Raw genomic sequence first — 107,094 nt, 5'->3', positions numbered from 1 at the left:
GGTACTTACACTAGGGGAGGTTCCTCTTTTGGGCTCAGTACTGAACATAATTTGGGTCCATCAGTAAGATCCATTGGTTACTCTGAAGTACATGAAGAAGAGCCTACGCCAGGAGGCACTGAGTATCCGCCACCTTTTCCTTATTATGAGCTTTAGGGACTGTTGGGGCAGGTGATGAAGGAACCAGAGAGCTGTGTGGGATGTGGAAGACCAGAAAATGACCAACTCTTTGTGAAGCAGTATAAGAACCGTATCCCAAAATCATAAAAAAAAAATAAAACGCCAAAAAGGTCAAATACGACTTAAATAAAAAAAAACAAGAGGTTGTAACTAGAAATAGTGTCCTTAGTATATTTAACTAACGACTAATAAATAGAGAGATCATGTCAGTTATCGCAAAACACGTAAGTTCTATCAAGTATTAGAATATTAGAATATCACTTGAAAAAACAAAACCCAAACGAAATATTCTGAAACAATCCCAATTAAATGATCGTGTACTCGGCCATGGATAGATATAAGAATGAAGGGGACTGCAAGAGACCATAAGGCCTATACTAGGCAGTTCCGTGTCCGTTACCAGCTGTCATCCCCATCTATAGAAAAATCAGGAAAATTACTTAAATGTAAACCAAACACTACTCAGGAAAATATATCACAAAAAAAATCTTGTTGAGGATGTGAGCACTGTAGCGTGGGTCAAAACTTTTCCTCATGACTGTACATTCTCCTCTCGCCTGCGGAGCGGACCTCTACGGGTCTTTTGTCTTTGCAATACCACTTCCCTTCAACGTTTTCATTAGAAACGAAAATGTGCCGAACAAATGGAAAAGGCCTTCTTGAGGACACGGAGCTTCTGGCGCCAGGGGCCGCGCTCAGGAATGCCAAAGGACGCCTCCATGATTGTCATCGAGCACCAGCCAACTTGGCCCTCGGTGCCAGCGGGATCGACGTGGTCCCCAAAGTGGTGCCACCGTCGAGGCCCAGGTCATCCCTTCGACCCGCCGGGAACTCTTAAAAGCTGTTCTTCTGGTTAAACCAAGCTATTTTATTCAGCTTCGGGTCGGGTTGTAGGGTCACATTTGGAACATAAAAAAGGGCCTAAAACCATCGAGACCCAATTTTTGCCCCGCCTCCGTTTCTGAGGAATACCAGTGCCAGAGTAAAATTTGATTGAGGTGCCACTTGGGTCAAAAGGAGGACTCGACGACTCGAGTTGCAGCGCGCGCCATCTGTTGCCTGAACTATACATTACTTAGGTTAGAAGCCCTTTATCGGAGACTTGGGTAAAAGATAAGTAAATAGAATATTTAAATTACTAAAATAAATGAATAAGAAGTAAAACAATACAAAATAAATAGGGTAAATAAAAAATAAACAAAATAAACCAATAAATAAACAAATAAATAGATAAATAAAAAATGTAAGACCCTTGTTTTTAATGTAGCTAATACCACCAGACGATTTTATTCATTTCCCTAAGCCGGGGGGGGCTTAGGGAAATGAATAAAATCCCACCCGTCTCCAACTGTAGTACCTCGATCTAATGATGTTACCCATTCATCGTCCAGTTCCTTATTAGAACTTCCATCAGTGATAGCTAGCGCTTGTACCCTTGTTTTCTTTACGGTTGGTGGTGACGAACCTTTTATTTACAATATCGGCCTTACATATTTCATTCTGGCTAACGCCGTCAGTCTATTTTATTCAACTCGGAGTAAGCTCCTCATGTTACAGGAACTGTCGACGTGATGGCCAGCGCTTCTGTCCTTGTCGACAGTGTTGTCTTGCGATGGGCCCTAATTAACCAACACCCCCGATACATTGGCGCTTTTCATCAACTTCGTTCTGTCTGCCGTCAGACGGTTTTATTCAGTTCGGGGGGCGGGGGAATGGAAGGCCGGGGACTTAAACAGCTCTTCGTGACAAAGACCTGTTCTTAAACTCGAGGGCCCCCGTAAATGAGTGTTCAGCGCTTCAGTCAGAAAGGGAGAGATTTGTATTATTTCATTGTGCACCACCACAGCCAGGAATTGAAATTTTGGGGAGCGAGTATATATATTATGGGATTAGGGGCTTTCATATTTCTATGTCTTTCCTTCTACGTATATTTCTGATAGAATATCTTGTAAAAACATGCAATGGACTGTTACCATGCAAAGCACAGTAGTGTAAATATCAGTTCTAATATATTGTGTCACAGACATTATTATTATTATTGCCTTTATTATTGTCATTATTATTGTTCCTATTATTTTCACGGGTACCTACATTTTTCCATTTATTTCCAGTCTGATTTGAATTTCATAAGTGGAAGAAACTACGCGGACTAGCACAATTGTGAGTCATTATTTGAAGCTGTTATTTTATGGAGCTGATATTATGAAATTATATTTTTCCAGACTCGAATTCTCTTCCACCGATTCAGATAGCCCTGCACTATCTTCATTGCTATCACATTGCCGTTGGATACCAAACGGCAACTACAGCAATAACAACAATAGCGGCGAGTGACAATTTTATCTTGGCTATCATCAGATTATTGTATCAAAATCTGAAGAAAAACTTATCTTTAAGGTGTTAAACTTCTTGTAAAACAACAATAATAATAATAATAATGAAAAAAAAACCGTAATGTGTGATACTTTTCATTTTTAGCAGCCGTCAAGTGATTTTATTCATCTTCGTAATGGGACTTCTTACCCATAGCTGGAAACAAACATGGAAACTAATGATGCATGCTTTGTATTCCAACGTTTTCCCTCACTTGAACGAAATCAAGTGACATTAATAAATACATAAATATCAAATAGATTTATATAAAATAAAGTATATAAGTAAATGAACATACACATATTGCAATAACAACAATATTGCAATAACAACAATATTGCAATAACATATTGCAATAACAACAATAATCAGTATTTTGGGGTTTTATAAAATGGGCACCTTTATTTGAATAAAATCGCCTAACGGCAGCCAATAATACGATAAAGAATGATGCCGACAGGAGAGACCTTTTGGAAAATAATGAGGTCGAATGAATAAATACATTACAAATAAAAGAAAAAGGTGTTTTTAAAACCCATAAAAATACGTTTCACTTACCTATTCCAGCACCTTCAATAGTACAACTATTCCAGCACCTTCAATAGTACAACTAATCCAGCACCAGAAACAGAAACAGCGTCACTGAAGAGCATCATCATGAAATCAGCGGGTTATATTTTGCAAATTCATTTAGTCGAGCCACGAGAGGTTGATAACTGTCGATCTTGAGTCCAACAGGTGATCCAAGACCATGGTGAATCACAAAAAGAGACCGTAAATTATTCTTCTTGGGCTGAAGGATTTTGTGGAGATTTATCCAATTAGCCCTAATTCATCACTTCACCTTTCGAGCAATTTTCCCAACCAAAAAAGCGACTCATGACATTTGGCAAATATTATAAAATGTATTATTCATATTTTCTTTTATTTTCACCTCGCTTCCAAAAATAAGAAAAAAGGTAGGGTTCTCATTATAATCTATGCATACAAATGTTCTTGTATTACCTAATAATTACGTGTATGGCAATGATTTGTTACCGTTTCAGTGCTTCAAATTAAATTCGGCCATGCGAATTATTACCATCGATGGCAATCTTCGTGTTATTACTTGACAAAATGTAGTGGTTTTGTTTCCACTGGGTTATACTATATAAACAGATGGTTCTAAATGTAAGTTAATACTTGTTCTCTCTAATTCATTGGCCCGTGAATGTAAAATAGGTCCATACCAGTTTCAATGCTAAGTTGTTATTGAGAATATGCTCTAGAGTTAAACAATTTAATTGGGGTCAATACAAGTTAGCCCCACTTTTTCCATTTAAAAACCTACACTGTTCCTCTGTCATTTCACCATCAAATGCACTATCTTTTTATGGCAGACATCTGGAACTCCTAGGACATGGAATCCATTTCACAAACACACACAACCTTGACAATGCTTCCTTCATTTTTTTCCCCACGCTCCATATCATTTTCACTTCTTCAAACAATTATCTTCATGTGATTTTTTTTTTAAATGGGTATTGCAACTTACTGTTTTCTTAACTTCCCTTTATATATGTTGTGGAATAAACGAAACTGTCCCCACTATTCCAAGTTGTACTCACTTGGCAGTTTGTGTTACCTCTCTCGTGTCTTTCATCCCTCGTTATCAAATTAGCTTTTCTTGCTCGTAATGTAATTTATACGGTTATCATTAGGGTTCATATTTCCCTGTCTCTGTATTACACTGTTTTTAATTTTGTATGCGTTTTGTATATTTAGCTGGGTTTGAACAAGATGAGCGATGCATATGTCTTCTGGGCTGGGGCATTGTTGTCTAGCGTGTGGGGTTGGCAGCTGAAACAACAGGGTTTCTCTGTATTTCATACAAGTAACCTACAGTGGATTAGAACTTGTGGTTTGAGCAAGGTCAGTGTTAGGGTATTGAGTTTTGCTCCAATTATGATCTTTCTATCTTGTTATACTTTTCATTGTCTCCATGCTCTTTCCATTATTTCTTCTTCTGTGTGGTATCATAGTAGTATGAATGTGGACTACTCCAAAACTGGTGTTAAATGTTTCATGTGGTGTTGTTTCGATTAGTGTTTGTCAGGGTTGTTTTTACTTTGACCCACTGAGCTCAATTCTAGTTTTATTGTTTCTCCTTTGAGCTACATATCAGGAAGAGTGCATTTGTCTTCAAATTCATCACATACTTTCAGGTTTCATTTCTTTGTTTATGAACAAATGTTATTAATTTCAGGACTTCAGATCTTAGTCAAAGTAAAGATACACTTTATCTTAGTATGGGTCAAGTTGGTTGTTGACAGGGCTGTGTAGGTTCAGGTCTGCAATATCTCTTAATGGTATCAGGGTTGCAGTCATTGGGTCTGTTGTTAATGCCAACAGCAGTCATCATTACCCTTTGTATGGCAGGTGGGGATGGAGGGATCTTAGCTATGCTTGTATAGAAATATTACAGGAACAGATGGTAGTGCAAGAGAGGGACTTTGGTTTTGAGAAAGTCATTACTGTTCCCTCCTTGTTTCTGATAGGTTATCATACTACCTATGCCACATTCAGGTTTGCTAGGGATGGCTTCCCAGCCGAGTTAGGTTTAGGGAGGTTTTACTTAAGGTATACTTCCTAACTTTTTCACCTTGTAGAGTGCCTAGTGGATCCTGAATAGGGCTGCAAAGTCATGCAGGCTGCTGCCGAATTGTGCAGCTCCTTTGTCACACAGGGCCTACACCATGTGCCATATATTGTAACTAAAGGCTTCCAGATATAACCATCCTGGGGCCTCCATTATGCACCACTGATGGAGGATTTTTGGTTGCTAGTTGAAAAAATTAAGTTATTGTTAGTAGAAGAGAAAACTGGCAGTGACTGTATGTTGTCAGTCTTGGTTGCTTCCTCAATCTTGGCATCAACTTCTGAATAGTAATCCAGCCCAGGGCCACAACTTGGAGGTGGTGAGGCAAAATTAGGTTTTCCTTTAGCCTGCTTTAAGATCTTGTTTTCCTCTTTTAGGTAGGGCAAGACTACCATGAAAGTAATTTTAAATTTGTGTGGGATTATTTCAGTGTAGGCACTGAAGAGGAGAAAGAGGAGGAGGAGGAGAAATATTTACTCTTCCTAGTGATGGGACGAGTACTCAGAATCGGAATCGAGAATAAAAAATATCGGGACTTTTTCTGGTATCGGAATTGGAATCGGAAAATTTTAATTGAATTTCCGATTCTGAAAACGATTCTTTGGAATTCGTATGTATGCAACTTAAAATCTTATTACAGGTAATAATAAAAAATAAATATTTTGTTTGACGACTTTAAAGTATCAGTATAAACTATAGATCTTAATATCCAAAATATCATTATTTCTAAAGAAGAAGTTGAGAATGTTTAGAGAAGAAAGAAATTGCAACGCTAAATGGTTGTGATAGAATGAATAAGAACAACATGAGTTTGATACTTGACTAACAGACTTCAGCCTCATGTAGAGTTGCCAACTTGGCTGTTGTCCCACTGAATTTTTTTTTTTTATTATTTCTTAGCTACCTTTGTAATTTTAACGTGATGCAAGAGGATTAGTTTATAAGAACTATAACATGTAAGAAATATCTATACAACATTTACCACTTCCTTTGCCAAAAAATAAATACATAAATTTTTATAATTTTGGCTGTTGGTGGCTCCTCATCTCATCCTAACTGGCAATCCCTCTCAGTAGCAAGTGACAAATGTTCTGTGCAAGCTCTATGACTGACGGGTGTTTTTTACAGTTGTTATTGCTAACAGGTAAGTTTTAGCACTTATTACATTTTGCAATACCAGAAACCATCTTTCAGGATACATCTTTCAGCCAAACTGTTCTATTAAGAAAAGTATGGCTCTTGTTCGTAATCAGAAAAAGTATTGTTCTTGTTCATAATCATACATACATACATACATATACCAAGGCTTTTTCCCCCTTCCAAGGGAGGTAGCCAAAAAGGGAAAGGCATAAAAACACTCCCACCCATTTCACCCCCAAATACACTCCACACCCCTCCCACCCTTCCTCTCATCTGAGCACCTCCTGGATGACGGGTCATCCCTGCACCCCGCCCACCGCCCTGGGTCAGAAGCAGTGTCGCAAGACACAGTACATCCACAGCAAGGCCGCTTCATTCAATCGGCGACCCCCCCTCTCCGTCCCCCTTTGCATATAAGGAGAGGACGGGGAGAAATCCCTTCGGGCTGCGTCAAAATTTACTCACACATACTACCCCCCCCCCCCCCCCCCCGCCCATTCCTCCTCATGCAATCCCAACATCATCCATATACAACCATTCTCCACTCACCTCTGTCTTCCGTCCTCTCCCTTCCTTCCTCAACAGACATTCCCCTCTTCCCCAAAGCCCCCTTCACCCCATCCATCCACCTCATCCTAGGACGTCCCCTCATGTTCACTCCCTCCACATCTGCCTTCCATACCTCTTTTACTAGTCTTTCTTCACTCATTCTTTCCATGTGTCCAAACCATCCTAATATTCTTTCATCAACCCTCTCTCCCAACTCCTTTTTCACCCCTGTTCTCCTCCTCACCTCCTCATTTCTCACTCTATCTAGCCTAGTAACCCCCGCCATACTTCTCAGACACCTCATCTCAAACACATTCAAACTCCTTCTCTCTTCTTCTCTTATGTTCCACGTTTCTGCCCCATACAGTGCTGTTGGCACAATCACTCCTTCATACAGTCTCCTCTTCGCATCCATTCCCAAATGTCTATTTCTCATTACACTCTTTAAACCACCAAGGCATTTACTCGCTTCTCTCAATCTACATTCTACCTCCACCTTCACTCCACCTTTTCCTGCTACACTTTAGAGCCATGACATTTTAGTGAATAAGTGAAGGCGGGTTTGTCCGTATTGCTAGATATTTGGAATACTGTAGTTCCGTGTTGATTGTACGAATTTATTAAATAATAGAGAAACGACTGCCTCTCTTATCATAACACACATTAAAGTCATTTCTCATTTTTTTGATATGGGAGAAGAAAAGGGACCATTTGATGGGCTGGGTTCAACACTGACAGCATGGAAAACCTCTTTCATTGCTAGATTTTACAGACTATTCTTAGAAAGTAACTACCAAGGAATGTCTAATGAAGAGGCTATTGCAGTTTAGTTGACCAAAGAAAGTCAAAATATTTGTACTATTTTTAATATTGTTGTAATTAATTGACAACAAAAGCGAACGTTAGAGAACTTACCTGGTTGAGTTCTCTAACCAATCGTCGGAACTGAATTGTATTCTTAAGGCTTTGATGTAATAGTAGAAAATCTCTTGCTGAGGTTTGATTGTCCTTCTGGTACCAGAGTTGAAGCTTGTCTGGCGTTCAGTTGACAAAACTTACTCTCATTCGGCTGGAATTCTTACAATGTAAGCCTTCAAAACGGCTTCGAAGCCACGGGACAACTGATACTTTAAGTAAGTTCTCAAGTTCCCGATTTGTTAATCAAAATGACAACATAGGCTTAAAAAAATTATAAAGAGGGAGGGGAGTTTAATAATATATTAATTAAAATTACGATAGTGTGGTACGAAGTTACAGGAAAGGTTCCCGATTCAAAAATTAAACAAGCTTTCCGGAAATTGTTGTAGCTCAAGTAAACAATGCCATTCCCGTAACAACAATTACCACACTATAACTGAAGGAAATTTTGACGCCTCTCCTGAAATACCACAAGGCATAGACTCATTTGATGTGTCTGAAGAGAAAAGTGATAATGAAAGTGACTTTACAAATGCTTGTCTGAATTAAAGACAAAGGGGCAAGAAAAAATGGAGCTAACGCCTAACAAAGGATGTGATAATGCAATTAGCGAAACTAGGAACAAAAGAATTTTAATAGAACATGAAATGTCCAAATATATATTTTTTGAAGAATATAGAAAATGATGAGAATCCTTTGCAGTGGTGGAGATTAAATAAAATTTTATTTCCTATCATGGCATTTTTTGGCAGGAAATATTTGTCTGCACCTCCCTCTTCTGTTGAAAGCGAAAGATTATTTAGTGTTGGAAGGACTATTTACTCGCCGAAAAGAAATCGACTGAAAGGTGAAACCAGTGAGATGCTAATGTTCTTACATTACCATCTAAGAATATTGGGACTTGGATATGAATAAGTACCTTCAAGGAATTTACTTAAATATTTTTTCTAAACTTTTACCCTTTTCATTTCATTTAATAAGAAACTTTTTTCTTTTTTGCTATAACAAAACCATTTATGTTCCTTCTGAATGCATAATCAATAAAAGTACTTTGTCCAAAAAGTATTTGTATCTTAAACCAGCTTCGGAGTCTGAAAATAATCATGAATTCATTGCAGGTATCAGAATCGGGACTCGTATCAGAATCGGAATTTTAATTTTAATGAAGTATCGGGACTCGTATTGGAATCGTTATAAAATTTTGTATCGTCCTGTCACTACTCTTCACCATCAATTTCAACAGTTTGCATTGTCAAATCCACAAGAGTTGTAAGTCTTCAATATATGCAGTACTACCTCTCATTAACGGACTAAAAGGGGGGGGTAACAGTGTCCGTTGATATGAATAATCCGTTGATTTGGAGTGGTTTTTGGGTGGCATTGTGATTGCATGCACTAAACAACAGCACCAAAAACACCGTAAACACAGCGAAAACACCGCAAAAACAGCTAATTAACATCCGTTAATGAGAGGTAGTACTGTACTTCCATTGATGCTTTGCTGTATTGCAATCTAAACTTCTCTAAAAAAAATTATTTCCCCCCTTCCCCCACCAACTGGTTACACCTTACAAATAGGGGGGTAATAATTCACAAAACATCATTATGAAACCACATTGTTTTCAGAACAATCATTACACCACAATTGCATTTTTGTAAAATATGACACTTGGTCGAGGAATGTGTCAATAATGTGCGAGTCTGTGCTCACCAATAGCTAAGTAGGCTTACTAGGAAAGATGAAGTACTTGTTAACATATTAACATACACAAAGCAGAGAATATCCTTTGTTACTTAAGGTAGCTAATACATTTTGGGGTCTCACATTTGTATGCACCAAAGGGTAAGCCATGGGAATGAATGAGACAATTGTTTATAACATGGCACTTCACTGGACAGGATATATTATCTATGGTATTGACAAAAGAGTAGCTTGAATACTTATCTTTTTACCATGTTCTTAACTAATCCAATTAGCTGAAATGAAATGGATTAAATCTTTCATATTTTTTTCTTCTCATCACCTTAATCTCAAGTTATCATGTGCAGTAGATCTTAACAGAAAATAACAGGTGATTTTCAAATTCAAGTACACCCATTTCCATTTATTTCTGCCACATTCAGTTGTATGTTTATTAAATTCATTGTCCTACACTCACTCCACACAACTTAAATTTCTTCACTGAGTGACCTAAGGGTTGAACTGGCTATGTCCAGCTTCCTGGGGACTGTGAATCTCCTGCAAGAAAGAACCAGAGCAGCAGAATGAGTAACTGATTTGTTAAGCTCATAATAATTTACTTGCTTTTAATTTTTGGCTCCATAGACTAACTACATTACAAACATCTAGTTTGGCTTTAGTATAATGCCAACATTTTATAAACCCCAATAAGAAAAAAGAAAAAGAAGAAAAAAAAGTTTGATTATAGCTATTTACATTTGTCATATAAATTATATAAAAAGCAAGCAAGTTGAACATTCTAATGTGATGGTAAGATAAACTTAATATCCCACTATTGGAGAAAAGAAAATGGTTCTAAGATATATTGTGATAACTATCTGTGATCCTCTTTATGCTGAAGAGGATCACAAATAGTGATAGCAATATACATATCTTCAAACTACTTCAGTTTCTCTGAAAGTGGGATATTTAGTTTATACAAAGAGGTAAAGTAAGTAAATCAATGATTTTGGTCAGGTACTAGGTTAAGCTCCTTTAGCTTACCTGTTTCAGTTTGCAGGAGAGCAAGCTCCTCTGAGACATCCCTTGATACATATTGATTTGTATGATGGCACTTTAAAATCCCTATCCCATATATATAATATTTCCACCATCCAATTGTAAGACAATTTCCTTTACTTTCATGCAATGATTACAAGTCAACAGAAAGTCACTTTTGAAAATCTTTAAGGCAAGTGAATGATAAGGAGTCTATGTATTTATGTGATTCAGTGAGGTAACCTTTAAAAAAAAAAAGTATATATACATATATGTTGACCATTATGAAATGCTGTATTTTTCAGACATATTCTACCACTGTTGTGTTAATAACTATTCTAAAGTTCTGTGACTGTACTAATGCTATGTAGACTTATTAAGCAAAGTGGCGAAGACAAAAGAGAAAAAGCATTCCAATGGATCAAGACCTTAAATTATAGCATCTTTTAGGTGATGGGGAATGCCAGGAAGCTTATACTACTGCAGAGGGGATCTATGGAACTTCCCTTTAGTTTTTCTTGAAAACATCTACCCAATTACATATACAAAATGTGTTGTTTTATGAAATGTACAAACAAGTTATCTAATAAACCAAGTAATTCATGTACATGTACGATACACTATCTTTGGTAAACCAGTCTTATATCATAAAATTATTCCTTCATTACAACTACACCTGCTGGCTGAGCAGGTTAGGGCGTCGTTACTTGCAGCAGAGGTAGAGATGATGACGATTCAAATCCTGCTCAGGGCAAGTTGAACTAAGGGCATGGTTAATTAAATTCCACACTACAAAGTCCACTGTAAGGGGCACCATCCTAGCCTCCCCATTGGGGGGGGGGGGGGGTTTGTGACATTAAACCAAATCATCATCATCATCACAACTACAAGCAAGATATCAAAACTGTCCTACTCAAAACTGATCTGGGATCTAAACACTTGGTGATGCTGTGCTGTATAAATATGGTTATCAATGATCTTTGTTCATTGGATAATCTAATTACTGTATTTGGGGCTAACAAATCCACGTAATCATAACCACCTACACAAAGGCATGAGAATGTGCACTTGAGAGGTCGTGTTTGTTAGACATTTCATAAAGGGTGAAGATTAAGTCTACCTAGCTATTGCCTACTGGAAACAATGATAATTAATAAGTGAAAAATAAATAAGAACTGAATTAAAGGATAGGTCTTTACTTTCCACCACCCCCCTCCCTTCAGGAAACTACAACTATTATGTGAGAAAACTATCTTGATTCTAGAAGGAAGAATGAAAAAAAAAGAGTAAGAAAATAAGAGAAAAAGAAAGAAAAATTATATATTTATACATTTTTTCTGGGTCCTGATCCCTATATTCATATACGCACCATATTTTCCACAAAACAAAACTTACCATAAATATATATATATATATATATACATACATGTACCAAAAGCCCCCCTTACAAGGGAGGTAGCCAAAAAACAAAGGCATAAAATATATATGCAACATTTACAAATGAAATCTAAGAAATCTACTATGTATTGTGCCCCCGAGCTGAAGATACAACCATCAGTTGACAATGAAGAAATTTTCCAATACTTAATAAAATCATGAAAATTAGGGCAACAAAATTTACATCAGAAATATTCAAGTTCATTCACATATAGCATTAACAAGAACAAGACAACTACGCTTTATAAAATCGATATCAAATAACAGGACACTCTTAATTGTAATCACATAAAAAATATTCCTTCTCATAGATCTATTCCATCTTAATCTTATAAATGGAATTTTCATCCTGCCCCCTTGGTCAACAATTGAGCAAGACAATCCTTATTCAAACATCACATTTGGCTTCTGCAGGAACATCACTCTTCTTTAAAAGACAGGAATCTTATCCCTTGGTGTATACATCAAGTCGTCATCCAGGGTAAGTAGCAACTGGCAAAGAAATCAAAAATATTGATTAGGATATCAATGAATGGTTATAGTAAATCTTCACTCAAATCTTATCAGATATTTCTTTAATGCAAAACCAACATCTGTTATTAACCACTTCAGTACGAATCAAATTCTCGCGCGCAGCATCAGCTGCTATATGTACGCTGCATCACACTACTCGCATTATAAAATATAAAGTTACTGCTGTATTACTCATTCTCTTTTACTGAGTAATAATAAACACAGAAAATGTGATCAAACCAGTTCATAGAATCTGGGAATAACTCATGTACAACCACAAAAATATAATCAAGACGCTGGCATCCTCGTGTACCCACTTGTGCCTCATGACACCTACATAGGTGTCATCATACCACAGTGGTAGTAATGATTTTTCCTCTCTTAATTTCTACAATGGTCACTCTAGCATCTGCATCTTACTCAAATCTATCTATATGCCAAGGGCTTTTTCCCCTTTATAAGGAAGGCAGCAATGTCAAAAGCAAAGTACCCACTCCCACCCATTTCACTCCCATCCACCACCCTTTCTTCCTTCTCATCTTAGGTCATCCCTGTACCCTGACCACTGCCCTGGTTCAAAAGCAATGAAGCAAGACAAAGTACATTCACAGCAAGACCACTTCATTTAACTGGCGACCCTGTCTCTCCATCCCCTTATCCAGAAAAAAGAGAAGATGGTGAGAAATCCCTTCCAGCTGCACCGATATATCATTCATACATAACTCCCTACCCTCCCATCCCTTCCCTTCCTTGGATCACAGTATCATTTATACACAACCATTCTCCACTTATCCCTATACCCTCCTTCTCCCTTCCTTCCCCTCTTGCTCAATGCCCCTTACACTCCATCCATCCACCTCATCCTTGGTTGTCCCTTCAAGTTCACTCCATCCACCTCTACCTTCCACACCTTTTACTAATATTTCTTCACTCATTCTTTCCATGTGTCCAAACTATGCCTTTACTTTTTAATCACCCCTATCTACCATCTCCTTTTCCACCCCAGTTCTCCTCACCTCATTTCTCACTGGCCAACCTTGTAACCCCTACCATACTTCAAGACATTTCATCTCAAACACATTTAAACTGTCTGTCTTAAATTCCAAATCCCTGCTCCATATCTGTTGGCACAATCACTTCTTCATAAACTCTTTGCATCCATTCCCAAATTCCTATTTCTCATGACACTTTTTAATACCCCAAGGCCCTTATTTGCTTCTCTCAGTCTCCAATTCACTTCCACTGCCACATGTGACCCCAAATACCTAAAGCTATTAATTTCCTCCAGCTTCTATCCTTTAAGATTTACTTCCAATTTGATGCCATCCTCTCCCTTGTACATCTCATCACCTTACTTCTATCTACATTTACCTTCAACTTTCTCCTATTGCATACCTTCCCAAACATCATCACTAACTCCCATAATAATCCCTCCTTTGACCCTACCACAAGTGCAGTGCCATCAGCAAACAACTACTGGCTCACCTCTCACTTTTCTCCATTTTCATTAACCATCTCCTGTCTCCTACCCATTACCCTCACACCACCCCATCCATGTACACATTGAACAGCCATGGTGACATGACACATCCCTGTCACAGTCACACCTTTACCTCACTCAAATCAATCTGGATAAATTCTTTACAATTCCTATCACATAATACATACATACATATACCTCTTACACGGGAGGTAGCCAAAAGACAAAGGCATGGAAACCACTCCCACCCATTCCACCCCCTACATACTCCACTCCCCTCTACCTTCCCTCTTATCATGGCACCTCGTGGATGACAGGTCATCCCTGCATCTTGTCCACTGCCCTGGGTCAGAAGCAGTGTTGCAAGACAGCACATCCACAGCAAGGCTGGTTCATTAATTTGGTGACCACCCTCTCTGTCCCCTCATGCAGAAAAGGAGAAGATGGGGAGAAATCCCTTAAGGCTGTGTCAATTTATTTCTCATACATACTCCCTCACCCCACCATCCCCCACCCACTCACCCTCATGCATCATCCATACACAACCCTTCTCCATTCGCCCCTATCTTCTGTCCTCTCCTGTTCTTCCTCAACAGACATTCCCCTCTTTCCCAATGCCCCTTTTACCCCATCCATCCATCTCATCCTAGGTCATCCCCTCATGTTCACTCCTTCCACCTCTCCCTTCCACACCTCTTTTACTAATCTTTCTTCACTCATTTTTTTTACAAAGGATTACAAAGGCGGAGCATGCCGACAGGAGACCTTTTGGTCCATATCTAGGTCGGATGCAAAAAAAAATCATAATAATAATAAAATAATAAATAAAAACTATAATAATGTAAATAACAAATAAAATACATAAATAAATGCATAGGTATAGTTAAATAATAAACAAACAGGTAAATAGTAAATAATGATAAATTGACATATAACTAATAATAAATGAAAATCAGACAAATGATACATACATACATACATATACCAAGGCTCCTTCCCCCTTACAAGGGAGGTAGCCAAAAAGGGAAAGGCATATAAACACTCCCACCCATTTCATCCCTAAATACACTCCACACCCCTCCCACTCATCTGAGCACCTCCTGGATGACGGGTCATCCCTGCACCCTGCCCACCGCCCTGGGTCAGAAGCAGTGTCGCAAGACACAGCACATCCACAGCAAGGCCGCTTCATTTAATCGGCGACCCCCCCTCTCCGTCCCCCTCTGCATATAAGGCGAGGACGGGGAGAAATCCCTTCGGGCTGCGTCAAAATTTACTCACACATACTACCCCGGCCCCCACCCCCCCGCCTATTCCTCCTCATGCAGTCACAACATCATCCATATACAACCATTCTCCACTCACCTCTGTCTTCCGTCCTCTCCCTTCCTTCCTCAACAGACATTCCCCTCTTCCCCAAAGCCCCCTTCACCCCATCCATCCACCTCATCCTAGGACGTCCCCTCATGTTCACTCCCTCCACATCTGCCTTCCATACCTCTTTTACTAGTCTTTCTTCACTCATTCTTTCCATGTGTCCAAACCATCCTAATATTCTTTCATCAACCCTATCTCCCAAATCCTTTTTCACCCCTGTTCTTCTCCTCACCTCCTCATTTCTCACTCTATCCAGCCTAGTAACCCCCACCATACTTCTCAGACACCTCATCTCAAACACATTCAAACTCCTTCTCTCTTCTTCTCTTATATTCCACAAAAACAAATAATATAAAATAAATTATAATCATTACAGCATCTTGCTTAGGTGTTTATCTAAATGATTCTTAAAGCTTCAAACTGAACTACATTGCACTACCTGTGCAGGAAGTTTATTCCATTCATTAACTACATGGTTGGCAAAGTCGTTTCTACCTACTTCCAAACTGAATCTATTTCCGGATAGTTTGAGACCATTGTTTCTTGTCTGATTCTCATTCAATGTGAAAATTTTGTCACTTTTGATGTTGTCAATTCCCTTTAAAATCTTAAAGACCTGTATCAAGTCACCTCTGAATCTACGCTTTTTTAGGGAAAACAGATTCATATGTTTTAGTCGATTTTTGTATGATTTATTTTTTATATTTGGAATCAGTTTTGTGGCTCGCCGTTGTACTTTTTCCAGTCTGTCAATGTCTTTAATGAGATTCAGTGACCATACGGAAACAGCACATTCCAAATGTGGACGAACTAACAATTTATATAGCTTGTTAATGAGTGATGGTCTTTTGAAATCAAAAGATCGTGCAATCAGTCCTAGAATCTCATTTGTTTTCTCTGAGGCTGAAATACACTGCTTGGATGATTTGAGGTTGTTACTGATAATTACGCTGAGATCTTTTTCTATCCACTTTTGTTAACGAATTTCCAAATAACTTGTAATCGTATTTACTGTTCTTTTTACCTATGTGCATTACCTTGTGTTAAATTTCATTAGCCACTTTTCAGACCATTGCTGTAATTTATCTAAATCTTCTTGAATATCTAATTGGTTAAAGTGATCATTTGCCATTCCGCACAGTTTTGTATCATCAGGAAATTTTGAAAACGGTAGATTTTAGTCCATGGTCTATATCATTTATATATACTATGAATAGAAGTGGTCCAAGAATAGAACCCTGAGGAACTCCACTTGTAATATTTTTCCATTTAAAACAACTCTCTGTTTTCCACCATTCAACCAATTACTAGTCCAATCTAATAGGCTACCACTTATTCCGTGTAAAGCTAATTTAGTAAGTAGTCTTTCGTGTGGGACGGTATCAAAAGCTTTTGCAAAGTCTAGATATATTAAATCTATATTGTTTCTTTTGTCATAATTCGAGATAACTGTGTTGTAGAATTCGAGTAAGTCCTCAAGAACGTTTCCATCTGAAACCATGCTGGCTATCATTTATCAAACGGTTACTTTCTAAATGATTTTTCCTAGGATTGAAGTCAAACTTATAGGCCTATAGTTATTTGGCTTCTTTTTGTCACCTTTTTTGAATATGGGAGTAATGTTAGCTAGCTTCCATTCTCTTGGGACATCTCTGGATATGATGGATTTCTTGAAAATAATTTCTAATGGAACAACAATCTCATTTTTCATTTCCTTTAAGATTCTTGGATGCCAACCGTCAGGCCCTGGTGTTTTATTAACTTTGAGTTTATCTATACACCTTTTAATTTTTTTTTTGTTATATTTACCGTAGTAAGTTTACCCTAGACTTTTCACAAGTTTCAGTTTGGAATTCACTTTGAGGTGTTTCGTTTACGAATAGCGAGCTAAAATAATTGTTTAAGATATTACACATTCCTTCATTTGAATATTGAAGTTGACCGTCAGCAGATAATAGCGAACCAATGTGATTCCTAACAACCTTTTTATCTCTAATGTAACTATAGAATTCTTTGGGATTCTCTTTGGATTTATCAGCGATGTTCATTTCGTATTGTCGTTTTCTTTTTCTTATACAGTAGTCTTTTTTAAATCTCTCTGTATTGATACATAACTTTCATAGTCATTAGATGCACCCGAGCACTTATATTTCTTATAAGCCTGTCTCTTTTTAGCAATACTTATTTCAGTTTCTTTGTCGAGCCACTTTGGGCGAACTTGATTTGGGGGACGTCTGTCCTTAAAAGGAATGTAAGTTTGAATCATCTTAGTGAGCGTATTTTGAAATATTTTCCACATCTGATCTACAGGTCTTTCGTTTAATTTTGCCTCCCAATCTGTAAGCTGAAGCTCCTGACGTAGTCCTATGAACTGAGCTTTACTGAAATCGGGTATTTCAGAAACACAAGTATCTATTCTAAAATTGTTTAGGAGTTTGAATCTAACTAAGTTGTGATCGCTATTTGCAACGGATTCACCGACTTCTACATCAGTTACCATGCTTTCGCGGCTAGTGATCAATAGATCGAGTAAGTTTCCATATGTTGTGGGCTCTTTTACATGCTGAATTAAGTAATTGTCACCAAGAAAATCAATCAAGCGACTACCTATATGGCCATGTTCAAGGGTCATCCAATCAATGTCAGTAAAATTGAAATCACCCATTATCAATAAATTCCGGTTGTAGAAACTAGAGAGTTCTTGAAATAACAGTTTGTCATCTGCTAATGATAATGTCTTTGGCCTATATTCATTTTTTTTCCATTTGTTTGGGTTAACTCAACCCACAACTATCATATGCATCCTGTTTCACTTTCTCTAAAACACAAGCATGAACATTGTTTTTAACGTACAACAGAACACCCCAACCTTTGTTGTGGTTTCTATCCTGATGAAAGTGTTTAAATCCTGCAATATTAAATTCAGCTTTGAACTCTGTATCATTTAACCATGTGTCAGTTATTCCTATCATGTCGAGATTTTCGGTTTTGACATACGCCTTTATTTCTTGAAATTTGTTCCTAATAGTACAAGCATTAAAGTACATGGTTTTAAGAAACTCGTTATTATTTCTTTTTGACACATTTTGAGTTTCAATATCATGTCTTACATTATCATTTTGTGTCCAAACCATCCTAATACTCTTTCATCAGCCCTATCTCCCAACTCCATTTCCACCCCTGTTCTCCTCCTCACCTCCTCATTTCTTACTTTATCTAGCCTAGTAACACCCCTATCATACCTCTCAGGTATTTCATCTCAAACACATTCAAACTCTCCTCTCTTATGTTCCATGTTTGTGCCCCACACAGTGCTGTCAGCACAATCACTCTTTCATATAATGTCCTCTTAGCATCCATTCCTAGATGTCTATTTCTAATTACACTTTTTAATCCACCAAGGCATTTACTTGCTTCTCTCAATCTACATTCTACCTCCACCCCCACTCCTCCCTTTTCTGCCACATTTGTACCCAAGTATCTAAAACTATCTACTTCCTCCAATCTCTCTCCCTTAATACTCACTGCTGTCTGCTCCCACTTTCTACCCTTGTACATCTTGTCACCTTACTTTTGCCCACATTTATCTTCAACTTCCTTCTTTCACACACCTTCCCAAACTTTGTCACCAACTTCCTCAATCCCTCCTCCGATCCTGCTACAACTGCAGTGTCATCAGCAAACAACAGCTGGCTTATCTTCCACTTTTCTCCATTTTCTTTAGCCATCTCCAATCACTGACTCGCTACCCTTGCATTCACCTCTCGCACCACCCCATCCATGTAAAGATTGAACAACCAGGGCGACATAACGCATCCCTGATGAAGTCTCACCTTTACCTCAAACCATTCTCTCCATTTCTAATTCTAACACAAGCTCTACTACTCTCGTAAAAACTCTTGACTGCTCTTAACAGCTTTCCTCCTATCCCATATATCTGCAAAACCTCCCACAGTGCCTTCCTGTCTACCATGTCATAAGCCTTTTCCAGATCCATAAAAGCCAAAAAAAAAAACATCCTTACCTTTTCCTATAGCTTTCTCACATATCTGTCTTACCACAAAAATCTGATCTACACAATCCCTACCTGTACTAAACCCACACTGTTCCTCACCAATTACTCCCTCTGTTCCTCTCCTAATCCTCTCAATCAAGACCCTCCCATAAGCCTTCACAACTACACTTAACATATTGCATTATACGCAATCATGCACACAATCAACACAACATACACTCTATAGAGGATTTGTGGGAAAACCCAGTTTCGGCTGTGGCATTCCTTGGGGAGACGGGACTGCTCAGACAGACAGTCTAGGGAACGACAACAACTACACTTAACAAGCTGATCCCTCTGAGACTACTACACTCACACTTGTCCCCTTTCCATTGTAAAGTGGAACCATACAGGCACTCCTCTGGCACTCTACCCTCTCTTTAACAAACATTAGACAACCTCACCAGCCAGTTCACCATCACTGTACCTCCTTTTTTCAGACATTCTGCATGGCATCCATCCAACTCAGGTGCCTTACCTGCTTTCATCATCTAGCTGCCTTCACTTCATCTTTCCTTATTTCTCCTCCATTTTCCTTACTGATCACGGTCATTTTCTTAGCGTTTCCCACTGCAACTAACTTTCCCCCCCTATCTTCTTTCACATTTAGCAGCTCCCTAAAATACTCTGCCCACCTTCCTCTCACTGCCTTCTCTTCCATTATCATCCCTCCATCTGCACCTTTTACCTTTTCTTCTCTACTTGATCCACCTCCTCTTCCTCTTTTAATTTCTTTCCAAAACATTTTTTTTTTTTTTTCAGTTTTCTGTCATACTCTTACCCCATTTCACATCTGTTCTCCTTTTTGCCTCCTTTATCTTATGCTTTACTTCTCTTCTCTTTACTTTATACCTTATATGATTCCCTCATCCTAATTTGGAACCAATCTATGAAAGCCTGCTTCTCTTCTACACCCTTCTTTGCTTCCTCATCCCACCACTCACTACCCTTCCTTCTATTTCTTCCCATTCTCCTTGTTTCACACATCATCTTTGCACACCTTATGACTCCCTCCTTGAACCATCCCCATTCCTCCACTCCTAGTTCTTCTCTATCATTCACTCCCTCCCACTCCACTCTCAGCTTCTTCTTATACTCCTCCTTTTCTTTCTCTTTTAAGCAGTTCACTCTAAGTGGGAGGTGAGCCAGCTGTTGTTTGCGGATGACACTGTGCTTGTGGCAGGATCAGAGGGGGGATTGAGGAAGTCGGTGACAGAGTTTGGGAGAGCGTGTGATAGAAGAAAGCTGAAGATAAATGTGGGTAAAAGTAAGGTGATGAGATGTACAAGGGGTGAAAGTGGCAGTACACTGGAAGTGAGGATTATGGGAGAGCAACTGGAGGAAGTGGATAGGTTTAGATACTTGGGTGCACATGTGGCAGGAAAAGGTGGAGTGAAGGTGGAGGTAGAATGTAGATTGAGAGAAGTGAGTAAATGCCTTGGTGGATTAAAAAGTGTAATGAGGAATAGACATTTGGGAATGGATGCTAAGAGGAGACTATATGAAGGAGTGATTGTGCCAACAGCACTGTATGGGGCAGAAACATGGAACATAAGAGAGGAAGAGAGAAGGAGTTTGAATGTGTTTGAGATGAGGTGTCTGAGAAGTATGATGGGGGTTACTGGGCTGGATAGAGTGAGAAATGAGGTGAGGAGGAGAATGGGGGTGGAAAGGGAGTTGGGAGATAGGGTTGATGAAAGAGTATTAGGATGGTTTGGACACATGGAAAGAATGAATGAAGAAAGACTAGTAAAAGAGGTATGGAAGGCAGGTGTGGAGGGAGTGAACATGAGGGGATGTCCTAGGATGAGGTGGATGGATGGGGTGAAGGGGATTTTGGGGAAGAGGGGAATGTCTGTTGAGGAAGGACAGGAGAGGACAGAAGACAGGGGTGAATGGAGAATAGTTGTATATGGATGATGTTGTGATGCATGAGGTGGAATGGGTGGGGGATGGGGGGTGAGGTAGTATGTGTGAGCAAATTTTGACGCAGCCCGAAGGGATTTCTCCCCTTCTTCTCCTTATATGTATGGGGGGACGTAGAGGGGGGTCGCCGATTTAATGAAGCGCCCTTGCTGTGGATGTGCTGTCTTGCGTCACTGCTTCTGACCCAGGGCAATGGACAAGGTGCAGGGATGACCCGCCATCCAGGAGGTGCTAAGATGAGAGGGAGGGTGGAGGGGTGTGGAGTGTATTCAGGGATGGAATGGGAGGGAATGATTTTATGCCTTTTCCTTTTTGGCTACCTCCCTTGTAAGGGGGAAAAAGCCTTGGTATATGTATGTATGTACTCTAAGTAGCTCCCTATCTTCAGCCCTTTTCCTCTTTCTCCACCTATTCTCCACTCTCAACTTACCTTCCACCAAAAAATAATTTGATATTCCCCCACTCTCTCCCCTAAGAACATGTACATCCTTAACTCTTCCTAATATACTCCTGGTTACCACTATATAGTCCATTAACACTCTACCACCCTTCCATCCACAACCCTCTCCCATGTGTACTTATGCTTGACTTTCTTCCTAAATCACATAATACAAACTGATAAAATGGGAACACATAAAGGTAAACAGACAAATTCTCTTGCTGCATGTGGTTGTAGTTATATAAATGAAAACAAAAGTAATAGATATATAGGCCTCCAAGCTAGCCTGGAGGTCAAAAGTTTCACTTGCCCCTAGGTTTGAAGTTTTCATGCACTGGACTGCTCTTGTCCACCCCAGACAATAACACAATATCTCAATCCCCAACCTGATCATGGGTGGTGACTTCAACGCTAAGTCGTCGGCCTGGTATGTCGACAACCCTGACACAGACGGAGGGCTTGAGATACAGACTCAGTTTGACTCATTGACTATCATGAACAACACACATAATCATACACATATCCCACACCAAGCCCTCTACACTCTCTCCTCTCCTGATATCACCTTTTGCTCCCCCTGCCTAACCCCAACAACATCATGGAGAGTGGTTCTGACCACCTTCCAATCATCATCACCACCAAAACAAGATGGACCTCAGTTGGCCACCGACACACATACACCAATTACATGAGAGCTAACTGGGAAGCTTTTACTGAAGAGACAGAACAACATTTTGAAACACTTAACAGTACACCAATCACAAACATAAACAATGCTGTGCACGCTTTTAACACAATCATACAAAACGCAGACAAAAGATACATCCCTAGAGGCAACAGAAAATCACACGACCCCAACTTCACACCAGAAATCCAAGGCCTCATCAGACAACGAGACACACTTAAATACAATACCCCCATACCTATCCCTTAAAACATAGCAGACCAAATACAAACACTAAACACTGTGATTGCCAATAAAATACACAAAAAACACAAAATTTGCAAAATTTTATCAATACACTTGATCACAAAACAAACACCAACAAATTGTACAAAACACTCAACAGCATTACACTATCCAACAGTAACACAACACTCTCTCAAGCAGCAATAATCACAACAATCTACCCTCAAACAGACAACAAGCAAACACACTCATAAATCATTTTGCACAGACAAGCCATCTCCCTTCTCACCCTGACGACCGACGCACTATTCGACGTAAGAAAGACTTTCCCACAGACTCAGACTATACACCCTTCATAGACAGTCAGACAAAACACATAATACATAATCTCAAGCACTCATCTGCCTGTGGCCCTGATAACATAAGTAACATCCACCTGAAACACATTGGACCTCAAGGTATATGCGCACTCACAAACATTGCAAACTACAGCTATTCACACAACACTATACCAGACATCTGGAAGCATGGTAAAATAGTCACCATTCCAAAACCGAACAAAGACCCAACAATCCCAACATCGCACCGCCCAATCACACTTCTCTGCACCCCCTCTGAAGTCATTGAATGCCTAATACTTCAACTTGTCACAGCACATATTCCCCTTGCTGACTCACAACATGGTTTTAGGCTACTACACTCCACAAACACTCTTCTGATAAACCTCATACAAAGAATTTTAGATGGCATCAATTCAGATAGGCCCCACCACAGAACACTTCTTATAACATTAGACATTAGTAAAGCTTTTGATGCTATCCCCCATCACAGCCTAACAAATAAAATATATAACACAGACATGCACAATAACACCAAAAGATGGCTGGCCAATTATCTGGCAGGCAGGAATGCTTATGTGTCATATAATGGCCAATCATCACACATCAGAAATATTAAGAGTACCACAGGGCTCTGTTCTATCCCCCACGCTCTTTAATCTATACATGCATGACATACCCCCACCAGACACCTCAGAAATATAAATCTCTTCCTACGCAGACAACATAACAATCACATGCACACATCATAACACAGACAAAGCTGCAGAAATAATCCAGCCATACCTTGATACACTCAACACATGGTTCATCACAAACACTCAAAATAGCTCCAACCAAATCTACAGCAACACTTCTCACCAACTGGACAAAAGAACACAAATACATACCTCATCTCTACATCAACAACACTCTAATACCACACACAAACACACCGAAAATTCTTGGTGTAACATACGATGCATCCATGTCTTTCGAACAACACATCACAAACATAAAAAACAAATGCACACCTAGACTTAACGCACTTAAGTCAATCACTGGAACAACATTTGGACAAAACAAAGAAACTAATACAACAATATACAAACAATGCATACGCTCAGTGATGAATTATGCGAGTCCTGCATGGGCTCCTAATCTCAGTGAGACACACCACAACACCCTTCAAATCATACAAAACAAAGCCCTAAAAACAATTACAGGCTGCACAAATACAACACCTACAGACCATTTACACCATGAAACAAAAGTCCTCAAAGTCTAGGACCACCTCGACATGAGAGGCACACAAACACTTGCCGCAGCCATCACAAACACATCACACCCGCTACACTACATAGCAGAACACCCACACACACCAAGAAACATTAAAACAACACCCAAAGACCTGTATCACACACAGATACTCTCTTCTCTTCCTCCACAACCACCAAATACCAGCCTCCGGAAACATATTCATAATCGTATCACTCATTGCTCCATTAACACACTAAAAGACAACACACTGCTGCATGCCAGACCCCCTGATATCCACCCTTCTGAATCCTTTCTCCCACGAAAGGACAGAGTCCACCTGGCCACACTGTGGTGCGGCCACCACCCAGCACTTCTAAGCTACCAGAAGAGGCTGGATGACCGCATTGTGAACAGCTGCCCGGGATGTAACACTTCACCCCATACCATACAACACATAATGGAAGACTGCATTATACACAATCATGCACGCAAACAACACAACATACACTCTATAAAGGATTTGTGGGAAAACCCAGTTTCGTTTGTGGCATTCCTTGGGGAGACAGGACTGCTCGGACAGACAGTCTAGGGAACGACAACAACAACAACAACACAATATCTCTTCATTGAGTGAACTGTAAACCAATCCCGTGGGTGTTGCTGGTAACTTAGGAGCTATCAGTCTCCATAAAAGAGGCTTGGGACAAGGGATTGATTATTTGATGCTCCCATGCACCTTTTGTTGAACCACTGGGAATGAACTGTCATGTATACATATTTCCAAAGATGCCATTTTTTACCTCGTCATAGGCTTCACCAAAAGTAAATATTAACCTCAGAGAAGTGTACCAAATTACAATAATTTAAGGACACCAAACCTTTTCTAAATTGACACAGTCATAAATTAATTGAATTTATTCTAGCAATCAAACCTAGTAATCTAGTAATCAAACCAAACCAAACCTTTTCTAAATTGACACAGTTGTAAATTAATTGAATTTACTCTAGCAATCAAACCTAGTAATCAAACCTGGTAATCTAGTAATCAAACCTAGTAACCTAGTAATCTAGTAATCAAACCTAGTAATCTGGCCTTGGCTACTTATTCAGTCCATAGGTTATTCTGTGAAGAGATTTGCTATTCCTGTCTGGGAAGAATGAGTGTCTGGGAAGAATGAGTGTGTGAAATGTTCAAGCAACCACAAGGTAAATTTGTGAGAACTAGGGTAGATCCAAAACAATAATATGTCCCACAGATTCCTCAATTACCAATACAAAATTCAAAACATTAAAGAGATTTACTTCATATTTGCAATTAGGAGGCTCCAATTTCTGCCCTTGTCTATTCAGTTTTTCTCCAAGATTGGACACCGGTCATTCTCTATCTTATCAGCATATATAGTATGATTTAGTTGTTGCTCCCACACTCTGAGGTTGTTCTGATACTAATAATATAGATGAGAAATGAGAAGTTAATACTGTTTTTAACAAGAAAGAGAGAGAGAGAGGAGGGGGAGGGAGGGAGAGAGAGAGGAGGGGGAGAGAGGGAGGGAGGTAGAGAAGAGAGAGGGAGAGAAGAAAGAGTCAGAAAGTGGGAGAGAGACTGTATACCATTTTTTTTTTCCAATAATTTATCAATACTTCTATCCTTGATGAAAATATGCCAAGACTGAAAACTGAAAACCTTAATGAGACATCAACCAATCCATTGCCCTTGGTCTTTCTTGCAGATGAACTGCAGCCTTCAGATAACTGGTAACAACCTCCAGGTATGACCAAACTCACTTAGAAAAGAGATACTGTGTTGTTGTCTTGGGATTATTAGTGTGGGGCATTGTGGTATGAATTGTTCTATGTCCTCTATTTGGAGGTTGTATCTGGGTCAGTTTAATTTGTGAAGCATGGGGGTTTACAAGGGTTAACCTTCATTGACATTGGGCTAGTTTAGTAGCCACTAGTGCTAGCTACAACTTAACTTACCCAGCAAGTAAGTGTTGACACTAGGATAATTTGGAGGCACATTTACTAACTTCTCATAGACACTGGGCAAGTAGAAAGGTAATTTACAAGTTGCTAGCACTAGTGGCTACTAAACTAGCCCCATATCAATGGGGCATAAGCTACCAAAATGTGGGGCAAGATCAATAAATCCATTACCCCTGCAGGAAGACAGCAAAAGCCCCCTGGGCAGAACCATAATTCACTTCGAGAAGAGATATTGTATTGTTGTCTGGGCACAGTTAGTTATTATTGGGGGGCAAGAGCAATAGCATATTTCTTATTTGCAGTAGTGTTGTGGTACCATGTTATGAGGTGTGTATACTATGAGGAGGTTGGTTTGAAAAAGAAGTTTGTTTTTTGAGACAAAGTGCAGGGAGAAAACTGGGGTACTGTTGATGTTTCTCCTAAAATAAGATAAATTGAAACTGAGATGGATAGCAAGAAAGGAGGAGGTTGTATGAGGTGAGGCATTTAAAAAATAATGTGGTATGTGGTACCAAATGGTCAAAAAGGGGGATTGCTGCCAGACATGCAAAATCAGGTATTTATTAAGACAAAAATCCTCACATTTTAATGACATCACACTTTCCAACTCTACTTCCGCATGTATGTGTCACAAGTCTAAGGAGTGAATGATGCCATCAGGAAATGAAAAACATAGCTGAGGGTCTTACCATGAAGCTGAAGAACAACGAAGCAGCAGACAGGAAATGCCAAATGTCGTGTGTATCATAAAAGTGAAGGATCGTGCATTCCCGATTGTACTGCCTACTCTGTGCTGGAGTGAGTTCCCAGGTGGTTTTACGCTGGAGGTAAAAGTAGATGGCTGAACCCCACCCTGCCATGCACAGCACTGCATACACCATAGGTTGTAGCTGGATCCTTTCCCTGTGACGCAGCTGATGACAAAGATTTTCACAATGAAACAAATAATAATAATACAATCATACATACATATACCAAGGGCTTTTTCCCCCTTACAAGGAAGGTAGCCAAAGTCAAAGGCATAAACCCACTCCCACCCATTTCATCCCCATATACTCCACTTCCATTCACCACACCTCCCTCTTTTCTTGGCTCCTCCTGGATGACGAGGTGGCCAAGTCAAAAGACACATACCAACTCCCACCCATTACATTCCCATCCACTACCCTTTCCTCCTTCTCATCTTAGCTCCTCATTGATGACAGGTCATCCCTGTATCCCACCCACTGCCTTGGGTCAGATGCAAAGCAGCAAAACACAGTACATTCACATGAGGACTGCTTTATCTAATTGGCAACCCCTCAAGCAGAAATGGAGAGGGGGGAGAAATCCCTTCCGGCTGCATCAAAATATCATTCATAATTAGCCACTCCCTACCCTCCCCCATCCCCTACCCCCTCCCTTCCTTGCATCACAGTATCATCTATATACAGCCATTCTCCACTAATCCCTATCTCATGTCTTTCTCTTCCTTGCTGAACAGACATACCCCTCTTGCTCAACACCCATTTCACCTCATCCATCCATTTATCCTCACTCATCCCTTCCTCAGTTCACTCCATCCGCTTCTGCCTTTCACATCTCTTTTACTATTTCTTCACTCATTCTTTCCATGTGTCCAGCCCATCACAATACTCTTTCATCAGCCCTGTCTGCTTTCTCCCTTTCCACCACCGTTTCCCTCCTCACCTCCTCACTTCTGATGCTATCCTACCTTGTAACCCCTACCATACTTCTCAGACATTTCATCTCAGACACATTTAAACTTTTCCTCTCCAACTCTTAAATTCCAAGTCCCTGCCTCATACAGTGCTGCTGGCCCAATCACCCCTTCTTTTAATCTCCTCTTTGTATCCATTCCCAAATGCCTATTTCACATGACACTTTTTAATCCCCCAAAGCATTTACTTGTTTCTTTCAGTCTACAATTCACCTCCACCACTCCTCCCTTACTTGCCACATGCGACCCCAAATACCTAAAGCTATCTATATCCTCCAGCCTCTTTCCTTTCAGACTTACTTCCAACTTGCTGCCATCCTCTCCCATTGTACATCTCATCAACTTACTTATACTCACATTTACTTTCAAGGAGGGAGTCACAAAGTGTGTAAGGATGGTGTGTGGAACAAGAAGGATGGGAGGAAATAAAGGAAGGGTAGTGAATGGTGGGATGAGGAAACAAAGAAGGTTGTAGAAGAGAAGAAGCGAGCTTTCACAGATTGTTTACAAAATAGGACGAGGGAGTCATATGAGAGGTACAAAGAAAAGAAAAGAGAAGTAAAGCAAAAGGTAAAGGAGGCAAAGAGGAGAGCAGATGTGAAGTGGGGTAAGAGTATGACAGAAAATTTTGAAAGTAATAAAAAGATGTTTTGGAAAGAAATTAAGAGAGGAAGAGGAGGCGAATCAAGTACAGAAGAAAAGGTAAAAGGTGCAGATGGAGAGATGATAATGGAAGAGAAGGCAGTAAAGGGAAGCTGGGCAGAATATTTTAGGGAGTTGCTAAATGTGAAGGAGGATAGGAAGGGATAGATAGCAGCAGTGGGAAATGCTAAGAAAAGGACCGTGATGAGTGAGGAAAATGGAGGAGAAATAAGGAAGGATGAAGTGAACGCAGTTGTTAAGATGATGAAAGCAGGTAAGGCACCTGGTCTGGGTGGATGCCATGCAGAATGTCTAAAAAAAGGAGGTACAGTGATGGTGGACTGGTTGGTGAGGTTATTTAATGTTTGCTGGAGAGAGGGTAGAGTACTGGAGGAGTGCCTGTATAGTTCCACTTTACAAGGGAAAAGAGGACAAGTGTGAATGTAGTAGTATCAGAGGGATTAGCTTGTTAAGTGTAGTTGGGAAGGCTTATGGGAGGATCTTGATTGAGAGCATTAGGAGAGGAACTGGGAGTAATTGGTGAGGAACAGTGTGGATTTAGGACGGGTAGAGGTTGTGTAGATCAGATCTTTGTGGTAAGACAGATATGTGAGAAAGCTAAAGGAAAGGGGAAGGATGTTTTTTGGGCTTTTATGGATCAGGAAAAGGCTTACGATAGGGTAGACAGAAAGGCAATGTGGGAGGTTATGCAGATATATGGGATAGGAAGAAAGCTTCTAGGAGCTGTCAAGAGTTTTTATGAGAGTAGTAGAGCATGTGTCAGGATTAGAAATGGAGAGAGTGAGTGGTTCGAGGTAAAGGTGGAACTTCGTCAAGGATGTGTTATGTCGCCCTGGCTGTTCTACTTGTACATGGATGGGGTAGTGCGAGAGGTAAATGCATGGGTAGTGGGTCAGGGATTGGAGATGGTTAAAGAAAATGGAGAAAAGTGGGAGGTGAGCCAGCTGTTGTTTGCGGACGACACTGCGCTTGTGGCAGGATCGGAGGAGGGATTGAGGAAGTTGGTGACAGAGTTTGGGAGAGTATGTGATAGAAGAAAGCTAAAGATAAATGTGGGTAAAAGTAAGGTGATGAAATGTACAAGGGGTGAAAGTGGCAGTAGACTGGAAGTGAGCATTAAGGGAGAGCAACTGGAGGAAGTGGATAGTTTTAGATACTTGGGTGCAAATGAGGCAGGAAAAGGTGGAGTGAAGGTGGAGGTAGAATGTAGATTGAGAGAAGTGAGTAAATGCCTTGGTAGATTAAAGAGTGTAATGAGGAATAGACATTTGGGAATGGATGCTAAGAGGAGACTATATGAAGGAGTGATTGTGCCAACAGCACTGTATGGGGTGGAAACATGGAACATAAGAGAGGAAGAGAGAAGGAGTTTGAATGTTTTGAGATGAGGTGTCTGAGAAGTATGATGGGGGTTACTAGGCTAGGTAGAGTGAGAAATGAGGAGGTGAGGAGGAGAACAGGGGTGGAAAGGGAGTTGGGAGATAGGGTTGATGAAAGAGTATTAGGATGATTTGGACACATGGAAAGAATGAGAGAAGAAAGACTAGTAAAAGAGGTATGGAAGGCAGATGTGGAGGGAGTGAACATGAGGGGACGTCCTAGGATGAGGTGGATGGATGGGGTGAAGGGGGCTTTGTGGAAGAGGGGAATGTCTGTTGAGGAAGGACGGGAGAGGACAGAAGATAGGGGTGAATGGAGAATGGTTGTATATGGATGATGTTGTGATGCATGAGGTGGAATGGGCGGTGAGGTAGTATGTGTGAGCAAAATTTGATGCAGCCCTAAGGGATTTCTCCCCGTCTTCTCCTTTTATGCATGGGGGGACGTAGAGGGGGGGTCGCCGATTTAATGAAGCGGCCTTGCTGTGGATGTGCTGTGTCTTGCGACTCTGCTTCTGACCCAGGGCAGTGGACAAGGTGCAGGGATGACCCGTCATCCAGGAGGTGCTAAGATAAGAGGGAGGGTGGAGGGGTGTGGAGTGTATTCAGGGATGGAATGGGTGGGAATGATTTTATGCCTTTTCCTTTTTGGCTACCTCCCTTGTAAGGGGGAAAAAGCCTTGGTATATGTATGTACTTTCAACTTTCTCCTCTGGCATACCTTCCCCCTCTAACCCTGCCACAGGCACAGTGTTGTTAACAAACAACAACTGGCTCACCTCCCATTTTCCTCCATTTTCTTTAACCATCTCCAATCCCAATGGGGTAGTATGTGTGAGTAAATTTTGACGCAGCCCGAAGGGATTTCTCCCCGTCCTCTCCTTATATGCAAGGGGGGACGGAGAGGGGGGGTCGCCGATTAAATGAAGCGGCCTTGCTGTGGATGTGCTGTGTCTTGTGGCACTGCTTCTGACCCAGGGCGGTAGGCAGGGTGCAGGGATGACCCGTCATCCAGGAGGTGCTCAGATGAGAGGGAGGGTGGGAGGGGTGTGGAGTGTATTTAGGGATGAAATGGGTGGGAGTGTTTTTATGCCTTTCCCTTTTTGGCTACCTCCCTTGGAAGGGGGAAAAAGCCTTGGTATATGTATGTATGTATGTATCTCCAATCCCCTGCCCATTACTCTCAATAATAATAATAATTGTTGCCAAGAGTTTCACAGACTGGGGTACAGGGGGCATTGGATGTAAGAGGAATGTCACTCCTTGAATAATGGGAAAGTGGCAAAAAGTGATTAGAGTGGTTATAAATGGTCAAGGAAAGGATGCAGTGCAAAGGAAAGAATCGTAGTGGAGAGTTGATGGTGGAAATGTATCTAGAAAGAGAGTTGATGATAGCAAATACAGTGTTTCGGAAGAAAGTCAAGCATAAGTACACATGGGAGAGGGTGGTGGAGGGAAGGGTGGTAGAGAGAGCGTTATACGGATTATGTAGTGGTAAATAGGATTATGATAGGAAGAGTTAAGGATGTACATGTGCTAAAGGGAGAGGGTGGGGGCATATCAGATAATTTTTTGGTGGAAGGTAAGTTGAGAGTGGAGGATAGATGGAGAAAGAGGAAAGGGGCAAAAGGTAGGGAGGTGCTTAGAGTGAACTCTTTAAAGGAAAAGGAGAAGGAGTACAAGAAGAAGCTGAAGGAGGAGTGGGAGGAAGTGAAGGATAGAGTAGAGCTAGGTGTGGAGGAGGAATGGGGATGGTTCAAGGAGGGAGTCACAAAGTGTGCAAGAATGGTGTGTGGAACAAGAAGGATGGGAGGAAATAGAAGAAAGGGTAGTGAATGGTGGGATGAGGAAACAAAGAAGGTTGTAGGAGAGAAGCAAGCTTTCACAGTTTGGTTACAAAATAGGACGAGGGAGTCATATGAGAGGTACAAAGAAAAGAAAAGAGAAGTAAAGCAAAAGGTAAAGGAGCCAAAGAGGAGAGCAGATGTGAAATGGGGTAAGAGTATGACAGAAAATTTTGAAAGTAATAAAAAGATGTTTTGGAAAGAAATTAAGAGAGGAAGAGGAGGCGAATCAAGTACAGAAGAAAAGGTAAAAGGTGCAGATGGAGAGATGATAATGGAAGAGAAGGCAGTGAGGGGAAGATGGGCAAAATATCTTAGGGAGTTGCTAAATGTGAAGGAGGATAGGGAAGGAAAGATAGCTGCAGTGGGAAATGCTAAGAAAAGGACCGTGATGAGTGAGGAAAATGGAGGAGAAATAAGGAAGGATGAAGTGAAGACAGTTGTTGGGATGATGAAAGCAGGTAAGGCACCTGGTCTGGATGGATGCCATGCAGAATGTCTAAAAAAAAGGAAGTACAGTGATGGTGGAGTGGCTGGTGAGGTTATTTAATGTTTGCTGGAGAGAGGGTAGAGTGCCGGAGGACTGGAGGAGTGCCTGTATACTTCCACTTTACAAGGGAAAAGGGGACAAGTGTGAATGTAGTAGTATCAGAGGGATTAGGTTGTTAACCACTTCAATACGGTGACACCTACGTAGGCTGCATGAGGAGCAGGTGGGTACTCGATGATGCCGACGTCGGCATCTTGATTATATTTATTGTAGTCGTACCTATGTAACCTCCATTCTCTCTAAACTGGCTTCATCATATTTTCTATGGTTATAAAAATACACAGGTGAAAGAGAACGAATAATTGAGCACTGTCTTTATTTTTTATAATGCGATTATTATGATGCAACATCGCATGTTGGGCAGCTAATGCTGCCAGACATCGATGTGCCCCGGAGTGAAGAGGTTAAGTATAGTTGGGAAGACTTATGGAATTTGATTGAGAGGATTAGGAGAGGAACAGAGGGAGTAATTGGTGAGGATCAGTGTGGATTTAGGACGGGTAGAGGTTGTGTAGATCAGATCTTTGTGGTAAGACAGATATGTGAGAAAGCTATAGGAAAGGGGAAGGATGTTTTTTAGCCCTTTATGGATCTGGAAAAGGCTTATGATAGGGTAGACAGAAAGGCACTGTGGGAGGTTATGCGGATATATGGGATAGGAGGAAAGCTTCTGGGAGCTGTCAAGAGTTTTTATGAGAGTAGTAGAGCTTGTGTCAGGATTAGAAATGGAGAGAGTGAGTGGTTTGAGGTAAAGGTGGAACTTCGTCACGGATGTGTTATGTCACCCTGGCTGTTCAACTTATACATGAATGGGGTAGTGCGAGAGGTAAATGCATGGGTAGTGGGTCAGGGATTGGAGATGGTTAAAGAAAATGGAGAAAAGTGGGAGGTGAATCAGCTGTTGTTTGCGGACGACACTGTGCTTGTGGCAGGATTGGAGGAGGGATTGAGGAAGTTGGTGACAGAGTTTGGGAGAGTATGTGATAGAAGAAAGCTAAAGATAAATGTGGGTAAAAGTAAGGTGATGAAATGTACAAGGGGTGAAAGTGGCAGTAGACTGGAAGTGAGCATTAAGGGAGAGCAACTGGAGGAAGTGGATAGTTTTAGATACTTGGGTGCAAATGTGGCAGGAAAAAGTGGAGTGACGGTGGAGGTAGAATGTAGATTGAGAGAAGTGAGTAAATGCCTTGGTGGATTGAAGAGTGTAATGAGGAATAAACATTTGGTAATGGATGCTAAGAGGAGACTGTATGAAGGAGTGTTTGTGCCAATAGCACTGTATGGGGCAGAAACATGGAACATAAGAGAGGAAGAGAGAAGGAGTTTGAATGTGTTTGAGATGAGGTGTCTGAGAAGTATGATGGGGGTTACTAGGCTGGATAGAGTGAGAAATGAGGAGGTGAGGAGGAGAACAGGGGTGGAAATGGAGTTGGGAGATAGGGTTGATGAAAGAATATCAGGATGGTTTGGACACATGGAAAGAATGAGTGAAGAAAGACTAGAGAAAGAGGTATGGAAGGCAGATGTGGAGGGAGTGAACACGAGGGGATGTCCTAGGATGAGGTGGATGGATGGGGTGAAGGGGGCTTTGGGGAAGAGGGGAATGTCTGTTGAGGAAGGACGGGAGAGGACAGAAGACAGGGGTGAATGGAGAATGGTTGTATAGGGATGATGTTGTGATGCATGAGGTGGAATGGGGGGGGGGATGGGGGATGAGGTAGTATGTGTGAGCAAAATTTGACGCAGCCCTAAGGGATTTCTCCCCGTCTTCTACTTTTATGCATGGGGAGACGGAGAGGGAGGATCGCCAATTTAATGAAGCGGCCTTGCTGTGGATGTGCTGTGTCTTGCGACACTGCTTCTGACCCAGGGCAGTGGACAAGGTGCAGGGATGACCCATCATCCAGGAGGTGCTAAGATAAGAGGGAGGGTGGAGGGGGTGTGGAGTGTATTTAGGGATAGAATGGGTGGGAATGATTTTATGCCTTTTCCTTTTTGGCTACCTCCCTTGTAAGGGGGAAAAAGCCTTGGTATATGTATGTACTATTTCTCAAATGGATGAGGGGGGTGGTCATCATGTGCTAATGTGGCAGGAATAAACCAGTTTCCGTTGTTAGTACCTGCCATGGATGTGTAGTATTTTGCTGTATTGCCTCTGACCCAAGCAAATATGGAGAGACACAGGAATAACTTTTCAACCATGAGGAGCTAAAATGAAAGGGGCAACATAAGAGCTCTTCACATAAGTGTATAATTTGACTCAGCCACCCAATTTGAAAGGGGAAGGGCCTTTGGTTAAATGTATGTAAAACCCCTATTTCATCTGTATGTCTTGGGGTATCAATGTTTTCTTCACAGCCTTTACTTTTTTAAGGAATGTCCCCTTTGGGGCTACAGGGAGAAGGATGCCTAGTCCTATCCTCATCCCGTTTTTTGTCACCTCATATGACTCAAGTTGGAAGACCTGGTGGCAGTATTCTTTTCTCCCACCACAGGGTTAATAAATATATATATATATACATAAAGCTTCCCTCTAAATACCTACCTTCATGATGAGATAAAATGTCATGTACAAGAGGAGATTGGTCAGAAAGATGTTGAGCAGGTAGGATGCAAAGTCTTTGGGAGTTGTGATCATCCCAAATATGGCAAGGCCCCAGTTGGCTGCATTGCCGATTAACAGGAGTATCATACGGTCACAGTACATTGGCTTCAGTATGGAGTGGCAGTCACTTACTTCACTTTTGCACCAAGCTATCATGCGAGTGAACAACCCAACATCTGAGAAGGAAGATGAAGAAAAAATTAAATTAGAATGAAAAAAAAAAAAAAAAAAAAAATCTTGCCAGATCAATTGTATAATATAAATTCCAATTCAGTCGCACAAACATCTAATGAGAGAGTGAGAGAGAGAGAGAGGAATCTATCTTCCAGCAAATAAAAATAACCAACCCTCCAAAACTTTCTCATGTTCCCTTGAGGAAACCTGACACACAGGATTCAAATGAGTGCTAATTCAACTTTCCTATCATTTGCCACTGGGTTTACCACCCACCCAAGAACTATCAAGTGATTACCTTTCATTGTTCACTCCACGAACAACCCAAAAACCACAACACTCACCCAACGACCATCTTCCCATGTAGTAAATGTGTGCTGACATGAAGAGGCATGCCAGAACATGGAAGAACCCAAACAGAATCCAGAAATAGAGGGTGCCATTTAGCACTCCAATGACACCAAGAAGAATGGCCACAGCAAGAGTGGCATAGGCACTGCTGGCGCTGGCATTGATGTCGGGATGCCGTGTCTGATATATCTTGAGCATGCACAGGACAGCAATGACATACATAAATGCTGTGTCTGTGGAAAAATAATGAGGGATCAAAGTTATAAAGGGGAACAAGGGTGATTATAATGCAAAAAGTAATATACATACACATACCAAAAGGCCCTTGTCCCTTTATAAGGAGGCTGGCCAAGTAAAAGCATACACCCATTCCACTCTTTTCATATATCCCTATCATTTTCCTCTCCCATCTGTCATTTTTCTGTCATCTCCCACAACCACAATAAAATCCTCCTTATTTTCTATGCTCACCAACTCCATCCCAATATAATCACATGATATATTTCCCAAAATCATTTCCATTAGCATTTATCTTCTTTATTGTACACATCTATCACCCTTGTTTCATTCTTCTCTCAACTCCTCGTGAATCCATGTCTCATGGCCAATGCCTGGGTTGGTCTCCTTCACCTTAACTTTTGCCTCCACCCTCCTTTATTCTGTACTTCCCATACACTTCCCCATTTCTTCTTTGCAATTATTCTTCACATCAAAATAAACACCATATGAAGACAGAACCTTTATGTATGATACTTATTTGTATGATATTTTGCTTGTTACAACTTTATCAAGTACAATGACATGATACACATACATACATACATATACCAAGGCTTTTTCCCCCTTACAAGGGAGGTAGCCAAAAAAGGAAAAGGGATAAAATCATTCCTACCCATTCCATCCATGAATACAATCCACACCCCTCCACCCTCCCTCTCATCTTAGCACCTCCTGGATGACAGGTCATCCCTGCACCTTGTCCACTGCCCTGGGTCAGAAGCAGTGTCACAAGACACAGCACATCCACAGCAAGGGCGCTTCATTAAATCAGTGACCCCCCCCTCTCCGTCCCCCCATGCATAAAAGGAGAAGAAGGGGAGAAATCCCTTCGGGCTGCATCAAAATTTGCTCACACATACTACCTCACCCCCCATCCCCTGCCCATTCCACCTCATGCATCACAACATCATCCATATACAACTATTCTCCATTCACCCCTGTCTTCTGTCCTCTCCCGTCCTTCCTCAACAGACATTCCCCTCTTCCCCAAAGCCCCCTTCATCCTATCCATCCACCTCATCCTAGGACGTCCCCTCATGTTCACTCTCTCCACATCTGCCTTCCATACCTCTTTCTCTAGTCTTTCTTCACTCATTCTTTCCATGTGTCCAAATCATCCTAATACTCTTTCATCAACCCTATCTCCCAACTCCCTTCCCACCCCGGTTCTCCTCCTCACCTCCTCATTTCTCACTCTACCTAGCCTAGTAACCCCCATCATACTTCTCAGACACCTCATCTCAAACACATTCAAACTCCTTCTCTCTTCCTCTCTTATGCTCCATGTTTCTGCCCCATACAGTGTTGTTGGCACAATCACTCCTTCATATACTCTCCTCTTAGCATCCATTCCCAAATGTCTATTCCTCATTACACTCTTTAATCCACCAAGGCATTTACTCGCTTCTCTCAATCTACATTCTACCTCCACCTTCACTCCACCTTTTCCTACCACATTTGCACCCAAGTATCTAAAACTATCCACTTCCTCCAGTCGCTCTCCCTTAATGCTCACTTCCAGACTACTGCCACTTTCACCCCTTGTACATCTCATCACCTTACTTTTACCCACATTTATCTTCAGCTTTCTTATATCACATACTCTCCCAAACTCTGTCACCAACTTCCTCAATCCCTCCTCCAATCCTGCCACAAGTGCAGTGTCGTCCGCAAACAACAGCTGGTTCACCTCCCACTTTTCTCCATTTTCTTTAACCAACTCCAATCCCTGACCCACTACCCTTGCATTTACCTCTCGCACTAACCCCATCCATGTACAAGTTGAACAGCCAGGGCGACATAAAGCATCCTTGACGAAGTCCCACCTTTACCTCGAACCACTCACTCTCTCCATTTCTAATACTGACACAAGCTCTACTACTCTCATAAAAACTCTTGACAGCTCCTAGAAGCTTTCCTCCTATCCCATATATCCGCAAAACCTCCCACAGTGCCTTTCTGTCTACCCTGTCGTAAGCCTTTTCCAGGTCCATAAAAGGCCAAAAAACATCCTTCCCCTTTCCTATAGCTTTCTCACATATCTGTCTTGCCACAAAAATCTTATCTACACAACCTCTACCCGTCCTAAATCCACACTGTTCCTCACCAATTACTCCCTCTGTTCCTCTCCTAATCCTCTCAATCAAGATCCTCCCATAAGCCTTCCCAACTACACTTAACAAGCTAATCCTTCTGAAACTACTACATTCACACTTGTCCCCTTTTCCCTTGTAAAGTGGAACTATACAGGCATTCCTCCAGTCCTCCAGCACTCTACCCTCTCTCCAGCAAACATTAAATAACCTCACCAGCCACTCCACCATCACTGTACCTCCTTTTTTTAGACATTCTGCATGGCATCCATCCAGACCAGGTGCCTTACCTGCTTTCATCATCTTAACAACTGCTTTCACTTCATCCTTCCTTATTTCTCCTCCATTTTCCTCACTCATCACGGTCCTTTTCTTAGCATTTCCCACTGCAGCTATCTATCCCTTCCTATCCTCCTTCACATTTAGCAACTCCCTAAAATATTCTGCCCAGCTTCCCTTTACTGCCTTCTCTTCCATTATCATCTCTCCATCTGCACCTTTTACCTTTTCTCTACTTGATTCGCCTCCTCTTCCTCTCTTAATTTCTTTTCAAAAAATCTTTTTATTACTTTCAAAATTTTCTGTCATACTCTTAAACCACTTCACATCTGCTCTCCTCTTTGCCTCCTTTACCTTTTGATACACATACATACATATACCAAGGCTTTTTCCCCCTTACAAGGGAGGTAGCCAAAAAGGAAAAGGGATAAAATCATTCCTACCCATTCCATTCCTGAATACAATCCACACCCCTCCACCCTCCCTCTTATCTTAGCACCTCCTGGATGACAGGTCATCCCTGCACCTTGTCCACTGCCCTGGGTCAGAAGCAGTGTCGCAAGACACAGCACATCCACAGCAAGGCCGCTTCATTAAATGGTGACCTCCCCTCTCCGTCCCCCCATGCATAAAAGGAGAAGAAGGGGAGAAATCCCTTCGGGATGCGTCAAATTTTGCTCACACATGCTACCTCATCACCAATCCCCCCCCATTCCACCTCATGCATCACAACATCATCCATATACAACTATTCTCCATTCACCCCTGTCTTCTGTCCTCTCCCGTCCTTCCTCAACAGACATTCCCCTCTTCCTCAAAGCCCCCTTCACCCCATCCATCCACCTCATCCTAGGACATCCACTCGTGTTCACTCCCTCCACATCTGCCTTCCATACCTCTTTTACTAGTCTTTCTTCACTCATTCTTTCCATGTGTCCAAACCATCCTAATACTCTTTCATCAACACTATCTCCCAACTCCCTTTCCACCCCGGTTCTCCTCCTCACCTCCTCATTTCTCACTCTATCTAGCCTAGTAACCCCCATCATACTTCTCAGACACCTCATCTCAAAAACATTCAAACTCCTTCTCTCTTCCTCTCTTATGTTCCATGTTTCTGCCCCATACAGTGCTGTTGGCACAATCACTCCTTCATACAGTCTCCTCTTAGCATCCATTCCCAAATGTTTATTCCTCATTACACTCTTTAATCCACACTCACGTATCTCAGAGGGTCACATGATTTCTTTCATGGTGTGGTGGTCGCATGCAGTCGACAGTCATGTACTTTCACCCCCACCTCCTTTTGTTTGCACAGCTGTGTCCAAGTTGACCCACAGTAGGTCAGGTCTTGGTTAATCCCCTTGCGCTTAGGTCAAGACCCGGGGACGTTGGCGTCGCGGCACAGATTGCCAGGTTGTGTTTTATTTTTCTATATTTTAATGTGGAATGTTCTTTCTTTCTCTGTGTGTGACCAGATTACTTGTAACCGGTCATTTGTGCATTCCTTTCGTATTACTGTAATTTGTACCCTTTTTGTCTTGACATTAAAAAAAAAAAAAATTAATCTTAATTTGCCCGCGTATGGCAACACTCAATCGCCCGGCCGGCTGGTTGGACACATTGTAATGAGTTCCCATACGATTGTCATTTTGGGGGTACATTTTCTTATGTGATAGAATTAAGATTTTATTTGTATATATGGATTTGTATATATGTTTTGGTTTGGGTTCTTGAAAGGCTTGTATTGGATTAAGTTTCTATGCCGTATTCAAATTCATACATACATATACCAAGGCTTTTTCCCCCTTACAAGGGAGGTAGCCAAAAAGGAAAAGGCATAAAATCATTCCCACCCATTCCATCCCTGAATACACTCCACACCCCTCCATCCTCCCTCTTATCTGAGCACCTCCTGGATGACGGGTCATCCCTGCACCTTGTCCACTGCCCTGGGTCAGAAGCAGTGTCGCAAGACACAGCACATCCACAGCAAGGGCGCTTCATTAAATCGGTGACCCCCCCTCTCCGTCCCCCCATTGCATAAAAGGAGAAGAAGGGGAGAAATCCCTTCGGGCTGCGTCAAATTTTGCTCACACATACTACCTCAACCCCATACCCCACCGCCCATTCCACCTCATGCAATCACAACATCATCCATATACAACCATTCTCCATTCACCCCTGTCTTCTGTCCTCTCCCGTCCTTCCTCAACAGACATTCCCCTCTTCCCCAAAGCCCCCGTCACCTCATCCATCCACCTCATCCTAGGATGTCCCTTCATGTTCACTCCCTCCACATCTGCCTTCCATACCTCTTTTACTAGTCTTTCTTCACTCATTCTTTCCATGTGTCCAAACCATCCTAATATTCTTTCATCAACCCTATCTCCCAACTCCTTTTCCACCCCTGTTCTCCTCCTCACCTCCTCATTTCTCACTCTATCTTGCCTAGTAACCCCCATCATACTTCTCAGACACCTCATCTCAAAAACATTCAAACTCCTTCTCTCTTCCTCTCTTATGTTCCATGTTTCCACCCCATACAGTGCTGTTGGCACAATCACTCCTTCATATAGTCTCCTCTTAGCATCCATACCCAAATGTCTATTCCTCATTACACTCTTCAATCCACCAAGGCATTTACTCACTTCTCTCAATCTACATTCTACCTCCACCTTCACTCCACCTTTTCCTGCCACATTTGCACCCAAGTATCTAAAACTATCCACTTCCTCCAGTCGCTCTCCCTTAATGCTCACCTCCAGTCTACCGCCACTTTCACCACTTGTACATCTCATCACCTTACTTTTACCCACATTTATCTTTAGCTTTCTTCTATCACATACTCTCCCAAACTCTGTCACCAACTTCCTCAATCCCTCCTCCGATCCTGCCACAAGCACAGTGTCCTCCGCAAACAACAGCTGGTTCACCTCCCACTTCTCTCCATTTTCTTTAACCATCTCCAATCCCTTGCCCACTACCCTTGCATTTACCTCTCGCACCACCCCATCCATGTATAAGTTGAACAGCCAGTGCGACATAACGCATCCTTGAATAGAATATGGAAAATCTTCCTCTGTCCTCTCGGCCTATTATGGCAGTCATGACCCCTTAGGTCATTTTGCCGCCTTTAAAAGGTAGGGACCCTCTTGTTTTGTGGCTTTTTCTACCTTCGGTTTAACGGGTCAACATCCAGCCGCTCTTGTCTCCTCGACGGAGGCATCTTCCCCCGTCACCTATGGTGTGCAAGGCACCTAGGTAGTATTAAGTAATCTTATTTTAGGTGTGAGGTGTGGGATCCCCTTTGGAGATATAAAATTGTGGACCTGGTGTGTCAGTAGGCTTTTGCCAATGTCCTTTTCTTAACCCTGTGGAAATTTCCTTTTAGGGCTAAGTTAGGTTGAAAGAAGACGTGTCCATTTTTAGGTTTTTGTCTTATCAATCTTTTCTCATGGGCGACCTATTTTTGATTCCTATTTCCCGTGGTTTGAATACCTTTTTGGAATTAGGTTCTATCTATAGAGTGAATGTGTCGATTAGACTTTTGTTCATCTCTGTTTTTCTCTCCACCCTTTTTATTTTTAACTTACGTGTATCTTTTTCATTTTGGGTTTTTTATCATTTTCTTTGGTCACATTTAGGGGAAATTAGAATGTAGGAGGGTCTTTCTGGCTTGCCCTTTTCTTGCCCGTATGTGATCTGTTTCAGTTACCTTTTGAACTTCGTTAAGTGCTATTTTTATTACCTTTGTTTTGATAACAGTTTTGTATTCAAATATTTCTATTCGGGTTATATCTCGCGTGAATTTAATTTTCAAATTTTAATTTCTAATACTACAGTAAACTTCCACTTATCCGAACTCCAAGGGGGATTAGAAATGTCCGATTAATCGAAATGTTCGGTTAATCCGACTTTGTATGTTTCATTCCCGTAGATTTTTATGCGGTAATGTCGGCTTCAATATTCGTACCTGTAAACTTAACATACACATGGAAATGCTTATAATAGTTCATAAACATATTCTATAGAGTATAAAGAGAAAATGTTTAAGGAGAGCTTGTGATACTGTATCTTCACCGACAGGACTCACGAATGTATGTACCGCCAAACAGCCGATCAGGTGTAAACATGGAGTGTGCTGCCACCATGTGAGCACTTGGTGAAGCTTGCAGGTGGCGCGGGGGTGGCGGAAGAGGCGGTGGGGTGTTTGAATGTTCGGTTGAGATCCAAATACGTTCGGTTAAAGCAATGGCTACCGTATTGAGAAAATGTTCGGTTAATGCGATTATTCGGTTAAAACGCGTTTGGATAAGCGCGAGTTTACTGTACTTCAATCTCAATTTCATGACCAAAAAGTGTGATAGTTTCAAAAGTGATAGGTGTATAATTTTGGGATTTTGTTTATTTGTTTTACTTGTTATAGTAAATAAAACTTTAAAATTTACCCCTCTTTAAAAGAACCTGGAGATGAGTAGGTAGGCGTTTGAGGATTATAAATGTCGATTCTTGACAGAAGGCGTCCTTTTGCCAAATTTCACAAAAATATTTTCCTCTCCTCCCTGCCACGCCATGACACCACCAAGGCATTTACTCGCTTCTCTCAATCTACATTCTACCTCCACCTTCACTCCATCTTTTCCTGCCATATTTGCACCCAAGTATCTAAAACTATCCACTTCCTCCAGTCGCTCTCCCTTAATGCTCACTTCCATTCTGCTGCCACTTTCACCCCTTGTACATCTCATCACCTTACTTTTACCCACATTTATCTTTAGCTTTCTTCTATCACATACTTTCCCAAACTCTGTCTCCAACTTCCTGAATCCCTCCTCCGATCCTGCCACAAGTGCATTGTCGTCCGCAAACAACAGCTGGCTCACCTCCCACTTTTCTCCATTTTCTTTAACCATCTCCAATCCCTGACCCACTACCCTTGCATTTACCTCTTGCACTACCCCATCCATGTATAAGTTGAACAGCCAGGGTGACATAACGCATCCTTGACGAAGTCCCACCTTTACCTCGAACCACTCACTCTCTTCATTTCTAATCCTAACAAAAGCTCTACTACTCTCGTAAAAACTCTTGACAGCTCCCAGAAGCTTTCCTCCTATCCCATATATCTGCAGTACCTCCCACAGTGCCTTTCTATCTACCCTATCGTAAGCCTTTTCCAGATCCATAAAAGCCAAAAAAAAAATCCTTCCCCTTTCCTATAGCTTTTTCACATATTTGTCTTACCACAAAGATCTGATCTACACAACCTCTACCCGTCCTAAATCCACACTGTTCCTCTCCTAATCCTCTCAATCAAGATCCTCCCATAAGCCTTCCCAACTACACTTAACAAGCTGAAACTACTACATTCACATTTGTCCCCTTTTTCCTTGTAAAGTGGAACTATACAGGCACTCCTCCAGTCCTCCGGCACTCTACCCTCTCTCCAGCAAACATTAAATAACCTCACCAGCCACTCCACCATCACTGTACCTCCTTTTTTTAGACATTCTGCATGGCATCCATCCAGACCAGGTGCCTTACCTGCTTTCATCATCTTAACAACTGCCTTCACTTCATCCTTCCTTATTTCTCCTCCATTTTCCTCACTCATCACTCTCATTTTCTTAGCATTTCCCACTGCAACTATCTTTCCCTCCCTATCCTCCTTCACATTTAGCAACTCCCTAAAATATTCTGCCCATCTTCCCCTTGATACACATAACTGAGGTTAAACAAGAGGATCTGGGAGAATGGGGAGAGGTCACTGGGTGCTAGTTTAAGTTAAAGAGAAGATAAATTACATGTTCATTTTTCTACTGCCACAGCCCTCACCTCTTCATCCTACCTCTTGCTGCCTCTCTGTCTAATCCCTCTCCTCCCCCTCATCCCACATACCATCTTGGCATGTTTCAGTAGTCCTCTTTGAAACATACCAATTCCTCCTCTATTCCTGTGTCCTCTTCACATGCTTGTCTCAGCTTCACCTGGTATTCTTCCTCTGTCTCATTTCATTTGTTCATCTTCAGCACTTCCCTGCCTCCCTACCTGTTCTCCCTTCTGCACTTAAAACTCCACTCTCAACTACCCTTCCACCAGACAATGATCTGACAATCTACTACCCTCTTCCCAGAACTTGTTTATATCCAGTCCTCCTGGGTACAACCACATTTCTTCAAAAACTCTACACACACATCAACACAAAACACCTCTTCTCACTTTTCTCACTACCAAGCTCCATATGCATTCATGCCTATGAATTCCATCCCTATCTCATTTTCACCAACATTATCTTCAATGACTTGTCTCTCCACTCTGCCACATACTTACCAACCTTGCCATTTACCAATAGTGCCACTCCTTCCCTCCCCTGCCCTCTTGCCACTCCTGACAATGTACCCTTCATGCTCCAAATGCCAGTTTGCCCTTTCCTTTCAGTTTTATTTCACTCAATGCTAACACATCTATTTTTCTTCTTACATACTGTTTTTGCTCTCATCTGTAACTCATCCACAGTCCTTAAAGTACTTGTTACATGTCACCATGCAATCAATACCCCAATACAGGGAGCCTGCCTATGAAAACAATTCATAACTGCATACTAATGTAACTTACCAAACTGGAAGTTGGAGTAGTTTGGACAAATATGGTAGCATCCACTTAAGAGCCCTTCCATGGTAAGTGCTCCACCCATAGCATAAAACAACCCAAAATGTTGTGGAATTCCAAAGTACTGCAACAATTGGAAATAAAAGAACATGTTACAATATGGATGGTTGGGGAAGTGTGCATGCCTTGGCTGGTTACCTCCCTTATACAGGGGAAGAAGCCTTTTGATAGACAATATGTCTATGTCTATATGTCATGGTGTATGCTGAAGTGGTCATTTATATTACACCCAGAAAATTTAATAACACATTTAGTGGCCTTATTTGTCATATAAACAGCAAAAGTTCTGACCTTATCAATCTTATAATTCATTCTTGTTTTTTTCCTGTGTTGCCTGTCTCTTCGTATACATACAACAATGAACAGGCCTCCAAAAAGGATGTAGCTGATATTGGAAAAGACGTGGTTGAAGTCACTGAGGGGACCCAGTGGGTGAGCACACCAGAAATTGTAGAAACAGAGGTCCTGATTGCCTGATGCATCCAAAACCTGGCCAGGAAAAAAAGATGAATATCATACCCAACTACAAATATCTGGTCCAAAAAGGATTGGGAGCAATCTTTCCTCTCACAAGAGACAATGGACTTTTGAAGTCAAAAGATCGTGGAATCAGTCCTAGAATCTTATTTGTTTCTCAGAGACTGAAATACATTGCTTAGATGATTTGAGATCATTACTGATAATTATGCCGAGACACTGACACACACGGATCAATCTGCTCCCCCAGGTCTCTAGATAACTGCCTATGGCCACTAATTCAATCCACAAGTCACTTAGAGAATATATTTTGTGTTATTGTCTGGGTAAGATGAGAGTAGGGTAGTGTAGAATGAGGTGCTCTGTATCTTCTGTGAGTTGGTTTCATATGGGGCAATTCATATCTTTTGCCAAGCTGATTTTGTGTTGGTATTGTTTTGGTTCAGCAGAGGTGGATGGAGTGAGCTTGAGGGGAATAACAAATGTGAGATGAATGGATAGGGTGAAAAAGACTTTGACCTAAAAATGAATGTTTGTTGAGTAGGGAAATGGGAAGGCAGGGGATATGTGTAAGTGGAGACAATAATAGACAATAATTTGATGCAGCCCTGCAGGGATTTCTCCTTGTCTTCTCTATGTTTTCCATGAGGGGATGAGGAGGGAGTGTTGTTGAGCAAATGAATCAGCTGGCCCTGCTGTGGATGTGCTGTGTCTTGCTGCATTGCTTCTAACCCAGGCAGAAGGCAAGAGACAGAGATGACCCTTCATCCACAAGGGGCTAATAGGAGTGGGAAACAAATGGGAGATGGATGAGAGTGGAATAGGTGGGGATGGGTGCATGCCTACAAAACAATCTTCACTGAGTGACTTATGGGCTGACCTGATGGCTGTGGCTGGTTCCTTAGAAGCCACAGGTCTCCAGCAAGAGAGAACCAAAGCCACACATTGACTGACATCAAATGTTAAGTTAATACTTTTAATCATAGGGAAGTAAACCATCAATCCATTGCCTCTGGTATCTCTTGCCTTGATTGATGGAATTAGACCAACATTCTTCTGCACATTTTCCCAGTGAAGAGGTCAACATTATAGATAAACATAATGGAGGCCAATAAGTAAAGTATGAAACCCTGAGAAAGATAACAGTTATAAAAATGTAAATAAAATTAAGTTCTCTCAATCTCCCTTATAAAAATATTGATGAAAATAAATTTTCATTTGTTTAAACTGAGGATAGAAAGGTATTCAATGATAGACTAGTTACAGAAAAGAGAGGGTTTCTTCAACATTATTTAACAACTTGCCTGCTGATTTGTAACCACCAACTGAACAACAGGAACAGCATAAAATATGGCCACAGTGATCAAACCCCATATATAGAGGTATGACTTTTTACTTAATACTCGGGTGTTCTTCCGAGCCAAATCACTCACATATGGATAAGTTTTTGTTCTGGGGAAAAAAATAAAATAAATCAACAAATTATTTACGTACAATGTACTACTTCAACACATTTCCTTTTGCAATATAAAATTTATATCTCATGCCAACAATTTGAAAGGAACCACTGAACAAACCTTACCTTATTATATCTTTATCACTTTCAACGTCATCTAGCATATCAATGTCATCCTCATCTAGGGAAGAGTCTGAGGTGGTTCTTGTGAGGGATGGAGCAGGTGCTGTCTTTGCCTCACCTGCCACACCCACTACATACAAAACCACATCAATAATTAACGTCTAAAACAAATAATGACTAAATCCATATTTTACTTATCTAATATGAAAACAAAGTACCTTTTACTTTATTCTTTCAGCTCTATAGAAGTACAAAAGACTGCCCACATCAAAACTAATGTAAAATCTATTGTCCTCAAGCAATCAATAAAGTGTAGATTGATCTCAAACATGGTGGCAGAGAGCAGATATGGTCCAATTATGCAATATCGACTATGTCCAAATATAACAGAAATGAGCCACACTGACACTTCACTTGAATCTTCTTACAATTTAGCCACCACTTCCCACAGCCATGAACTAAATAAAAGACTTTCCTTAGGTAATAGTTAAAATATCTGTAAAGTTCTGTATCATTAAACCTTCATCAAGTAATGATTGAATTCCTATTTTTCCCTTTCAAATGGTGACTTCATTCTACTTGACTGCCACTTATCTGATAGTGTTAGTAACTACCTCATGATATAATTCACTTACATGAAAGCAGTTGACAGACTTATTTACTGCTGCTATTCAGCAGTATGGTAGATAGGAGGGTGATTAGATAAGTGGTTACATGTAAATGAGATTTTGATGCAGCATGAAGGGATTTCTCCCTGTCTTCAATGTTTCTGCATGAGAAGACAGAGAGAGGGGTTGCTGATTAAATGAAGTGACCTTGCTGTGGATGAGCTGTGTCTTGCTGCATTGCTTCTGACCCATGGTGATGGACAAGATGCAGTGATGAACCGTCATCCAGGAGGAGCCAAGATGAGAAGGAAGGAGGGAGGGATGGTAAATACGAGTGCAATTATACCTTTAGACTTTGGCTATCTCCCTTGTATGGGGGGGGGGGGGGAAGCCCTTGGTGTATGTATGTAAATGCCTTGGGAGATTAAAAAGTGTACTGAGAAACAGACATTTGGGAATGGATGCTAAGAGGAGATTGTATGAAGGAGTGATTGTGCCAACAGCACTGTATGGGGCAGAAACATGGAACATAAGGGAGGAAGAGAGAAGGAGTTTGAATGTGTTTGAGATGAGGTGTCTGAGAAGTAGGATAGGGATTACTAGGCTGGATAGAGTGAGAAATGAGGTGAGGAAAACAGGGGTGGAAAGGGAGTTGGGAGATAGGGTTGATGAAAGAATATTAGGATGATTTGGACACATGGAAAGAATGAGTGAAGAAAGACTAGTAAAAGAGGTATGGAGGGCAGAGGTGGAAGGAATGAACATGAGGGGTCCACCTAAGATGAGATGGATGGATGGGGTAAAAGGGACTTTGGGAAAGAGGAGAATATTGGTTCAGGAAGGATGGGAGAGGACAGAAGATAGGGGTGAATGGAGAATGGTTCTATATGGATGATGCTGTGATGCATGAGGTGGAATGGGTGGGGATGGGGGTGAGGGAGTATGTGTGAGAAATAAATTGATGCAGCTTGAACGGACTTCTCCCCATCTTCTCCTTTTCTGCATGTGGGAACGGAGAGGGGGTGGGTCGCCGATTTAATGAAGTGGCCTTGCTGTGGATGTGCTGTGTCTTGCGACACTGCTTCTGACCCAGGGCAGTGGGCAAGATGCAGGGATGACGAGTCATCCAGGAGGGAAGAGGGTGGAGGGGAGTGGAGTATGTTAGGGATGGAAGGGGTGGGAGTGATTTTTATGCCTTTGTTTTTTGGCTACCTCCCTTATAAGGGGGGAAAAAGCTTTTGGTATATGTATGTATGTATTCAGCTGAGTTTGGTTATGTGCCAAGTAATGAATATATCAGTCCCTTGCCAGCTTACCAATTCTACTGGTGCAACTCACCTGATGTGGATGCAACAGCTCCATAATTGCAGGTGGGACTTCCTCGTTCCTCTTCAGGAAAGTTAAGGATTGTGTCATCCAAAAGACGACTATCAGGGGTGTCTTTGTGTTTTTCCCTGGAAGGTATTAGTGTAAGTTACATACATACATACATACATCATCATTATGAAGAAAAATCTGGCACTGTTTATAGCTCTTCATCAGCATTCTAGCTTTGAAGAGTAAATTTCCAAACTGAGATGGAATGGGCAGATCAGATATGAAATAATTTTGCAGATCAGTTTTCCAATTGGATTCTATTGATTCAAAGTTACACAAAATGTAGGTATGTGCCTCAAACAGGTAAAAGGTGGGTAGGAGTGGGATGGGTTTGAGTAGGTGCATACCTTGTCTGGCTACCTCCCTTAAAAGGGGGATGAAGCCTAGTGGTATATACACAGATAGATAGGATTATCCACTCTTGAAATGCATTCTCAAGACACATGTAGCAGCGTGCCAAATAGGCTTAATAACTGGACAGATTAATCTATTTTCATGCATGTATACTCTACTAAATACAAAATATATGTGGGTATAAATAAGTTGACAGAGAGGCATTATGGAGCATGTTCCAGATGGGGAATGGAAACACAGTTGAGGGCAGTCAAAAGTTTTTACAAGTTGTTCAGTTTGTGAATAGGAGTTTGGGGTAAGGTAGGAGGTAGCTACCAGGATAATTTGATTGATGTATTGATATACACACTTACTTTATAAATGATATGCATGCCAAGATAACAGTGACAATGTAGAAGAAGGCACAAAAGCCAAGGCCAGCAAAGATGGCAGCCAGGTATTCCAGACGAGTTATCTTCTCCTCTACTGTGAGGGAGATTATTTTGCTGCGCTTCCGGTAAACGTGTTGGAATGAAGATGAACATGGTTCGTCATTTGAGAGCAAGATGGACACAATGTAGAGACCCTCTGGATACTGCTCTCTCTGTGTGATAAAAAAAAAAGTGAGACAAAACACAAAAAAGTTAACAGGTACTGTAATTGGGAACCGATTACCTATAACTTGTCAATGATGTGTGGATGGTTTCCAACAAGGGGTAGGTCATGAAAGAATACCCTTAGTCTGAAGTGCACACAAAAATGAAAATACACCGATCTACACAAAAAACTTCAGTCCCATCTAACCCTCTCATCATGTAAAACAAGCACAACCAACTGCATGCAACAATGGAACTACAAAAACTACATCAGTAGCATACATTATTCAACCTACCACCTACACCTCACAAAACATCCATACAAAACACATATACACACATCACAAAACAAATACTCCATGACTGGCACTAAACTCCATACTTCACAAATTCTTCCAGACATTATCCCAACCATGAAATTCCTCCCATGACAAACAAGAACCACACTAGTATGATTGCTTGGGCCAACATCTTGCACTCAAGTAGTAACAACAAAGAATCAAATTGCCCTGGATAAGATAATGTGATTACCACACACAAGACTTAGAATACCCCATTGTAACCTTCTTTACACAAACAATAACATGTCTCTTCCTTGAGTGACTTGTGGGTAAATCTGGTGGCCCCTGTTGGTTACCTGGGAACAATAGACTCCTACAGGAAAGACACAGGGTAACTGATTGACTGATTTCTAATTTGAGGTCTTCAAATCTGTTGAACAAAATTATCTGGAATTAACATGAATTTAACAGGTTACTTCATGTTATAGTCAACATATGCAACACTTCAATGACTTGTGCATCTTTGTAGCTGTGTCTCCCTTTGATACTAGCGTGCACACGCATGCACACATATGGAGTAGGATGGTACTTTCAACGACAAGACTACCGTCCCAAGGGGCTCCCATTGTTTTTGGTGACCAAGCCAACCAACCTTTCTTGACTATGCCCCTTTGATAACAAAAGATTTTCTGCACTCAGGTCAAGAGTGCTATCTTGAACAATAGCCGCAGCTGCATCCTCAGGTCAGCCACCTGCAACCGATTGGCTGACGTCTCAACCGACATGACCCAGCCTTCCAAATATTCCTCATATGGCAACTTTTGTAAACATTTGAATATGTTTCTGGCAACCCTCTGAGCTTTCCTGAGGGCTTGCCATGTATGTAGTAGTTAGAAGAGAATAGATCCTCAACTGGAGCACTAAAGCCAAGAACTCCGCCTGAGTTTCCTTCACCACCAATTCAAATGTAGAGAACACAACCTATATTCTGGTGCCATTGGTGGGACGACATTACACCTACATTCTGATGGGCAGCTCAAACACTACAACTATGACTATGAAGACTACAAAACTTACACCTACATTCTGGTGACCATCAGAGGGATTCGAAACTACACACTAACTTCTACAACCATGGACATCGAAGCAGCAGTGCAACACTAATTGCTTTGTAGCATTTTCCAGCATTCCACTTGCAAGTCAAAAGCACTGACAAGCTGCATTGCCCACAACCCATGCTGCTCTGAAGCAAACAATTCAATGACAGCTTCGATCTTTGCTGAAGTATGTTACTTACGAGGCACTCCCTCATAGCTGCACTGCCCGCAACCACAAAACAAAGCCCTAGGCATTTCTCCACCACCACAATGCCCGCCGCTCCACCACATCAACATACAGATATATTCTTCAGCCCCAACGGAAAATCTCCACCATAGGCATTTCTCCACCACCATAATGCCTGCCATTCCACCACGTCAACTTGAGACGCATTCTCCAACACCTACAAGGAAATCTCCATCAGAGGCAATTCTCCACCACCCACAATGCCTATTGCCTCCACAACGACAACACAAAGACACTGGACTACACTTCTCCACCACTGCACAAGTCAGACCATCTTCCCCCTCCTCCACCACGGTATCACGCTCTGCCCGATCATTTCTCCGTGCCAGAGATCATCGTGACATCTACGAGCCAACGCTCCACCACTCACCACATCTAAGCTGTGCAAGAATCTCACCTTTATCTCATTCTCGTATAATCCAGTCACATCATGATTGCATATATTCTAACTCTTTCCCACAACCACTTACTAACTGATTCCCATTTCCAGCAGTGCATCCTTCCATCTCTTCTCACCTCCCCGACTGCAGCCTTGTCACCACTATACTCCAACATCACATTGGGGAAATAGATATTTTCCCATTCTTAGTGCTACCTAGGAGCAATACAGTCTCCACACATATTTTTCTTAATACATGAACGTGTCCAAAGCCCTATCTGACTCAACAAACTGACCCTATACATGAAGCCAAGCTACATCTCCACCAACCATGTCCCCCCTTCTACTTCCAACTCTTCAGACAATTCAACTATTCACAACACCATAACAATGAAAAATTTCATCACAATTATTAAAGACGAGACAAGATTACCACTCTTTTATGGTAGGAACATTCCTGTACACACCTTCCTCACTGAAGTTCACTCAGAAATACTACGTAGGAATATCACAGACAATAAAACAAAGATATCCATCTTAACATCCAAAACTGACAAGCATAACACCTTAGCTGGTGACATCATTCTGTCTGACTTGTTTGAGGAAACACATTCATTTGGTACATTTGTAGAACATTTTAAAAAGTCATCTGTGGCTTTAGAGCCACTTGGAGTGCTTTCCTCCCTATACTCTCTTGCAAAAATGTACAATCATGGCCCACACACCACTAAGGAAAGAGCAGTTAAAATAGCTTCAGCATTTAAGAGCAAACTCAGAGAAAGTCTCAAAAACTCAGACTGGGTCTCAAACAACACAATTTCATTGGATAACATAGTCTCCCTCATTGCATACTTTTGCCTTCTCTCACAATTACACCTATACACGTTCCAGAAAGCCAGCTCCATTACATTCACACCAGGTATCACATTAGGTGAATTCTCAAGGAAATTATCTGACACAGAACAGGTTATCATGCAGATACAAAGTCAGTCAGTACCCATAGTACCAAGACAGGTCACACGGTCCTCACATAACACGAGAGCATGACATACATCATGCACGCGACACCACTCACGACAACGCTCTCCTTCAAGAACACGAATGTTTTGTACATACTGCCACAAACCAGGACACCTTTTTAGCACGTGCTATCACAGATACCCGTCACAACCAAACCTATACTGTGAGCATCATGGCACATGTTTTCACACGACTGATCGTTGCCATGTCTTACTTGCACGAAGAGACCATAGACAAAAATCCCCAGATAGCTCTTCTGCTAGACATTCACACAACCCATCTTCTGGTAGACATTCACATAACACGTCTGCAGAACATTCACGTAACTCATCTTCGGCTAGACAGTCACGTAATACATCTGCTAGACAGTCATGTAACACATCTGCTAGACATTCACGTAACCCATCTCCTGCAAGGCATTCATGTTACACATCTCCCTTATGACTACAGGATACAAAGTCTCAGTGCACACCTAGGACAGTTAGTTCATACCAAGACATTTCATATTCTACTCTACCGGTACACACCCTGGATATCCCTGAAATGTCTTCAGATTCCTTAACTTTCAATGATAAGTCTAGTAACACCAAAGTGAAAATATTTTTCAACATGGGCTCCCAAGTCAACATCATGACACTACACAGTTTCCACAGATTCTGCACTGAAACAAAACGTGTCACCATTTTGGAACCCTCCAACATCAACCTTTGCAATGTAGATGATGTACCTTTCCCAATCATTGGTAAATTCTCACTAGACATTAGCTTCAAAGATGAGTGCTCAGCCATTCCAGTTACCACCTACATAGCTGACATCCATTTCCCTGCTTAACACTGATGAAGCAATATAATATCATTTACCCTGCTCAACATGGCATTATTTTATGCTAATCATTTCCTCCCTGCATTGCCATCACCAAATTTCCCTAAAGTCAACCACATCAAAGTGGCCAAGCAGGCAAAACCTGATTTAACACCAATTGATTCTAGCACAACTGCTCAAACTAACTCTGCTTCATCGCACAAGGATGCATCAGCTATTAACTCAGATGGAACCAACAGACACACACATTCCCATGTATCTAACTCCTCCATTTCATGACCAGCTGTAGACATGCTTTCCTAGCGAAACAAATGCACTAACTCCTCACACATGTCAAAATCAGCAAAACTCGGGACAAGACGCCCTGTAAATACCATTGATGTTTACATTGTCTACATCTCTAACCACACCCCCACCTTGATGCTCTCCCCCAAACTCTCTGGAACCTATTGTATCTTTGGACATCAATCAAAGAACAAAGTTAAAACACTCAGTTTGCACAATCTTATGGAGACTGTCTTGCATAAAGACCATATCAAACTTGTGCCCCACGGCCTCGACATAGAGACTGTTCCTTACCAGAATCACACTATTCCTGTAATAGAGAATCATCAACAATCCTCTCAACCAAAACCTCCAGTGCCCCTTCCCTGCTATAATCTTAGAAATCAAGCAACAAGTTCATAGGATGTATATTCTTGCCTACATGAATGGAAACAATATCTACTTTCCATATGTTCATACTACTGTTCATATCATTAAACCTATTTCCTTATATTCATGAATATTTTAGTTACCACCATTCCTACACCATTTTGTGTATATGTCTTCATGTCCAGGTCCTGAAATCAGGCCTGGCTTGCCCTGTGTTATTCTCTTCTCTATCTCCGTAGCACCAGTATCACTGGGGTCAATGATAGTAGTGAACCAAGCCATGTTATAGTCAACATATGCAACACTTCAATGACTTGTGCATTTTTGCAGCTGTTTCTCCCTTTGATACTTGTGTGCACACGCATGCACACATGGAAAGAAAATAAAAAAACATAGCTACAGAAGAGATCTGAAGAAAAACAGAAAGAATCCAGAGACAGCCACAAAAATGGCACATGCACTTGCAAACTTGTCATATGAAGAGAGATTGGCTAAACTGGAGTTACCAACTCTGGAGCAAAGACAAGAGAGAGGTGACCTACTGACCATCTACAGAATCATGAAGGGGACAGAAATACTTGATAGAGAGAACTTGTTAAACTGGGACAAGAGAAACACAAAAGAACATGGGAAAGAAAATAAAAAAAAACATAGGTACAGAAGAGATCTGAAGAAAAACAGTTTTCAACATAGAGTGGTGGACACTTGGAACAAACTGGACAAAAAAATAGTGTGTGCAAAAACCATTTATGAGTTTAAGAGCAAACTAGACACTGCGAGATACAAAGGCAGGACACTACGAGCGTAGCTCCCCTTTCCGCAAAATACAACTAGGTAAATGGAGTAGCATGGTACTTTCAACAACAAGACTACTGTCCCAAGGGACTCCCATTGTTTTCGGTGACCAATCCAAATGACCTTTCTTGACTATGCCCCTTTGATAACAAAAGATTCTCTGTGCTCAGGTCAAGAGTGCTATCTTGAACAATAGCCGCAGCTGCATCCTTGGGTCAGCCACCTGCAACCGCTCGGCCGATGTCTCAACCAACGCGACCCAGTCTTCCAAATATTCCTCATATGGCAACCTTTGTAAACATTTGAATATGTTTCTGGCAACCCTCTGAGCTTTCCTGATGGTTTGCTGTGTATGCAGTAGTTAGAAGAGAATAGATCCTCAACTGGAGCATTACTTTTTTTTTTTTTTTACTATTGGGATTTATCTAGCGTCACAACATCAATGGTCATTGACGCCATAGTATTTATGATTAAGAAAAGGAAGTGGTAAAAAGCTTAAAGAATAAATAAAATAAAAAAAGATTAAAATCTAAAGATCATTGAGAAGATCAATAGCACTAAGAAAATCAAAAATAGAATATATATTGCAGTTATATCCCAGAACATTTCGAAGGGACAGATCTTCATCTCTGTGTTTTGACAAATATTGTTGTCTTTCTTCATCATAACTGGGGCATTCCACCATAATGTGTCTAATGGTCATAGGAACAAGGCAATCATTACAAAATGGAGGAGGACTGCCCTCCATAAGAAAGCCATGGGATAATCTAGAGTGACCAATCCTCAACCGGCAAAGGGTTACTTCCAGTTTTCTGTTCAGCAATGTATAAGACCAAGGATGAATAGTATCAGTAATCTCTCTCATCTTGTTACCAGCCTCAAGATCCCATTGGAACTGCCAAAGAGATGAGATCTCGGCTTTGATTAGAGGGATATAATCTTCATAAGGTATAGGCCATAAGTGAGGTAAGGGTGAGAGAGCGGCTTCCTTGGCCAATTTATCGGCCTGTTCATTTCCTGGTAATCCAACATGTGCTGGAACCCAGCAGAAGTTTATTTCATTACCTCGACTCTCGATTAAAAAAAGCCATTCTAAGATCTTTAAAACTATTGGGTGCCCTGAGTCGAATTGTTCTAGAGACTGCAAGACACTCTTTGAGTCACTAAAAATTGTAAAACATTTGGCTCTCTTTTTCATGGAGGATATAATCTCCACTGCGGACAGTATTCCCGTCAGTTCGGCAGTGAAATTAGATGCTGTATCAGGCAAGGTGCCCTTACAATTAAAATCATTTGAGAATATTCCAAAACCAACGCCAGAGCTAGTTTTAGAGCCATCAGTAAAAACAAACACAGAGGGTTGGTGACTAAAAGAATGTTCTAAAAAAGCATTGCGTAGTTCATAATCCTTGAAATCACGCTTACAATCGTTAAAATATTTACAGAAAGATACTGTGGGCAATCTCCATGGGGGAACAACCGAATATTTGAAAGGGAGGATGGGAATCTTGGGAAGATTCATGTCCTCTAAAATCTTTTTCATCCGGTATCCAAAAGGTTTTGGAAGTCTGGGGTGATTGTTGAAACAAGTGCTGTTAAAATCTGCTTGAGCTGTTCTAAAAGCGAGAGAATTGGGAAGCCTCTGCAATCTATGCCAGTATCTAATAGATGAGGTCTGGTGAATAAGATCTAACGACATTTCCCCTGCATCAACTAATAAACTTGGTATTGGGGAAGACTTGAAAGCACATGTGGCCAAACAAACTCCACTGTGGTGTATCGTATCTAAACTTTTTAGTCTGGATGAAGTGGTCGATGAGTAAAACTCGCATCCATACGATAGTTTCGATAAAATAAGGGAGTGATGTTACCGTAAAATTGTTCTGCGGTCAGCGCCCCATGAGGTACAGGTACTCCTCGTTTAATGACAACAATTGGGACCAGCGCACCGTCGTTAACCGAATTGGTCGTTAAGCAAAAGTGTATACATATACGTACATGTACTGTATGTACAATGTCCAGCAATACATGTATCTTTATTTTCGTGTATTTTTCCTCTTTTATACAGTACATTAAAGCTTTATTTACTGTTTATTTACACTGCTTCTGACCCAGGGCGGTGGGCAGGGTGCAGGGATGACCCGTCATCCAGGAGGTGCTCAGATGAGAGGAAGGGTGGGAGGGGTGTGGAGTGTATTTAGGGATGAAATGGGTGGGAGTGTTTTTATGCCTTTCCCTTTTTGGCTACCTCCCTTGGAAGGGGGAAAAAGCCTTGGTATATGTATATGTATGTAGGTTTCTAAAATTACCGTATATGACCAAATCCGCGTATGCTGATATTCTATATTGAATACCGGGGTATTTTTTTAGTTTCGACCATGGGCGCAATATAGTAATAGAAAATTAATTATTAATTTTGTAAATTAAAATGTATCAACGTAATATGCAATTTTGTGGGCGGAAATGAAAGTAAAAAATACCTTGCTACAAGAAAATATGCTAATGAACGAAGTCGGTAGCATAGGCTCGGGACGCCATCTTGTCGTCTGCCAACATCTCTCACGACAACGACAATTTGGACGAGACGGATGACATTTAATTTGCAGGTAATGATTTATTAAACACAGGTTAGGTTAGTTTAGTTTAGGTTAGACGAATTAATTTATCATCCTTTCATTTCTTCGACATCGGCATCTATCATAACAAACATGGTGTACCATTCATCCGACATGACTTCGTTACTTACGAAATCTGTTTTAGCATTTTTTTTTTTCATTTCCGCTCACAAAATTGCATATTACGTTGATACATTATAATTTACAAAATTAATAATTAATTTTCTATTGCTATATTGCGCCCATGGTCGAAACTAAAAATTTACCACTACCGGTATACACTGTACCCCAGGTAGTTTTTGCAGCTTGCAGGATGGTAATGTAGACCTAAGCTTCAGAACACTTTACCTCACAGCTAATATCCACCGTACAAGTTCATTTATAACATCATATAAATTTGCCTCAGCCAACTTAATTATCGTACACGACGTTGTAACTTTGGGAAATTTACGTTAAACGACGTCATAAAGCCCATCGTTACTCCGAGTTGTTGTTAACCGAGTAGGTCGTTAAACGAGGAGTACCTGTATATGCTAAAACTTTTACAATTTGCATTGTCTCTAGACATCGTGTCTTCAGGGTTTTCAGATAGGGTACCCAAGAAAGGTGCTTATCAAAAATAAGTCCTAAAAACCTGGTTTCGTCAACACAAGGAATCTGGTCATCCTTTAACCAAATAGTAGGGTCAGGATGCAGACTTCTTAGTCGGCAGAAATGTATGACGGCGAGCCACAAAACTGATTCCAAATATCAAAAATAAATCATACGAAAATCGACTAAAACACATGAATCTGTTTTCCCTACAAAAGCGTGACATAAAAAGTGACAAAATTTTCACATTGAATGAGAACCACACAAGAAACAATAGTCTCAAACTGTCCGGAAATAGATTCAATTTGGAAGTGGGTAGAAACAACTTTGCCAACCGTGTAGTTAATGAATGGAATAAACTTTCTGCACAGGTAGTGCAATGTAGTTCAGTTCGAAGCTTTAAGAATCATTTAGATAAATACCTAAGTAAGATGCTGTAATGATTATAATTTATCTTATATTATTTTTTTTTTTTTTGTTATCTTTTGTCTGTCTGATTTTCATTTATTGTTATATGTCAATTTATTATTATTTACTATTTACCTGTTTGTTTATTATTTAACTATACCTATGCATTTATTTATGTATTTTATTTGTTATTTACATTATTATAGTTTTTATTTATTATTTTATTATTAATATGATTTTTTTTTTGCATCTGACCTAGATATGGATCAAAAGGTCTCCTGTCGGTATGCTCTGCCTTTGTAATCCTTTGTAATGATACAAATTTAGCCCAAGACTGATGCTTTGCTTCTTTGATGGTACGTCGAAGTAATGCCCTGCTTTTATGATAAGCAACTAAATTCTCATCATTTCTATGGCGATGTAATCTAGTCAAAGCTCTTCGTGTTGTTCTATGTAGATTTCGTATGGTGTCAGACCACCATGGTACAGGGCGTCTCCTAAACTTTCCAGATGACTTTGGGATGGAATTAATACCAGCAGTGTAGAGTGTGTCATTTAAATACTCCAGTGCAGCTTCTACTGAAGAAAAACTGTCAATACTGTTCTGGACACTACTCAATTCTTCAAACTTGGCCCAGTTGGCTTTTTCAGTGCACCAGCGAGGAATACCATCTGTAGGAGCACCTTTCTGTGTATACAATACAGTGGGATAGTGATCACTGCTTCATAAGTCATCAAGGACTTTCCATTCAAAGTCCAAAGCACAATTTGAGCTGCAGATCGATAAATCTATACATGATGCACAGCCAGTCTGAATGTGATAATGAGTAGGCTCACCAGTATTTAAAACAGTAATGTCCTCCTGCTCCAAAATAGATGAAATTAGATTTCCTTTCTGATTTGAGGTAACATCACCCCATAATGGGTGATGAGCATTAAAGTCACCCATAATGAAGAATGGCTGAGGTAACTGTTCAATAAGATTCAACAGACTATCTTTGGTTATATTAGTACTTGGTGGTAGATATAGGGAGCAGACTGTATATCTGCGATTCAAGCCAGCTTGTATCGCGACAGCTTGCAATCGAGACTGAAGAGGGATGGGAACATGAGGTATATCATTACGGATATACAACATGCTTCCCCCATGGATAATATCTGGATCCTATGTAGTACGGTATGCTTTGAAGTCTTTAGGGCATGGGGTGAATGAGTCTAACATTATTTCTTGTAAGGAAATAATATTAGGTTGCTGGTTATGGATTAGCAGTTTCAATTCCTCATACTTGGCTCTTAGTCCTTGACAATTCCATTGGAGCAGAGTGAATTTATCTATGGTTCAGGGAATGTCGGGTGGTGTTGTTACCCAACTTCTTGGTCTTAGATTGTGGGATTGAATGGACCTCTGCTTTAATTGGAAGCTTTGGTGGTTTTGATGATTGAATTCCAGGTTTAATTTTAGTAGGACCTTCTTTAGGTCTACCAGAGGTGGTAGAACTTCCCTGTGGCCCTACAGGTACAGGGGGAGGGACTACTTTCTCTATAGGTACAGAAGGATCTCCTGTTGATCCTTCTAGGTTGAGGGAAAGGTTTCCCACTCCCCTCTCAGGGGTGGGAAGAGGGCCACTATCTGGGCCCTTGGGTGATGGTGTAGGGCCTCCCATGGCCCCAATATGGGAAGAGTTGTTAGATGGCATTTTGGATACAGCTGTTGTAGAATCTCTATTCTGAATTTTGCCACTTGGGCAATCCAAAGAGTCTGAACTCCGTGTTCGCTTATTGCGAGTTAGTTGGTCAACTGATCGGTTGGTTGATTGTTTGCACTTTATCTGGTGTGACTGATCGGTCTCCATTTTATCCGTATTAGGTTGTGTTTTAGTGGTGAGGTGGCCTGTAGGCTGTAATTTGTTGCCAAGGGCTTCTGAGTATGTCTTAGTATTAAGTTTTAATGGATCGATCACTTTTCTTCTTGCATTAAAGCCAAGCCACCTGAGTTTCCTTCAGCTAGAGACCTCGTTTTTCTGCACAGACACCAGCTAGCAAATACCTGTGAAATTTATATCTCCGAATAGTGTTAAGTGATTGTGTTGTGTTTTTGTAATTGTATACATATAGCACTATACAGTTACAGATATAAGATAAAGTGTAGTGTTCTATTTAAATTTAAAACAGTTTTCTGTTACTGTACTCCAAAGGTAGGAGAAATAGTATAAGGTAAGCAGAGTAAGCTTCACGTATTTAGTTTATTAGAGACCGCTTTGATTTTTTTGTTGTTGTTGATTTGTATTTTCTCTTTGCCGTTTTTATTGCTAAGGAGGAGCGAAATGGCATGTGAAGGTTGCGTGAACCTAGAGGTCCGTCTCAGGATGTGTGAGGAGGAAATTCGTCTTCTCAGGAGTGCGCTCCATGAGAAGAGTGAACCCTCCCCACAACCTAAAGAGCGTTCCACTTCTTCCCCTACTGTCACTGCCGTCAGCGAGTGGCGCTCCGTGGGGTCCCGTTTGTCGAGCCCACATTCGGTAGACGTGTGCCCTGTGGAGCAACCGCTGGCTCTAGCCAATCGTTTTGCTCTACTGGAGGATGAAGTGGCTGAAAACCAGGAGTTCTTGGTGGTGGGGGACTCCATGGTGCAAAGCTATGACGACATCCTGCAGCGGAAGACTAAGCGACGTTGCAAGCTTGTATGTCAACCGGGCCGTGGGATCGCCGATTGTACCCAGTCCATCAGGGAGCAAGGACGGAAGAACACGGTTACGATTGTTCATACGGGAAGTAATGATGTAGGTAGGGTGAGATCAGAGGAGCTTGTTCGGAATTACAAGGTCCTCCTTCAGGAGATGAAGGAATGTGGGAGCCGTCACGTAGTCTGTGGGATCCTCCCGAGGATCTACGCAGGCTCGTGTTGGAACAGTAGAGCCATAGGGATCAATGATAGGATATCGCAGTTCTGCACACAATTGGGATACCACTTTCTTGATCATTGGTACCTCTTTTCTAGGCGCCATGACCTTTACGCTTCTGATGGGATCCACCTTACCCGCAGAAGCAAAGATGTTCTTACAAACCTCATTGTGGGAGTTTGTAATGAATTAGCTCTTTTTTTAGGGTAGAAGCCCAAAGGGAAGGGGAAATAGAATGTACTTGGGAAAACAGTGTAGAGTATAACATTAATTACAAAGGATTACAAAGGTGGAACATGCCGACAGGAGACCTTTTGGTCCATATCTAGGTCGGATGCGAAAAAAATCATAATAATTAAATAATAAATAAAAACTATAATAATGTAAATAACAAATAAAATACATACATACATTCATATACCAAAGCTTTTTCCCCCTTCCAAGGGAGGTAGCCAAAAAGGGAAAGGCATAAAAACACTCCCACCCATTTCATCCCTAAATACACTCCACACCCCTCCCACCCTTCCTCTCATCTGAGCACCTCCTGGATGACGGGTCATCCCTGCACCCTGCCCACCGCCCTGGGTCAGAAGCAGTGTCGCAAGACACAGCACATCCACAGCAAGGCCGCTTCATTTAATCGGCGACCCCCCCTCTCCGTCCCCCTTTGCATATAAGGCGAGGACGGGGAGAAATCCCTTCGGGCTGCGTCAAAATTTACTCACACATACTACCCCACCCCCAGTCACAACATCATCCATATACAACCATTCTCCACTCAACAAACAACCAACCAACAAACAACCATTCTCCACTCAACAAATAAAATACATAAATAAATGCATAAGTATAGTTAAATAATAAACAAACAGGTAAATAGTAAATAATAATAGACATATAACTAATAATAAATGAAAATCAAACAGACAAAAGATAACAAAACAAAAACAAATAATATAAAATCAATTATAATCATTACAGCATCTTGCTTAGGTGTTTATCTAAATGATTCTTAAAGCTTCGAACTGAACTACATTGCACTACCTGTGCAGGAAGTTTATTCCATTCATTAACTACACAGTTGGCAAAGTTGTTTCTACCTACTTCCAAATTGAATCTATTTCCAGTCTGTCAATGTCTTTAATGAGATTTGGTGACCATACAGAAACAGCATATTCCAAATGTGGATGAACTAACGATTTATATAGCTTGTTAATGAGTGATGGACTTTTGAAATCAAAAGATCGCACAATCAGTCCTAGAATCTTATTTGCTTTCTCAGAGGCTGAAATACACTGCTTGGATGATTTGAGGTCGTTACTGATAATTACGCCGAGATCTTTTTCACTATCCACTTTTGTTAACGAATTTCCAAATAACTTGTAATCGTACTTACTGTTATTTTCACCTATGTGCATTACCTTGCATTTACTTGTGCTAAATTTCATTAGCCACTTTTCAGACCATTGCTGTAATTTACCTAAATCTTCTTGAATATCTAATTGGTTTAAGTGATCATTTGCCATTCCACACAGTTTTGTATCATCAGCAAATTTGGAAACAGTAGATTTTAGTCCATGGTTTATATCATTTATATATACTATGAATAGAAGTGGCCCAAGAACGGAACCCTGAGGAACTCCACTTGTAACATTTTTCCATCTAGAAGTTTTTCCATTTAAAACAACTCTCTGTTTTCGACCATTCAACCAATTACTAGTCCAACCTAATAGGCTACCACTTATTCCATGTAAAGCTAATTTAGTAAGTAGTCTTTCGTATGGGACGGTATCAAAAGCTTTTGCAAAGTCTAGATATATTAAATCTATATTGTTTCTTTTGTCATAATTCGAGATAACTGTGTTGTAGAATGTAGAACAATGTGCCAGTATAGGACAAAATATAATTTTAGGATATAATGTCGGTAGAGGACGAAATGTTACATTAGGATGTAATGTCATCGGACAAAATGTCGCAACAGGATGTAATGACAGTGGAGGACAAATGATCACGATGGGAAGTAATGATAGTGGAGGACAAAATATCACAATAGGATGTAATGATAATGGAGGAGAATATATCACGGTAGGATATAATGTCAGTGGAGGACAAAATATAATTTTAGGAAGGGATACCGGACAGAATGTCAATGAAGGCTAAAATATCATGATAGGATGTAATGACAGTGGAAGACAAAAGATCATGATGGGATGTAATTATAGTGGAGGAAAAAATATCATGGTAGGATATAATGTCACTGGAGGACAAAATATAATTTTAGGAAGGGATGTCGGACATAATGTCAATCAACAACGGGAGGCCGGCGTGAATCACGGTGACGTAGGGGGACAAAATATACAAAAGAGATCGGATGACCGTGATCGACCAGATGTCCGTGATGGGGGAAGTGTTAATTTTGATGGGAGAAATGTTAATGTGGCATTGAATGTCAATGAAGGACCAAATAATAATATAGAGCAAGGTATGAATAAAAAACAAAATGATAATGTAAGACATGATATTGAAACTCAATATAGATTTAATATATCTAGACTTTGCAAAAGCTTTTGATACCGTCCCACACGAAAGACTACTTACTAAATTAGCTTTGCATGGAATAAGTGGTAGCCTATTAGGTTGGACTAGTAATTGGTTGAAAGGTCGAAAACAGAGAGTTGTTTTAAATGGAAAAACTTCTGGATGGAAAAATGTTGCAAGTGGAGTTCCTCAGGTTTCCGTTCTTGGGCCACTTCTATTCATAGTATATATAAATGATATAGACAATGGACTAAAATCTACTGTTTCCAAATTTGCTGATGATACAAAACTGTGCGGAGTGGCAAATGATCACTCAAACCAATTAGATATTCAAGAAGATTTAGATCAATTACAGCAATGGTCTGAAAAGTGGCTAATGAAATTTAACACAAGTAAATGCAAGGTAATGCACATAGGTAAAAATAACAGTAAGTACGATTACAAGTTATTTGGAAATTCGTTAACAAAAGTGGATAGTGAAAAAAAACAAGGCATAATTATCAGTAACGACCTCAAATTCTCTAAGCAGTGTATTTCAGCCTCTGAGAAAGTAAATAAGATTCTAGGACTCATTGCGCGATCTTTTGATTTCAAAAGTCCATCACTCATTAACAAGCTATATAAATCATTAGTTCGTCCACATTTGGAATATGCTGTTTCTGTATGGTCACCGAATCTCATTAAAGACATTGACAGACTGGAAAAAGTACAACGGCGAGCCACAAAACTGATTCCAAATATCAAAAATAAATCATATGAAAATCGACTAAAACATATGAATCTGTTTTCCCTAAAAAAGTGTAGACTCACGAGGTGACTTGATACAGGTATTTAAGATTCTAAAGGGAATTGACAACATCAAAAGTGACAAAATTTTCACATTGAATGAGAATCAGACAAGAAACAATGGTCTCAAACTATCCGGAAATAGATTCAATTTGGAAGTAGGTAGAAACAACTTTGTCAACCGTGTAGTTAATGAATGGAATAAACTTCCTGCACAGGTAGTGCAATGTAGTTCAGTTCGAAGCTTTAAGAATCATTTAGATAAACAGCTAAGCAAGATGCTGTAATGATTATAAATTATTTTATATTATTTGTTTTTGTTTTGTTATCATTTGTCTGTCTGATTTTCATTTATTATTAGTTATATGTCAATTTATTATTATTTACTATTTACCTGCTTGTTTATTATTTAACTATACCTATGCATTTATTTATGTATTTTATTTGTTATTTACATTATTATAGTTTTTATTTATTATTTTATTATGATTTTATTTGCATCCGACCTAGATATGGACCAAAAGGTCTCCTGTCGGCATGTTCCACCTTTGTAATCTTTGTAACCTACATTCACTTTATGATAATAAAATAAAAAGATTCCTAAAGTGAGGTAACCTGTTCAATTCATCTTAATGCCAGATAATTTTGTTCATGGATGGTGAATGGGAGTGGAGTAGGTGGAACTGTGAATGTCATGACTTAGATACCTCCTTTATAAGGGCCTTGGTATAGACTTCACATTATATATTTTTGAAAATTTTTGTAAATGGGTAAATAGGAAGGCACTGTGGGAGGTATTCCTGATATATGGGATAGGAAAGCTTTTAACCTCTTCACTCTGGGGCACATTGCACGTCTGGCAGCATTAGCTGCCCGATGCGCGATGTTTCGTCATAATAATCGCATTATAAAAAATAAAGTAAGTGCTCAATCGTTCGTTCTCTTTCACCCGTGTATTTTGATAACCATAGAAAATTGATGAAGCCAGTTTAGAAAGAATGGAAATTACGTAGGTACGACTACAATAAATATAATCAAGATGGCGATGTTGGCATCATCGAGTACCAACTTGCTCCTCATGCCGCCTACCTAGGCATCACCGTATGGAAGTGTTTAAGAGCAGTCAAGGGATTTTATGAGAGTGAACATGAAGGATCGACCTAGAATTAGATGGAAAGGGGTAAAAGGGGCATTGGGAAAGGACAGAAGATAGGGTGAATGGAGAATGGTTGTGTATGGATGATGCTGTGATGCATGAAGTGGAGTGGGTAGGGGATGGGAGGTGAGAGAGTATGTGTGAGAAATAAACTGACGCAGCCTGAAGGGATTTCTCCCTGTCTTCTCCTTTTCTGCATGAGGGGACAGAGAGGGGGGGTCGCTGATTTAATGAAGCGGACTTGCTGTGGATGTGCTGTCTTGCAACACTGCTTCTGACCCAAGGCAGTGGGCGAGATGCAGGGAGGTGCCAAGATAAGAGGGAGGGAAGAGGGGACTACTAAGTATTTCAGCGGCTTTGACCCATCGTTTTTCGCTCATATTTCCAAAATAACCATTCACATCAGCATGATATATTAGCACAGCTTAATTCACACCCTGCCCTAATTTTTGACATTATAGTGCATTCACAAGTGTATTTGATTATGGCGTTTACTCTTGATATTAAGTGTGTCGTAGCCGACACCCGTGAAGTAAATCGAACAAGTGAAGTTGTGATGTCATCACAAACTTCCTTGTGTATCCCATCCTCCTCCCCTTCCCTCTCACTATTACTCTTGTTTCCTACCCCCCCCCCCACCATATGGTTTATGTTATCCTGGTGAGCCAGGGGCAGCAGGCAATATTACTCTCATTCCCCCATTGTTTGAGGAGAATGGCGCATCGCTGTCATGTCCAACATGCCACGTTGCAGGTGTGGTTGTAAAACCGCAATTGCATTGCGACTTTTACACTATTTAAATCGAGAGAAAGCAACCAAGAAAGTACGGATTAGTTTGGACAGGTAAGAAACATTTATTTCCTATTGGTGGCAATGAAGTTTTCAATGTCATCCCTGTAATGTCTGCATTGAACTTGTTATTGAATTCCCTCTCCGGGTGCATGGTATTCAATTATTATTACATTTTTTTTTTAGAGAGAGAGAGAGAGAGAGAGAGAGAGAGAGAGAGAGAGAGAGAGAAAGAGAGGAGGAGGAGGGAGGAAATGGGGAGGCAGGAGGGAGGGGGAGGAGGATGGGATACACGAGGTAGTTTGTGATGACGTCACAACTTCACTTGTTCGATTTACTTCACGGGTGTCGGCTGCAAGACATTTGATGTCAAGAGTAAACGCCGTAAATAAATACACTTGTGAATGCACTATAACATCAAAAATTAGGGCAGGGTGTGAATTAAGCTGTGCTAATATATTATGCTGATGTGAATGGTTATTTCGGAAATATGAGCGAAAAACGATGGGTCAAAGCCGCTGAAATACTTAGTAGGGGAGTGGAGTATATTAGGGATGGAATGGGTGGGAGTGGTTTTTATGCCTTTGTTTTTTGGCTACCTCCCTTATAAGGGGAAAAAAAGCCTTTGGTATATGTATGTATATATGTAGTAGAGCTTGTATTAGGATTAGAAATGGAGAGAGTGACTGGTTTGAGGTAAAGATGAGACTTCGTCAGGGATGTGTTATGTCACCCTGGCTGTTCAATTTATACAGCGAGTCCTCCTTATACGGTAATTCTTCATCCAGTAAATTCGCAGTTACGGTATTTGGTAATTACTACCCTCGATTCTATTTATGGTAAGAAAAATTCACAGATACGGTATCCGCTAGATATTATGAAGAGGAAAGAGCAGGGAGAAGGTACGTTAGCCATATCCTATTATTACATGTTATAATGGATTTGGTATATGGTCATTTCAATTTGCGGTAAGGTTTTCAGGAACGCATATGTATCGTATAATGAGGACTTACTGTACATGGATAGGGTGGTGCAAGAGGTAAATGCATGGGTAGTGGGTCAGTGATTGGAGATGGTTAAAAAAAAATTGAGAAAAGTGGAAGATAATCCAGCTGTTGTTTGCTTATGACACTGCGCTTGTAGCGGGATCAGAGGAGGGATTGAGGAAGTTAGTGACAAAGTTTGGGAAGGCGTGTGAAAGAAGGAAGTTGAAGATAAATGTGGGTAGTGGCAGTAGACTAGAAGTGAGTATTAAAGGTACTGGAGGTAGAATGTAGATTGAGAGAATTGAGTAAATGCCTTGGTGGATTAAAAAGTATAATGAGAAATAGACATTTGGGAATGGATGCTAAGAGGAGATTGTATTTACCTAGTTGTATTTTGCGGGAAGGGGAGCTATGCTCGTGGTGTCCCGCCTTTGTATCTCACAGTGTCTAGTTTACTTTTAAACTCATGAATGGTTTTTGCGCATACTATTTCATTATCCAGTTTGTTCCAAGTGTCCACTACTCTATGTGGAAAACTGTTTTTCTTCAGTTCTTCAGTAAGAAGGAGTGATTGTGCCAACAGCACTGTACGGGGCAGAAACATAGAACATAAGAGAGGAAGAGTTTGAATGTGTTTGAGATGAAATGTCTGAGAAGTTTGATAGGGGTTACTAGGCTAGATAGAGTGAGAAATGAGGTGAGGAGGAGAACGGGGGTGGAAAGGGAGTTGGAAGATAGGGTTGATGAAAGAGTATTAGGATGGTTCGGACACATGGAAAGAATGAGTGAAGAAATACTAATAAAAGAGGTGTGGAAGGCAGAGGTGGAAGGAGTGAACATGAGGGGTTGACCTAGGATGAGATGGATGGATGGGGTAAAAGAGGCATTGGGAAAGAGGGGAATGTCTGTTGAGGAAGGGCGGGAGAGGACAGAAGATAGGGACAAATGGAGAATGGTTGTATATGGATGATGCTGTGATGCATGAGGGGGAGTGGGTGGGGGATGGGGGGTGAGGGGGTATGTGTGAGAAGTAAATTGACACAGCCTTAAGGGATTGCTCCCCATCTTCTCCTTTTCTGCATGAGGGGACGGAGAGGGGGGGGGGGTCACCGATTTAATGAAGTGGTCTCTCTGTGGATGTGCTATGTCTTGTGACACCGCTTCTGACTCAAGGCAGTGGGCAAGGTGCAGGGATGACCTGTCATCCAGGAGGTGCCAAGATAAAAGGGAGGGAAGAGGGTGGAAGGGAATGGAGTACGTTGGGGATGGAATGGGTGGGGGTGGTGTTTATGCCTTTGTTTCTTGGTTACCTCCCTTGTAAGAGGGGAAGAGTCTTTGGTATATGTAACATTTTTGTAATAGCAAACTGTATATTTTACTGTTTGAGTACTTTCTAAGTTAATCCTTGTGCAAAAAATAAATTTACATATTACAGAATAAAAATGTTTTTAAATTGAGCCATAGTTCACAGATATATATTCTCCATTTTTTGCCTCTGTCCCATATGGTAGAGGGAAGAAAGAATACTGCCACAGTTTTTTCCCACTCAGCTCACAAAAGGTGGCTAAAATGGGATGGAATGATGGGGCAAGGTATCCTCCTCTCTGTAACCCTAAGGGGTACATTCCTACAAAAAGTCAAGGTTTATGTTTTTTTTAGTTTCAATTAAATGAAATTCCAGGTCACACTTTTTCTTTAATTGGTTCCAATTCAATTCATAACTGAAACTAGCCCTTCTGGCCAGAATAAAACTGCCCTACATTCAAACATCACCCAGAGGGCACTGAGCACTACAACCTACACTGCTCCATCTACCCCTAGACAACACAATATTTCTTCACTGAGTGACCTATGACCTATGTCTGGTGACTGTTGCTGGTTACCTGGGTGCCACGGGTCTCCTGCAAGAAAGACCTGGGGTAACAGATTGAAAGATTGATTTATTTACAAAGAAAGAAAAGAAAATCTTACCCTGAGTGTAATACCAGCCTGATATGTCATAGTCTGATAGACATTTCCATACTTGACATTCTCTTCAGTATCAAACACAGGGCACTGGAAGGAAATAAAAATATGCAATTAATATATCTGAATGTATTAAGTGGAGATATGGTGGAGAGAGATATAAAGAAATCAAGGAGGTAAAACTTGGACAGGCAAAACAATCTGACTTGACAGAAAGAAGCAAGAAGGTCCCCAATGACAAAACAAAAAGATGAGAAGCAAGAGTGAGAAATGAGTGGCATGGATTGACACTCCTGTTAAGAAGGATAATTTTATCAAGTGGGTGAGAGAAAAGAAAAAAAAAAGGGAAAAAAAAAAAAAAAAAATCCATCTTGTAGGACCACCACACCCATCATTAGTTCATGGAAAGGGCCTCCTTCAGCCAAACAAAATTGGCTGGCAGCAAAGAAATAAGGATTAAATTGCAAAATGAAGCAGAACAGGTTAACAGAAAATCCTTACAAAGTATATTTATTGCTTGTCTACTTTCTTCTCAACAATAAGGATATAATGAAGTTACACATTGGGGCAACTGCTCTTCTCTCCATACAACTTTTAGCCAGTGACATAGAAACAACACCACACTGATAAAACATGGACAACAGTCTGGAGCTTCCTCCCAGAGGAATCTGTGGGAAGCTCTGAGAACCACTGCCAGCCACCATGGAGTGGTGGGTTTTCCACTCAATGAAACTCAAGGTAATAATTGACTGATTGACAAGAGAAAAAGAAATTACAATCAAAATGGATGAAGTTGATTGGATATGAATCAATGCAAAATTTTTCTTTATGACAAGACCATCACCACCAATAATTCATACAAGATAATTTAGAACTTACCGAGATATTCTGGATAGATATCACAGAGCAGAAGTCATCCTCGGAGGATGCTTTAACCAGCACCATATCAACATCATCTGGGAAGTGGAATTCATAGAAGGCTGGCTCCGAGGGTGTGATTTCAAAATACCTTTCATTGTGTAGACTGCCAAATGGAAAGGTAAGAGTATAAAAACAAATATATGTGTGCATGCATGTGTGTATATAGATATATATGATGAGGATGAAATTGATGGACTGGGTGAAGGTGTGTTGAGAAAGAGGGAAACCTGTTGAGCAAAGAAGGGAGAAGGCAGGAGATAGAAATGAGTGGAGAGTGGCTGTGTATAGATAATACTGTTATGCAAGGGGGGAGGGGGTGGGGGAGGGGGGAGTTAGTAGGTTTTTATGTGTGAATGATATTTTGATGCTGCCTGAGGATATTTCTCCCAGTCTTCTCTTGTTCTGGATGGGGGGGATGGAGTGTGTGTACTTACCTAGTTGTATTTTATGGGAAGGGGAGCTATGCTCATGGTGTCCTGTCTTCATATCTCATTATATCTAAACTGTTTTTAAATTCATGAATTGTTTTTGCACACACCACTTTTTCATCCAACTTTTTCCAGATATCTATTACTCTGTGGGGAAAGCTGTTCTTTTTCAGGTCCCTTCTATAACTGTCTTTCGTGATTTTCTTTCCATGTTCTCTTGTATTTCTACTATTCCATTTTATTAGATCCTCTCTATCAATAGTTTCTATGCCTTTCATGATTCTATAAATAGTTATCAAATCTCCTCTCTCTCTTCTTTGTTCTAATATCTGTAGTTCAAGTTTTGTTAGTCTCTCTTAATATGATAGTTCTGAGTGTGTTGGAGCTAGTTTTGTAATTGCTCTTTGTATTCTTTCAAGGTTTATTATAATTTTTTTTGTACAGGTAGTCGTCGACTTACGACCGAGTTCGGTTCCGACAGACAGGTCGTCAATCGATCTGGACGCAAGTCGGACTTTATATATATATACAGTATATATTACCCTTTGGATATTATGTGTGAGTAAATTTTGACGCAGCCCGAAGGGATTTCTCCCCGTCCTCGCCTTATATGCAAAGGGGGACGGAGAGGGGGGGTCGCCGATTAAATGAAGCGGCCTCGCTGTGGATGTACTGTGTCTTGCGACACTGCTTCTGACCCAGGGCGGTGGGCAGGGTGCAGGGATGACCCGTCATCCAGGAGGTGCTCAGATGAGAGGAAGGGTGGGAGGGGTGTGGAGTGTATTTAGGGATGAAATGGGTGGGAGTGTTTTTATGCCTTTCCCTTTTTGGCTACCTCCCTTGGAAGGGGGAAAAAGCCTTGGTATATGTATGTATGTATGAAATAATCTTAGCATCTTTGAACTATGTTGTATAGTATTTTTTAAACCTATTTTATAATTCTATCTGATTTTCTTTGGGAAACGTAGCCTAGGCCTAAGCATACTGAATAAAATCCTATCATCTTTGACCTATGATATTTAATACTGTATTTTTTAACATTTTTATTATTCCATCATCAGACTTTCTTAGGAAACGTATGCATACTGAATAAAATCTTATCTTTGAGCTATGTTGTTTAATATTCATTATTCTTTTTATAATTGTCGTTAGGAAACGTAGCCTAGGCCTACGCATACTGAATAAAGTCCTGTCATCTTTGACCTACAAATACTTTTTTTTGGTTAAATTAAAATCATTGTACTGTATAGTTTACATCTTATTAATTGCAAAACATTAAAAATACTAAATGCAAGGCAAAATTAGGATTTTTTTTCCAAAACACATTCTTTTCGTTTACGTATTGTACCGGAAATATTGTTATCGACAACAGACTAGGCTTAAACAAAGTTTACTGTTACATTTTATTGATTGCAAAACATAAAAAGACATAATGCAAGGCAAAATTAGGACAAAAATATTTCAAAACATTCTTTTCGTTTACGTACTGTACCGAAAATATTGCAAAACATAAAAATACAAAATGCTGTACCGAACATATTGTTATCGACAACAGACTAGGCATAAAAATCTTTTACTGTTACATTTTATTAATTGCAAAACATATTAAAATATAAAATCCAAGGTAAAATTGAGATCCTCTCTGTCTTTTAAAATTATCGACACTGTAGAATGTGATAACTGAAGTTCACGTGCTATCACTAACTTTCTTCCCTCCTTCATAATGTTTTATCTCTTTCATTTTCGTGTCAAGATCAATAATCTTTCTTTGTTTCTTGGCAGGCTTGGAAATATTGAAAGATAATTTTCTTTTAGACATGTTCATGGGGGTTTGAAGCACAAAAAATTTAAAGATATAATCCTTGTCATGAATGACATCAGAAATACCACATGCTCCTGAATGAGAGGGAAGCTGACGCTGCCGGTAACCTGCCAAAACTATCGTACTCGCGTCTCGCGGCGTGCAAAGTAATTGTACTGCACTGCCAGGCATAACATTGCAATTCTATTACTCTATTAAATGTTAAATATTATTGCACTATCTCGTGGTCGTAAAGTCGATCAGTCGTAAGTCGACGACTACCTGTACTTGGTGACCACATCGTCGCTGCATATTCCAATCTTGGTATTATCAAGGTAACTAGTATTTTCTTCACTATTTCTTCATCTAAGTTATAAGTTTCTCCAAAAACTTTGTTTATATGCTTCTCAGGGTATGTATTATTCATAATAATGGCTCTCAGGTCCTTCTTATTTTCTACTTTTTTTATTTCTTCTTCTCCCAATTTATATGATCCCACTATTCTTTTTTCACTTCTTGCAAATTCCATTATACTACACTTCTTGATATTGAATTCCATCTCCCACTTCCTACTCCATTCCCATACTTTATTGAGATCACTCTGTAGTGACTCACAATCTTCTTCAGTGTTCACTTTTTTCAACAATTTTGCATCATCTGCAAAGAAGCTCATATAACTTTCAATTCCTTCATCCATGTCATTAACATATATAGCAAACATTATTGGGGCCAAAACTGTTCCTTGTGGAACATCACTTATTGCTTCATCCCAATTAGAGTGTTTGTCTCTTATCACCACTCTCATTTTTCTTTCATGCAAGAAGTCTTCCATCCACTTCAGTAGTTTGTTCTGTATTCCTCCTTCAGTTTCTAATTTCTTAAGCAACTTCTTATGTGGCACCTTATCAAAAGCTTTTTTCAGGTCTAGAAATGCACAATCAGCCCATCCATCTCTTTCTTGCATTACATCTATTAGCCTTTAATAGAAACACATTAAGTTTGTGATGCATGATCGTCTTGTCTAAATCCAAATTGTCTTGGATTTAGTACATTGTTTTTTTCCAAATTCTTTACCCATCTAGTTTTGATAATTCTTTCACAGATTTTAGCTATCATACTTGTAAGAGAGACAGGTCTATAGTTAGTAGGGTCTTCCTTGTTTCCACCTTTATATATTGGTACTATATTTGCTCTTTTCCAATCTTCAGGACCTTTTCCCTCTTTCAATGAACTGTTTACTAGGCTATGTATTTTGTCTGTTAGTTCATCCCTGTATTCTTTCAAAATCCAGTTTGCCATTTCATCTGGTCCAAGTGATTTTCTGACATTGAGATTACTCAAGTGATTCATTAATTCATTTCTTGATACTTCTATCTCTTTCATAGGAGGAACTCTCTCCTCCCATTCGATATCTCTAGGTTGTATGTTCTCCCTTGTAAACACCGATTTAAAATGCTTATTCATAATTTCTGCCATTTCTATTTCCTCTGTGTATTCGACTCCTCCTTGTCGTAGTTTCTCTAATTCTTGTTTGCTTTTCAGTTTGTTTACAAATCTGTAAAATAATTTTGGTTGATCTTTACATTTCTCTATGATATCTTTTTCGTATTTTATTTCCTTCTCTGCGCACTTGTACATATTTATTTCTATAACTAGTATATATTTTCAGTTTTTTTTTTTCTTTTTTCATTTTATCCAAGCTTTATCCCTTTTGTCTTTTACTCCCTACATCTTTTGTTGTACCAGCACTTTACATATCCTTTTTCTTGCTTTTGTCTTGGCACATACTTTTCCACTCCTTTATAAATTTTTGTCAAAATACTCCATTTCTCTTCTACTGTTGTTTCCTCCTTGTGTATTCTTTCCCAGTCAGCTTTTTGAAAGAATTCTTTCATTTTGTCAAAGTTTGCTTTTTCATACATCAATCTTCCCTTTCTATATTGTTTGTTTTTTTCATGTATTTTTCCTCGTTTAGTTCCAGTTCAACCAATATGTGGTCACTTTTACTTATTGGTGTTTTATATTCGATCTTGTCCACTATTTCGGGTTCTGATGTGATTATTAGGTCCAGTCTCGATGGTTCTTCCTCATTTCTATACCTAGTATTCTCTTGTATCCATTGCGTCATTGTATGTTCAATAATCATATCAAGTAATACATTTCCCCATAGGTCATCTCCACCCTTCACTGTCATCTCTTCCCAGCAGATTTCTTTACAATTAAAGTCACCCATTATAATTATTCGTCCTCCATCTTCCATTATCTTAGTGATATCCTGGTGTCTTCTAACATATTTTTGTGTTCTCTCTCTTCACACAAAGCAGTTTTAAGAGGCACATAATTTACTACAAACTTCCTGCTCTTCCTATCCTTGTCCTCCACTTCCATCATAATCATCTCTACACTATTCTTTCCATATGTGACATTCCTCACATTTATATCCTTCTTAGTCAGGAACATAACTCCACCCCCTTGTTTTACCTCTCTGTTTCTAATCCAACAATTATATGCACCATGTCCTACACTGTTGGGTGGTAGTGGACCTTTCAATTTTGTCTCTACAATTCCCATTATGTCCGGTTCTTTTTCCTTCAGGTAATCATTCAGTTATTAATCTATCTATATTTGTGTAAGACACTTTTAATTTTCTGCTACTTCCATCGTGTTTTCTGTTTTCCCTTCCGTTTTTCTCTGCTATGAACCATTTCCTCACTTTCATATTCACTACTCCCCAATAGAATTTCTCTTTTTCTGTCTCTGTTCTTTTATCGTTTCCCTGTTTTTGCCAAGATATTCTCTGCTGTCATTTGTGACCTGAATTGGTCTGGTCTTATCAGTATTGTATTTCCCGAGCCTATACATTTCTTCTATTTGTTTCCCTATTTCTGGTTCATCTTCTTGAACTACTTTTAATACACTATTTACTTTTTCCTTTTCCTCCTTTATTCTTGTAGTCCTATTTAGATTATACTTCTCTTCTATCCCTAATATAATCATACATTTCTTTTTACCTGCTAAGTCTCTTACTATATTCTCCTTCTCTCTCATCACTTTAATAACTGTGCCTTCAGTTTGTTCCTTCAGCTGTTGTTTCACTATATCTCTAAATTCAATGTAGTTATTCTCCTAAACCTTTTTCCAACCACTTACTTCTTTTGTTATGGACTCTTTATTTTCTTTATTATTCCTCTTTCATTACTCATTCTTTTCCTTTACTTCTCTTAACTGTCTTTTTAATTCTTCGATTTTAGTTACATTTTGATTCTTTTTTCTTAGTTCTTCCAGTTTATCAACTTTCTCGGCAACTAGAGTTAATTGGTCAAACCTAACCTTCCATTCTTTGTTCACTTTTTTTAGTTTCTCCTCTACATTTACTAGTCGGGGGAGGTTGTCCCCTCCTCCCTCTTTAAATCTATAAAAGCAGTTATCATCTCTTTCCATTGTGCTGCTATTATCTATATTTCTGCTCTTCACACCTCTGCTTTCTTGTTGTTCATCTGTATATTCCACCCTCCGTTTGTTTACGTCTTTCCTAAGATCCTGGGCCCATTCATCCCCTTCGATCGATACAGCAGTGACTTTATTTTTTATAATGTGAGTATTATGACGCAACATCGTACGTCTGGCAGCTAATGCTGCCCGCGAGATTTTGGCCCGGAGTTAAGGGGTTAATACCCTCACTCTCCACTTCACTTCTTCATTTGTCACTCAACCTATCCTTGTAACCCCCACCATACTTTTCAAACACATTTAAAAATTTCCTTTCTGCCTTACATTTTTAGTCTCTCCCCCATGGTGGCATGGGCACAATCATCCCTTCATATAGATTTCTCTTTGTGTCCATCTCTAAATATCTATTTTTCATGACACTTTTCATCCTCTAAGACATTTATTTGCTACCCTCACTTTACTTTTGACCTCCATTCCTTCAAACTATCTACCTCTTCTAGCCTCTTTCCAACTTAATGCCATCCACTCCCCTTACTTTTACCCACATTTATTTTCAATTTTCTCCTATCATATACCTTCCCAAACTCCATCTCTAACTGCCTTAGACCCTCTTCTGACCCAGCCACAAGTGCAATATCATCAGCCAAGTGGCTCCTGCTCTTTACCCTGAAAGCATTATTTCCTCACAAAACTATAAATTCATTCATACAAGTCTAAAAGGCTCTTCTTCACCTTCCTCACTATCAGGACCTTATGCACATGTAAAAGCTTATATCTCCCATCCCAATTACATTCTCACCCATATTATCCTTGCAGATACTTCCCTCCATAAAATACTTATCTCATACATAAGAAAAAATACATATAATAATACATACATATACCAAGGCTTTTTCCCCCTTACAAGGGAGGTAACCAAAAAGGAAAAGGCATAAAATCATTCCCACCCATTCCATCCATGAATACACTCCACACCCCTCCCTCTTATCTTAGCACCTCCTGGATGACGGGTCATCCCTGCACCTTGTCCACTGCCCTGGGTCAGAAGCAGTGTCACAAGACACAGCACATCCACAGCAAGGCCACTTCATTAAATTGGCGACCCCCCCCCTCTACGTCCCCCCATGCATAAAAGGAGAAGACGGGGAGAAATCCCTTCGGACTGCGTCAAATTTTGCTCACACATACTACCTCACCCCCATTCCACCTCATGCATCACAACATCATCCATATACAACCATTCTCCATTCACCCGTCTTCTGTCCTCTCCCATCCTTCCTCAACAGACATTCCCCTCTTCCCCAAAGCCCCCTTCACCCCATCCATTCACCTCATCCTAGGACGTCCCCTCATGTTCACTCCCTCCACATCTGCCTTCCATACCTATTTTACTAGTCTTTCTTCACTCATTCTTTCCATGTGTCCAAACCATCCTAATACTCTTTCATCAACACTATCTCCCAACTCCTTTCCACCCCCGTTCTTCTCTCCACCTCCTCATTTCTCACTCTATCTAGCCTAGTAACCCCCATCATACTTCTCAGACACCTCATCTCAAACACATTCAAACTACTTCTCTCTTCCTCTCTTATGTTCCATGTTTCTGCCCCATACAGTGCTGTTGGCACAATCATTCCTTCATACAGTCTCCTCTTAGCATCCATTCCCAAATGTCTATTCCTCATTACACTCTTCAATCCACCAAGGCATTTACTCGCTTCTCTCAATCTACATTCTACCTCCACCTTTTGCTGCCACATTTGCACCCAAGTATCTAAAACTATCCACTTCCTCCAGTCGCTCTCCCTTAATGCTCACTTCCAGTCTACTGCCACTTTCACCCCTTGTACATTTCATCACCTTACTTTTTCCCACATTTATCTTCAGCTTTCTTCTATCACATACTCTCCCAAACTCTGTCACCAACTTCCTCAATCCCTCCTCCGATCCTGCTACAAGCGCAGTGTCGTCAGCAAACAACAGCTGGCTCACCTCCCACTTTTCTCCATTTTCTTTAACCAACTCCAATCCCTGACCCACTACCCTTGCATTTACCTCTCACACTACCCCATCCATGAATAAGTTGAACAGCCAGAGCGACATAACACTTCCTTGACGAAGTCCCACCTTTACCTCGAACCACTCACTCTCTCCATTTCCAATCCTGACACAAGATCTACTACTCTCATAAAAACTCTTGACAGCTTCCAGAAGCTTTCCTCCTATCCCATATATCTGCAGTACCTCCCACAGTGCCTTTCTGTCTACCCTATCTTAAGCCTTTTCCAGATCCATAAAAGCCCAAAAAACATCCTTCTCCTTTCCTATAGATTTTTCACATATTTGTCTTACCACAAAGATCTGATCTACACAACCTCTACCCGTCCTAAATCTACACTGTTCCTCACCAATTACTCCCTCTGTTCCTCTCCTAATCCTCTCAATCAAGATCCTCCCATAAGCCTTCCCAACTACACTTGACAAGCTAATCCCTCTGAAACTACTACATTCACATTTGTCCCCTTTTTCCTTGTAAAGTGGAACTATACAGGCACTCCTCCAGCACTCTACCCTCTCTCCAGCAAACATTAAATAACCTCACCAGCCACTCCACCATCACTGTAACTCCTTTTTTTAGACATTCTGCATGGCATCCATCCAGACCAGGTGCCTTACCTGCTTTCATCATCTTAACTTTCCCACTGCAACGATCTTTCCCTTCCTATCCTCCTTCACATTTAGCAACTCCCTAAAATATTCTGCCCATCTTCCCCTTACTGCCTTCTCTTCCATTATCATCTCTCCATCTGCACCTTTTACCTTTTCTTCTCTACTTGATTCGCCTCCTCTTCCTCTCTTAATTTCTTTCCAAAACATCTTTTTATTACTTTCAAAATTTTCTGTCATACTCTTACCCCACTTCACATCTGCTCTCCTCTTTGCCTCCTTTACCTTTTGCTTTACTTCTCTTTTCTTTTTTTTGTACCTCTCATATGACTCCCTCATCCTATTTTGTAACCATTCTGTGAAAGCTCGCTTCTTCTCTTCTACAACCTTCTTTGTTTCCTCATCCCACCATTCACTACCCTTTCTTCTATTTCCTCCTGTCCTTCTTGTTCCACACACCATCTTTGAACACTTTGTGACTCCCTCCTTGAACCATCCCCATTCCTCCTCCACACCTAGCTCCACTCTATCCTTCACTCCCTTCCACTCCTCCTTCAGCTTCTTCTTGTACTCCTTTAAAGAGTTCACTCTAAACACCTCCCTACCTTTTTTCCCTTTCCCTTTCTCCATCTATCCTCCACTCTCAACTTACCTTCCACCAAAAAATTATCTGATATTCCCCCACCCTCTCCCCTTAGCACATGTACATCCTTAACTCTTCCTATCATAGTCCTATTTACCACTACATATTCCATCAACGCTCTATCTACCACCCTTCCATCCACCACCCTCTCCCATGTGTACTTATGCTCGACTTTCTTCCGAAACACTGTATAATATAATATAATAACAACATACAATATAACATTATTCTAGAATTCAAAATGACTTGTCAAAATAAAAGTTTGAACTTACGTTACATGGAAGTTGTCAATAAGATCAACTTCGATAGTAAAGTTAAGGTTGTGTGGCGAAGAGCTGGACACGTCAACAAACAAGCGCTGGGTATTTTCTAAAGAGGTGTGATAATTTACTCTGTAATTCTTTACTGGACACAGTGTTCTTGACACAACTGTGTACTCCTCCCTGAAATGTAAAAACAATTTAATGCATAGCAAGACAAATCACTATATACCAAAGGGTTTTTCCCCCTTATAAGGGAGGTAGCCAAAAAACAAAGGCATAAAAACCACTCCCACCCATTCCATTCCTATCACACTCCACTCCCCTGCACCCTCTTCCCTCCCTCTTGGCACCTCCTGGATGACAGGAGGAAATCAATAGTAGGGAGAGAGAAAGAAAAGAAAGAAAAGAAAGAAAAAAAAAAAATTACACCCAAGCAATGCATTGTATTTCCAAACTGAACTCAGTCATGGAACATAATGCAAGCAGCTCAATTTACAAACTTATTGTGCCTACACTAGAGATGTTTTAACAGAAAAGCTATGAGTTGTTGTTTTTTAGAGATAGAGAAAAGAAAATATTTGCAAACATTAAAAAGAAAAACAATGAAAAAAGTCAAATATACAAATTAGGTATGTGTACAGGGTCCCATTATGACTATATAACTACATAGGTTTATATACCAAGAGGCTTCTTTCCCCTTAGAAGGAAGGCAGCCAGCCAAGGCATGCTTCCACCCCCATCCCTCACCCATGTTTCCCTTTTATTTTAGCTCCTTGTGGATGAAAGATCAGAAGCAATGCAGCAAGTCAGTGACCCAAAAATTGAGCCACTCTTTGAAGTACATACATACATATACCAAAGGCTTTTTTCCCCCTTACACAGGGGGTAGCCAAAAAGAAAAAGGCATAGAAACCACTCCCACCCATTTTCACAGCACATCCACAGCAAGGCTGCTTCATTAATTTGGCTACCCCCCTCTCTGTCCCCTCATGCAGAAAAGGAGAAGACGGGGAGAAATCCCCTCGGGCTGCGTCAAATTATTTCTCATACATACTTCCTCACCCCCCACCCACTCCCCCTAATGCATTACAGTATCATCCATACACAACACTTCTCCATTCACCCCTATCTTCTGTCCTCTCCTGTCCTTCCTCAACAGACATTCCTCTTTTGTAATGCCCCTTTTACCCCATCCATCCATCTCATCCGAGGACGCCCCCTCATATTCACTCCTTCCACACCTCTTTTATAAATCTTTCTTCAACCATCCTAATACTCTTTCATCAACCCTATCTCCCAACTCCCTTTCTACCCCTGTTCTCCTCCTCACCTCCTCATTTCTCACTTTATCTAGCCTAGTAACTCCTATCATACTTCTCAGACATTTCATCTCAAACACATTCAAACTCCTTCTCTCTTCCTCTCTTATGTTCCATGTTTCAGCCCCGTACAGTGCTGTCGGCACAATCACTCCTTCATATAACCTCCCCTTAGCATCCATTCCCAGATACGTATCTATTTCTCATTACACTTTTTAATCCACCAAGGCATTTACTCGCTTCTCTCAATCTACATTCTACCTCCACCCACACTCCTCCCTTTCCTGCCACATTCGCACCCAAGTATCTAAACTATCCACTTCCTCCAGTCTCTCTCCCTAATGCTCACTTCCAGCCTGCTGTCACTCTCTTCCCTTGTACATCACATCATCTTACTTTTGCCCACATTTATCTTCAGCTTTCACACACCTTCTCAAACTCTGTCACTAACTTCCTCAATCCCTCCTCTGATCCTGCCACAAGCGCAGTGTCATCAGCAAACAACAACTGGTTTATTTCCCACTTTTCTCCATTTTCTTTAACCATCTCCAACCCCCTACCCACTACACCTTGCATTCACCTCTCACACCACCCCATCCATGTATAGATTGAACAGCCAGGGCGACATAACACACTCTTTGAAGTATAACAACTAATCATTTTACCTTTATTGCTCACATAGCTTTATTTTTCACAAGTGATTATATATATATATATATATATATATATATATATGTATATATATATATATATATATATTTTTTTTTTTTTTTTTTTTTTTTTTTTTTTTTTTTTTTACATAAATTTGGAATATGCAGTAACCCAATCCTTTTGGATTGGACGTTCTGTGTGTAAGTATATATGTATGTATGTATATATGTATATATATATATATATATATATATATATATATATATATATGCTAATAAGAACACGGGTACGTGTGTTCACTTATGCAAAGTAGACCACTTGGAAAAAGAAACTAACGAAGCAGAGCGCTTTCGTATATTACATCTTCAGTGCAACAAGTACATAGTGATAGGAATACATAGACATTATATACATGATACAAAGGGGACTAGGACAGTTTTGAATAAGCATACCGACCAATTACCCCTTAGAGAGCGGAAGGTCATTGTCAATTATCTTACGATGGTCGGGCGACATTAGGTCACAGTCGCCAAGGGGAGCTGAAGGTCATTGTCAATTATCTTACGATGGTCGGGCGACATCAGGTCACAGTCGCCAAAGAGAGCGAAAGGTCATTGTCAATTATCTTACGATGGTCACAGTCGCCAAGGGTCACTGTTTCTACTACTTATATAGGGCGACATTAAGTCAATTTGTTGGATTACATTTTACATGATATTATCTTACTAATTTCTTGACAAATGAAATTATCAAGTTTGTACAAGCCTTTATGTAGGTTGGTATTTTGATTACTAGTGGTATGAATCAAACTGCACTCTATTAAATTTCTTGCTATTATGTTGTTGGTATAATAGATTGCCTGGGCATTACCCCAATCAACTGGATGATTATTTAATTCAATATGCTTGAATATACCACTAGAATTATTGCCATCCCTGACATTTTTCTTGTGTTGTTCAATTCTAATGTTTAAGGGTTTGGCAGTTTGACCTATGTAAAATTGATTACACATTTTGCAAGGAATTTTATAAATGCATCCTTTTTTGATTTCAATACTATTGTTGATAAGTTTATGTTTTACTGTACTATCATGTTTAAAAACTACCTTTACGTTAAACCTTTTTAATAATTCTGTGATACTTAACAAATGTCCATAATTTTTTAACTAAGTTGAGTACCCTTGTTGATTCTATTAAATTTACTTTAGAAATTGAGAAAAATTGTACCTTACCTTTCTTAGATTGCACTATCCTACGTCATGACAATAGCCTTAGATTTAAAGTATATCGTAAACCAACCAATGTAAGTTCATATATTCATTATTATTCTTCTCATCCAAATAATATTAAACGTACAGTATTTGCCTCAATGTATTTAAGAGCTTTTCGTATTTGTAGTCCTGAATTTATTGATGAAGAAATCAGAAATGTTTTTAACATTGGGCTAGAATTAAAATACCCTAAGCAATTCCTTGATATTGCTTACAATTTTGCAAGGAAATCATTTTTAACTCCTCAGCCTAAATCACCTTTCAATTATCATAATGTTTTAATTTTACCATTTCAAGAAAATTTGTTAAGTATCACAGAATTATTAAAAAGGTTTAACGTAAAGGTAGTTTTTAAACATGATAGTACAGTAAAACATAAACTTATCAACAATAGTATTGAAATCAAAAAAGGATGCATTTATAAAATTCCTTGCAAAATGTGTAATCAATTTTACATAGGTCAAACTGCCAAACCCTTAAACATTAGAATTGAACAACACAAGAAAAATGTCAGGGATGGCAATAATTCTAGTGGTATATTCAAGCATATTGAATTAAATAATCATCCAGTTGATTGGGGTAATGCCCAGGCAATCTATTATACCAACAACATAATAGCAAGAAATTTAATAGAGTGCAGTTTGATTCATACCACTAGTAATCAAAATACCAACCTACATAAAGGCTTGTACAAACTTGATAATTTCATTTGTCAAGAAATTAGTAAGATAATATCATGTAAAATGTAATCCAACAAATTGACTTAATGTCGCCCTATATAAGTAGTAGAAACAGTGACCCTTGGCGACTGTGACCATCGTAAGATAATTGACAATGACCTTTCGCTCTCTTTGGCGACTGTGACCTGATGTCGCCCGACCATCGTAAGATAATTGACAATGACCTTCAGCTCCCCTTGGCGACTGTGACCTAATGTCGCCCGACCATCGTAAGATAATTGACAATGACCTTCCGCTCTCTAGGGGGTAATTGGTCGGTATGCTTATTCAAAACTGTCCTAGTCCCCTTTGTATCATGTATATAATGTCTATGTATTCCTATCACTATGTACTTGTTGCACTGAAGATGTAATATACGAAAGCGCTCTGCTTCGTTAGTTTCTTTTTCCAAGTGGTCTACTTTGCATATATATATATGTATCAAATGGACTGAGGACATTAAGAGTTCTAAAATCAAGGGGAAGAATTACTTGTTCTCAGAATATTATGATTGAGCAAGACTTGACAATTTATGAAAGACCAAAATATGTGAACAGTCCTGCAAAGTGTCATTGGGAAAGTGGGACCTGATAAATAATGACAAGTCACAAGTAACAAGGGTATGGATCTACTCACATGGTCTCCATGTTGGGTGGAGGCTCCAGTGGAAGTTGCCATGACAGGATCCCCTGTTGCTGCCGGACAACTACGAGCACTGGGTACATGTAGTTACTGTTTTCACTGATGGCTGACACACGTAATGCTTTCTCCTGCAAATATGTACATTTGAGTATCTTCAAGTCTGGATTTACCATACAATAATATAAACATATGCTTAGGTCTAATGGGAAAAGGAGGCCCAATGTTTTTTTCTTTCTTTCTTCTTCTAGGGCCAGATTTGAAATAGACCATGGTGGAAAATGTTGCATCCCCCCCAAAAAATAAGAGAAAGAGAATGAAAGAAAGAGAGAGAGAGAGAGAGAGAGGGGAAAGGAAAATCTGTATAGTGGAACTATATAAGCACTCCTCCAGTCCACTGGAACAGCTCCCCACCTTAAAGATAAGTTAAATGTAATAAACAGGAGGACAATACTTGAATCAAAATACCACTGGACAAAATTACCACAATCCAGCCCAGGACATGCAGCTGATTTGCCCTTCCAACCCAGGAAAATCCATCCACCCTGGCTTAAATCAGGGAGCAAATACCCATACTGTTGGCTCTGGGGGCCTCAGCACAACTACAGCATTGGGGCATCACTCACCCTCAAAATCTCTGAACTCCAAGCCTTGAAGGGTCATCACAGATGGCAAACCTGTAACCCAAAGCACGATTGCTTTTTGTCCACCTGGATGTCAAATGTGCACTCCTCAATGGTGGGAAACCAGTTAGGGAGCTGGTCTCATCACCAGCAACCCAACTATTTGACATGTACAATATTGGATTACATGGGACCTGGTTATGGTAACATCATCCTTTAGTACAATAAATTCACCCTCTTATCTTATGGAGAAGTTTTACTTCAAATTAAAGGAAAAGAAAAAATGTGTGTATGTATGTATGTATGTGTATGTGTATGTGTATATATATATATATATATATATATATATATATAGAAATATGTAAGACAGATGAGTGGACGGGTGGTGAGATAAACACAGGGAACCGTTTAGGGATTTATTCCGACGTTTCGTCTTTACCAGGACACCCAAAAATACCCCAATTTCCCACACGTCCCCCCCCAGATCGTTTGGGAGATGTAGGCATAAGTGTATAACTTCTATACTTAATTACTTCAAAAGTACGCATTTACGACGGAAATGATGTACACCATCGTTCATATCACAACATTTCTCACCAGAAACACATAAGCCACATATCAAATTCTATGGTTGGGTGAAACTATAAATTGACCCACATTTTTCACTTTTCTCTTTTGCATTTGAAAGATTTATTTTTTTCTACATAACAGTTATATTAGGTTAGAAGCTATTGGACAACAAAGTTTCACGTTAAATGCATAGGTATTATTCCAGTATATCACACATTTTTCATTTTTTTTTCATTCTAAAATTTATTCTCTCTACAGAAAAGTTAGGTTAGCTTAGGTTAAGATACATTAGATCAGAAGCTATTGGGCAATACAAAATTCATGTTAAACATCCATTTTTTGCCTGACTGGAATTTTACCAATACCTGTGTTTGTGTAATTCTGGAATTTTACTGAATTGTTTCCAGATTCATAAAGTATCTATTACTGTCTCAAACTTACCTTAACATCTGAAGTGTTGTATACATACTCGATAATATATTCTTCATTTCTGTTAACTGTTAGAGTTTCTGCCTCACCAATATCTCCATTCACAACTGTGCAATTAATTCTATCTTCTATAGCTGTCCTTCTGCTCTTTCTTGATCTAATTTTGACACCCCGTGGAGTTCCATCCCTGAATTTATCGTCCTGTAGGGTACCATCCCTGAGCGATAGCTGATGTAGGCCTGATTCAATTGATGCGCTTGGTTTTGAGTCAAGGACGAGAGGCCCAGTTGCCCTGGGGGCATACACGTCTGAAGACGAATTGGTCGATTTTGGAGGCTCCTCATAATTAACAATGACAAAAGGCCCTTGAAGTGACTGTACCTTGAAAATTCCAATTTCACTAATAACCACAAATAAGAAAACATACGGCAAAAGGCGAGGTGCGTCTCTTCCTACTAGCCATTTGGCTTTTAGGGTCATTCTCAGATTTCCAGTGGTTATGTTGTCACTAGCCTACAAATCCAATTTACAGGTATTAATCCTGAATTATCTCACATATTGTTGTCGCTGGGTGCGTTATTCCCCGTCTCATTGGAATCCTATATGGCCTGAAAATGACACGACACTGTGCAACGTTGATTCACCATCAGGTAGATTTCGTCACTACTAAACATCACAATGTTTACCTTCGTTTGAGGACTCGGGTTTGCAGGGAGAGAATTTGCGAAGTCAACTATACAATAAAAATAATATTTAATTATTAAATAGAGCATAAGACTTAGTTTGGATAATTATTATTATAAAAAATAGCTAAGTCATATGATTACTTTCTTCACTTGGAAGCAAATTTTCAAAGGAACCTCGCACTTACGGACCCATAGTACCTATTTCTGACACTTCAATCTTGTTTTCAATACTTAGCATTAATACACTCCATTTCAGGAACCTTTATAGCTTCGTTGATGTGCTAGGAATTTTGTGATAGAAAGAAGTACGTCGTACACCTTATAATTCGAACATGCGGTCCAGGTGACAGGATGTATGATAAGTAGCTCGTACTTGATCATCGGGAATTCAAATAGAACAGACGCTGCTGTTCTAGACCACCGTGTAACTCACTTGGTTTTAACTCACCTGGTAGGGCCATGTCACCCTAAGTCCAGCCAGTCTGGATCAGAGAGGGACAGGCCCAAGAGTTCAAGACAGATGCTCCAGTCAGGTTACACGGGCAGTACTACTATTACATATTTATGAAATGACTGGTTGAGTGCATCTTTCCGTGGTGATTATACTATAGATTTTTAACAGAATTAAATAAATGGACAATAAGTAGAAGACTAAAAGGACACGAGGCCGCTCCCCTCAACTGAAATAGTTCAGTGATGCTCTTGTCATCTAGATTACAGGGAATTATCTCAAATGACACAATTTTGATTACATCACTTCGATAAGAGATTAGAATGAGAACAATTCTTCACCTAAAAAGGACTTCAATCTGGACTTGAACACAGGGAGGCTAGGGGCATCAACAATATTTGGGGGCAATGAATTCCACTTCTGGATAATTCGACAAGAAAAGAATCGCCTACGAACCTCCAAATGAGAATGTTGCATTTGTATCTTAAACCTATGGCCTCTAGTGCCAACATCAGGAGACAAGGTGAAGATGTCATTAGGAGAGATGATAGAAAGATCATGAAAGATGCGGTAACAGTATACGAGATCTTGTCGCAACAACCTGCCTTTCACAGAGAACAAAGCCAGTGAAGACAGCCTATAGTTAATCCTGTAATCTTTTTTTTTTATCCACCTGCGTTGTATGGACTCCAATAGATTGCTTTGGCCCAAATACCCTAGATTCCATATGGGAGAAGATAGGTCGAACATCGGAGATGAAAAGAGAAGACAAGACATGAATTTGGCCGAGCGGGTGACAGTAGATTTCAAGAGATTAGTGGCAAATACCCCCAGCTTTGGCAGCTGTACTTCTTATGTGTTGTTGAAACTTCAATTTCCTATCAACTATAATTCCTAAATCCTTATGTGAGAAGCTCTGTGTGATAGGACTGCCATTAAGAGTGTAGATAGGAGTGATGAGATCGTCAGCCTGGGCACAGCGCTGTCTAGCAAAGCGGAGGTGGACACATTTACCGGCGGAAAACCTCAACCCCCAAGAAGCAGCAGTAGCAGCCAACAAGTCTATATTATCCTGCATGCCTGGAAGAGATTGAGTACAGTCAGATGTTGATGATGATGAATGATAATATAACTTAAGATCGTCAGCAAATATTTTGTAGTTGCACTGGATCTGAGAGCAGGTATGATTAATGTAGATTAGGAATAACAGTGGCCCCAGAACCGAGCCTTGGGGAACTCCACTTAAAACTGGCTTAGAGTAACTGACATGACCATTTATTGAGACTTTCATTGATCGGCCGAGAAGAAAACTAGTGATCCATTGCATTAGGTTACCCGAAATGCCAATGGCTACTAGCTTATCAATAAGAGTCTGATGATGTACACGGTCAAAGGCCTTAACAAAGTCAAAGAGGATTAAATCAACCACTTGACCTTGATCATACCAGTAATTAATGTAGTCGTACGTGAGTACAAGTTGATCGGTGACGGAACGGTTTGGTCTAAAACCAAATTGAGATTCATCAAATAACAGATGGTCTTCAATGAATCCAAAGAGAGATTTACAGATAATACGTTCCATTGTCTTACAGGGAATAGGATTTAGACTGATGGGTCGATAGTTTAGGGGGTCACTACGAGAACCTTTCTTATAAATAGGACAAACGTGGGACATTTTCCAAGATTGGGGTAAGGAGCCTGATGCCATAGACTTATTGAAGATGATGGATAATGGATAGGCCAATTCTAGTGTGCATTTCTTCAGGAGACGAGGATGAAGATTGTCGGGTCCCATGGCACTATCAACATCAAGAGATTTAAGATGAAACTCAACATCTGTTGGGTGAAACTGCACGGAAGAGAACTTGTCGTGACACTCCTGATGGGGAAAAGGGTTCAAAGATGACTCAACAACAACAAAAACAGAGGGAAAAAACTCAACAAATACATTAGCCATTGTGGTGGGGTACTCACCATCAGGGGCCCAACTCTAGGTCTGTCATGTTTTCTATTCCTAATGTAGAAGTGAAATAATTTAGGTTTAGTAGCTCGATTCTGAATAAGATTTTCCTCATATTCAATTTGAGCTTTCAAGACAGCTGATCTTAGTGTTGCATTTGCTTCATTAAAAAAATTTTTTTTTTTGTAATGTGTGATGAGAATGTCTACCATGAGTCTGTCTGGCCAGTTTGAATTCATTCCACACTTCAGTACAATTTTTGTAAAGGGTATGAGGAACGGACTTTAACTATGGAGATATTTTTTTGCAAGAGGACTTTTTAGGAACCAATTGTTGAACAAGTTGGGTTAGGGTATTGGCAAGAAATAATGTGGCGTCGTCAACATTGCGGTGTAAAAATTCATAGTCCCAATCATACAGTCTGAGAGAACTGCGGATTCTAGTAAATTTGCCCTTAGGCCAATCAAAAGTAGGAACAGTGGTCACGCTAGATAGGGGCTCACCCTGAAATAAGTACGACGCTTTTATGGTTACGTGCCCACAGTGAGGGAAAGGTGGAAAAACAGTCACATCCTGGATGCGGTCAGGTTCAGAAGTCAAAATAAGGCCCAGAATGTTGCCGGAGCGAACAAATAAGTTGACGTACCCACTGGTGAAGACCAAGAGTCTGGAATAGGTTTAGGAACATAGAATCACAGGCTGAGATACCTAGGTGGAGATCATCATCTTGCCAAGAAATTGTGGGCAAATTAAAGTCACCTAGCGACACAAAGTCCTTATCGGTACTAAAGTTATAGATAACATATATAAGTGTAATGTTATCTTCATAAGAATAGGAGTGAGGATAATAAACTGTTAAGGCATAGAGTGGGGAGATAAAGTGCTAAAGTGTTGGGCAGAGACCCTGAACAGGTATGAACACAAGCCTTAACCCATTCAACTCCGATGACAAGATGTCTTGTCATTTGGTCAAATAAAACAAAAAATCATAAAACACCAAAATGTTTGATCAAACACCAGAAAAATATGACGTCAATCCTCGCTTCGCTCGCAGCGAAGCGAGGACTGACGTCATATTTTTCTGGTGTTTGATCAAACTTTTTGGTGTTTTATGATTTTTTGTTTTATTTGACCAAATGACAAGACATCTTGTCATCGGAGTTGAATGGGTTAATATTATTCTTAACATACACACAAACACCAAATTTAGGTACAGGAGATACAGAATCACGTCTGTAAAGGGAATAACCATCAATATTCACAGCGGAATCATTAATGACTGGTTGAAGCCATGACTCGGTGATTGAAAACAAAGAAATCTCCTCATCACGACAAAAAATATCTACATACAGGGCTTTATTTGTTACACAGTTTAGATTAGTAAGTGCAAATTTTAATAAGTAGTAGTGGTTAGGTAGGGAGTGTGAGGAAGGGTTTAGTTTTTTGTGTTTTGACCACTAACGGGGTTGCTGCTAGAAATGTTAGAAATATCAGCGGCAGCAACAGCGGCACCGACACCAGCGGCAGCAACTGTGGCTCCGGCACCAACAGCAGCAGCAGTGGCATCGGTACCCGCAGCGGCAGCTTGAGAGGCTCCAGCATTACTACGGGAGGCCAATCGTTTCTTAAGTTCTTCTCTCTGTTTATAAGTTAAATCTTTAGTTATATAGACTGATCTAAAGTCTTAAGGTTTTTATTGACGGAAAGCAACTCCTTTCTAAGAGTGGTGTCAATAATCTTAGCTCGGACTAAGTCAGGTTTAATAGGTAATATTTCCTGCAGATGAATAACTTTATCATTGATTAAAAGGTAAGACACGACATCATTGAATTTGTTGGTCACTGAGTCAGCGTCGGAACCCAGGCCCCTAATTAATTATCACAGAATCTGCTCTCTTCTCCCTCTCTCTTATCTCCACCGCCTCTTCATGAAGAATTGTTCTGATTTCCGCTGAAATAGGGACTACATAAGGGCGTGGGGGAGTAGCAGTGTTATTGCCGCCCACAAGTCCAGCAGCTTAGTCTCTTATTTCATTTGATAAGATAGTTAAATCACGGGACTATATCACAATATAAATATACTATAAGTTTGTGTGCATGAAGCTCACATCTAATACCCGGTACTTCCCTACTAAACTGCTATATTAAATTGTTAATGAATGCAGCTGACAGTCATGTAGAATAAGGCGAGGTACGGATATGTAATTCCAAAGAATGTCTTGAAAATGCTAAATGTATCACGGTCTTGTTCCATGACAAGCTAGTTACATTCCAATAATTATCACTGAAAATTAATAGATAAATAAATAATTTAATTAATAAATATATAAGTAATTGAATAAAAGGCATATTTTATTATGCTTATCATTCCAGTTCAGCTACTGCGTGAATGGGTGTACTTGTATTCATGGGTGAATGCAATAGTTAATAAACAGCCTACCCCAAATGTAACCATCACACAGATGACATCGATCGCCTCATAAAACCTTCCCCCTAACCATGCCCAGAGAACAATACATTTCGTCCTTGAGTGACTCATGGGCCAACCCAATGGCTGTTTCATGTTACCTGGGCATCGTGGGGCTCCAGTAGAAGACGCAGACGGATTGCTTGTTACCACCTCTCACTTCGCTCTTCCAGACCGACGCACGTACTTGCTACATAGAACAATGACAGCATATATATATATATATATATATACATATATATATATATATATATATATATATATATATATATATATTTTTGTATATATATTGGTGAGAAATGTAGTAACACATTTGTAAATCACAACTAACACCACAGTCGGACGAAAGAGAGTTGCGTAAGCGAAACTATACACTGTATTTCGATTGCTAACTGCAATCCTCTTCAGTAGTACAAAGTGGAAGGAGGATGCTATCTTAAATAGCAACTTCTTACAAAAGAAAGGGAACATGGAAAATAATAATCGTCACTACCCCCAACCCTATGTGACCTGACCTCATGTCTTCAGGTCACATAGGGTTAGGGTAGAGACGGTTATTATTTTCCATGTTCCCTTTCTTTTGTAAGAGGTTGCTATTTAAGATAGCATCCTCCTTCCACTTTGTATTACTGAAGAGGATTACAGTTAGCAATGGAAATATATAGTTTCGCTTACGCAACTCTCTCGTCCGACTGTGGTGTTAGTTGTGTTATATATGTATGTATATATATATATATATATATATATATATATATATATATATATATATATATATATATATATATATATATATATGAATGTATATACATATATTTCTTCTCCAGAACTCTCCACATCGTTCCCTTATCCACAATAACATATGCCTTTTATAGGTCAATTAATGAAGCAAATAGATTTTCCTCCGTCCTTGGATTTTATTTGTTTTGCTGTATAATTGGGACTTATCACCAGTTGGGTATATCTATTTTGATACAGTGCGTGTCTTTACTTTCACTAAGGTATGCACTGTGTGTACCTCGACCTAGTGATTATATTTAATAAAACATAGTACCTCACGATTCACTTGAGTGGAAATTGGAATACATTAGTGGACTAAGAAGCAAACTACTCGATTTAATGAAATATTTTCAGAATGGAAAGAAGTACTCAGGGACAGTAGTGTGTCAGGATGGAAAGCAGTGACAAGCCATTCGACAAGGTATAGTACGAACACCAATAATGTATCTTATCTATATCAATGGCATGGTGTAGGGTACAACAAATTCTGCCAACATGTTGGAAGGCGATGCGAAAATAATGAAAAGAGTAACGAAAAAATATCTACATACCATTTTCGCATGAAGCTAAGAACGAAAAATTTATTTCAATTTAAATAAAATGCAAAGTACTACAAATGGGTAATAGCTGCAAAAGACTATCTTTAAAACTATTCCTTTGTCAGTGGATCCATTACAAAAACAAATGCGGAGAAAGATTTGGGAGTGTTGATACAAGATAACCTTTCACCTGACAGATATATCAGCAGGATTGTGGGAGAGAGGTATGTACTGCAGCAGAAGATTTAGGTAAGGTGGGGAGATACTGGAAGAAATCAAAACATAGAAAACCATTATCCGTTAAGACTAGAATATATGTCAGTCATATGATCCCCACACAAAATTAAATATATAAGCAAGATCGAGAGAATACAAAGAGCAGCAACTAATCTGGTTACCGGCGTGGCAGATTAAATATATGAGGAGAGATTAAAAACACTAGGTCTACCAACTTTGAAAGATCGAAGAGAAAGAGGTGAAATGATTAGCCTGCAGTATTCATGTCGCTAAAATATTACATTAGACTACATTGATAGTGGAGATCTCTTAGTTGGGCTTTCAGAGGCCATGGGAATTAATTAAAAATGACATATCTCAAGGGTGTGAAAAAATATTTTTTCCATTTAGATGCATAAATACTTGAAATAGTTTAGGTGATATAGCTCAAGCTGGAATAATACACGGATTCAAATCTAAATATGATAATTGGAAAGTAAGGATATACTGTAGATTTCACCTCCCCTTGTCACCACTGTCACTTAAATTTGACTTGTAATATCACTCGTCTCAAGGCCCCTTGCCTCTCGTTACGTGAGTTTCACTAATATTCAAGTTCCTCTTAAGCAGTAGGCCCAATGCCTTCTTTTTCCTGTAGTCTCACTATTTTCTAGGCCCCATGCCTATTCCTCTCGTCCTTTGGGTTAATAAAAGGGTGGTGAATTTTCTTTCTTCTTTCACTGTAATTTCACCTTCTGCTTACACTCGGGATCTCTTTCTCTCGTCTCTACATCGTCTCTCCCTAGATCGTCTCTTGATCCTCTCTCCACACCCCCTGACGAGATCCCGTATCCTACGCTAAGCTACCTTCGTCTGACGTCACTAATTTTTCTAATCCAATCTCCGGTGACTTCTGAAGTAAATGTCACTCCTTATGGGCGTGACTTTGAATTCATGCACCAATAGTTTTTTCCTCCTTCTCCACCTTGCACCAATCCGGAAAGCCATTACAATGCCACTAGCGAAATTGTTTACCTCAGCATTAGTCAAACGAAGCTAACCTGCGCTTACAGAGTTTTATTACTTAATCGATTATAAAACAGTCACCACCGTCGGTGTGTTTACATAGACAAAACGTCGCGATCAAATAGACATAACATAGCAATCGATCAGGCGTCGAGTCTGAATTATTCTAATGCCCTAGCTCATTTCCATTCGTACACTACCGGCCTCTTACAGTAGAACATACTGGAACTGTACATGAATTTGAGGTAAGGTATGGTAGATTGGGGAATGAGCGTTGCTTTTCTACTGTATACATACAGTTAGGTAAACAAACACACAGAAGATGAAACACTCATGTCTCAAGGACTGGGATTCGGATCGCTATAAGATATAGACATTGTACATCCTGTGATCACGCACGATAACACATCAAAGGCACTATTTGTGGCGGCACACTAGACATTTCTCGCTCGCATGCTCTTTGCTTTTGCAACTTCGTATGAGTGGAAACGACTTCGGCTATGATTTTTTTTTCTTCAAATACCCAGATGTTAATTTACTCTTGCGTCATACAGTGATAAGCCGAATGACGTACTAAGAGAAGTTAAGCCTACACGAAAGTTAGACACATTGTTGAGATTTTCTTACAGAATTTTAGAATATGGTAACCGAAGTCGTTTCCACTTAAAGTAGCAAAAGCAAGTAGCATACTAGCCAAATGTGCACATTTCTCGATAGCATTCTATTCACTTTTGGTAATTGCTTTGCTGGCAAACTCTTGCGTATTCGTCACATAGGGAATGTTTTTGGCTAGCGACTAATGAAAACAATAGCAAAGCTTCCCGCTATGTTTACAAACTTGCTGTAGTCAAATTAAAAATATCTGAACACTGATTTCATATTTTAAATTTTTAATGATTTGATAAGTGTACAGTGGCAAATATAGCGAATGAAAAAACTCACGTATAAACAGTAATATACATGCTCAATTCCATCTATATTTCATATACAAAACCCAGGAATTGTGGCTCATTTATAATCATCCAAACACGGATATCCAACATTACGTTGCGTTGTCCAAGAGCAGCCTTATACTTTATATAACTTAACCACTACGTAGAAAAAAATAAAATGCAGAAAAGAAAGAAGTTATAAGTATTTCTGTGATGCTGGAATCTTCTCGTTGGAATAATTCACATTTCCTAGACTGAATTTTTCACTCTTCTAAATTATACTTCAGGGCACTACACTGAAATATCCTCCAAGACAGCGCCTCTTCCCCTCGTAAATGCAGTTTTCTGGTAGACTTCAGTATAACAAAGACCAGTGGCTGAGGAGCTGTACCTCAATAATACAGTTGCGTTGAGTCGTCCTTCGAACTTGGCTATGTACATAGTCTCCCCTCGTTGGGCCCCATGGTGGATGATGGTGTCATGTCAGGATATTACGTAGTACATAAACGAATTGAAAATAATATTTGCATATTGTATGTAAGGAATAACGTACACCTGTGGATGTCCTAAAATGACGAATGCCTCGTTCAGTATTTTATCATTGTTAACGTCAAACGATCTTGTTCGCAGTAGAAAGTTAAAACTACATTCTCTACAATTATCTGGATTAATCGTTTACTTTCTAAAAGGACGAATTCGTCAACAAGAGTATTCAGTTATAAATTACCCCACTACTGAACAGGGTCAACATGTTTAACGCGGTATTTTGCAGAGTGATCGAAAGTGACGTTTTTATCAATTATTGGCAAGCGATTTTAATCAACAGGTAACTGAACTCTGAGAAAACTGGGGTTACAGGATTTATGCGTGGTTGCATGAGAGCAGTATGGAGTCACAATGAGCACTAGTGGTGGGCAGCTACCGGTAAAGTTACCGGTTTTATCGGTAACAACCTTAACGGTAGCTTACCGGCAAAAATTCTGCTACCGTTAAGGGTTGATTCACACTATCGGTCCGGTCGCGCTCCACTCTCGGTCTGCTCTCGGTTCTGAGGCATTCACACGTCATCGCCCCTCCCTCGAAGGAAGTGTGACTTTTCTGACGCCGAGTTGGCAATATTCGCTATTGCACTTGATGAAGAAGAAGAAGAAGGAAAACAAAATAGAAAAAGAAAGAGATTGTGGGTTCATCCTATGTTGCAAGATAGGAAGACTGAAGGAGAATTTCATACTCTGTATCCTCGTCTTATTGATGATGAGAGTAAATTCCACAGCTATTTCAGAATGAACAAAGGAGCATTTGAGAAAATACTATCCAAAATTGAGGATGACTTGAAATGTACAAGAAGATGCTGCACTTCCTGGCACTGATGTGCTTGCACCATACGTTATAGTGGGAGATGAGGCTTTCCCGCTGAAGAGAAATTTGATGAGGCCCTACCCAGGTTCACAGACTGAACATAAGATAGAGAAGAGGATTTTTAATTATAGATTATTTAGAGCCAGGAGGATAGTTGAGTGCACATTTGGTATTCTAGTGCAAACCTTCAGAATATATTTAAGGAAACTTAAAGCTATGCCTTCTAACGCTAATGCAATCATTACAACAACATGCATACTTCACAATCTGATACACCCAAATGCTGTTGCATTACCAGATACTGTTGTCATGCCTCCATCAAACACAGTACGTCCAATGAGAGGAAGAGGGGGAAATGCTACAAAGGAGGCTTTTGGCGCGAGAGAAACACTGAAAGATTATTTCAGCTCCCCAGCTGGTTCAATGCCTTGGCAAAATGATAAAATATAAGTAGACAAACAAACTTGTGTAGGAATATTTGTTGAGTGAGCTAAGGAGATGCATTTCCGCAGTGGATAATAGGTTGTTATTATACATATGGAATTTCTTTCTTCGGTTAATAATGTGTATTTTTTTTTCTCTCAGTATCTTGGCAATATGATAAGTATGCAAACATTATCACTGTAGTGCAGCGAAGTCAGGTCATACAGCTCTGGTTTACCTTTTGACTAATTCTATTAGCATTTCATCTAAATCCACAAAATTAAAGTAAGTTTTGTAGGTTATATTGTATTCAGTTGGTGCTTATGAATATCCTCGCTGTACGCATTGTCATTGTATCAGTGATAAATAAAAAGAAAATGTATTTTTATCATTTTTCTAACTTTCTCATGATCCCATTGTGGTGTTTCCTTTGGATTATCCATGGTTTGGTAGGACAGAGGGTAACACTACTTGCTTATATGAAGGCTGAATCTCGACTGGAGTGGAGCAGGACCGTGGCAACTGAGTTCACACTGGCGCTCACGGTCCAGTCTCGCTCCAGTAAAAATATCTTTTGACGGAACCGTGACCGGAGCGAGACTGGAGCGAGAGCGCCAGTGTGAATGCTTCCATTGAAATTAATGAGACAATATTGGACCGGACCGAGAGCGTAGCGGGAGTGGAGCGCGACCGGACCGATAGTGTGAATCAACCCTTAGGCTCTCGGTCCGGTCCAATATTGTCTCATTAATTTCAATGGAAGCATTCACACTGGCGCTCTCGCTCCAGTCTCGCTCCGGTCACGGTTCCGTCAAAAGATATTTTTACTGGAGCGAGACTGGACCGTGAGCGCCAGTGTGAACTCAGTTGCCACGGTCCTGCTCCACTCCAGTCGAGATTCAGCCTTCATATAAGCAAGTAGTGTTACCCTCTGTCCTACCAAACCATGGATAATCCAAAGGAAACACCACAATGGGATCATGAGAAAGTTAGAAAAATGATAAAAATACATTTTCTTTTTATTTATCACTGATACAATGACAATGCGTACAGCGAGGATATTCATAAGCACCAACTGAATACAATATAACCTACAAAACTTACTTTAATTTTGTGGATTTAGATGAAATGCTAATAGAATTAGTCAAAAGGTAAACCAGAGCTGTATGACCTGACTTCGCTGCACTACAGTGATAATGTTTGCATACTTATCATATTGCCAAGGTACTGAGAGAAAAAAATACACATTATTAACCGAAGAAAGAAATTCCATATGTATAATAACAACCTATTATCCACTGCGGAAATGCATCTCCTTAGCTCACTCAACAAATATTCCTACACAAGTTTGTTTGTCTACTTATATTTTATCATTTTGCCAAGGCATTGAACCAGCTGGGGAGCTGAAATAATCTTTCAGTGTTTCTCTCGCGCCAAAAGCCTCCTTTGTAGCATTTCCCCCTCTTCCTCTCATTGGACGTACTGTGTTTGATGGAGGCATGACAACAGTATCTGGTAATGCAACAGCATTTGGGTGTATCAGATTGTGAAGTATGCATGTTGTTGTAATGATTGCATTAGCGTTAGAAGGCATAGCTTTAAGTTTCCTTAAATATATTCTGAAGGTTTGCACTAGAATACCAAATGTGCACTCAACTATCCTCCTGGCTCTAGATAATCTATAATTAAAAATCCTCTTCTCTATCTTATGCTCAGTCTGTGAACCTGGGTAGGGCCTCATCAAACTTCTCTTCAGCGGGAAAGCCTCATCTCCCACTATAACGTATGGTGCAAGCACATCAGTGCCAGGAAGTGCAGCATCTTCTTGTACATTTCAAGTCATCCTCAATTTTGGATAGTATTTTCTCAAATGTTCCTTTGTTCATTCTGAAATAGCTGTGGAATTTACTCTCATCATCAATAAGACGAGGATACAGAGTATGAAATTCTCCTTCAGTCTTCCTATCTTGCAACATAGGATGAACCCACAATCTCTTTCTTTTTCTATTTTGTTTTCCTTCTTCTTCTTCTTCATCAAGTGCAATAGCGAATATTGCCAACTCGGCGTCAGAAAAGTCACACTTCCTTCGTAACTGATGGTAAGACTTCTACTGGTATCGAGGGAGGGGCGATGACGGGAGCGAGAGCGGACCGTACGTGTGAATGCCTCAGAACCGAGAGCAGACCGAGAGTGGAGCGCGACCGGACCGATAGTGTGAATCAACCCTAAGGCTCCGTTAACCGATAAGCTATACCATAACACTCGGAGAGCGGTAAGCACGTCTCGGCTTGGTGGTACTGAGTGACGGTACTGACGGTAGTGGTGGGCAGCTACCGATAGTTACGGGTTTTATCGGTAACAACCTTGACGGCAGCTTACCAGCAAAAATTCTGCTACCGTTAAGGCTCCGTTAACCGATAAGCTATACCATAACACTCAGAGAGCGGTAAGCACGTCTCGGCTTGATGGTACTGAGTGACAATAAAGACTGTACCGCTAATTTTACTGGTTAAACTTTTACCATAAGCAAGTATGTACCGCTAAGGTCTCGGTAATTATTTTACCATTAAAACCGTTTTTTGGGGGGGCATTTTTGTCAATTTCTCAATAGAATTAATGTTATTTCTGTGATCAGCATACGAAATTATATTAATTGTGAAAGTTTCATCGAAAAATTCCGCGTGTCGCCAAATGAAGACTCATATATGTATATATATATATATATATATATATATATATACATATATATACATATATATATATATATATATATATATATACAGTATATGCTAGTGATGAAAATGCCAATATGCTTCTGTTTCTAAATAAGAATATGAACCAATTTGTATGAAAAGATAATTGAGGAAATAAATAAAAAATATGCTAACAATGAAATCTAATATATACTTGAGTATTCATCTTGGTCTTTGGATCACGTGCTGGGCTAATTTGTATGGAATAAGTATTAAAACAAGGGAACATTAAAAGCAGTTTTTAGGAAAACATCTATTACAAATTAGTCAGTTTAGGTTAGTTTTTAAGAAAACATTTATTACAATTTAGTCAAAGCTTTATATGTGTATGTGTGTGTATTAACAAAACTCCCACTCCCACATGCACCCTCCAAACATAGACCCATGCATGCAGAGGCGGACAAAAGTTTATACACCACACCCACCCTCAGACACCCTCCTTTCACTCACTTGCGCGGTAGATAGCATACTAAAGTAGCACCAATTAAAGTATGACTTTTTCCCTTTACAATGACATAACAATCAAAATAATATGTAAAATAGAACCAGACATATAGCTTATTAAAGGACAAAAACATTGATTTTTCAGGAGAGACAGTTAAACTGGGAGGCTGGATACTGTAGATAGGCGGCATGCTTTTACCTCTAACTTTGATAACGCACTGATATCTATAAAATTCAAAATCATGTGTTTACTGTTGAGAATCATAGCTTGCTTCCGATTGGTGGGAGGAGTTGCCAGATATCTCCATAAACACAATATCGTAAACAAAATAGAACTGGCTATCGAAATTTTTACTTTATTTCAAGATACAGAATATGCAATGGGGTTGTGACTACATACCATAGTAGGATGAAATTTGTTTAAAGATTTAAGTCATAAAGGTGACTACTACCTCACGAGTCTTTTACCGGTAATTCCGGTAACGGCATGTTGTTTACCGGTAATTCCGGTACTGAGATTAGCGGTATTTGCCCAGCACTAATGAGCACTGAGTGCTTCATGCTGCTACGTCACAATGCAACTTAGCTGTATTCTCAACGGGAAGCTTGTCGTATCTGCCATATATTCCAATATTTTGTATGTTTTTTTTTTCGATTTTAGTAGTAACAATGTCTATGACCACTACACTTGCCAATCTATAATTAAATTTTTACTTTTTTCTTTTGTCCAAACCTTTTGGCGATTACATTTTTAACGTCATTAGTAAGATGGCATTTTTTGATATTCCAATCTTTCTAACACCAAATTACGTTATTCAGTACGTAATTATAATGAATAGGTAAAGCCTATCTGAACCCCTTGATATCTCAGAAAATTTTCTCGTACCCCCCATCCGATATAAATACAATGCAAACATATGAAAAGGATTTGTGATACAAACCTTGCTGAGAAATTATTAGATATATTCAATTACTGAACGAAGATACTTTTTATTTCAAATTAGAAATGTTAATTAGTAGGATACAATGAATGCACATTATGCTTTCTCATGGTAAATATACAGTACCGTTGCACTGGCTATCATGTCTCGTACCCCTAGGTTTAAGGTTTTATACCCCAGGTTAAGAACCACTGATATAAAAGGTTACTTCTAAAATAGCTGTTAGTGGGAGAGAGGACTGACGGAGATTGAATATACTGTCAGTATGAAAAACAACAACAACAACAACAACAATAATAATAATAATAATAGTAATAATAATAACAATAATAATAATAATAATAATAATAATAATAATAATAATAATAATAATAATAATAATAATGATAATAATAATAATAATAATACATATACCAAAGGCTTTTTTCCCTTTACAAGGGAGGTAACCAAAAGACAAAGACATAAACCACTCCCACCCATTCCATCCCCTATATACTCCACTCCCTTCTACCCTCTTCCCTCCCTCTTATCTTGGCACCTCCTGGATGACGGGTCATCCCTGCATCCGGTCCACTGCCCTGGGTCAGAAGCAGTGTTGCAAGACACAGCACATCCACAGCAAACCCGCTTAATTAATTCAGCGACCCCCCTCTCCGTCCCTCATGCAGAAAAGGAGAAGACGGGGAGATATCCCTTCGGTCTGCGTCAATTTATTTCTCATACATACTCCCTCACCCCCCATCCCCTACCCACTCCCCCTCATGCATCACGGCATCATCCATACACAACCATTCTCCATTCACCCCTATCTTCTGACCTCTCCCGTTCTTCCTCAACAGACATTCCCCTCTTTCCCAATGCCCCTTTTACCCCATCCATCCATCTCATCCTAGGTCGACAGCTCATGTTCACTCCTTCCACACCTTTTTTTTTTTACTAATATTTCTTCACTCATTCTTTCCATGTGTCCAAACCATCCCAATACTCTTTCCTCAACCCTATCTCCCAACTCCCTCTCCACCCCCTGTTCTTCTCCTCACCTCCTCATTTCTCATTATATCCAGACTAGTAACCCCTATCATATTTCTCAGGCATTTCATCTCAAACACATTCAAACTCCTTCTCTCTTCCTCTCTTATGTTCCATGTTTCTCCCTCATACAGTGCTGTCGGTACAATCACTCCTTCATACAATCTCTTCTTAGGATCCATTCCCAAATGTCTATTTCTCATTATAATTTTTAATCCACCAAGGCATTTACTCGCTTCTCTCAATCTACATGCTACCTCCACTTCTCCATTTCCTGCCACGTTCGCACCCAAGTATCTAAAACTATCCACTTCCTCCAGTCTCTCTCCCTTAATACTAACTTCCAGTTTGCTGCCACTTTCTCCCCTTGTACATCTCACCACCTTACTTTTACCCACATTTATCTTCAGCTTCCTTCTTTCACACACCTTCCCAATCTTTGTCACTAACTTCTTCAACCCCTCCTCTGATTCCACTACAAGCGCAGTGTCGTCAGTAAACAACAACTGGCTTATCTCCCACTTTTCTCAATCTTCTTTAACCATCTGCAATCCCTGACCCACGACCCTTGCATTCACCTCTCTCACCACCCCATCCATGTATAAATTGAACAGCTAGGACGACATAACACATCCCTGATGAAGTTCCACCTTTATTTCAAACCACTCACTCTCCCCATTTCTAATCCCAACACAAGTCTTGGCTGCTTTTAATAGCTTTCCTCCTATCCCATGTATCTGCAGTCTCCCACAGTGCCTTTCTGTCTACCCTGTCATAAGCCTTTTCCAGATCCATAAAAGCCCAAAAAACATCCTTACTTTTACCTATAGCTTTCTCACATATGTCTTATCACAAAAATCTGATCTACACAACCTCTACCTGTCCTAAACCCACACTGTTCCTCACCAATTACTCCCTCTGTTCCTCTCCTAATCCTCTCAATCAAGATCCTCCCATAAGCTTTCCCAACTACACTTAACAAACTGATCCCTCTGAAACTACTACACTCACACTTGTCCCCTTTTCCCTTGTAAAGTGGAACTATACAGGCACTCCTCCAGTCCTATGGCACTCTACCCTCTCTTAAACAAACATTAAATAGCCTCACCAGCCAGTCCACCATCACTGTACCTCCTTTTGTCACACATTCTGCATGGCATCCATCCAGACCGTGTGCCTTACCTGCTCTGATCATCTTAACTGCTGCCTTCACTTCCTCCTTCCATATTTCTCCTCCATTTTCATCACTCATTACGGTCAATTCTTAGTGCTTCCCACAACAACTACCTTTCCCTCCCTATCCTCCTTTACATTTAGCAACTCCCTAAAATACTCTGCCCACAGTTCTCTCACTGCCTTCTTTTCCATTATCATCTCTCCATCTGCACCTTTTACCTTTTCTTCTCTACTAGATTCACTTTCTCTTCCTCTCTTAATTTCTTTATATCTTTTATTACTTTCAAAATTTTCTATCATACTCTTACCCCATTTCACATCTACTCTCCTCTTTGCCTCCTTTATCCCATACTTTACTTCTCTTCTCCTTACTTTGTACCTCTCATATGATTGCCTCGTCCTAATTTGTAACCAATCTATAAAAGCCTTCTTTTTCTCTTGTACACCCTTCTTTGCTTCCTCATCCCACCACTCACTACCCTTCCTTCTATTTCCTCCTATCCTCTTTGTTCCACACACTATATTTGCACACTTTATGACTCCCTCCTTGAACCATCCCCATTCCTCCTCCACTCCTAGCTCTACTCTATCCTTCACTCCCTCCCAGTTCTCTCTCAGCTTCTACTTATACTCCTTTTCTTTCTCATTTAAGCAGTTTACTCTAAGTATCTCCCTACCTTCTGCCCTTTTCCTCTTTCTCCACTCCCAACTTACCTTCCACAAAAAAGAATAAAAAACTAATAAATAAATAGATAAATAAATAATAAATAAAAATATCTGGTATTCCCCCACTCTCTCCCCTAAAGATACGTACATCCTTAACTCTTCCTACTATACTCCTGGTTACCATTATATAGTCCATTAACGCTCTATTTACCATCCTTCCATCCACCACCCTCTCCCATGTGTACTTATGTATGACTTTCTTTCTAAACACTGTATTTGCTATCATCAACTCTCTTTCAAGACACATCTCCACCATCAACTCTCCACTACGATTTTTTCCTGGAACTCTACACTTCCCAATCACTCCGTCTATTGGTTCATTTCCTACCCTAGCATTAAGGTCTCCCAATACAACTACATTGACATTTCTCCCTAATCCCTCTATGCACTCATTTAAATCCATCCAAAAAGCCTCCCTTTCTTCTACGCTCTTCTCATTACCAGGCCCATACGCACTTACAAAAACACACATCTCCCTTCCCAACTTCACCTTCATCCATATTAACCTTGAAGAAACCTCCTTCTACTCCACTAAACGCTTATCTATCTCTTCGCTTTCTAGTATAGCCCCCGCTTCTCTCCCTCGTCCTCTCTTCACTCCTGAGAACCTACTAACTGCACTCCCAAACTCACACTCGCCCCTCCCTCTCAACTTACTTTCACTCAATGCCAACACATCCATCTTTCTTTTCACAAATATAAAGCCTACCTCTTCACATTTATTCTCACCTGCAAAACACCCACGCACAAAAGACCCAAACCTTAGGGTACTGGTTGGAAAACTCCTAAACCCTCTTATGCCTTTACTTTTTTAGGTATGTCCCCTGTGGGGCTACAGATAGCAGGATTCCTAGTCCTATCCCCGTCCCGTTTTTTGTTGCTTCGTATGACTCAAGTGGGAAGATTTGGTGGTAGCATTCTTTTGCCCCACCTATTGTATATACAAATTAGCATTTTGTATACATGTAGGAAATGCAAGTGATGCGTAATTGGAAGTGTGTGTGTGTTTGCACATGTGCAACTTGTTCTAGAAGTTTCAGGAAGCATAATTGGCATTTCTATTTACGTGATTAAATTATCATTTCTATTATTGTAATGCAAAAATTGAATGAATGTAAAATTGATTATCATTATATTATTAAATTAATTATCGTATTATTTTGAGTCTGTTATTTTCTGTGAGGAAGAGAATAAATGAAAACAAATGGGTAAAAGGGAACCTCAGGGCGCGTCGGTTTAGTCGTGAGCGAGCACTGAGAGTGAAATGGTTTCAAGTGAGTGGATAAGAGGATAAGTGGTGTACATTCAGTGATTCAATAAAACTGTGACCCGGAACCTCATCTTTCGTTTCGTCCAAATGTTGCCAGTCAACACACCAAGATCTAAGAATATAAGGTCTAACCACTTCCGACCGAATTTCGAGGGAGTTGGCGCAGCGGGCCCGTGAACGTCACCTGGCTGTTCAAAGTGGGGTTCGCGGGCCCTATAGCTGTCAGTTGAAGCTGGCGCGTCGTCCGGGAATGTTGTTACCTTCGCTCGCACCGCTCCACGCAATTAGTTATATACTGACAAATATTATATAAAATATATATAAAATATTATAGTTCCTGTCTATATATATGAATATATAATATATATGATATATAATATATATATATATATATATATAAAATATTATAGTTCCTGTCTTCCTTGGCGTTTCACAGTTTTCTTCAGTGTTTCACAAAGAGAAAACGGACCCAGCCTAATGACGTCAGAAGCTGCGCACAATAATTCAAACGGTCAGACCTGTATATTTAGACCTTGCAACACACCACAGGGTTAGGCGAAAAAAGGAAATGGATATTTAGAGGAATGGTACAGGACAGTAACAAGGGGTTGGAGGACAGTATAACGGAGGGACAGTCGCAGTATAATAAAAGTGTCATCATCTCTCTATGAACAGAGTCTTCTTCTATCACAGACAAAATGGTGTGTGATTCTGGTCCGTAGGGGCGCCCCATATAGACCCTAAAGTACCAACTGCATGCTACTTTGTCACAATAACATGCAACAAATACCCCAGACATTTACAATCTGATTTTGAATCCCGCCTCAAGATATTGGCTTTTTTCTTGGTAATACCATGGCACGAGATTCATAGCAGATACGGAAAACTTAACCTTCGCGTTCACTGACAGTGCCAAACGCTCGCAATATATTTGATAACGTCTTGTTGCATGTTTTGTGACAAATGATAAATAAATACATAAACAAATATATATATATATATATATATATATATATATATATATATATATATTCATTGTATATATGGGCAGGAGATTTCCTCTCAAGCATGTTTGGTTAAATTGAATTATTATTGCAGAGTTTTTTATCTGCCTTTTCTTTTTCTCTGAGAACCTTTTTCCCTTCCACGGGAAGTTGTCTTATAATGTCACCATATGACATTGTTTTGTAAGTTACTTTGGGCATGGCTTTACCAAAGTGAAAAACTGGCCAGAACGCGTTTTCACACTACTTAGTGCTTCATCAGTGGCTAGACTGTGAATATCTGATTGATTTTTTTTTGTGTTTATATACTATTAATGTAGGTCTGATATTTCATTTTGAGGCTTCTGATTGGCTAGTGGGCTGGACTGGGACTCCCGAACTATTCTACTTCCTCATTGGTCGGCTGTTGTGTGACGTCATCAGTATTGTACCTTCTGTCAGGGAGCTTAGATCTCCTTACGCTAGGGAGGGCCTCTAAATCCCTAGTTTGTATATTAAGATTGGGAGATGTTTCTTTAATAAAGAGAGCCTCGAGGATAGGTAGTCTTCTATGGTCTTGATTTGTTGCTAGCACTTCTGTGTTTTCTACTAGAGTTTCTTTTTTTAAATTTCTTTTGTGAGCAGAATGATGGTGGTTTCTGGGAGCTCCTGAAGAGAGGTGGTATGATAACCGGCGTGAGAGCTTCATTGTTGTCATG

At 40.0% G+C, this 107,094-nt stretch overlaps 1 protein-coding gene across 5 annotated transcripts; it reads right to left on the bottom strand.

The window, feature by feature from the left end:
- Nucleotides 1-9,398: 9,398 nt before the first annotated feature.
- Nucleotides 9,399-87,526, bottom strand: LOC143028640 (SID1 transmembrane family member 1-like). 5 transcript variants are annotated; one of them, XR_012966750.1, is made up of 16 exons: nt 86,230-86,933; nt 84,593-84,726; nt 80,007-80,177; nt 70,704-70,848; nt 69,831-69,914; nt 49,574-49,803; nt 48,828-48,943; nt 46,885-47,011; nt 46,607-46,754; nt 45,117-45,314; nt 44,772-44,889; nt 35,496-35,735; nt 34,918-35,153; nt 34,493-34,580; nt 26,906-27,130; nt 9,399-12,446 (listed from the first exon to the last, which is right to left on the bottom strand). XR_012966750.1 is itself a non-coding variant. In XM_076191058.1 (15 exons), exons 2-15 carry the CDS (start codon nt 84,679-84,681, stop codon nt 12,384-12,386), a joined length of 2,190 nt encoding a protein of 729 aa, XP_076047173.1. In that variant the 5' UTR covers nt 84,682-84,726; nt 87,352-87,526; the 3' UTR covers nt 9,399-12,383. The 5 variants fall into 5 exon arrangements, 4 of the variants coding, with proteins under 4 accessions (XP_076047173.1, XP_076047170.1, XP_076047172.1 ...); XM_076191058.1 differs by lacking the exons at nt 34,493-34,580; nt 86,230-86,933 and adding an exon at nt 87,352-87,526; XM_076191055.1 differs by lacking the exon at nt 34,493-34,580 and having other exon boundaries at nt 86,230-86,930.
- Nucleotides 87,527-107,094: the final 19,568 nt, after the last annotated feature.

This window comes from Oratosquilla oratoria, chromosome 9, assembly GCF_046742065.1.
Source record: "Oratosquilla oratoria isolate Oo_2021 chromosome 9, ASM4674206v1, whole genome shotgun sequence".
In the NCBI taxonomy this organism is placed as follows: Eukaryota; Metazoa; Arthropoda; class Malacostraca; order Stomatopoda; family Squillidae; genus Oratosquilla; species Oratosquilla oratoria.
The sequence above is the reverse complement of the archived record's forward strand: the minus strand, read 5'-3'. Positions and strand labels throughout refer to the sequence as shown.

What these genes read in the sequence shown, in the direction of transcription:
- LOC143028640 (XM_076191055.1), bottom strand. Translation starts at nt 86,697, where the DNA reads ATGACCCTAAAAGCCAAATGGCTAGTAGGAAGAGACGCACCTCGCCTT. An exon ending in ATTGACAACTTCCATGTAAC is followed by an intron (nt 70,849 to 80,006) that starts GTAAGTTCAAAC and finishes TCCATTTGGCAG; the next exon opens with TCTACACAATGAAAGGTATT. An exon ending in TGGTGGTTACAAATCAGCAG is followed by an intron (nt 45,315 to 46,606) that starts GCAAGTTGTTAA and finishes TTTCCTGGCCAG; the next exon opens with GTTTTGGATGCATCAGGCAA.